General features: G+C 42.5%; 3 protein-coding genes across 5 annotated transcripts; 1 reads left to right on the top strand and 2 right to left on the bottom strand.

Annotated features, from left to right (window-relative positions):
- Positions 1–19,467: 19,467 nt before the first annotated feature.
- On the bottom strand, positions 19,468–43,429 carry Atpaf1 (ATP synthase mitochondrial F1 complex assembly factor 1). Of its 2 annotated transcripts, none has more exons than XM_036178861.1 (9): positions 42,916–43,426; positions 40,007–40,115; positions 37,435–37,485; positions 36,756–36,818; positions 32,117–32,167; positions 30,883–30,930; positions 29,005–29,100; positions 26,676–26,783; positions 19,468–21,099 (listed from the first exon to the last, which is right to left on the bottom strand). In XM_036178861.1, exons 1-9 carry the CDS (start codon positions 43,239–43,241, stop codon positions 20,905–20,907), a joined length of 1,047 nt encoding a protein of 348 aa, XP_036034754.1. In that variant the 5' UTR covers positions 43,242–43,426; the 3' UTR covers positions 19,468–20,904. The 2 variants fall into 2 exon arrangements, with proteins under 2 accessions (XP_036034754.1, XP_036034755.1); XM_036178862.1 differs by lacking the exon at positions 19,468–21,099 and adding an exon at positions 25,085–25,152 and having other exon boundaries at positions 42,916–43,429.
- A 3,043-nt stretch (positions 43,430–46,472) lies between these two features.
- On the top strand, positions 46,473–49,232 carry Tex38 (testis expressed 38). The gene is made up of 2 exons (XM_036179276.1): positions 46,473–47,573; positions 47,948–49,232. The coding sequence occupies exons 1-2, from the start codon at positions 47,537–47,539 to the stop codon at positions 48,550–48,552; spliced, it is 642 nt and encodes a 213-aa protein (XP_036035169.1). The 5' UTR covers positions 46,473–47,536; the 3' UTR covers positions 48,553–49,232.
- A 3,825-nt stretch (positions 49,233–53,057) lies between these two features.
- Efcab14 (EF-hand calcium binding domain 14) lies at positions 53,058–90,170 on the bottom strand. 2 transcript variants are annotated; one of them, XM_036178183.1, is made up of 10 exons: positions 89,051–90,169; positions 87,263–87,411; positions 80,475–80,620; positions 72,764–72,862; positions 69,706–69,816; positions 67,855–67,941; positions 66,704–66,895; positions 62,779–62,890; positions 61,127–61,246; positions 53,058–55,112 (listed from the first exon to the last, which is right to left on the bottom strand). In XM_036178183.1, the coding sequence occupies exons 1-10, from the start codon at positions 89,233–89,235 to the stop codon at positions 54,937–54,939; spliced, it is 1,377 nt and encodes a 458-aa protein (XP_036034076.1). In that variant the 5' UTR covers positions 89,236–90,169; the 3' UTR covers positions 53,058–54,936. The 2 variants fall into 2 exon arrangements, with proteins under 2 accessions (XP_036034076.1, XP_036034078.1); XM_036178185.1 differs by lacking the exon at positions 61,127–61,246 and having other exon boundaries at positions 89,051–90,170.
- Between the last annotated feature and the right edge of the window lie 13,405 nt (positions 90,171–103,575).

Here is a 103,575-nt window from a genome sequence, read left to right as displayed (position 1 = left end):
GTCATACCCAGCTCACAGCAATCAAGGGAAATCTACCAGCCAATAAGGGCCTCATTTCCCTCTCATCTCTGGCCAAGTTCCCCATAGCTGAGTCCTACTAAAAGCCAAGGACAAGGGAACCTGTTGCCACAGCCCAGAGGTCAGCCCCCTGGACACAGAGCTGGGAGAAGGGTAGAAAGATATCTGGAGGAATAGCGTTGGGTCAGGGATGACTTCAAGGGGAAATGACTTAGAAAGTGCTTGTGCTTTTCTTATCCTTCCGTTCTAAGTATTTTACAAATGCCATTTATAGTTCCCTCTCTCTAATTCTTGGGTGATTTAGAAGTGGATTTTTAGTTTCTCAGCCTAGGAAGGTTTATGCATTTCTTGTTCACTTCTCATTACACTGCCTTGTGGTCAGAGATCTTGGTCTATGAGATTCTTCGGAATTTGATACTACTTCCTCTGTGGCTTTGCACATGGTCATTTTCTGTGCCTCTGAGCTAGGTTTTATAGGAAAGGCAGGATTTAGCGAAGAATGAAAAACATAGACTCTCTCTCTGTGGGAAATGTAGGTGACCCATTCTGAAGGAATTTTTGAAGTTCCAGGCTCATCTGCAGAGTCTTGGACGCCTGCAGGGCAGAAGGTCGGAAGAGTTGGGGGGGGGGATGCAGCACAGGGATGGTCCAGATTTCTTAGAGCCTGTACCACTTCCTGCTGCTCTCAGTCTGGGCTGGAAAGACTGTGTTCTTCCAGGAGGCCCTTCTGGGGCTGAGAGGACCCAGACCATGCAGACAAGTTCTGCTTCACGGTGCATTTGCTGTGTGACCTTGGGTTAGTCTGAACCTCTCTGGTGGTATACTCAGTGAGTATGTCCAGCACTCACTGGACACCTCTACAGGCAAGTCACTGTTCCCTCCCCCATGTCTTAACTGTGTGAAGTGGCTCCAGAGGGCTCAAACAGGCCCATCTCTTCAGGTTGGTGGGGGCCTCTGGGAGAGCATGTGTCCTCTTCCATGGCACAGCCCAGGCACCTACCTTTAAGATGGCAGATCCATATGACTGCACTGTGTTCAGATCTGGACTCCTTACTCCCCCCACCACACCCTTTGGTATTCTGGGAAAACCCTTAGCTCCTTTTTGGGACTCAGTTTCATTACTTGTACCACCAAAACATCTTGTGGCACACCAAGTGTTCTCCAAGTGCCTTATCAGAACTAGCTCTCAGCCGCATCTCTCCAGGCCTGTAACCAGAGAAAGAGTGGCCACTTCCTGGGTACTCCCTGCCCCTCCCATGCCAGGAAAGACCCCCATCTCCTTCCTGAAATGAGCTACCACATCCCACTTCACTTTACCAAGCATCTGGCATCTGTTAGAGGCTTTTAGGGCCAACCCTCTGCTCAGTCACTGCAGTTTCTAAGTCAGCCTCTGCCCTTCCCAGGAGGCAGGACCACACATCCTAGCCTATTAGCAGAAGCCTGGCAATCAGAGGAATTGAGGCGAGGTTTCCTTTAGCTCGAAGAAGACCAAGTTCAGTGGAATATGACCAGAGAAGACAGGATTGACAAGGACATACATTAAGATTTAGTGTGACCTTGGACAAGGCACACATTCTTGCTGAGCCTATTTCCCCTTCTCTAAAATAGAAACACCATCTGCTCCTCTGAAGAGCTGTTAGGATTAAATGTGATAGCTCTTGCAGACAGCAGAAGGTGATGGCCAGTATGTGTGAAGGGTGCTGCTTTCAAAGTGTTTGTGAAGAAGAACGGAGCTTGTTCTCGGGTACTGGGGGACAGTAGCAAAGGCTCAGGACAATAGAGAAGACACTGCACATTAGAGCTGGCCAGTCATGGCACCTCCACAGTTGTGCTCCTTTTGGAGAGGGAGATATACAAGCAGAAGTGAACCAGCCCCTTGTGATCTCACATTCAGGATCTTACTTCCTCTGGGAACTGCAGACTACCATGTTCTTTGCTCCAAAGTCCTCCTCCCTTCCAACTCCTTACTTACCCCTTGAGCTGGAGACAGCTTTCACTTCTCCAGGTTTAGGGTCTTCTGTCTTGGGAAGATATATATATATATATATATATATATATATATATAATAGGAGCCCAGTTTGCACAAATGGGGTAAATTCATAGTCCCCTGGTGTCATGAGTCTTTCTCTGTCCTGCCAGCCAGCTCCCAAATAATGACATGGAGACTTATTAATTATGAAAGCTTGGCCTATAGCTTAGGCTTGTTCCTAAATAGTTCTTATAACTTAAATAAACCCATTTCTGTTAATCTATGCCCTGCCACAGGGTGTTACCTCTCTTGCATCTTGTACCTCCTGTTTCCTCTTGGTGTCTGCTGGATTCCCCTGTGCACCTAGATTCTCCTCCTCTTCCTTTCTCTCCCTGGAAATCCTTCTGACTAGCTGTTGGCCATCTAGCATTTTATTACACCAATAACAGCAATACATCTTCACACAGTGTACAAGTAACCCACAACATTTCTCCCTTTTGTCTAAATTAAAAGGAAATGCTTTGACTCTAACATAATAAAACTATATACAATAAGAACAATTATCACGTGAGAATTACATGTACAATGTCCAGTCCATTTGTATTTGGCAATTTTGGCAAAAATATTCTATTATCTATCTTATCTTGATAAATATAAAGTTTTGTACCTAATTTACTTTCTACTTTAACTTGTACTACCAACCCAAATCTATCTTTTTAGACCTCAAAACAATTTTTTTAAAATTTATTTATTTATTTATTTATTTATTTATTTATTGCCAGAGATGAGGACCAAACCCACAGCCTTGTGCTTGTTAGGCAAGTGCTCTACCACTGAGCTAAATCCCCAACCCCCCAACAATTTTTTTTAGATAAACAATTTAAGCTTTAAGTCTCTTAACCTTATATTCTTCACACCTCTTTTTTTTTTTTTTTTTGAAACAAGGTTTCTCTGTGTAGTTTTGCACCTTTCCTGGATCTCGCTCTGTAGACCAGGCTGGCCTCGAACTCACAGAGATCCACCTGCCTCTGTCTCTTGAGTGCTGGGATTAAAGACCTGTACCACCACCGCCCAGCCTACACCTCTTTTGTGAATTTCTTTTTTGAATTTGGTAACAAGGAAAACTGTAACTATAACTATCTAGTTTTCAACCCCATCAAAGACCTGAGGATATAATATTACCTAAATAAACAGGAAGTGCAAAGCAGACAGACAACTTCTAAAGCTATAGAAATTACAGAGACAGCTGGTTGCCTGGACAGTCACTCAAGGTTCTTCTGCAGCATTGGGGCATCCATCTTCAGCCCACAGGCCTAGAATATCTGACAGACATTTCTGTGAAGCAGAAATTTTGAAAGACTGTCCTACCTTGTCTTGGCAAAGTTCAGCAGTCACTTTCTTTTGTGTCCTGCTTGAATTTGGCCAGCATACTGTCAGCAGTCAAGGCAAGGGCAGTTTCTTGCCCAGTGGCTAGCTTTGCCACAAGAAAGCAAACTCCATATGGAGGGTTTTCAATGGCCAATATCCTTTTTGAAGTAGATTGGTGCTGCCAGGAGCAGACATGTCTCAATGTCATGAAAAGTCTTATGTTATTAAAACATCTTCAATGCCATATTCTATAGATCTCTGAAGTGTTAGAAGACCATCTATCTATCTATCTATCTATCTATCTATCTATCTAAAATGTATCTGTTTAACCTTGAAAGCATACCTAACATGACTACAAGTTTGATTGTTATAGATGACTAACTGCTAATGTGCATTTTTAAATTATCCTAAACAGTTTGTAGTAATAGCTTTCAAGGACTAGAACTTTACATTACATTTTTTAATGAGCTGCATAGGTACAATACCTTAAACAAGAGTAGAAATGTATATACAGAATAACAAAAATAACCTTAAATTTGTATCAATATACAAAAATCCATACCAATGTAAAATATTTGAGACTAGTGGTTGTTCAAAAGTAGACTCAACAATCTACCCTTTTATTTTATCATTTCTATACTATTCCCCCTTTTTCCTTTAGAAAGAGATCTCTCAATCTAATCTCCTTTGTTCAGCTTTCTCCCTGACCATGACCAATAACAATTTGTAACCAATGCCCCCCTAAATAATGACAAACATCCATAATCCACCAAATGACCAAAAACCACCTATACCACCTCTTAGGAATGTGGACATCATGTTTTCTAGACTGCCTCTCATTGTCTGGGGAGGTGATATCATCTTTAGAGGACCCTGAGAAAATTGGGATAATAGTCAAGTCCTGAGAGAGCTAGTTGTTGTCTAGCTTTGGGTGTGATGGGAAAATGTAGGGCTTATCTGAAGTCTGGCTGGAGTAATCTGTGAAGCTGGATCACCCGGGCTATTTATCTTGTCTTTATTGGTGTCTGTCCTTTTTGTTCTGAAATCACACAAACTTTTAAAGGTAACATATATATCTGTATTAATATAAGTATGGAATGTGCAGTGTGCACAAGTAAGCTAAAGATCATTTTTTGTTCTATGTTTGAGCAGGTAAAAGGCATCTGTCAACTTTATAAGTCTGTTTGGATTGCATAACCAAACTGTAATATAAATCTCCATCCATGTTATATGAAAGGATGGCATGTAATAATAAGTCATGAGGACTCTGTAGCCAACAAGATTTATCAAGTCTCCTCCAGTCTCAGAGCTGTTCCCATGTAGAGTAATCAGCATACATGTCACCTGTCCTGTAGTTTTTCCCAGCCTTTTCTCTCATGTCTGTAGCCAAGATCCTTAGGAGGCCTCCCCCAGTCAAATCTGATCTTGATTAACTTTGAAGGAATCCATAGCTTTTCATTTCCTGTGGAAACAAAAGAATAACCTCTCCCCCAGTACAACACATTTCCTGATTTCCATTTTGAAGCCAAGACAAGATAGGCTGGTTTAATTCGGCAGTCCCTTCCATAATCCAATGTCTCTCAGCAGCTGCAGTTTGCTCACCAGCATTCAAAGTTAACAAAGCACCATATAGGATCCAGATGCCCTGTATACGTCCCATCATTATGTGGCTTATTTTTCTTATATCACTTTACTTTCTTTAAAGACTTGATCATTTTTAAGTGATTTTTTTTTATGACTGTCTATGCTCATTTTTAAAAACTGTATCTGTTTAAAGGTTTTCCCAGTCTGGACCACTTCACTGTTAGCCTGCAGCCTTCTCTGACCATGTGAGCCAAGCCGTAAACCTGTCATGTGCTCTGCACATGGTGCTGGCTGGCTCAAGCCCATAGGCAGTGGTCAGGAGCCATAGCTCTGTAGGTCAAGGCCTGCCTGAGAGACTGTGGAACTAGGAAGCCATGTCTGGCTCTGTGTTTGCATGTTTGGAAGTTTTTTGTCTTGTCTTGTCTTGTCTTGTCTTGTCTTGTCTTGTCTTGTCTTGTCTTGTCTTGTCTTGTCTTGTCTTGTCTTGTCTTTTCTTACTTTCTTTCTTTCTTTCTTTCTTTCTTTCTTTCTTTCTTTCTTTTTTTTTTAAAGCTTTCTCAGGTCCTATGTGGAAATACACGTCCCACATTGGGCACCATATGTAATGAGTCTTTCTCTGTCCTGCCAGCCAGCTCCCAAATAATGACATGGAAACTTCTTATTAATTATGAAAGCTTGGTCTATCGCTTAGGCTTGTTCCTAAATAGTTCTTTTTTTCTTTTTGGTTTTTTGAGACAGGGTTTCTCTGTGTAGCTTTGCGCCTTTCCTGGAACTCACTATGTAGACCAGGCTGGCCTCGAACTCACAGAGATCCACCTGCCTCTGCCTCCCGAGTGCTGGGATTAAAGGCATGCATCACCACTACCTGGCTCTAACTAGTTCTTATAACTTAAACTAACCCATTTCTGTTAACCTATGTCCTGCCACATGGCATCACCTCTTTTCCATCTTGCCCCTCTTGTTTCCTTTTTGTGTCTCTCTGGCTTCCCTTGTGCATCTAGATTCTCCTTTTCCTTCCTCTTCCCAGAAATCCCACTTATCTAGCTTCTGATTACACCGATCACAGCAATACATCTTCATATAGTGTACAAATATCCTACAACATCCTGGACCTCAGCATGGCTCTGGTAGACATTTCTCCTCCAATCCCTCGCGTTAGTTCACAGCCAGGGGCATCCTGGAGGTGGAGGTGACATTTGGAAAAGAGCTTTCACCAGTGTCCTAGGTTCAGCTTTCCATGGAACCACCATGAAAGCAACACAGGCTGTCCAGTCCTATTCCCCTGTGCTCCTGCAGTCCTTCAGTTTCAGCTCCTAGGGCTACCTGCCTAAAGCACCAGGTCCAAATCCTTCTACAGGAAGCCTCAGGACACTTCCCCAGGCCCCACCCACTCTGCTCTTCCACAGCTTCCTTTCTCTAAGGGTGTTCAGTAACACGTGCCTTAGACTCACCAGTGGGGATATGGTGGGGTCCTTTTGGGGCTAGAGTGGTAGCTTTTAGTTATAATACTAGTAAAGGAGTGCAGCTTTAACAGAGTATGACAAGATGCAAACTGTATATCCACTTTTCACCCATCACTTATTCATTTATTCATTCATTCAACAAGTATTTACCAACGGCCTACGAAGGGCAACAACTTGTAATGGACTAGGAGCAGACCTTGTCCTTACCTGTGGGACTCAGTCGTCTAAGGAACTTTCACTGGTCTAGTCGTCCCACCACCCAGTTCAAAAGATGGAGACTGGAGTGGAACATTAGTGAATGTTATCAGGGAAGTGGGTGGCTCTTACAGAAGGGTCTTTCATATCACTCAGTCCCATATCCTTGAAGTACTTGAGAAAACTGAGGCACAGGGAAATATGGACTTTCCGATGCTAAATCATTAAAAAAACAATCCTTCTGTAAAAGTTCTATATACTGGTGCCTGAGACACACTTCCTCACTCCTTACTCTCAGCAGCCTGGGGAGTTTGTCCTTAGAGCTTTAAAGTTGTCTTCACTTCAGAGGGAGGGAGGGAGGAGTCAGAAAGATGGTTTCACCAGCAGGGACTTAGATAAGGTCCCAAACTCTGTCCTGCAGCTCCCTCTGTGTCCCCTCCTGCCATCACTTCTAGGAGATGGGAAAATTGTGTTAGTTACAGCTTACTGGCAGCAATTCTGACAGTGGTGGGGTTCACTTCTTGGTGGAGACCCAGCTGTACCCCATGAAGTCTGGGTCCCATGCCAAGTGTAGCCTGTGACTTCCTGTAGTTGTTATCTGGCTTGCCGCGGGGCTGCATGTGAGGCTCTACTGAGAAACAGCTTGGCAGGGGTAGGGTAGGGGGAGGGTCCAGAGGGAGCCCTTGATGCAGAGTTCTTGGTGCTTTGCAGACATGCTCCCGTTGTCTTCCATTTTGTTCCGTAAACCCTCAAAGAGGGGTCTTATTTATTTTACTTCCCATGGAACCCTGTAGCAACACTAAGAGCTGTAAGGAACTTTCTGTCTTAGGGAGTGCTTTCAAGGCTCTGGTCACTTCTGAATCTGTCTACAACCTAGAGAAGTGAACACTGACTTCTAAAGAGGAAATGACTTGGCCAAGAAGCACAGACCAAAATGGCACAGCTGGGTCTCAAGCTCAGGCCCAGTCACAGGGCCTACACTGTGCTCCCTCCCAAGCACTTAGCAGATGCATTGCTTAGAGAGCTATCTCATATGACACACCAGGAGGTTGGAAAGGGGGCTAGACACTCCAGAAATGTTCTCCTGGGAAAGTAGATAACACAGTCATGTGTGCCGAGGTCCTTGTTAAAGCAATTAACAGAATTAAGCACATCAGCCATCCTCAGGAACCTTGACCCCACTGAGATTCCCTATTCCTTTGGCATCATAAAATCTTCTGGGACTGATCATATTCCACACAAATGGCACCCAAGGGAGAAAGCCATTTAGCTGAGGGTGGAAAGAAGGTAGAGGTAGGAAGGAGACCATACAGAGAAAAAAGAAAAATAAGGTAGGGTATAGAAGGCCACCTGAGGGCCGCTTGCTTTCTAGACGAAGACTGTTTACTTCTGGAACGAAGGCCTGAGGTGACCCACCAAGAAACTCAGATCTTCTTTGACCTTGAGAGCAATTTCCTCTCTGTAGGAGCTTCCAGAGAACACAGCAGGCTGTTGCCCTGAGACAAACTGAAAATGAGAGATTTCAGCCAATCCATCCCAGCTCCAATGGGGTGTGAGTTTTCCCAATGAGCTCTGAGGCTGAGTTCCCATCAATCCCCTGACTTCTTCCCCAGCTGCCTGCCAGGCTTTCCATATTTCATCCCCCTCTGCTTGCTCACCACGGGCCAGAACAAATGCACACTGGACGGATGGAGGGCTGCAGTACAGGCAACACCAAATTCACACAGCCACAGGGGCAGGTCCAAATCATCAGGAGCTATTGCTAATCCAGCGTTTGGCTCCAGGGATCATGAGCCAGGGGATGCATGCTCTCAAAGTCAAACAAGGAAAATATCTGGGCCCCATAGGTCTGGAAAGGCCTCTCTCTCTTTCCTCTCATGCAACATTGAGATCCTCACTTAGGACATCCTGGCAGTAGGGTTTCATTCTCTGGAAAATGTCCTAGAGGCAGACAATCAGCAAATCTTTGTTGTTGTTGTTTTTTATTAGTTCTTTGAAAATTTTGTACTGCATATTTTGATCATATTCATGCCCCACCTCAACTCCTCCTAGATCCACTCCTCCTCTCCTACCCACTTAGCATTGTGTCCCCCCCCCCCTTTTTTTTTTTGTTGTTGTTTTGTTTTTCGAGACAGGGTTTCTTTGTGTAGCTTTGCGCCTTTCTTGGAACTCCCTTTGTAGACCAGGCTGGCCTCGAACTCACAGAGATCCGCCTGGCTCTGCCTCCTGAGTGCTGGGATTACAGGCGTGTGCCACCACTGCCCGGCATGTCTTCCCTTTTTTTAACCTGTCAAATCTGGTTTGTGCTGCCCCTATAACTCCTATGGGCCAAGCGTTCAAACACATGAGGCTATGGGGGCCATACCTATCCAAACCACCACAGTGGGGGATGGATCCACTTCCCATCTCCATACTCCCGTTTGTCTGGCTTGAGTTTGTATAGGTCTTGTGCATGCTGTAACAGCTGCTGGATAAGAATGATGATCCCCCTCCACCCCCCGCCCTGCCCCGGCCCCCGACCCCAGTGCAGTATCACACACAGTACCTTCCAGCATTATGGAAGCTGCAAGCTCCAGCTTGATTTCTCCATGTTCTATGACTCAGATATGAGGTGTCTTCAGTAATAGAGTCTTACTATCAAGCTCTGGAGGGTAATCAAGATCATTATCGGGTTGGGGATTTAGCTCAGTGGTAGAGCATTTGCCTAGCAAGCACAAGGCCCTGGGTTCAATCCTCAGCTCAAAAAAAACCCAACAAAACAAAATAAAACCAAAAAACCAAAAACCAAACCAAAACAAAACAAATCATTATCTATATAGCTTGTAATGTTTTTTGGGGGGGTTGTCTAGGCCACTAGCCAACAACTCCAAAACAAGAAATCAATATAATGAAATCAGCTGACGTTAAACAGTAACACTTGTCTCACACCAAAGAGGCTGAGAACCTGGTTGTTGCTTGGTCCCAGAGCTTGGGCATCCAGCAGTTGGAGTAGTCCCATAGTGGTTTATCAACAACCCAGCATTGCTCAGTCCAAGGGGCTGGATGACTCAGCAGCCACTGTCTAGCACAGAAATCCTGGAAGGCTCCTGGAAAGCCAGTGGATCTTAGTTAATGAAGAAGCCTGGAAATGGTGGTTCTTGTATTAGCAAAGAAATCAACAGCAGCAGCAGCAAAAGAGTTAATCAGTTTGACAGTGTGAGGGAAGGCCAAGCAAGCAAAAGAATCTTCCTTCTGCTCGTGCCCCCTTTAAAAAATCCGACCTGCTACCACCAGGTAGCTTACATAGCTGATGTGGTCTTCCCAGAGCAGTTGAGGCATTCAGGACAATTCTGCAGGTGCAACTTCTCAGGTGATTCTAATTTGTAGCAAGGTGTCATTAAAAGCAACCATCAAAAAGCTAGGTGTGGTGGTGCATGCTTTTAATTCCAGCACTAAGGCAGAGGCAGGAAGATCTCCGTGAGTTCAAGAGTTCAAGGCCAGCCTGGTGTACATAGTAAGTTTCAGAACTGCCAGGGCAACATACAGAGACCCTGTCTCAGAAAACAAAACAAAACAAAAAAGCAACCATCATTCTCTACTCCTTGTCAACTGGACATACAGAGAAGTTAAGTTAAAAGCCGTAACTTCTTTGCAGGCACAGACACCTACACATAAAACAAATAAAGCTTTTGTAAAGAAAAATAATTCTCAGATAAACCATGTATAAATAATACCCAAGCTTATATACCTTGGCCCCAAATTCCAGGTGTTAACTAGCTCCTGATCCAGATGTTAGCTTGCTGGCTGTAGGGCTACCTGACTGCCTGCACCTTACCCCCTACCTTCTTGCTGTCTTTGCCTAAGTGTGGGCACTGGGTCCAGCAGACTGGTGACTAGTGACTGCTTAATCATTAGCCTAACCTGTGTGATCTGGCCTGAGTCTAACCTGTCCTTCTCTTCTCTTCTTTCTTCCTACCTTCCAGCTTCTGAGTCCAGCCAAGTCCCCCCAAATTCTCAAAATGTGTCCGTCCCTTATTTGATCAGGGCTCAAGCCTTTCAAAATTCCTGGAAGGGGATTTCTGAAAATGGCAACAGAGTACAGGAAACAGCAGAATAGAAATATATGTTCCAGAAGTAGAAGGGCTATATTCTAAAAGAAGATTTACCTTCTAGAAGTATCATCCCTCTATGGAGACGTGTACCTTGAGCAAATCAGAGATTCATTCTAGCATCTACTCTTTTACACTTTCATTAGACTGTTAGGCACTATAAATACCCCATTGTTTTATTATCTCTTAACTTTGGAAACAGGACTATTATTTTACATATAGATGAGAACTCAAGGGCTCAGAGTATTTGGTTAGACAACTAATGATAGACAAAGTTAGTGTTTAAATTTAGATCTGACTCAACATTTATAATGCGGTTTCCATAGTGTTCTCATCTGTAAAATGGGAACTTAATATTACTTTATTCTACTGCTGCAAAGATCAAATGAAAGGAAACTGGTAATGGAAGCAAACATACCAGAGTCTATTGGGAATCGTACATCAAACACGTCTCAGCCAACACTCAGGCTTCCTCTTTTCTTCATGTAATATCAGAGCAAAACTAAGACCTGTCTGCTATTCCCCATCGGATCAGAGACAAGGTCACAATGAGAAATGGTTGAAGAAATTAGAATGTGAGATGGTGATCATCATATCACACCATAAATGATCTGGGACCACAGTGACCCATTAGTCAAGAGTGACCAGGTAGTAATGTTTTAAACTTAGTAGTAAATAAACATAAATTCTCTGGGTGAGTTGGGGGTAAGGACCAGACTCTCGGGTTGCCTACTTCTTAGGAACGCTTGGGACTGCATGAAGGGCAATCTCTAAATGGTCTTTTAATATTGAGACATAGTGAAGTAAGACAAGAATTCAAACGAGCCAGGCTGCTGCTTTAAAAAGACTGTCTTGTTCCAAAAGATGACTCATTATCTTTCCATTCTTTCTGCTTAGCAGCTCTACACTTGGCTGCTTCTTATGGCAGCCCCTTGTCTTTGTTTTTACATGTAGTTTCTAGAGTAAACAAAATAGCCATGTCTGAGTCTGAGACACAATCACTATGTTTGCCAGGGCTGGACCTCAGGGATACTTACAGACTCAGGCAGGTTTGAGTTTAGTGGTCACCTGAGAATTTATTCAGAATCCTCAGGACCTCCTATCTCTCTGTAAGATTTCATGCTGGAACACAGGAATATAATCCTGTCTTTAAAGAGTGTCATCTTTGTAAAGGCCGAGCATGAAATGTTGAGGAAACAAGAGCATGTGACCCATGCAGGGGCCACGTGGGAAAGCAGGACTTGGGGAAAGAAGATAGCGATGCACTAGTGGAGGCTTGAAAGACAGGAAATAATTTGATGAAAGGGGTATAGACATTTGAATCATAAAAAAAGTAGTCAAAGAGACCAGAACAGAAGTAAGAAGTCAGAGCCAGTGATCAGGGAACTGTCAATAAAATGGCCATAGCCAAAGAGCCCAGCAAGAGATGAGAGCTTGGAGAAGCCAGGGGGCACCAGATCCTGAAGCCCTTCTGAGCTGAGCAAAGGAACTTTGAATTCAATGCTCTGAGGATCCTAGGAGGCTTGTTTGCTTGGGAACCTGTAGTGGGTAGCCTCTCTGCCTCTCTGCCCTTGCCCTCTCCACGTTTTGCTTTTTTTTTTTTTGACCTGAGGATTGAACCCAGGGCCTTGCTCTTGCTAAGCAAATGCTCTACCACTGAGCTAAATCCCCAACCCTCCTCTTTCGTTTTTCAAGTTAGGGTTTCTCTGTGTAACAGCCCTGGCTATTCTGGAACAGCTGTGTAGCCCAGGCTGGCCTTGTACTCAGAGATCTTCCTGCCTCTGCCTCCTGAGTGCTGGGATTGAAGGCGTGGGCCACCACACCTGACACTCATTGGAATTCCTTAACTTTGAATTTTTAAAGTAACTTTGTGACTTCCCTGTCCTCTCACCTTCGTGATTTGAGCTTTTACATGTTCTTTTTTTTTCTTTCTTCCTTTCTTCCTTCCTTCCTTCCTTCCTTCCTTCCTTCCTTCCTTTCTTTCTTTCTTTCTTTCTGTCTGTCTGTCTGTCTGTCTCTCTCTCTCTCTCTCTCTCTCTCTCTCTCTTTCTTTCTTTTCTTTTTTTGGTCATTTGTAAGAGTTTACATTTTAGAGACATTAATCTTTCATAATTTATAATATATCTGGGAATCAAACTTGGGTCCTCTGCAAAAGCAATATATTTGCTTAACTACGGAGCCATCTCTCCAGCTCCCAATCTTTGTTGTTTTGTGAAGCAGGGTCTCAGTTTGTAGCCCAGGTTGTCCTGTAGCTCACTGGGTAGCCCAGGCTGGCCTTGGACTTCTTGACTTCCCAAAGGCTAGGATTGCAGATGTGTCCACCATGCCTGCTCTTTAAACATCGTCAGTTGCTTACGTATTTGGAGATGAGGAGAATATGTAGATGGGAAGAAAGCGAATTACCCATTTTGACAGATCAGGAAGGGATGTGGTGGACAAGTGTGTGTGCTGCTCTTGGTGAGCGGCTCAGCTAAAGCAGTGCAGCTTACTCAGGCTTACTGCTCATGTATGTGGGTCTTTCCTGAGCTGCTTGGGTTTCTGTACAGCATGGTGGCTCCTTCTAAGAGAGGACCATCCTGAGAGCAAGGTGAAAGAGCAAGACTTTATGGTCTAGCCTTAGGTAATACTGCCTCATATCTACCACCTTCTGTGTGTTGAGATAGAGTCTCTCTGGAATCAAGGGGAGGGCACATAGACTTTATCTCTAGACTTGGCTATGGAAACATTCTAGAAGACTCTGGGACAGATAACAGGGTTACTGTCTTTAGAGGGTCCATTATGCCAGTGAGAGTCATCTATGTTGTAAGGTAGTCATTATTTTCTAGGTTTTGCTTTTTTTTTTTTAATATGGATTTCATATAGCACAGGCTGTGTAACCACGGCTGACCTGATCTGATGCTCTCGCTTCCACCTCTACAGTGCTAGAATTACTGGCGTGCACCATCACCTGTCAGCTTACTTGCTTACTTTTTAAATTGCTGTATAGCCCCCACTCCCTCTTTCCCTCCCTTCCTCCCTCTCTGTCCCTCTGGTTCTTTGTGTAGCCTAGGCTGCCTTCAGACTCATTATGTAGCCAAAGCTGGTTTGAACTCCTGATGCTTCTGACTCCACCTCACAAGTCCTGGTGTTAGCTTTATGCCACCACCCACAAAGTAAATTATCGTTCTGTCTCCCTGCCCCCAGGGGGTCTACATAGCCCCCACTGGCCTGGAACTCACTATGTAGACCAGGCTAGCTACAAACTCAACGAGATCTGCCTGCCTCTGCCTCCCGAGTGCTGGAATTTAAAAATGTGTGCCACAACACCTGGCTTGTCGGCTTCCTTTTGTGACAGTCTCACTGTTTAGTGTACACTGGCTTGGAACTTAGTCTGTAGCCCAATCTGGGTTAGACCCCATGATTCCCTGACTCTGCCTCTAATACTGTTGTTGCAGGCAGACACTACCACTCCTAGAAAATTATTGTGTGATATTTCATTGAGTGTGTATAGTCCAATTTGTGTATCTGCACTTCTATTAGTTATCTGTAGTCTTGGCCGTGTCGGAGAGCTGCTGTGAAAGTCCTTTTTTGTTTGTTTGTTTGTTTGTTTGGTTTTTTTTGTTTGTTTGTTTATCGATACAGGGTTTCTCTGTGTAGTTTTGGTACCTATCCTGGATCTTGCTCTGTAGACCAGGCTGGCCTCGAACTCACAGAGATCTGCCTGGCTTTGCTTCCCAAGTGCTGGGATTAAAGGCATGTACCACTGCTGCCAGGCACTCCTGTAAATGTCTTTATCAAAGTCTCTTGGTGAATGAAAGCCACCTTCTATCAACAGTGTTGCTTTGAAGAAACACACCCACACCCACACCCACACCCACACAATTTACTCTCTTTCCCTCTTCCAGTCTGTCAGGTATTGTAGCTATAACTACTTGAATAGTAGGTAAATCTGTCAGTATTTTTAAAACTTTTATTCACTTACTTCATGTGTGTGTTTGTGTGTGTGTGCATGCAAGTATGTGTGCACATGTGCCTCGGTGCATGTGTGGCATTCAGGGGACAGCTGGTGAGAGTTGGTTCTCTGCTTCCACCACTTGGATTCCAGGGACTGAACACAGGCAATCAGCCTTAGCCACAATCACCTTTATCCACTGAGCCATTTTGCCTGCCTCTCTGCCGCCTCTCTGCCTCTCTCCTGAGCTGAGGACCAAACCCAGGACCTCATGCTTGCTAGGCAAATGCTCTATCACTGAGCTAAATCCCCAACCCGCCTAAATAGCCCCGAAGTAACCCTGTGTGAATAGTTGTGACAAAGGAAAGTCTGAAGTCTGGAGCATGGACAGTCACTTCTTCTCTAGGCGTGGCTCCTGGTGCAAGCAGGTGCCTTTAAGTCACCTCTCCCCTTTGCCTGGAGTCTCTCCATTAGCAGACAGGATTACAAATGCTGCCATACTGTTCTACCAACAGAATAGAGGACCAAGTGCTCCCTGAGCACAAAGCAGCGCACCAGAAGGGTTCTCACCAGTTAGGTGGAGGTGTCTCTCAAAATGCTCTCATTGTTCTTTCATCCCCAGTAGAGTTGGCAGACAAGTTTCTTTGGACTGGTTCTGGTACTACCCCTGCCTTCTGGAGAACTGCGTTCACAGCTGTGGCTGGAGTTTGAGGTGATTGGAGGTTGCTCTCTCCTGAGTTGGAGGTGGGGGAGGGCAGGAGAGCATAAGGAGAGTGTGTAGTGCATCTCTCTCCCAATTCAGCAGGTTCCCGCTGATCTCCAGATGGGACTGAGTTAACCCATGTAGTGTCTGGCAGAGAATGTTAGTGGCTTATTGTGAAGCTGAAGCCAGTTTTGGGCTCATAGGATCTTCTATTTTTGCATCCAAAGCCCCTGTTCCTTACTCTTTCCTTGGTGTTGTATGTATATGTGCATACACCTAAAACACATCTTTTGAGGCTTTAATAATGTTTACATGTTATTTTCTATAGTGTTATAAACTACCACCTTAGCCGGTACCATGCTCTGGCTTTGTAGCTCCTGCCCTTCTCTGAGATGGCATTGGCTACCACCTTGTGTTGTCATTGTGCATGTCAGGCAAGAGCCTGAACTCTGCTCAAGGGCAGGGACTCAACCTATGTCCAGAAACAAGCATGCTTATGTTTCCAAAGCTTCATTTTACCTGGCATTTTCCCCCCAGCTCACATATTCAACAGTGACCTCTGCAAAGATGGCTTTCCTGGCTAGAAAGTAATTGCCTTCACTCAACAGTCCATTACATTGTTTTATGGCTGCTGGCATTTGAGTTGTGTTGTAGAATATTATTTTAAGATGTGTTACATTTGTTTATGCTGTGGAACATTTGTTTAATGATGCAAAGGTGTGTTGCATTCTTTTACGTTGCATTTGTTTAACTCTGTGAAGCTGTGTCACTTTGCCTGTCTAAACACCTGATTGGTCTAGTAAAGAGCTGCATGGCCAGTAACAAGGCAGGGAAAAGGAGAGGCGGGGCTGGCAGGCAGAGAGAATAAATAGGAGGACCCTGGGATGCACCAAGGGGTGAGAAAAGAAGGGGCCAGCCACCCAGCTACACAGTCAGACACGGGATAAGAAGGAAGGAAAGGTAAAAGAAATAGAGAAAGGTAAAAGCCCAGAGGCAAAAGATAAATGGGATAATTTAAGAAAAGCTGGTTAGAAACAAGCCAAGGCCGGGCATTCATGTCATAATAAGACTCCGTGTATATTTATTTGGGAGCTGGGTGGTGGGCACCCCCAAAGGGCAAGGAGCCAAAGAATAAACAACAGCGTTGGAATAGTTTCACTGATTTACTTACTTGTCTTTGTTATGGGAATACCCACTACTGAACGCCGAGGTCCCGTCTGTCCTGTCCACTGCTACATTCTCAATTGAAGTGCTCAGTACAGAAACAGGCTTAGGGAATGTAACTGCCCAACAAGGCTTTATCTAGTGCCTGGGGAGTGGGCATCCAGGCCTCTTCTCCCAGACTGGACAAAAGGTCACTCTTGAATAGAATAGCTCTACCTTCTCAATGAGTTGGAAGAGACCAAGTATGAATATTCTGAGAACAAGGCAAAGCAAGACTAGGTTCTAGAACCAGAGACAAGAAACAGGTGGCGGATACACAGCTCGAGAGCTGGGGTCATACCCTCCCTCAGCTTCCCATGTGCAGCACTGAACCCAGTAGTAGGTGCTCTGTGAGCAGCTGCTGAGTTGCTATAGCTGGGGATATAATTCAGTGGTGGAGTGTTTGCCTACCACATGTGGAGGTTTAATTTCTAGCATTAAAACAACTGTCTTGCTACCTAAGAGAGAAGCCAGGGGTAGTGGTGCATGCCTGTAATCCCAGTGCTTAGGAGGTGGAGGCAGGCAGGAGATCAGGGCTAGCTTTGGCCATAGAATGAAGCCAGCCTGGGCTATCTGAGATCCTGTTTTAAACATCTGAGAGGGATTGGGGCTGGAGAGATGGTTCAGTTCTTAAGGGCACTGGCCTCTCTTCTAAAGGACCTGGGTTTGATTCCAAGCCCCCACATGGATCCAGTTCCAGGGGATCCAACACCCTCTTCTGGCCTTCATAGGCACAAGACACGTGGGAGGTATGCAAACACACACACTGACAAAATACCCATACATATAATTGTTTTGTTTGTTTTGTTTTGTTTTTTTTTTTGAGACAGGACTTTTCTTTGTGTAACTTCCCTGGATGTCCTGGAACTCATTCTGTAGACCAGGCTGGCCCTGAACTCAGAGATCCGCCTGTCTCTGCCTCCTGAGTGCTGGAATTAAAGGTGTATGCCACCACTGCCCAGCATAATTTTTAAAAAAAATAATAATAAAAACAGACCCTCTGGGGAGGGGAGGGCAGGCGGGAGAGATCGAGAATGAGTGTGAGAGTTCAAGAGAGATACAGATGACAGATGGGAGTTCCAGTGTATCACGAGTTACTTTCGTGTCGGTGACCACACACCTGACAGCTTAAGGAAGGATGGATTTCCTTGGGTTTGTGCTTTCAGCAGGTCTGGAAAGGCCTGGCAGAGTTCACAGCAGCGGGAGGGTGGGAGCTGAGGACTGCTCATCTTGAGGCCATGGACTAGGAAACAGAGTAATCTTGAACTAGAAGCTGGCCTAACACTTAAGGCCTTGCTTCCTGACCTACCTTGGCCAGCGGGGTCCCACAACCTCCCCAAGTAGTGCCACCAGCCATGGACCAAGTGTTCAAACACAGGAGCCTGTGGGTTCCACAACATGACAGGACCAAGTAGAGAAATGCAGCAGTCAATAAGAGTTTATGATTAAGATCTGTATCATTTATTGTTCAGCAGTTGAGTTTCTTTTGTGGTTCAGGTCATGTCCTTGGCACTGAGAAGAAAGGTAAATCCTGGCCGTCAAGGAGCTCACAGTCTAGTGGGGTAAACACACAAAAATAAATATAATGCGATGTATCCAAAGGGTCGAGGAAGATAAAGGGCAGAGGAACCTAAATACTATGAGAATGTCTGCAGCTGAGAAAAGACCCATCTGTCTAGTGGGCATTTTTGTAAGGATAAAGCAATGGTTCAAAGGCTCACTGATTACCCACATCAGAATTACCTAGAACACACACTAACATGTAAGTTGTCAGTGCTTTCTGCATACTTTGACTCAGCACCTAGGGACTACATCTTAAAGTGCTTGTGATTCCACTGTACCTCAAATTGAGAACCCGGGAGATAGAATTTGTTGTTTCAGCTGAATGAGGAGTGATCCATGCATCTGAAATGATGACTTAACTTTCTTCCTGTCTCTGGAAACCAAACGCAGGGCCTGATGCATGCTAAGAACATAGATCAACTATTAGCCCCTGTATTGGGCCTTCAGTGAAGTAAAGAAGAGAAGGGACCCCACATGTACTAAGTTCTATTGTAGTATATATGTAAGCTAACTGAAATCTCAAAATAATCCTATGAAGTAGATATCATCCCCATGTTCAGAAGAAATCAGAGTTTAAGTAATTTATCATTAACAAACTAAAGTAATGCTGATATCTGAACCCAACTCAATGAGCTCCAAAGCCCACCTTAGAAACACCATGTTGGAATCAGGGAACACATTTACAGACTAACTGCTCTGGTTTCCATTTATTATTTGCTAGATCTCTTTGGTAAAATATTGACGACTGTCAGATGCTACTTCAGTCACATCTGATATAACCACCCATGGCTACAGCATCCTCCTTTGGCAAGACAGGATTGAGGGCAAAGCTGGGAGGAACTATGAAATGAATGGCTAGTTCTTTATTTCCAGCATCTTTTCATCCTCTAGTAGAGGTGTCATGAAACTGTTCTGTGACTAAGCACTGGGTCTATCTGGAGAGAAAGCAAACATAGCTGGATACTCACAAAAGCAGCCCCACCCAACGCTGAGTCTGGAGACGTCTATCACCCAGAAGCGTGGAAGGCATTTAAGGAAAACTGTGGGTTGAGAGCACTCAAGTTCTCAAAATGTGGACTACTGGGACCACAGCAGGTCTAGAAGCTGCATCAGAGAACAACTCCACCTTTAGAGAAACTGACAGCACAGAACAGCTTCTCCAGGTTAAATAAACACTCTGTTTCTCTATCCAGAAATAATGGGATGGCCAGCCCTACTGTCTTAGTTACTGTTCTCTTGTTGTGAAGAGACACCATGACCAAGGCGACTTTTACAAAAGAAAACATTTAATTGGGGGTTTGCTTACAGTTTCAGAGGCTCAGTCCATCATCATCATGGCAGAGTGCATGGCGGCAGGCAGGAATGACACTGGAGCAGTAGCTGAGAGTTACATCCTGACCTGCATACGGGTGGGTGGGGGAGGCAGAGGGGGAGATTCTGGGCTTGGCATGAACTTTTTAAAACCTCAAAGTTTGCTGCTAGTGACACACTTCCTCCAGCAGGGCCACACCTCCTAATCCTTCTAATCCTTTCAAATGGTTCTGTTCCCTGGTGACTAGGCATTCAACTATATGAACCTGTGGGGGCCAATCTTATTCAAACCACCACACCTACTTAAAAAGCTTTGAGAGAGGCCCACCTTAAAAAAAAGTCTGTAATGAGGAACATATACACATAAACTGAAAATACTACTTAAATATCTATTCACCATGTTTGGTGGCATCTAATATCAGACAGATGGCAGATTAAGGTGGAGCCTATTAAATCAAATGAGCGGTGTGGTACAGGGACCAGCACTAATACTGGGAACACCTGGGGCTTTGAGTTCATAAGGCTGGTATGGACCCACCATTCTTTCTCACCAATGAACATGGAGCTACAGAATGATACATCTGCTTCTAGTGGAGAATAAGTTGTTTATTTGTGGCATTTCAAGAAATCACTGAGCCCCAAGATGAGTTCTGATAAAATTAACCCACAGCACTGATGCCAACAGTGCACAGCTTAGTTTCCACGATTTTGTGTAACAAAGACTGAAAACCAGACTTTATTGCTACACTCCCCACACTCAATCTGGGAGCGTTTGCTTCCACCCACATTTTCATAGAATACTTTTTTTAATCGTGCAAATCTGGAATGATCTCCTTACTGAAAGGTTATATTTACACTGAACTGATTCATCAGCTTCTCACAGGCAGAGTTCAGGGAGTAGGGCCATAAGCAACTGTTTAACAGTGATGTTGGCATTGTATCAATGTATTTAACTATGTCTGCAGTTCGCTGAGTTACACTGAAGGCAACTCTGGAGAGGCATCTAGAAGTCTTTATTTTCAGGAGAATAGCTGGTTGTATTGAGTCTGGCCAGGATTTTTGGGTGATGTTTTTAGCCAGCTCATTGGTGCATGGAAAGAATACATAAAGCTGACATTTCTAAAATCCTCAAGCTTATTGCTACAGGTTTATGAAGACATGTAACTGGGAGATAATAAGTCAAAATGGCCAGAATGCAGCTTCACTGTCACACTGAATAAGACCAGCCAGTAGTATTGCAGATCCCTGAATATTTCTTGTTTAAATGCCCAGAAACACATGAAAGGAACCCTTATGCTGAGAGGTAATTATCAGAATATTTGTATATCTTCGTTCCTGAATATCAAGTATTAGGGCTTGTGCCCACAATCACTTCTTGGAATAAGCATATACGACAACTCTTTACAGACTGCTTCTTGCAGATGTTGAGCTCTGGAGGTCAAGGGTGTGGGTGGGCTTCAGGCTATCCAGGATTGAGCGGACTCTGTGAAGGGCCAATCCAGATATCTCTAGGTCTTATCTTGGTTCTGGGCACATTTCAGTTCTGCTCCAAGTCCACTTTGCTCCAATTCAGCGATGACAGACATATATTTGAACTCATTTGGTCTGAAGTTAAAGGTCTCTACTAGCCCAAAGATCTCCTTCCGATCAGTGGCGTAGAAGAGTTGAACCTGATTGGCGATGCACTGCGCCTCAGCAACATTCTGCAAGGCAATGAGAGTAGTGAGGCACCTTCCTGCACGGGACCACAGCACTTTGCTGGAGTTGGTGGTGCAGGCACTGGTCCTGGAAAGCTGCTCTGGCTCCCTGACTTCTCATCTTGGTTAGATGTTTCTTCTTCTTGTTCACCATTGTCATCACTTATATTTGTCAATTTTGGTCTGTATTCTCTAATATAAATTCCTCAAAGATACAGACAGCGTAACTTATTTGTATGTTCCTATACACAGTGACATGTTTGCTAAGCAAGTTAGTTCATGTGTTCATAATTTCTCTTTTTATTTAGTTCTTAAATAACCATTATATCCATCTGAGGAAGAGGGGCAAGACTTATCCAGCTCTAAGAAACAGTTTGCAAGTACTAAGTTTTGACTAATTAGACACTCTTTAATACAACCTGATATAGATAGTACTCCAGTCTGGAAAACAGAACCAAAGCCAGTTGTGATGGTGATAAAATGTCCACATTTTCAGGGTCCTCCCTCCTTTGGTAGAGTCCAACCTCCATGCCTAGTGTGAGGCTGTACTTAATGAGTTACTTCTAACAACTGGGACATAAAAGAACATGTCTTGAATCACCTGTTCTGGGGAAAGCTGTCATATCAAGAAGACATTCAAGTAGTCCTATAGAAAAGCCAATGTGTTCAGGAAAAAAGTGGGTCCTAAAGCCCAGCCAATCTTCAGATGACTGCATTCCTAGCAACATCTTGGCAGCAACCTCATAAGGCTGAGCCAGGATCACCCAGCTAAGCTGCTCCCGAGTTCTTGTCCCATAGAAACTGTGGGACAATTTGCTATGCAACCACTTATAACCAATTCCAAGGTACAGAGTGCATTGTCAAGAAATGGGGAGCATATTACATGACAGGTGGGCATAGAGGGGAATGCATGGGCAACATCCTCACAACCTCATGGAAGAATAACTGAGGGCTGTGATGGCTTATTAGGTAAAGGCCCTTGCCTCAGACCTGCGCTTGATTCTGGGAGCCCAAATAAAGATGAATGGAGGGAACTGACTCCACAGAGTTCTCTTCTGATCTTCACACACATGTGCTGTGGTTACAACCTCTCTCCATCATACATGTATATACACATACAATAATAGTATATAAAATGAAAGGAAAAGCAATTAACTAAAATAACTATTGTTTTCTAAATATTCTAGCTGGCCAGAAATATTTATCTATTGTTACTGTGTTTACACTGTCAAAAGCACTACCCTCAAATATGGAAAAAAGTCACTTAAAAAATGACTGCCTGAAGTATGCTGTGTGGACCTGGACCTCACTCAGTGGTAGGGCACTTGCTTTAACAACTGCAAGGTCGAAGTTAAATGCTTGGCGCTGAAAGAAAGATAAGTATGCTGTGTCTAGCTATAGATGATGGAGATGAATTTATAAATACCACAGGCTGTGCTGCTGTCTCTGTGTGCTGCACTTCTTTCTAGAAAGCATTCATTTAAGCCTTTTATTTTTTTAAGTTGGGGCTGGAGAGGCGGCTCAGTGGTTTAGAGCATGTATTACTTTTGCAGAGGACTTGAGTTCAATTTCCAGCATCCATGTTGAGTGGCTCAAACCACCTATAACTCCAGCTCTAGGGATATCCAATGCTTCTGGCCTCTGAGGGCACTTACACTCACATGTACACACTCACACACACTTAGACCTACATATGTACACATAATTAAAAATAATGAAGTAAATCTCTTAAAATTACATTTTTACTTATTAATTTACGATGTGTGTATGTGAGCAGGTATGCCACGGCTCACCCAATGAAGGTCAGAGAACAAGTTCCAAGAGTTAGTTCTTTTCTTCTACCATGTGGGTCCTGGGGGACTAAACTCAGGTCATTAGGCTTGGTGATGGGTGCCTTTATCTGCCGAGCCAAGTATACTGGGATCTCAAAGTTAATGTGGTTTATACAAGGCAAATGAATATTGTCTGGTATATTGTCAAATGTTATAAAGCTTAAAAAAAAAAAAGGCCCCCCAAACAAAAAACCCGACCCTCCAAGACCTTAATGATGCTAAAACTGCATCAGTTTGAGCCTACCAGCGTGAAGTGGTAAAAAAAAGAATCAGTTTCCTCTGACCTCTAGGATTCACTGAAACATAGCCAGACACCGTGTTTGGCTAGAGATAAAAAAATACAGTAAGCCTGTGTGTCATATTTCTTTCTATTTCTTTGCCATCAGTAATGATATCCTCTCCAAATCTCAGTCTGAAACGTGCACTTTGTTATTTTCACCTTCCTAGTTCCCTCCAAACTCAACAGTCTGCAGCTCAAGTCCAGTCCCCAGTGCATCTGCCTCCTCGCTTCCCTCTTTACCCAGCTCTGGTCGCGGGGCAGTAAGTGTAGGCATCTCTTTGCGTCCTAAGCGTCTTGGCCTCTCAATGATATCATTACACCACATGACTGGACTAGTTAAATCTGACATCCTCTCCGTGCCGGTACCTACACAAACTCTCTTTTCCATTTCCCTAGACTGTGGTTTGCAAACACTTTCTATAAAGAGTAAACATTTTAGGCTCTGGGGGCCCTAGAGTCTCAAACTACTCAACTCTGTTACAGAACTAAAGTAGACTTAAGTAATATGGAAGTAAAACTTCCTTTTTCTTTTTGGCTTTTTCAGACAGGGTTTCTTTATGTAGTCCTTGACTTGATATTTAGATCCACCTACCTCTGCCTCCCAAGTGCTGGGATTAAAGATGTGTGCCACCATGGCTGGCATACTGTCTGTTTTTGACTCAAATATCTAACTCTATGCTTTCATGTTTACTCTAAGCTCAAAGCCTTTCTTTTCATTAAAAAAAAAAAAAAAAAATCTGGCAAGAACTTCCACGAGCTGCTAGTAACTATCCATTTAACTATATTACATGTCCTTGTATCTTGACTTCTCTCAGTTAATATAATCCTGGCAAAGAACAAACCCTCATTTCCAGATTTGTCTACCCAGAATGTTACTCTTTTCCTTCTCCTGTATGATTAATATTTTCCCTACCACACTTTTCCATCTATTTATTCACTATTTAAAAATAAAAGACATCCTTGTTCCCACTTTTCCTCCATCCAATACTCTATTCTTTCTTCCCTAATCTCTCTTCCCATTGTTCTTAAATTTAATCATGGTTATTTATAATCATACCATTCCTCTGAAACTGTTCTTAAAAGTCCCCAAGTATTTTTATGTCTATAAAGTTTAATAAATTTTCAGTCTATTTCATTTGTCCTATAAGCAAGTTAAAGTTGGCTAAATAAACTCCCTGCTGCTAGAACATTTTACCTTTGCTTCTAGGCCTTCTGCTATCTTAATCTCCCTGTATCACAACTGGTTTTATGAATTTTCTTTGTGACGTTTCTTCATCTCTCTAGGACTTAGTTCTTATATCTTTTCTCTTCTGCATCCTCATTTATTTTCTTGGTATTTCATCCAATCCACAGCTTTAAAGACAACCCACATACTACAGCTGGGCCACTTTTCTGAACACCAGCTCATGTATCTGTCTACATTACATGGATAACTAATAGGTACCTCAGATTTAACAGTCTAAAAGTGTGGTCTTCTCAAAACTATTTTTCTGCAGCTTTATCTCAATTGATGGTAAATATATATTTATAAATAGGATTCTGGATCCAGTTGAATGTGATACAGAAACAGTTTAGGAGGAAAGAAAAACAGGAGAAATAAGACTGCGTAGATTAGGAATAACAGTCAGGGAAGCAGAGTCCCCACTGTGCTCCAGACCTGGAGTCTACTGTTACTTTGAGACAGTAGCTGGCTGGAATCACTTATTTCTCTCTACGTATCTGGTAAAGGCAAAGAGGAAATATAAATGGGTGTGGTAATGGAGGAAGAGGCTTTGAAGTGCCCAGTGTTCTGAGGGCATCCTAAACAATCTCTGTCAGACAAATGCAATGGAAACAAGCAGGCATTAGATAGACATAAAACTGTCTCTGTTACCTGAATGCACAGGGAAACACAGTGGGCATCGTTAGTTATGGGCATGTGGTTGACGTTCTAGCCTAGTAACACAACTGGGAATGGAAAAAGAGAAAAGGAAAGCCAATGGTGAATGTTACACACCCACGAACAGTGTAGAGGAAGATAAAGACACAACTATTTGAGCTCATCCTACACTTCAGAAGTCCCCTATGTGTCCATAATCTTACTTGAACTCTCCAGGGCCACATGTGTCTTGGTTTTGGTATTACTGGATTTAAAAAAGTATAGGTGAAGATAATATATAACTGTGTATTATGACCCATAATCAAACACATTCACGCTTCCTTAATAAAATGCATAATATTCTGCATTAAATGAGAATAATGACTACAAATGACCTCATATCAGTTTAAATGGGAATTTAGCTCCCAAAGCGTGAGGGCAGGGACAATTTGTGATCAAATGGGAATGCAAGACTACCTTCAGCGTCAGGCATGGCAGTGCACAGGTGGATCCTTGTGAGTGAGGCCAGCCTGGTCTACTTACTGGGTTCCAGGCCAGCTAGGGCTACATATGAGTCCCTGTCTCAAAGAAAATAATATAACCCATCTTCAGGGCCAGAGAGATGGCTCAGTGGGTTAAGGTGCTTGCTGCGAGTTTGATGACCTGAGTTTGACCCCTGGAACCTAGATGGTAGAAGAAGAATGGGCTTCCGGAAACTGTCCTTTGACTTTCATACATGCATCCTGGCATGTGCCCCATACCCACAATGCGCGCGCGCGCGCGCACACACACACACACACACACACACACACACACACACACACACACACTTCAAGCTTCCCTCAATGTGACAGTCTACTTCCTGTTGCTTCTGAGTCAAGATGTAAGGACTGTGAGCTCCAGAACCACATCTGCCTGCATGCCATCATGCTCCCTACCATGATGATAATGGACTGACCCTCTGAAGTTGTAAGCCAGCCACCTCAATTAAATGTTTTCCTTTATAAGAGTTGCTGTGATCCTGGTGTCTCTTCACAGCAATGGGAACCCTAGCTAAGACACTGCTCTTAATACATGGAGAGATGGCACAGTGGGTATGGCGCTTCCAGTACTAGTGTGAGTGCTGGAGATCAGATTCCCCAGTATCTGCAGTACAAGGCCTGGCGGGTGCAGTGGCTTGCTTGTAATTCCAACACTCAGATGGTAGGGAGAGAGGAGCAAGCTGACTATCTAGACATCAGAGTCAGGGAGCCCTGTGTTCAGTTGGGGGAACCTGCCTCAATGAATTAGGTGGGCAGGAAGACTCTAGATGCCAACTCTGGCCTCCCTATGTGCGCACGTGTACACACACACACACACACACACACACACACACACACACACACACACAAAGTAAAATGAAACAAGCCAGCACTGACAAATGAAACCATCTATTTATCTGTGAATAACTGCACTTCAACTTAGATGCATGTAAGCAAGACAAAATTATTTTCAACCATAAGAAACAAAATACACAAAGTTATCTTTCCCTAATCTAGACCCGAGGCATTGGCAAGAGTTAATACCTGTAGGAATACTAGGTAAACCCAAAGAGGAAAATGAAGATTCTTACCATAAATGTGGAATCCATTTCTGCTGTCATCAGCACTATGCCCTTTTCTTCCTTAAGTTCAGGATAGTGATATAAAATCAGCTGGCTGGCTGCTGCATCCCCTCGGGTCTGCACGGAGGAACACTTATCAAAGCTCAATAAGGTACCACCATAGCAAACTGCAGTTTCAAAGCAACAGAGTCTGGAGGAAAGTCTAACTCTTAATAGCCCTTTGGGTGGCTAGTGAGTTAGAGGATTGATATGTAGGGGCAAGGTCAGGCCTGCAAAGGCATGGTGGACTGACAGTTTTCATGGTGTTATTTGTGTCTTCAATTGGAAAAGATCTGGCTTTTTTCCCAGAGAATGTTTACAAAGGCAGTGAATCCTTCACTGTGGTCATACACTTAAAAACAAAACGGTATAGGCAGCTACCAAGTCAAGTTCTAAAGAAAGCGACACGTCTGTGTAATGGCCACTTCTATGGACTAGTGTAGTCCCCTACTACCTATGGCGGCTCTGAAGGCGGAGCTCTCTTAAGATCTAGCAAGCACTGCAGTCTGTGCACAAGCCAGATTTCTACTGTGTGGCTTTAAACTATTATCTGTTGAGGCAGGAAGGAGAAAAAAGGGAATTGTGTAACTTCACGAAGAATGATCAGTGAGGTCACCAGACTTCAAGTCTAGTCTAGGAAGAGAAGCTGCATTTAAATGCCTTTCCGAAGTATGAAAGAAAATAGCTACATTCAAAACAGATCCCTGGGCTTCATCTCTAAAGCTTCAGCAAGCACCCTTTAATTATAGTACATAACTATTGCTAAGGCACTCTTAACAGTTCATCCTCTTATCTCCCTCATGTACACTTCTAATATACCGATCATTCTGGCCACAATATATTAGGATACTATATAACATACCACTATACAATATACTGTGTATACTACACAATATATTAATATAGCAATTATTTTGGTCATTATGTTTCTGAAGGATTTTCTGAGAGTTTAAGTTATGAAATACATACATGATAATATCACCAACAGACATACACTTCTCGATCCATGTTAAGAAAGAAAGCATTAGAGACTCCAGGAGTTTAATGAAAAATGTCTCCCCAAGGCTCAGGTATTTGAACTCTTGCTCCCCAGTTGGTGGCACTATTTTGGAAAAGATATGGAACCTTTAGGAGGTGGAGCCTTGCTGGAGGAAGTACATCTAGGGGGCAGAGGGAGGCTGTGAGAGTTTATAGCTTCACCCATTTCCAGTTTGCTCTGTGCTTTACATTAGTGGCTGAAGAGTGATCTCTCAGCTTCTGGCTTTGGCCACTTGCTATCAGGCCTCCCCAGCCATTATGGAAGTCTCCCTCTGGAATTGTAAGCCCAAATAAACTCTCTCTTCCATAAGTTGCCTCTGGAATGGTGTTTTATCACAGCAACAGAAAGCAAACAAGGAAAGAGATACAATGTGAGGATCCCTCTGTATCCCTTTCCAATCCCATTTAGAATTAACATCTACTCTGCATTTGGCTCTTTCTCTTCTACTTAGGTATGAGCTCTATCATATACTTTCTCATATACTTCTCTGTGAATGCCTTCCTTCTTTCTTTCCTTTTCTCACAGATCTATAGGACCCAGCAGAATTCTTAAGACAATGGTAAATACTTAAGTTTATAGACTTTGGAGCCAGACAACCAGGACTCAACATAGTTTATTATGTAGTAATACAAACTTCCCTAAGCTCACTCTCTTCTCTATAAATAGAAATAATAACAGTAACCACTTCATTTGAGAATATTAAATGACAAATATAAAATACCCATTGCATAATATCTATCAAATGTTAATACAGCATATACTCAACAAATTATCAAACAGCAATGTAAAAACATGCTCCAGATTCTATTTTGTGCCATCTGCCTCAATGTTAAAGTCAAAACAATACATGATTTTGATTTTTTTTTTTTTTACCAGATGTGAGCTCCAAATATAGAATGCCAATCCTAGTTATTGTGAACTAAAAATACTAACTTCTTTTTTAAAGGGCTTCAAATATATTTTGAGCTATATTTTGTACTCTAATAAATAATTTGGGAATAAAACAAAGAAAGAAAAGAAAGCAAACTAAAGTTTATAAGTGAAAACGATTGATCTAACAGTGTGGAAGAAGCTATCTTGGTTAATAAACACAGGTAAGACATGGAGCCTTCAATGGGCTTACAGCTTGGGTTAAGAAGATAACATTTTGACTTATCCATGTCTATTAAGGAGGCACATGCAATCTATGCCATAGAGGTCTAGGGACCTCTATGTTTTTTCCTTTCCTACCCTGTGTTTTGCAGGGCATATGTTACCTACCTGAATGTTTATAAGTGCAGTGAAGTGGAGTTCAGTACCCGTCCATTGTCCTACAAAGAACTCATAACCATCTCTTCTTGGTAGTGCACAAAGAAACTGGGGGAACAGAAAAACAAGCAGATAGATGGATAAATGAAGTCATTCTTCAATGTCTAATCACTTGTACCACTCTATTTCTTCAATGTTTGACTTTTTAATTTTCCCTTCCTTCCCTCCCTCCTTCCTTCCTTCTTCCTTCTTTTCTCTGCCTCCTCCCTTTTTTGTAAAAGACAATTTTTCATGGATCCCAGGCTGGCCTCAAACTCATACACAGCCAAGCATGACCTGACTCTTGATTCTCCTGCCCTTCTCTCTCAAGCACTTGGATTAAGTATGTGCCACCATACCCAGTCAATGGGGTGCTGGTGATTGAACCTGGGGTTTTGTGCATCTGGGTGAAGTAACCTACCAACTGACTTATATCCCTATCCCACAATGTTTGACTTTAAAAACTCTTTAAATTATGGAATTAATTATGTGATAGCATAACAAACACAGCACATTTCTCAACCCATCTAAGAAGGAAAGCATCAGAGATGAAATTTGAGGAGAGCTGACATTTAGTAATATTGCCACCCAACACACAGACATGATATATGTTTCCAATTTACTTAGGTATGCTTTATTTTCTACAAGCAATGTATGAGAAAAACCCTAGCAACCATTGCTGACAAGTTGGCTGTCACATCTGTCAAGATGCACAATGGAGCATGGGTCAGTTGAAGAAAGAAGGCACTCGAAGATGAAATTTTAAGGCCTATGTGGCAGCAGCAAGGTTCAGCCTCTTCTGATGGACTGAACCCTGAACAGCAGTACAAAGGCATGTTTATTGATAGTTACACAAAGGTATACCTCATACCAAGGTCCTTAATCTAATTTACATGTCTTACTAAAGGAGAGCATCACATGCCCTCATGACTAGTCCTTTATTATATATTGTTTGCAATACACAATAAATAATACAAGAGCCTCAGGTATGCCTGAGGCGTCTTGTAACCAAGTCATGGGATGCTGCAATGTCCCTTCAGTAAAACAGTTCTACAAATCATGGGAAACAATCACTGTTTTCCACAAGGATTCTTCAAGGTCAAAGTACTTCTCAAAAATGGTTGTTCATTCTAATATCTAACTAGCTACAGTGATTCTGCTAAACTCCTACAACACACATCAGCTATCCATTTCCTTTCCCTGAAGAGTTCACCATTTCAGTAACAAAATAATAATCTATTTTTGGCACATATTATCAGAATAGTATGAATAAAATGGTAAAGAAAATTCTAATACAGGAACCTAAAGGAGGCTGCAAAGATTAAGATTTTAGGTACCTTCTAGTATCATTCATTCATTTAGGCAGGGTCTTTCTTTCTTTTTTTCTTCGAGACAGGGTTTCTCTGTGTAGCTTTGGAGCCTGTCCTGGAACTCACTCTGTAGACCAGGCTCATCTCAAACTCAGAGATCCACCTGCCTCTGCCTCCCAAGTGCTGGGATTAAAGGCGTGCGCCACCACCACTCGGCGGGGCAGGGTCTTTCTGGCCTGGAACTTGCTAGGTAGACTAGGATGAACAGAATTAAAGGCGTGCATCACTGACTAGGCTCTTCGGTGCCTTTTCATACGTATATTCACTGATAGATTCAGACCCATATCAGAAAGGCCTACGTGGTAGAGAGCTAAAACGCCATTTATAAGGAAGAAAATACCACTTATCAGTACAATTAACAAGTGGGCACCTTTGTTAATAGAGCATTATATTATGAGAAGGACTGGTTTGAAATCAACTATTTGGTAGCGCTTATAAGCATTTCTTATAATTACCACATAAATGATTACCACAGACTTACAGTTGGGCAGGACTGAGCCCGGTTCCAGATCAAATCAAACTTCTCTTCCTGCAAATTAGAAAAGAATAAAATTAGCTCACAAATAGGAAAACATGAAAAGTCACAATGAACTGAATTTTCCAAAACTGAATTCTAGAATTATATTATGGCTGAAACAGGCTTTTAAGTTCTATCATTTACAAATCACTCTTATGAGAAAAAGACAGGAAAAACCAGATGCATGCTTTGCTGCTCATTGCTACAAATTATGTGTGAAGATGAAGTGTTCTGATGCTTCCAAGTCTCCAAGGAGCCAGGTGAATCCAAGGGAGACTTGAGAAGGCCTGTTCAAACAGTGACTTGGTGTGAATGGTCTAAAACACAGTGACAAGTACAGACTGTTTAGCCTGTGGAGTTCGTGAAGGTAAGAATATTTATGTGTAAGAGGTTAAAAAACAAAGGATAGGGATTTCTTCATAACCAAAAGGCCTGGCTTTTCCTTCTGTATGCATTTTTCCTCCTTAATCTTATACTTATATAAGTCGAGAACATAACTTTTCTTCAGTGTACTTTAAGGTAAGATATAATCTTTTTCTTTTTTTCACTTGCTATATAGACAAGGCTGGTCTTGAACTCAGAGACCTGCCTGCTTCTGCTTCTATCTCTCAAGCACTGGGATCAAAGGTATGCACCACCATGCCTGGTCTAGAGTAAGCTATAATCTTATAAGACAGCTGTATCCTGTCTTAGTCATAGACCTTAATGGTAAGGCAATGGCCAGTGATCACTTCTAAGACAATTTCAAGAAGGTAAAACCAAGAAAATGCCACTTGCTAAGGGGAAAAGCTGTAGAAAGACCAAGGAGGAGCTCCAGGGCAGCTCAGCATCTACCATTTACAGACAAGAAGGAGAGAAAGCCACGCTGGAGGTAGTGTCCTGAATCCCAGCAGTCTGGCTGGAAAATGAAAGGCAATAAAATGCATCTGGAAATCACTCAGAAACATGAACTTACACTAGCCTCCCTGGTTAGAGCCTTGGAAACATTTCTAAACCAGAAAGAGGGAAAGCAAAAGTGATAAATAAACCATATGGAGCTTCCAATCTCTGGTGCTTAGGGCATAATAAAAACCCTGCGAGCTGTAAAGTCTAGGTTCTCAAGATGTCGTAAACACAGGAAAAGTAAAGGCAACTGCTTGAGAGGGACAGAGAGCCGACCTCACGCCACAGCACTTCCTCCGCCCCTGCAAATACTTACGGGAATAACTGCGTAGACTGTGTCTTTCGCTGAAAAGTACTGCTGCCAGATCTGCAATAAATAAAGTATCTGTGACATATGGGTCATCCTTCAAGTCTGCCAAGACATAGTGAGAGCTTTCATTCTCAGAGTATTCTTCTATCTGATAGCAGGGAGGAAAGCTCCACTGCAACATTTCTATAACTAGTCTATGATGATAAAAAATTTAGCCGGGCGGGGGTGGCGCACCCTTTAATCCCAGCACTTGGGAGGCAGAGCCAGGCGGATCTCTATGAGTTCGGGGCCAGCCTGGCCTACCAAGCGAGTACCAGGAAAGGCGCAAAGCTACACAAAGAAACCCTGTCTCAAAAAAACAAAACAAAACAAAACAAAAATTAATAACACATGCTTTTTTTAATGATTAGACTCTAACGTGATTAAATTCTCTAAAACTGTCTTCCTAAGATTCATTTTTTAAATGTATATGTCTGTGTATATAGCACTCTTTAGATGCTCTTGGAGGCCAGAAGGGGTGTTGGATCCCATGGAGCTGGAATTCAAGGCAGTTATGAGCCATCTGATGTGGGTGTTGGAAACTGAACACAAGTACTCTGAAAGAGCAGAAAGGGCTTCTCACTTCTGGGTCACCTCTCCAGCCCCCAAACTGTACCCCTTAATAATAAACTCTGGGGGCTGGAGAGATGGGTCATTGGCTGACAGCATCTCCTGCTCTTTAAGAGAACCTGAGTTTGGCTCTTAGTATCTACCAGGCAGCTCATGACTGCTTGAGTCCAGGGCCAGGAGGCCAGTGGGATCCCACACCTCTGGTCTCTGCAGGCTCCTGCATTCATGTGCACATATTCCCATACAAACAGACAACTGCAGATAATAAAGGGGATGGAGAGATGGCTCAGCAGTTAAGAGCACTGGCTGCTCTTGCAGAGAACCCAGGTTCAATTTCTACTGTCCATATGGCAGCTCACAACCATCTGTAACTTTCAGGGGATCTGACACTCTTCTGGCCTCCACAGGTACTGCATGCAGATGGTGCACAGACATACATGCAGGTAAAACACCTATACACATAAAAAAATAGTAATAACATTAAAAAAACTGTCAAAGAAATTGCCTCTGTGACTTCTGAAATAACTGTTCTCAGGATCTATCTTGTTGGTGGTTAGGTTTTTCACAGGTTCTTTATCCCCTCCCAAAACCCATACCACCTCAGCCAACTGCAGGCCTTCTCAGAGAGTAAGGATATGAACTATGCAGAGTTTAAGGTCTGGAGTCAGTGGCCTGGAGTACATATCCTAGCCCTGGTAATTAACTAGCTGTTCCACCTTGGGCAAATCACTGAAACTTCTTAAATAACATCAGTAAAACAGCAGTGACACCAACCTCACAGGCCTGTCATGAAGACTGACTGCGCTTACAGAACTAACTCTGAGACTGGCAGAGCAGACTCTAAAAACCATGTTAGCTTCTATTGCTATATTCTAGGCAGCTCTTACAATTCTGCTTCCGGAAAGTCCTCCATGTCAGGAGCAGACAGGGCCTGCTGGTCTGGGGCCTACTAGAGTACAGAGCAGTCACAAGTCCTCTCTCTCTCCGGCATCCAAGAACACAGAGGGGACAGCTGACTTTCAGGATGCAAATACCCAAAGGTAGTGAACAGGTTTACATAGTACAAAATTAGAAAACAGGGAAGAGGAAATGTCCCGTTTCATAAACCTAAAAGAATTGTTTTGGTGTCTTCCTACCTTTCTTAGGAATATGTCTTTACACTATGTTCCACAGATGTAGTTCATATGCGACATTACCCCTCAGCACGTCGTGTCCCCTGCTTGCACTTTTACTCCTATTATCTTTATCTTCCCCGTGGCGTTTCCCGTTATTGGTCCTGACTGGAAACCTTTCTTTCCCATCTCTGACTTCCTTCCCCACCTTCTTCCTAACACCCAAGGCTACGCTTCTATGCTTTTCTCCCCATGTAGTTTCCTTCATCATTTCAGTCACAAGTTTTCCTATGAAATATCTGTGCACTTCTCTCTCTAAAGATTGTGCTGGGTAGTTTTATGTCAAGTTGACAGAAGAAAGAGTCACTTGGGGACAGGGAGCCTTAGTTGAGAAAATGCTTCCACCAGACTGGCCTGTGGACAAGTCTATGGTGTATTTCTTAATTAAAAGTTATTTTATTTTATGTATATGACCCATTGTGCCTGCATACATGTATGTGTACTGTGTTTGTGCCTGGCTCCTAAGGAAGTCAGAAGAGAGTGTTGGATCCCCTAGAACTGGAATTATAGATGGTTATGAGCCACCATGGGAATCAAACCTGGGTCCTCTGCAAGAGCAATAAATGCTCTGAACTGCTGAGCCAACCCTCCAGCATTTTCTTAATTAATGATTGATGTGGAAGGACCCAGCCTATTGTGGATTGTGCCATCCCACAGCAGGTGGTCTTGAGACATATAAGAAAACAGGCTGAGCAAGCCTATGGGCAGCACTTTTCCATGGCCAATGCAATACCTCCTGTCTCTAGGTTACTGCCGTTTTGAGTTCCCTCCCTGACCTCCCTGAATGACAGACTACAGACTGTAAGCTGAAATAAACCCTTTCCTCCCAAGTTGCTTTTGGTCCTAGTGTTTTACTGTAATAGAAAATTAACACAAACATGCTAGTCTATAATATGGTCATTAGCATTTGAATGCATCTCCTCTACTGGTCTGCAAGCCCTCTGTAGGCAGGATATCTGCCTGTGCTGTCCCCAATGCCCTGCAGTCCCACAGTGTCAGGTGACTGTGATGCTGGGGTATAGCTTGGTGGCAGAGCACTTGCTTACCATGCATGAGGTCTTGGTTCAATTCCCAGTACTGCTGGGTCTGGGGGCGAGGGGGAGGTTGCAAAGGGAGGGAATCTGGCTTATACTGGGGCATCTTAAAGTTTTTCCACTTACAACTTTCTTTTTGCCTGAGAAACTTGAATATGGGAATATGCAATATAATATAGGTATACAAATCCAACATTTACTCATAATAAATCATAAATAAATATTCTTTCACATACATATAATTACATACTATTGAGAGGGATGTGCTTATTTTTTATCAAAGAACTGAATCTTGGCTAGAATTTGATATTGTAAGATGTAAAGAATCTTCAAGCCGGGCGTTGGTGGCACACGCCTTTAATCCCAGCACTCAGGAGGCAGAGGCAGGTGGATCTCTGTGAGTTCGAGGCTAGCATGGTCTACAAGGCAAGTTCCAGGAAAGGCACAAAGCTACACAGAGAAACCCCGTCTTGAAAAACAAAAAAAAATCTTCAATATTTTTAGAAGTGATTGATTTTTTTAAATTTGTAATTTATAATTGCCAATGTTAAGAACATTGCTTTGCATAAATATTTATTTTTTAACCTCATATCTTTAAATTGGGAATAACAATCTTCCTAGGGTGAACATTAGAATTTAATGAAAAAATAGCAGTGAAGCAACAAGCATAATGCCTGCCTATTTCTATTATCCCTTTTATTACTGCATTGTTAATTAGCACATACACCTAAAATATAACTCATGGAAGTATAAAGAATGCTCAAATAGTTTCATACAGGCTAGAGAGAAAAGAATTATAGGTATAAAAAAATAACGAACACCAGGCTGTGGTGGTGCTCGCCTTTAATCCCAGCACTCAGGAGGCAGAGGCAGGCGGATCTCTGAGTTTGAAGCCAGCCTGGTCTACAGAGTGAGTTCCAGGACAGCCAGGGTTACACAGAGAAACCTTGCCTCAAGGGGGAAAAAAAAACCCCAAAAAGCAAACAAACAACCTAGCAATGCAAATGAAGGTATGGAATGATCAAACAGGCAGGAGAGACCATGAGTGCTTTCAAGGGAGATATTCAGACGCTTCTAGAGAAGGTCTTTAGGTCACAGTGCTGAGGAAGTGAATATAGGGCTAGGGAGGGGTTGTCACTGGCTATCTGCAAACAAGTTCCCAACCTAGTATTTTTTCACTTATTTTAAAATATAGCTATAGCACTTACTGTGTGCCAGGACTGCCTCACAAATGTCAATTCATTTCATTCTCAAATAGCTCAAGAAGTAGGTGTACAGTTGTTATCACTTCGCAGCGGGGAAACTGAGGCCCTGGAAATTTAACTTGTCTGGTCCAATGAGGCAGAGTGGCAGAGCTAGGACTTAAACGAAACGGCAGCTTGTTTTGAAAGCCTCTGTTCTAAGCAGCACACTATCTTCTTTCTCTGCGAGGCAAGTAGACCCTTAAGCATGCTCAGCTAGGCTGACGTAAAGTGGGGGGCAGGGAAGCTCCTTGCAGCACAGCTATGCTCACCACTGCCTGCCGCACCTCACCAGGAGCCTACTTGGAAGGGTAGTGCAGTGATGCGGGTACGAGCTCTGAGGATTTAAAATAGCACATGGGCAACGGGGATCAAAAGGAGGGTAAACCTAAGTGGATTAGCCATATCAAAGCAAGACAAAGAAAGACACGTTTCTCGTGTCCCTGTTATTTATGTGACTCATCACTTTTGTCCCTTATGACTATTTTTCATTTGGGATAGAAAAAGGTGTCAGAAAAATGTATGACCCTTTCTGGTCTCAGACTTGGTTCACTTTCCGGGAGTATACCTACTCATTTTCATTCATTACCTGTTTTATTTCCTCTGCAGTTTTGTCTTTCACCATCTCAATGTTAAAGATTGAACTGAGAGTCTTGAAAGAAGAAATAGCAATTAACATTCACAATTAACAACAACCCCAGCTGAATTCTGTCTAAAGCCTTGTAGAATAGAATGTCAGCCCAGTGAAGCAGACCTTAGTAGGTACAGAATAAGCATTCGACACTCACATGCTCAGAGAACGTGAGTCTCCGCTCCCACACAGACCTTCCCAGTTCTATTCCTGGGGAGTATCTATTAGGTCATCAAGCACTCCGCAATGCCTGAGTCTCACCAGTGAGTCCTGCAGCCCTTTGCAGCTGGTAGAAAAGGAGAAACCCTGGCTGCTGTTCTACCAGGGAGCTCCCAGCTGCACGATCAAGTACAGACTACATATGATGCTTTGATTTTGAAAGTTACTTCCTATAGAAAGGAGTGCACTCCATTTCCTTCAAATTTCTTGTAGCATCCTTGGACCCAAACTGAAGCTGGGGGTCATGTCAAGGACACAAAAATCTAGAGAAATATTTCTCATCTCTACTTTTGGAAAAAAACCACCTTATACAAAAAAGATCACTGAGCACAATAAATATGTTCAAATTCGCAGCCTCTTATTATAGATGTCCCATATGACTTCAGACTTGGATTTCTATATTTAATTAGAAACCTACCTTGTCCTTAGTGAATCCTTTGCTCACAGGCAGTTTCCCTGAGGCATCTGTCTGAAATACATGATGAGACAGGCTATTAAACTATACTTTCCTCATTAAAAAAAAAAAAAGAAAGAAAGAAGAAAAAAAAGAAAACCAAGTCATGGAAGTTGTCAATCTCACCAAGTAATTCTGTAGCTGAGAATTCACTTCTATGTGCTCTTTACAATACTGAACTTGCTATTCTAAAAGTTACTGTTTATTGACAATTTTTCTTCTGCTAAGATGCTGAGATGCAGAGATAAGAAAGAGAGTTTGTTAGTAATCACTGAATCCCCTTACAGGAAGTTCATTCTACACCTGCCACTGTGAAGGAGTGTGAAGGAACATGAAGGATTCCTTCCCAATTTGTTCTTTTTGGACTTTCTGTGCTTGGTGCTCTGCCCTATTCCACACCAGCCGCAGATCAGGTGGGAAATGGAGAGATGTATTTTCTAGAACTGATCATTTCTGATAGCACTTCTAGTGGTAGGTGTCAGCACGCTAGAGTCCTGTTGAGTTCTCAGTTTCTCTAGTAATTAGACTTCTTGTGATGGTTAATGTTCCTATTACACTGACTGGATTGAAAGGTGTCTGGGGGATGTATAAAGTGTACCTCTGGCTAAGTCTGTGATGAGTGGGTCATGAGGGCCCTGACCTCATGAATAGATTAATCTTTTGCTGGATTTATACTATTATGATATTGGGAAGTGATGAAAGGTAGGATGTGGGGCTTATCTGGAGGAAGATGTCACTAGGGTATTTGACATGATGTACTGACATGTCTGAAACCAAATCAATCCTCCCTCATTAAGGTTGTTTCTGTTACAGAAACAAGGTAACAAATGATACACTTCCTCTCTGAAAGGGCCAGAAAGTGGTTCCAACCTAGCCAAAGTCTCTGCTGAACTCGCTCCATGAATTTCCCAGCTTGGAAGTTTTCAAATTATATGTTGCAAAATCAGTGGATTGTCATCACAATGTTTTGGAAAATGAAAAATAAGAATGCACTCCCCAGGCATGATGGCTCACACCTGCAATCTGAACACATGAGGTGGGAGGATGACTGAGAGCTTGAGAGTTATTAATAAGTTCCAGAGGAGACTGGTTTACAGGATGAGAACCAGCCTAAAGATAGAAAAGGAATTATTACAGTATTACATATCACTAGCCCATAAAAAATGTGTATGCTGTAACATATATGTGTAGTCTAAGCAGCAATGTAAATATATTTCCTACTGTGGGTTATGGTCAAAGAGTTCGGAAAGCCTTGTCCTAGGTTATTATACACATAAGTACCCACATGCTTTCTCCAGCTTTGACTGCTCAAGGATCACAGTGACTAATGATATATTAAGTTCTTTTTAAGGCCAGGGACTGAGCTGATGATACCAGTTCATTCAGTCTTTAGTCTGATTCTGTGAGGTAGGTATTATTACTATTTTGAATTCACAAATAGGCAAAGCTGAGGCTTAGAGAACTTATATAATTTGTCCATAATTACCTAGCTAGCAGCTGAAAGCTCTGATTCAGTTCCTGGCATGTGGATCCAGGGCCCGGCTTCTTAGCAGGTAAGTTACCTTATCTCTACTTCTTAAACTCAATTGCCTCTGCAGTCATGTGCACATACTTGCATGCATGCATACACACTATACATAACAACAAATAATAAAAAAAAAAAAATCTTGCTGGGTGTGGTGGTGCACGACTTTAATTCCAGCTCCCAGAAAGCAGAGACAAGAGTATAGTGATATTGTATTTGTACTGAAATGTGATTTTATTTGTATATTAATAATGTTGCCTTGGGGTCAGAGCAAGCCATAGCAGAAGCTGGGCAGTGGTGATGTTCACGTTTAATCCCAGCACTTGGGAGGCAGAGCTAGGCAGGATCTCTGTGTGTTCAAGGATACAGCCAACATGGCGACACACGCCTTTAATCTCAATACCAACCATAGAAAACCTGGAGGTCTGTACAGACAGGCAGTGATGAGGAGGTCATGTGGCTGGGTTTACAACCAATGAGAAGGCAGAACAGAAAGTCTATATAGACAGGACACAGGAAGTAGCTCTCCTGCGGAGAGGAAAGACAGCAGAAGCAGTGAAGGGTAAGGTTTTCAGCTCTCAGCTATTGCTCTGACCTCTTGGCTTTTGACTCTCAGTTGGCTCTGTGTTTCTTATTTAACAAGACGGTTACATCTACACAAGAGAATCTATGTGAGTTCAAAGCCAGCCAGTGAGACGGTGAGACCCAGTCTTTAAACCCTGGACCTCCACTGTAAACATTTCCCTACTTCCTATAGCCCAGTGCCATGTGTACACTGATTTGATCACTAGACTGCATTCCCTGTGAGCTGGGACCATCTTTCCATTCCATTATGACTACAGGATCTTGCCCAGAAAGAATAGGACATACATTTATTGATGGAGAATGAGTAAAGATCAGATGTTCAGGTTACCACCATCTCATCCATCAATGAGATCACTTCAAGGGTAAGGGCTGGGAGGAATGCTAATAAGCTTATAATACACACAAAAAGGACCAGGTAGGCCTTACCTTCTGCTCCACACATTTGATAAAATCACTTTGTTTGGAGTGCCCCACTGGTTGCTTCCGAAACTCACTGCGTTTCTCCAGGCGGGACTCAAAGGCAGCTGGGTCAGACCTGACCAAAGGTAAATCAAAGGGTAAACTTTCTGGATTTTGAAATAACAAGGCATCATAGGCCATGTCCACAAAGAAAGGACACAGGCAGGGTTGGGGATTTAGCTCAGTGGTAGAGCGCTTGCCTAGCAAGTACAAGGCCCTGGGTTTGGTCCTCAGCCCTGGAAAAAAAAGAAAAAAAAAAGAAAAAAAAAAAAAAAGGACACCGGCATTATGAGGGTGTAGGGTTTGCTTTCAGTTGTTAAGAACTGGGAATAAGCCTGGAAGTCAAGAAGTGGAAAGCAAAGCCAGCTGGTCAACTACGGTTAGGCCTCAAGGGATCAGTACATTTCTTATCTCTTGCAAGTTATTCCCAGGTGATGCAGGGCTTGGTTTCTCAGGTACTTAAAACACTATAGGTATTAGGCTACTCAAGATAAAGAATACTTTGAAGTGATATTGTTGGGTCAGTTCTGCAGGCAGGAATCCTGTAGCATGCCTACTAGGTGTTATGCTTTTACCTGAATATATCTAATTGGTGGTGTCTCCCTCTATCCCCACCCTCAATCCTGGGCTCCAAGTAGGTGCTTTGGGAGAAGAGTTAGTACCCAAGTGTCTCCCTGACTTATCCTCCAAAGAACCTACAGATAGAACATCAGAAATTAATCTTTTATCTTAAAATAGGGATGCTCTTCTGGCTTGAAAACTAGGCTGGGGCTGTCATCATTATTAGGAATACGTCAGAATGTGTAGCTGACCATGAGATGTTTGGCTTTGTATGCTGAGATGAAAACATTATTCCAGCTACTTGGTTGGGAGACATACAACACCATGGGTAAGGAGACAAAGACATCTTGTTTAACCTTTTGGTAGACCTTCATAGTCAAGACATTATAGGGTACCCCCTATTCCATTTGGATATGACATCAAATGTCACCGTTTTCATTACTAAGTAGATGGAAGGACTGGGTAAGCCTGGCTAGCAGCCACAGATATACCTGAGCTTGCCACAGTTATTGCATAGAAGCACAGGGGCACACTGGACAGCAGAGCTCTTCCTAGGCTCCAGGGACACAGAAAACAGCTAAGACACTGTCTTTACTTGAAACTTACTATCTAGTTGGAGATATGTAAATATGTACATGAGCACGACTGATAATTATAACAAAAATGTGCTCAAATTTCCCTAAAGGATGGAGGGGGTTTCATGACTGTACTTTTGACTGTGTTGTTGTTTCCCATATTTGCAACACTTCTCCCTCCAATTATTTTAGAGCTAGATCTAGACCATACTATTTGAAGTGTTGATACTAGATCAGGCTAGACAGACTGGCAGGAACTAGGGTGTGAAAGCTCTCTGTGGAACACTAAGCAGTTTGGACATTGTGCAGAATTCAATGGGACACTTTCTGAAATATCAACATGTATAAATATTGGTGGGAATGACCTAGAGGAAGGAAAGAAACCGTCCTCATTATGGGCTCTAGAGAAAGTGCATGGAACTGCTAAGTATTCAGAGTGCAAGTAGGCATCTCTTTGGAGATGCTTGTGGGTAAAAGGGATCATAGAGAAATGGGTGGAGAGAACTGTAGGTCAAAAAACTATTTTAAAATGACAAATATTAGCTGGGCGGTGGCGCATGCCTTTAATCCCAGCACTCGGGAGGCAGAGCCAGGCAGATCTCTGTGAGTTCGAGGCCAGCCTGGTCTACAGAGCAAGATCCAGGATAGGTACCAAAACTACACAGAGAAACCCTGTCTCAAAAAAAACAAAACAAAGACAAATATTTGAGAATATCTAATGTTTGAAGGAGAGAAAAGTACCCATTCATTTGTTCCACCATTGCTTCAAAAAGTGTGAGAGATCATTATGTTCATGGTAAAGTAGAGGGTTCCAAGACTAGAACTGGTGAACACTAGTTAGAGGATGATGATGATGTCCCGGTGAAAAAGAAGACGAAATTAAGCGAGTGGAATTAAAATGTGACAAAACGCAGAGAATTCACAGCCCTTAATGTCTGTTTCCTTTCATAATTGCCTTCCTATACCACCAAGCTCTCAAAACCCCTTTCCATTTTTGACCATCAACTCTTCCACCTGGAACAAGGTACCCACTATACCTACCTACCTTAACAGCCATGACCCTACCCCACTTATCCCCTTCAGTGCTGGAGATGGGACTCAAGGCCCTGTGCATAGTAAGCAAGTGCTCTTCCACTAAGGCACACCCCCTCCATCTCTAGGTTTTACCTTCTGGGAGCTGAAACATTAGGAAGCCTGGTTTCTGTCTGACAAATCCTAACCAACCCTGTGACCTCCAGCAAGCCTCTACCTCTCTCCAGACCGCCTCCATTACCTTAATGAAAGGGTTCAACGGGCGATCCAAATGTAACGCTGTTAGACTTTGCAGTATTTTTCTCATTCCATGCAGTCAGGGCCCTAGGCTGGGAGCCTAGGAACCTGATCTCCTGGCTGGGCATCTGCTGATTCAACTTGTGACCTTGAGCAAACCAAGTGCCTTTTTCTGAAGGCTTCATTTCCACATTTCTACATAGGGGACAACTCTTGGAGCGGTCTTCCTCATACGGGCTTTAAAGAGTTCACCTGAGCGTTTTGAGAACTAAGCACAAACTGTGGGAAGATCCAAAGGCTCTGCAGAGACCACCTTAGGCAAGTGACCTGGCCTCTCTTAACTTAGAAACAAACCACTGGTATAGCGGGGACAGTACAAGTCCACCAAGCAGGGTAGTGTAGTCCTAATGCCGGAAGCTCTGCCCGCGCCGCGAGTCCCAACCCCCAACCCCCAGCCGGTCAGGCCCGCACCTGCGCAGCTGCTGGATCTTGTCCCGGTAGCGGTCGTAGAAGGGGTTAGCTTCCAGCTCGCTGACCCCGCTACCGTCTGCTCCCCCCGAAGGCAGGCCGGTGCCCCGGCGTACCGGGAACACGCGTAGCTGTGCTGGTGACACGAACCCCAACCCCAGGGCGCGGCTGCGCACTGCACACAGCCCCCGGTAGAGGCCGGCCACCTGCAGGACTGCGGGGCACGCTCCCCCCGCAGCTGACACCACGGCCGCCATGGCCGCCCGCGCCTCCCCCTCCTCCTCCTCTGGAGCGTCAGCCTCGGCCCCCGGCCCGCGCGCCTGCTCCATCGCCTTCAAGGTCCGCGACGCCGATGCTCCGCCACCGAGGTTCCGCGCGCTCAAGGTTCCGGATGCCAAAGTGGATAAGGGACGGTGAGGCTAAGGGTTGGTGGCTCTTGTCTCTGCCCACCGGCTCTGTGGGTGTAGTGGTGCGTCTCCTCCTGGGAGTCTGCCGGGATTCACGTCCTCCCTCCCGGGACCAGCAGCCTCTGCGCGCCAAGCTTCTGGAAAGCTGACTTGGATCTTCGGGTTCTCACTGGGCTTGCCCCTTTTCTAAATTTACTTGGCACTAGCTGTAACAGTTCCTTTAGCAGCAAAGGATGTTTGAACATCACAGCTGAAGCGTCTTTTTTTGGTGTCTATTTGCAGAAGGTCCTATTGGCCTTCATAATACCTATGAAGTAGGTATTACCCTCATTTTACTGATGGGAAAGCTAAACTGGCTGCGAATCGTTTAAATACCAAGTTCCACATAAGAGCTGAGCTCTTTTTAAAACGCGTTGCCTCTGAAGTCTGGGTTCCTTCTGGTTCCTGGCATGTAATTGAACTACTCTCAGAGACACTAGGAATTGTCTTGGCAAATCTTTATTCAGGCTCTTTTTTCATCCTTAGAATGCGTTGGTGCCCCCTACTCCCAACTAAAATGCCACCATCTTCTTCACCTGCTGAACCAGATATGAGCTTAGGGACAATGACATCATCTCCGTCTCACCTGCTGCCATCATGAGTGTACCCTGTGTGAGGGCAGTCCCATGGAAGTCCTTATCTGGGCCTCAGTTGATAGGAACCTCTCCTGAGGCAGGAACAGAGCCTCCAAACTGTTCAATGCAGCCTGTCATTAGACATCAGACTCCCAAATGCTGGAACAACACAGTGGGTGATTATGAAAGTCTCACTTTGCTCGCCTGTATCTGGCTCAGAATTCCTGGGTCAGGCTTCTTGCACGTGTTGTTTCCTCTGCTCAGATACTGCCTCCTCATCACCTACAACTCAGTTCAAATCTTGGCACTTCAGAGATACCTCTCTTGATGAACCTTCCCACCATTAAAAACAAAAACAAAAACAAACATATTATGTGTGTTGAGGTTTGGGGAGGCAATTGTGCGGCAGTGAGAAGACAGTCTGTGGAGTAGGTTCTCTCCTTCCTTCTTTCTGTGGGTTCCAAGGATCCAACACAGTCACCAGGCTCACATGGCAAGTGCCTTTAACCTGCTGAGCCATATCCCCCTCATCCCTCTTTAGAGTCCATTTTTACTCTACTTCACCCTGTTACCTCGCTCTACCTTTTACAGAAGTTATCGTTATCTAACGCTTTAGGTCTGTGGTAGTTCGAGGGAGAAATGTCTCCCATAGACTCAGGTATTTGAACACTTACTTGGTTCCCTGTTGGGGGAGGCTGTGACCCTTTAGGAGGTGGAGCCTTGCTGGTGGAAATATGTCACAGGGGGCAGGCTTTAAGAGTTTGGAGGCTTGCCTCACTTCCAGTTATTGCTTTCTGTTCCTGCATGCAGATAAGGATGTGATCTCTCAGCTTCTTGCCCCATCCGCCTGCTACCATGCCTCCCCTGTCATTATGGACCCTCTTTCTGGAACTGTAAGGCAAAAAGATCCTTGTTCTAAAAATTGCCTCAGTCACGGATTAAAAAAAAATTTTTTTTTTTGTCACAGCAACAGAAAAGTAACTAATACAAGCAGCACATTTTCATAAATCCATGGAGTTTACATTTTAGTAGATAAAGGTAAGTGGCAGTGCTTGTATGTAGAAAGAAAGGGACAAATAGGAGATTGCCCAAGCAAGAGAGCTGAGTGAAATGAGGGACTGATTTATATGGAGACCTGCAGGAACTGACTAGCTAAGGGGAACAGCAAATGCTGTGGTTATACTGTTGTGAACCAGCAAAGGTTATCCCGTGGGTAAGGGGACAGAGGTAGAGATGACACCGAGTTGGGTAGTTAAATGGATCAGGGCTTCGGATGCTGTGGTTAAGAACTGGCTTTTTATCTGAGTGAGATGGGACGTTACCATAGGCTTTGAGCAGAGGAGTACATGGCCTGCTCTTCAAAGGATCATCCTGACTGCTGGAATTTGCTCCAAAATGTGGAGCAAAAATGGAAACTTCCAAGGCTGAGTAGTTTTTCTACTTTAAAACCCAAGATTAAGTATAACTTAATAGACAGGCAAGGAAGGATGTCAACCAGACTGTTGGCTATGTGAATCTCAAGTTCTGAGCTATGTTCCAGGCTGGAGGTATGAAGCTGTGAATTATCAGTGTATTTGTGTTCGTTAACGTTATAAATGTGGATACGTCCACCCAGGAGGGAATGGAGATAGAATGCTAAAGACTAAGCCCTGGAGCATGCTAACACTTAGAGACCAGGAGAAAGAGGAAAACACCAACAGAGGAGCAAAAACTGTGGGCAATAAGGCAGAGCCAAGAGAAAAGGCGTTCTGGGAAGAACTCTGAAAATAGTGCCTGCTCTGGTTTGAATATGAAATGTCCTCAACAAGCTCATGTTTTGGGGACACTTGGCCCCCAGCTGGTGGCACTATTTTGGGAGGCTGTGAAAACTGTGAAGAGGTTGGGCAGAAGAAGATCACAAGGGGCAGGACTTTGAAGGTTATGGCCTGGAGCTTGCCTCTGGCTCTGCACTTAGCTTCCTGTTTGCTGCAATGTGAGTGGTGGTCTTCTGCCACATGTTCCTCTGAGGCTGTGATGTCCTGCCCAACCACATGGCCCGAACCCTCTGAACCAGGAGCGAAATGAAACCTTTCCTCTTTACACTGTTTCTGTCTGGTATTTAGGACATAAAAACAAATGTAACCAAGTGTGTCTCAAGGCACAATGGGGGACTATAAAAGGAGCAAAACTGAAAAGTAAGAATTCAGGCTAGGACTGGTTGGTATATGGCTGTGGGATTTTTTCTGTATGCTGTGAATATGTGTTGCTCGGATTGGTTGATAAATGAAGCTGCATTGGCCTATGGCAGGGCAGGATGGAGCCAGGTAGGAAAATCCAAGAGAGAGAGTGGGAGGAGAAAGGAGAGTGAAGCAGACGCCAGGAGAAGCAAGATGTAAAGTACTGGTAAGCCACAAGCCACGTGGCAAAGTATAGATTTATAGAAATGGGTTAATTTAAGCTGTGGGCTAGCTAGCGAGAAGCCTGAGCCACTAGGCCACATAGTTTGAAATTAATACAAGCCTCTGTGTGTTTATTTGGGTCTGAGCAGCTGCAGGACTGGGCAGGACACAGGAAAACTTCCAGTAACAGTATATCCTCCTGCAAGTTGGTTTAGGCTTAACTCACAAGGGCTTTCTAACTGAGCTACCCATAAATGGGTCAAGCTGCCTTAAGTAATAAGCAAGGCTCTGGCTTCAATAGATGCTGGGCGATAGGTTGCTGGGTGGGTGAGACTTGTCCCCACGGGGCTCAGGGAGTTGAACTAGACAATTCTAAGTCTCTTGTAGGAAGAAAACTGAGAGACTGTTTGTTACACAGCAAGGGGTTAAGCTGAGCAGGGAAAGGTACTCAGTGGTAAGATGAGAGGAACAGCACTCTCAGGGAGGAGGCAGCATGAGCAAAATTCCCAAGGTGGTTAGTGTGTGTGTGTGTGTGTGTGTGTGTGTGTGTGTGTGTGTGTGTGTGGAAGGGGGTGTCTGTTGGGCTGGCCAGAAGGGGATTGAGTGTGAATGCTGAGGAGGAGAGTTAGGCTGGACAAGGATACAGGACCAGATAGAGGAGAGCTCCCACAGGGCCCGAGAACACCTGCCAGCACTTGCCGAAGGAAGGAAACAAATAAAAGAGATTGTAGGAGTCAAAGGAAGTGCTCACTACTTGGTTCCTTTGAGCCAGTTTTCTCCTGACAACTTGAGCCAAGATTTGTAGAGGGCAGGCACGCCCAATGCTCTGTGTGTTCTCTGTCCCAATCGGCACTGGACAAGGTGCCCAGCGGTGTTTCCTTAATCACCAACTGAGTGGTTAGCTCCTTGAGAGTGCCAGGGCCCTTCCTGGGGGCTTGCTCTACTGGCTCACTGCAAGGATGAGGGCAGACAACTCTCCTGGTGGCCCAGTCTTTGGTAGGAGCAGTAGAGAATTGTTTATGAGATGACACTGCATGGGCTCCTCCCTTCCATTATCAGGACTACTCCACAAACATGGCCCCTGGAATGCCCAATGGACAGAACCCGGTGACCTTTCCTTTAGAGAACAATGAGGCCTGGGCCTTCTGAGGACTCCTATTGGTGGAGGGATGTGAATTTCCTCTCCCCAGAGCAACAGGCTGGGTGCCAAGGCTGACTGACCTCCATGGATTCTCAAAAGGAGGACCTGAGCCTCCCTGGCAGTAAGTGCACAATCTCTAGTCCCTGCCTCTCACTTTGTGCCCTTGGGCATGGTGACAAATAGTTAGGGAAAATATTTTGCATGGATGGAGGAGTGGTGGCTGCTTGGAGCGCTAAGCAAGTAGATGACAATCTGTTCTAGAAACATAAGGACTACTGGAAAGCTGACTTAGCTCTTACCATTTCTAGACCTAGTATTTCTTATCTGTAAATAGCTAAAAATGATCCCTTAAGTAACTTGGACGTCTAGTGTTGAACAAGAGAATGAGGAGGGAGGGAAGGAACTGAGAGAGTAATGGTGATAAGGTCAAGGAGAGGAATGAGACACAGCTCAGAGCTTACATGAGTGCATCAGATTTCTTTCTCACTGCCTTAGTGTGGATCTCCTTGTGCGTTGGATTCCTGGGGCTGTGTTCCTCGCTAATAGGCAGCTGCATTCTCTTTCTGCACTGGAAGAAGAACTTGCAGAGAGAAGAACATGCCCAGCAGTGGGTGGAAGTGATGAGAGCTGCCATGTTCGCCTACAGCCCACTGCTGTACTGGATAAACAAGCGGTGTCATCACGGCATGAATGCAGCCATTAACACTGGCCCTCCCCGTGCTGTCACCAAGACGGAGACCCAAGTTCAGAATCCAGATTCTCTGTGGGAGCTGAATATCACAGAAGGCAGGAACTATGTTGTGCGAGACAGCAGTCCCAGGGGTGAAGCTTCCGGTCCCTTGAAACATGTTCTGGTGGTCCCCAAACAGCCCCTGTCTTCAACAATGCCACAGCCTTGGACTGACTCCTCACCCCCAGTTCCCATTTTTCAGGAGGTGCCCTTTACCTTGTCCCTCTGCAACCTACCTCCCATGCTGAACCACTCTGTCTCCTACCCTTTGGCCAACTGCCCTGAAAAGAACGTTCATTTCTCTTCCCTCCCCAAACTGGCCCATGGAACAAACTGCTTTAATGCCAAGCCCTTTGCTTCAGAACTGTAGTCTCCTCTCATTGAGCGGGGGAGCTGCAGGTACCAAGGCTCCTTTTGGTGGAAAACAGAGATACCCTCAAGGAGTTGGTTATTGACAAGGAGGTTAGAGCCATCTGGACATTATATCATGAAAGATTAAAAAAAAAGGGGGTTCAAGTCTCTCTTCTGTCTCATCTGTTCCTAGAAGGGCAATGTCTTGAGCATGTGACTGTAGCACTTTGCAAATCAATCTGGTCACGAGTTTCACCGTTGCATGTTCCGGGACCTGGAGTTTAGCTTTTGGGAGACTGGACTCAATATTCCTCCATCCAGTATTCAAGCCCAAATGAGTGCCAGGCTCTGACTTAGGCCTCCAGGCACTGCTGTTCATGGGAAGCACAGCTGCCACAAGAGGACAGTTGTTGAGGGCTGTGGTGACCCACACTGGCTGTGTCATAGGCCTAACAAATGCCACTACAGTATAGATGGACTGTTATTTGCCATGTATTGATTCTTAGCTGGCTGTCTTTGTCCTTTATTTCTAATATTCCCAAGAACAATGCCAAATGGCTGTTCTTCTGAACCTCCTGTTAGAGATGCAGACTCAGGTTCTCAGGGCATATGCCTTCCATGTTACATGGCCAGCTCTCCAGTTCACATTTTCCTGGCATCTAACTTCCTAGTATTTCTACTGTACCCCACGGTATATTTGCTTAGTCATGTCTTGTTAGAACAGTTTGGTTAAAAGCATTAGTGTGTGGGGGTTGTCATTAACTTGACTGGCAGACTGGTTGGTCAGAGCATCTTCTAGAATTATACCCAGTTTGTATTGTAGTCTTTCTTTCCTCCGTTTCTCCTATTTTCTTTTTTTGAGATGGGGGCTCACTATGTTCCAGGCTAGCTTGGAGCTTGTGTATGTTAGGCTACCCTCCTGCCTCAGTCTTCTGAGTGCTGGATTTTAGGTTTGTATCCCCATACTTGGCTTTATTGCTTATATCTTTCTTTAAAATTTTCTTTAATTTTATGTGTATGGATGTTTTGCCTTCATGTATGTCTGTGTTTGTGGAAGCCAGAAGAGGGTATTAGATTCTCTGGAACTGGAGTTACATACAATTGTGAACCTCAATGTGAGTGCTGGGAATTGAACCTGGGTCCTCTGGAAAAGCAACCAGTGCTCTTAACCACTGAGCCACCTCTCCAGCACCATTTATATCTTTCCTAAAGATAAACATGATGCCTCAAAAGTTAAGATCCATTACATGGGAATGTGAACACCTCCTGAAAAAGTCCTTAAAGGACTGACAAAGATTAAAACTACCTATTTGGTCCAATTTTAAGATTACCACAGGGTTTTGTGCATGCTTGGCAAGTGCTCTACCATTGAACTATGTTTTCCCAGACCTCCTTTCACTAGGGAAATCAGCCAAATCCATGTTTGTAAATTATGTAAGCTTTATGTATAAACTGCCCTGAGTGGAAGGCTCACTCAGATTTTGTGTATGTATGGTAAGGGAGAGACATGGGGATCCCCAGAACTTGGTAAATATGTAATTTCTTTCTTTCTTTCTTTCTTTCTTTCTTTCTTTCTTTCTTTCTTTCTTTCTTTCTTTCTTTCTTTCTCTCTTTCTCTCTTTCTCTCTTTCTCTCTCTCTCTCTCTCTCTCTCTCTCTCTCCCTCCCTCCCTCGCTCCCTCCCTCCCTCCTTCCTTCCTTCCTTTCCTCTCTCTCTCTCTCTCTCTCTCTCTCTCTCTCTCTCTCTCTCTTCCTTTCTTCCATGTGGTTGCTGGGAATTGAACTCAGGACCTCTGGAAGAGCAGCCAGTGCTCTTAACCTCTCTCTGAGCCATCTCTCCAGCCCCTGTAATTAATTTCTTTATGTGTCTAGAAAAGCCCCAGTCCTGTCTATACAAACTCTAGCAATGGATTTTAAGCCCTCTCCAGCCCCCCAAGTCAATGGAACATTTTTTTTTTTAAACCATGCTCTTTAAATAGAATCTGAAAACAGAAAACAGGCCTACGTGGCTCTTCTAATGGACCCCAGCACAGCCTCATTCTTTGTCCTTACCTTGCTCCCTCTCATCTTGAATATGCCTAAAGCCTGAGCCCTGCAGCCTTCACTACTCAGGTTAGACACTGCCATTCTTTCTTGTCTTTTTTGAAAAACAAAAAACAAAACAAGCAAACAAAAAACCAACAATGAATTTCATTAGGGTTGCTTACCAGTGGCTATACTACTTAAGAAAATAAATTTCCCATCCATGACAATCATGAACTGCATTTAAGTTAATGTTAGTTAAGTAAGGAGGGGTGGGGCCTTATGAATGAGCTTTCTGACCCATAACCGGATGTTGGCAGGCTCAGTCTTGTGTAGATAATCACAACTACAGTGAGTCTGAGAGTACAAGGGCCACATCAAGCTCAATGTAAGTATTCTACTCCCCTACTTCCTCCAGCTTGTGTATTCTGTCCACCTCGTCTTCAACAATAACCCCCGAGCCCGGAGGGGATATATAAATGTCTCATTCATGGATGGACATTTAACCCTCACTTTGTGTGGTTATGAGTTTCTGTAGTATGGCCTATGACCTTCCCAGCCACAGGCTCTTGACTGAGCTCATGATACTAGGTCATGAATTCCCAGTTGTGGAGTGGGCCTCAAATCCAAACAGAAAATGGTTGCTTATTCCTGTAATAGAATTGATATTATTGTATCACTGGGCACATGTTGCCTGGATGGTCAGCAGTACTGTTCACAGGGTCCACAGCTGATTGTTGATGACTTTTCTACCCCAGCAGCTTGGAGAACACCTTCATGCATTATGGAGGGCTATCAATCCATCAGGAAGGAAGCTGCCTGCCTAGTTCCAGCTTGATTTCTGTCCTGTGAACAGAGTATGTGGTGTCTTCAGCAAAGGAATATCACTGGCGGGTCTTACAAGGGGGTCTGACAGGCAGCCAACAGCAGGGACAATTCTTGCATTTTTTCTGTTAGCCTCAGGAGCCTCCTTGACAGAACACTGGATTTCTAAGGCAGGTTCTTGAATACTGTTTTGTGACACTAACTAGTAGCCTTTGATTTCAAGAGGAGGTAGCAAGCAGTCCACAAAAATAGGGATTAAAGCAAGTTTTTCCCTTTAAATAATCATGGGAAGCAGGTGAATATTTCAATCAGACACAGTGAGAGAAAGGAAATGTTTTATTCAGATAAATTAAAATGGCTATATTAATAGGAAATCAGTAAAGCTCAAATGAAGTCATGAAAACCTTGAATCCACTCCCTAAACAGAACCAAAACTGCTTATACATTACCAAAATAGCTCCATTACTATAAAGTAGATTTACATTTCTTAATATGAGAAAACAACAAGGTAGGTTAGGTTCATATAACAAACAATACACGCTCTCTCAAGTCTCAGGAATACCCAAATGTATTCTGGCTTGACTGTAAGAGAAGGAACCACATCTAGATGGTTGGTAAGGAAGCCAATGAGGTGTGCAGCAAACAAAAGCTGTCACTAAAAACAACTCAATAGGCCATTATGAGTGTGAGCCTATCAGAGTCAAAATCTTCAGCTGTGACTGCTGGGACCAGAGAGGGGGGCTGATAGGGCTGTGTCCAGCAATGACAAAGAGAAAGCTGAAACGGCAGTGCAAAGAGCCGGCAGTGAAGGAAGACTGTCCACTCTTCAGCTCTTGCATTAGACTCATTCTTAAGTGCCAAGCATCGTTCTGCTCCTTAAATGCCACTGCAGTCATCTTTAAGCTAGGTACTTTTTTTGAGACAAGATTTCACTATGTACCCCGGGCTGGACTAGAACTCATTATTTTCTTGACTCAGCCTCCCAAGGGCTGGGTGACAGGCATGTACTACCATGGAAGGTTATTCAGTAAATATTACGCTAGATGATACACAGCAATAAAGCAAAGGGCCAAGGAGAATGCTTTAAGAAACTAAGGTGGGAAGCACTAGAGAGCTGCTGACTGACAAGGCCAAACTCACCACCACTGTCCAGTTCTTCTCTTAGAGGTGATCTGTGGCTGGTGAAGCTTGACTAACACAAGGCACTGGATGCACAAGTTAAGACAATATACAAATGAAAACCCCAATCCCACTGAGGGAGAGGCTTTGGGGCTCCCAGGCCAATGAGTCTGTCTAATTTTTAGCAAAGGAGGATAAGATACCTACTTCTACCCAGGAGATCTGGTAATGCCTCAGGCAGGATGAGAAGACTGTTATGGATACCTGTGGTCAACTTGGCAGGGGAGGGGACAACACATAGCCCAGGGGTGATGCTGGCAGACAAGCTAAAGAACAGAGAAAAACTAAGAAACAAACCCTGCTTCCCCACTGAAAAGCACATACCACCAAGAGTTAAGGTGTCTTGAAAGTATCTGCCTACAAATAAAAACTTGAAACTAAAAAGGACAAGCTACATTACCCTCAGCATATTTCATATAAATCAGTTCTCAAAAAAAAAATACCTTCCAGGTACAGACAGACTATTTATAGTACAATATATACAAATATAGCAGAATAATTCAATTTATTGCTAGAACTTTATTTGGTTGTTACAAAATCTGTAAGGGTATATATCTAGATATTAAAGAGAAGAGTACAGAAGGCAGGCAGACCAAGAGTTACCTTCAGGTTACCTAAAGTGCCAGGATAATGTTGAAGTGTATTTTCAACCTTTCCAAGAAAGCGACAGCATAGATGGGCAAGGCAAACGGTAAGGCAAAACATTTAAAGAGGAAGAAATGTGAGGTAAGAAGACACATGCACAGGAAAACTTTATCTTGCCTTCACTGAGTTTTAATTATGTCTAGGGGGAAAAAAAGCCAATACCAAGCTAAATGTCATGTAAAGGAAATAAAATACAAAAACAAACATCTTTAAAGGTTTAAGGGTACTAGACTACCCAGAGCTCACAGGGCACCAACAGAATTCGATAGGAATGATCTGTATTAAAGAAGTCCGCATCACAACTTCTCCACTGTCTCCCTGACTGGTACACAAAGTGAGGTTCTATGTGGTCTTCACTCATGTTGCCCGGAGATGCTAGGAACAACACTGGGAGTGTTCTCAACATACAGTGACACTGGTGACTTCCTTCTGCTCAGACTTTCATGACTTGCCCACAAAGTACGTACAGGGGGAAGCATTCTACTTGCTTTTTAGATCTGGAAAAACTGCCACCATCACCGGGAGGCCCCAGCTCCAAGCCTGCCTGCTCACTGTGGCATCCTCTGGACAGAAAAACCTATAGCTACTTCTGAGTGGTCAACTGTGAGGAAAGAATATGATTTCACATTTCATTTGACCACATTTTGGCTTTTGGCATCCTGCCAAGAAACAAGTTCTCGGTTAGTCCAGAGGTAAAACAGAGGTAAATTCCCAAAGGATGTTGTTTCCCAAGTCAAAACTTAGAGCTTTTCTCTAATGCTCTGGACAATGAATTTGACATAGTGACCAAGGACATGAGCCTTCTCATTCCAGACTGGAGATAGTGCCAGAGGGAGGCAGTTAACACTTTAAGGTGGTCTTGAGTGGGTGGGCAGAGAAGACAATTTAGCTTGCTTGAGGGGAAAACATAATTCCCCACCGATTAACTTTTATGCTCATAAATTCTGAAAGATAATTAAAGATGAGGGAAATCCCAACATGACTTCTCTCGTTTTTATGTTAGGAATAGGAGCAATGACCCAGAATCTGACTTTCCTGAGCCTGGAGCTGACAACCTCTGTATAGCTTCCAGGATCTGATGCCCCAGCTCCCAGGCCAAATAAACCTTGTGGTGGTACCAAGGCTTTGAGGGTTACCTTAAAGAGACGTGAACAGTTTCAGCTTTCACTCAGAGCAGACTGTCAATTACTTATAACAAGTCATTGTTCATCCCGTTCAAAGCCATTCTTCTGACTTTCTACACAATATGCACAACCTCTCTCTCATTTTATATATTTACAAACAGAAAAGACTCATCTTTCAAAGAAAAGACATATTCTGAGGCTCTATAAAGTGCAGCTAATTTAAGGCAAATTCATATGAAATATAAACAGTGACTTATTATCTCTATATACACACTTTCCAGCTTTAAAAGATAAGTTCTCTTCCCCTCAAAAACAGGAAAGAGATAGAGGGCTTTATTATTTTTCTCCTGGCAACTTTTAAGTTACAAGATCTTACTGGCTTCAGGAAATCATAGATTTCCAAACATCATATTATAAGTAAAATTTTCTTTTTTAAAAAAATAACTTTTTTTTGATAGAGTTTTCAAACAGGTTAAAAGGTGGCAATGTGTCTGCTACAGTAGTGTGAGGGCTACAGGGCTGATGGACAAGTCAGTTTTGTTTTTTTTAAGGTAAGTAGATTTTAGGTAGTCCAGTGTACACATCCATTTCAAAATATGCCTGACGATACTAGATACCTAAAGCAATCCTTAGCTCTTGGAAAGAGTATCTTCCATCTCCATTGGAGTCAAAGGCTCTCAAGCTCTCTGGTCTTGGTATGGCAGAACCTAGGGAATTCCAGATTTCCTGGTAGGTCAGCATCCCATCCACATCTTGACCAGCCTTGTGGAATAAATCCTGAAGATCTGTTAAACAGGAATTAAAAAGCAGATGTTTAGATGTTTAAGCACACAGTTAAAAGTAGCGCTAGCTGACTTCAAAGCGTTAAAGAAAAGCTATTTTGTCAGGTGTGGTGTTGAATATCTTTAATCTCAGCATTTGGGAGTGGGTGGGTAGGTAGAGGCAGGCAGATCTCTTTGGATTTCAGAATATTCACACAGTAAGCTCCAGGCCAGCCAGGGCTGCATTGTGAGATCTTATCACCATGCAAACAGACCTCTCTCTCAACTTCGCTTCAAAAAACATTATCCTTGAGGTTGGAGAGACGGCTCAGAGTCAAGTCTCCAATCAGGTCCAGGGGACCAGATGTCCTCTTTTAGTCTCCAAGGGCACCCCTTCCAATACCCAGCAGTCAGTCCCCTCCCACCCCCGCCACACCCCCATGCACACAGTACTAGATGCAGATTTTGACTCCAAAAAATCACATCTTAAGATTTCATTAAATCAGAATGACCGAGCTGGAAGATGGCTCAGTGGTTAAAGTGCTTGCCATCATGCAAGCGTGAGGACCAGAGGTTGGATCCCCAGAATACATTCAAGTGCTATGCGGGCATGGAGGCCTTTCTGTAATCCAGTCTTAGGAAGTGGTGACAGGATCCCCAGAGCAAGCTGGCTGTTGAGACTGGCCCTACTGACCAGCTCTGGGTGTGATTGAAAGCCTCTGCTGAAATGAGACAGGAATAGCAATGGGGATGATTCCTGATATTAAACTAGACCTCTGAATATATGTACATACACATATATGTGCACAAGACCACACATGTGTAAACATGCACACACACCCATGTAAACATGTATTTAGACACATACACAACACACATGCACACTCATACACACACGTACAGACATGAAAAAGAAAAAAAAACCACAAGAGACTAATTTTGATCCTTTAAGAATGAGAGCAATACTATATGGCACATAGCTTCTTAAACTGTGAACTGCAAACCCATATGGGGCTATGTACCTGAATGTGGGGGTCATAAAAAGTTTGGCAATAATAAAAGACTTCTTAACATTAGTGATCAAATGTTAAATAAAAGTCATATGCTTAACAAGTCTGAGGTGTTTTCTGGAAGTGTTAGCCTGCACTGCATGACTGTCCTGACACATAACATGTACCCTTTGCAGTGCACATGTCCTTGTGCCACACACCACCAAATGCTGCCTGAAGCACTTTGCTTCGGATCTGAGACTATTGTATGCTGTGAACTGCAGTGTTTTTATTGTATATATCAAGTTTTTTTCTTCTTATAGGAATATAATGGTTTGTAGAAAACAAAGACTTTTAATATTTCCTTGCCATTATTCTTTAGCATGTATCAAATCATGTATTGTGTTAGAATGTTTGATTTTTAAAATTGCTATTTAAGTTGTTGACTTGAGTTTCCAATTTCTGAAATGGTCCTAAAGATACTCTTGCTATATTGTACTACATATTTATGTGAGGTGGCATTCTCAATACTGTCGATTATAAAATACGAAGATCAACCAACTTTGAAAAACACTGAAGTGTATCAAATATGGTTGGCTGCAAATTTTCATATTACCTACTATGGCTCTTTCTAGACAATGTAACATTGTCTTTCTGGATCCAGAAATTAAGTAGCTCAACAATCAGGGACTTGGGAGGGAGAGAAACACAGAAGAGGGGAGGAGAATAAAATAAGTAAGGGTATCTGAAAAAGTCAAAAGGAATAATATATTAACTATTTACCTAAACAAACAGACAAACAAAAAATCACTGTAGTATACATATGTCTCTGTGTAAATATACATATATAGTTTAAATGAAATCTTCTCATCTGGGCTGGCAATGTTCTTTCCAAGAGCCAAAGACTACCTAAGAAAAACCTCAACATCAGGCATAAGAAGTCCTCTTTTGGTTGGTCAGTTTTGTTCAAAAGACTCCCCAGAACATACAGGCTATTGCCATTGTCCTTGGTTGCCCCAAGAGGTGGAAGGTAGTTCCTATTGCTGACGACACCATGCACTTCAGACACAGAGTCCAGAGGTCCCTGAGATGGAACTGACCTGACAGCCTCCTCCCTAAGAACTAGCTTTTTTGGTACTAGAAGGTGCCAATCAAGCTTCCAAAGGAGGGAAGCAACCAAGAGTGCTGCCCTGCTATGATGCCTATGGAACACACTGATGACCAGCATGGCACAATAACCCAAAGAATTATTGTGGTAGAACATCATTTTAAAGTGTGCTACTTTTGTTTATGTTGCATTTGTTTAACTCTGTGAAACACCTGATGGGTTAGTAAAGAACTGAATGGCCACTAGCAAGGCAGGAGAAGGATAGGTAGGGCTGGCAGGCAGAGAGAATATATGGAAGGAGAAATCTAGGAAAAAATAGAGGAAGGAGCCAGAGAAGGAGGCCAGCTACCCAGCTACACAGCAAGCCACAGGGTAAGAGTAAGATTTATAGAAGTAAGAGAACTGGAAAAGCCCAGAGGCAAAAGGTAGACGGAATAAGTTAAGGAAAGCTGGCAAGAAACAAGCCAAGCTAAGGTTGGACATTTATAATTAAGAATAAGCCTCCATATGTGATTTATTTGGGAGCTGGGGGGGGGCAAAAAGGAGCAAAAGAAAAAAAATGAACAATAATAAGAGTGCAGCAGTAGCATGGATACCTTGGCAGTAACCATAAGCTCTCTAACTGAACTTAAGATCTGCTTAAATTAAGAGGGAAATTACACCTAGTATTGGAAACTTAGTTAACTACCCAGGCCTAGTGAAGTCATGGACCTTGGACAACTTAGAATCAGCATAAATTCTAACAACACTCTAAAAATATTTGTCCTTATATCCGCAGATGGGGTAGTAGAAATTTCCTTTATCAAGGAAAGTTCTTTTCACAACAAACAGAAACCATTACAGAAAACCATACCAATCAAAACAAAATGCAGAGCTGTGGAGCCCGGTCCCAGTGGATACATCTACAAAACAACTCCTGAATCCGAGGCTCAGGGACATTGCAGAAGACAAGGTGGAAAGACTGTAAGAGCCAGAAGATGAGGGAATTTGCTCTGAGACTTGAAAATGCGGTGGCATCAGACAGTGGTGATGGCTGCATAGCCTTGAGAATATACTAAGGCCCACACAACTATACAGTTTAAAAGGGTAACATGCAATATGAATTATATCTCAATTAAAGAAGAGCCACAGGACTCTGCCTGCCTCTGTGTATTTTTCTGTGCCACTAATCAATCTGCATTAAAAAAATAATTAAGATATCATTTCAGCCAATGGGATTAGAAAGTTTCCAACAAACGCCTTGAACATTTAAAAAGGATTTGAGCCAGGTGTAAGTGCATGCCTGTAACCCAGCTCAAGACAAGCCTTAGATATACAGAATGTTGAGGTCAACCTGGGCTACATGAGACTGTCTCAAAACAAACAAAACTAAAAGACAAAAAAAAAAAAACAAAAAAAACCCCAACAAAACCTCAAACAAACACAAACCAACCAACCAACCAACAAAAAATCCAAAAGGAGTTTAGAGAGATGGCTCAGTGGTCAGGAGTGCAGCACTCTTCCAGAGGACCAGAGGGTAGTTTCCAGCATCCTTGTTGGGAGGCTTACAAATGCCTGCAGCTCCAGGAGGATCTGATGCCTCTGGACTTGGAGAGCACACACAATCTGGACTTGGAGAGAGCACACACAATCTGGACTTGGAGAGAGCACACACAATTAAGAATTGAGTAAATAAATAATGGAAAGTTTTAGAGGAACTAAGAAATGACTTGATCGAGTTTTTATGTGTACTGAAAAGATTTGTAATTCTGAAGAAATGAAGGTTTCTGGGCTATGTCTCTTTAAAAGTCTTCCTGATTATTTTCCTTCATTTACTCAAGGCCACACTTGGTCTCCATAAGCCTCTTGCCATTTGGGACTGGGGAAGAATGAAAATGTGCCAAAGGGAGGGAGGACAGTTTCTGTGTGAGATCGGCTCCACTGAGGATCTTACAAACTCTGACAGTCCTTCCTTCCTGCTGTCATAGGCCTGGCAGTACAGCTGGTGAGACCTCAGAAGTCCCTGAGCCAGAAGAGCAGACGGAATACTTCCTCCCAGTGCCCAACACCAAACAGCTAGATGGAAATTCTTTATTTAAAAAAAAATGACTCGTTTAACTTTACTGCATGTGTGCTGGTGTGAAGGTGTGAGATCCCCTGGAAATGGAGTTACACATAGTTGTGAGCTGCCATGTGCGTGCTGGGAATTGAACCTGGATCTTCTGGAAGAGTAGCAAGTGCTCTTAACCACTGAGCCATCTCTCCAGCCCAGAAACTCTTCTTAATAGAGAGTAAATACAATGACTCTCCTTCCTCTCCAGAAAACAAAGGGAAACCACCAGAGGCAGGGAAAAGAAGAGCTTTTTAAGCATTAATTAATCACAGCATGTAAGCAACCGATTCATCAGCTACACATTTATGTCTACCAGGCTCTGAGCTGCAGGCTAGGGAGTGAATAGGACAGAGACTTTACTCATGGAAGCTAAACTTTGTTTCTCTCCAGGAAATTTCAACAGAGTAGCATATGCTAAATAGGAGCAAACAAAACCAATCATAAAGTACAGGAACACCTACTCCAGACCTGGGAGATAACATACAAGGGCATTTAAGGTAAAGTGAAGAGCCAGTGATCAGAACTGGGTGATTTTCCAGACAGCAAAAGAACACCAGGATGCCTCAACATCACGATGAAGAGTAGAAGACATTACTGGGAACAAGGCAAACATCATCCTATAAAGTACAGCCTCTTATGGGTATTTATTTTGCTCACTGTCAAGATCCCAGAGGGCCCTGAAAACAGTCAATTTTGACTTATTTTGCTAATCTCACAGAATTGTTTTTGTTTTTCTGTCCTCTGTATTAGACAACATATCCTCAAGGAAAGAAAGACTTTCTTTGGAGATATGATCTCACTATATATAGCACAGGCTGGCCTCAATTTCTTTATCTTTGTGCCTCAGCCTCCTGAGTGCTGGGATTAGAGGCATGTGACACTGTATCTGGCTGAGACTGTATCTTATAGTGTATCCCCATTCTTTGACTGAACACCTTAAAAAACATTAAAAGACAGTATGGAGGCTTTGGAGTCAGCCTCAGTTTGAGGTCTGTCTCAACCAATTATTAGGCAGTGCTCTGTAGCTGGCCCAATAATGTTGGATATAAATTGTGTGTGTGTGTGTGTGTGTGTGTGTGTGTGTGTGTGTGTGTGTGTGTGTGTGTGTTTGTAGGTATGTGGAGGCCAGAGGACAACCTCAGCTGTCACTCCTCAGGTACTGTCCACATTTTAAAAACTGATTATTATTATTTTTTTAGAATTTATTTATTGTATTTTATGTGGGTTGGTGTTTTGCCCGAATGTATGTCTATGTGAGAGTGTCAGATCCCCTGAAACAGGAGTTAGACAGTTGTGAGCTGCCATGTGGGTGCTGGGAATTGAACCCGGGTCTTCTGGAAGAGCAGTCAGGGCTCTTAACTGCTGAGCCATCTCTCCAGCCCCCAAAATTGATTATTATTATGTGTGGGTATATACATGTCACGTGTGAAGGTCAGAGGACAATTTCATGTAGTCAACTCTCTTCTTTCACTTTATTTGGTTCTGGGGACTGAACTTAGGTCATCAGGCTGTAAGTGCTGTTAACCACTCAGCCATCTTTCTGGCCCCTGTTCACTTTGTTTTTGAGAAAGTTTTTCTCACTAGCTTGGAACTCAACAAGTAGGTTAGGCTGGCTAGACACTGAGCCCCTAAGATCTGCCTGTCTCCACATCCTCAGTGCTGGAATTATAAGAATGTGTGCCACCACACCTATTTTTTTTTTTTTAAACACGTGTTCTGGGGATTGAACTCAAGTCTTTAACACCTGAGCTATCTCTTCAGCCCATTAGATAGGCTTTTGTTTTTAAACAAGAAAACATTAGAAAGCTGTAACAGTCATAATGTTGAACATTTCCATCATTAACGTTACCTTTGATGCTAGAAATCCCTGGCAAGGAGACAGGTTTTAGCTGGGTCTCAATTTGGTCTCCAAGAAGGTGTGAAAATTTTGACAATGCTGACGGATCTGATGTGAAGTTCTGTACTTGCTCTGCAGCAAACACATACGTCTTTATTACAATCAATTCTAATACCAAATTAAATTAGTATTGAAGGTCAACTCTGAGGATGATAGCATACATATTTAATTAAGAGAAGTAGCCGAGGGGACTGGAGAGATGGCTCAGAGGTTAACAGCACTGGCTGCTCTCCCAGAGGTCCTGAGTTCAATTCCCAGCAACCACATGGTGGCTCATAACCATCTATAATTTGGTCTGGTGCCCTCTTCTGGCCTGCAGAACACTGTATACATAATAAATAAATAAATCTTGAGAGAGAGAGAGAGAGAGAGAGAGAGAGAGAGAGAGAGAGAGAGAGAGAAGTAGCCGAGAGTTAAAGTGGCACAGTAACTGTGAAGTTGAAGGTGTGGACTGAGGGATGTCTGTGGACAAGTGAGGAGGAATCAGCATTACATTAAGGTCTGAAACAGAACCCTTGCTGAAGGTGAGTAGCCCTAATTTGAAATGCCCCCAAATCAAAAGCTTTCCGAGTACAGACACAGGTGGAAAACTCCACATGTGACTTCATGTGATGGGTCATAGTCAAATAAGGGTGACCTAAAAATACCAAATAAAATTAACATCAGGCCATATGTATATGGATAATATATATATGAAACATGAATGAATTTCTGTATTTAGACTTGAACACCAACTCAAAGATAACCTGCAAATATTCCAAAAAATGAAAGCACCTCAAATTGAAAATACTGTAGGCCCTACCTGTTTTGGATAAGGAATACTCAAGCTATAATAAGTACAGTTATCATCATTTATGTTTAGATGTTAAGACTTTAGTTGGATAAGTCTTTTGACTTCTTGGGAAATAGGTTGGTAAGTCTGGTCTGGGGGTATGAGCCACTAGCTACCACTATGCTACCATAAGAATGCTACCATAAGACAAATGTTAGGGGAAGGCTTTCAACATAGTTCTGTTTGTCACAGGAGAGAATCCTAGGAAAGCTATCCTACATCTCCAAAGCTGAAGAATGCTTGGCACAGGGAGGCCAAAGCCAACACTGTATAGTACCTTGTTCTATCCTCACAAGACCTAAATCAGTAGATGTTAATTAATGTATCTGATAAAATTGATTAAGTGTTTCTTACCTACAGCCAAGTGGCCTGTATTGAATAATTCCATCATTACATGTTAATGACTTTCAGGAGGACTAATATTTATTTTTAAGTAAATTTTATGTACTCACAATAACAGAAACATAACATTTAGGACTGGTTTAATATAAGCTATGACAGTAACATTCTTGCCTATAATTGGATGCAGGCAGCATGGAGAAGTCTATTTCCAGCTAAACATTACCCGTTCTCCCTTAATAGACTAGAGTACAAATCAAGTACAAAATGGGCTTTTGCTAAATGAAAGCGAAGTGCATCAGCCTCATCTCGGTGCGCTCAGGCATCACTCACTCTGTTTCATCAGTGCTGGCGGACACCGTCCCTATTCCCTGTGTGGGAGGCAGGCTGCCCAAGCCTGCGTGAAATATTCAGAAGTCAGCTTGCTGCTCACCTTCCTCTGCGGTCTCTGGAGGCCTGTTGCTTTCAGGTTTGTTTGTGAGAGCACTGATCAGCTGCAGTTTTTCTCGAAGCTTGGACACCTGAGAATTTGAATTATCTTCTTTCTGCCCAAAACAAAGATCAGATAGGTTTAAGGCAGAAGTGACAGCTAACTGGACTGCTGTATTACCAGAACACATTTCACTGACCTTTACCAGGGCCCTCTAACATCAATGAAGGGACAGACAAATACCAGGGCTGTCTTTAGGGCAGTGCTGAGCTGGATTTAAGGCTAGACCATTAAGGGAACATTATGTTCTCCAAGATCTGTTTCACTGTGAACATTCCACTGATGGGGGAAGGCATGCATATGTCATCTTGTTTCTCATCCCCAGTGAGTTTACACATCCCTTTCCTGTCTTTACTTCCACCCTAATAGCTACTGTAGAGTGGCTACTTAGTTTATTTAGGGAGATCCAATATGGACATATGAATGAAACTAGATACTAAATGCTTACTCCCAGGAGAAAATGAATCTGGCTGGGATGCTTTGATGAGATAACAGGAAGAGACTGAGACTGATCGACTGGCATGAAGTTATAAAAGTAAAGCCAAGAGATTTAGGCAGAAATGTGGTACTGTGTTCTGACCTGACTGTTAAAAATGTGAATTACTGCTGAAATCACTACTACTTTCTAATAGTAGCCATCTGGGGTGTGTGTGTGTGTGTGTGTGTGTGTGTGTGTGTGTGTGTGTGTGTACTCAACATTTAAATCCTGGTTCTTAAAATTTTCTTGTCATTCTCTCAGTGAGGTTTGAAAATGCACAGAAGCAGTTTAAAAACTCAATAAAAGCCCAGCTTAGAATGCATCAAAAATCTTAAATACACACAACTTTATCTAGACAATTGCTAAGGATGAAAAAGTAAAGACAGAAAGCTTTCCATCCAAAGCTTCAGCCAAGTTCCTCTCCTATGAACTTCCTATCCTCTGACCCCTCAGAAGCTGTGTGCACCTCAGATGACTCTGCAGTAAGTGTCACCTCTTCCTGGCTTCCCTTGAGCACAGCAGGACTTAGAAGGACTATGAAAGCGTTGAGAGTACAATCTAGATGTGAAATGATTTTTAAGTTGGACACCATTTTTAGATTATCTATACCTCTGTCCCCTATCATTAGTTTAGATAACTGTGCTAATTAATTTTTGTCAACTAGACACAAACTAGAGTTACCTGGGAAGGGGAACCTCAGTTGAGGAACTGCCTCCAGTAGACTGGCCTGTGGACATGTATATGGGGCATTTTCTAATAAGGGCTAATTGATGGAGGAAAGCCCGGCCCACTGAGGGTGGGTGGTGAAATCGCTAGGAAGGTGGGCCTGGGCTGTAAAGGGAAAGGAGCTGAGCAAGCCAGAGGAAACAAGTCAGTAAGTGGCCTTCTTCTGTGGTTTCTGCTTCAAGCTCCTGCTTTGCCTTCCCTTCATAATGGACTGTAATTCATGTGATGGAATAAATGTTCCTCTCTATGTTGCTTTCGGTCACGGTCACAGCAACAAAAGCAGACTGGGACAATACCTGTCTTAGCTTACCAGCCATTTCTTTAGGAAAGCCAACCCAATTCCTATGCTTTTCCACTGAAGTACTTACCAGACTTGTGACTAAGTATCTATTCACAATAGGGGTCACATATCTATCTCACCCACTGTGGCCATCCCAGCTCCTAGTAAAGTGCTGAGCACAAGGTAGGTACTTAGTGTGATGTCCATTAACTCACTAATACCCTAACTTACTAATTGCTCTGTAGTTTATCACAAGAGATCAGATGCTCCTCTTAGAGGGACCAGCACAGAGACGCTGATGCATTTGTTTTACTTTATGGGAGCTTCCTGTTTACCTTTATGCTCTGGGCCTTTATAATATCAGTTCTGCTGTTTACCAAAGACTCTCTTTTCAGAGTGGAAGCCCTATTACCCTCTTCGAGGGTAAAGAAAACATAAGAAAAGGTTAAGGAGAAACATTAAAACTTAAATGACATGAAATACTTTTGTGTGTTTGTGTGGTGACATATGTGTTCATATGTATGCATGTGTGCGTGTAGGCAGAGGCTATCAATCAATCACTCTTTACCTCTTTCTTTTTGAGACAGGGTCTCTCACTGAACCTGGAGCTTACCATTTTCACTAGGCTGGCTGGCCAATGAGCTCCGGGAATCTGTCTGTCTCTGTTCACTCCCAGATCCATGCCACTGTGTCCAGCTTTTATGTGGGTGCTGGGATATGAATTCAGAGGTCTTCATGCTTGTGTGGCAGGCACTTGACCAACTGAGCCCTATCCAATCTTGACACTCAATACTTCTTAAACCAACTGGTCAAGTTTATTGAAAGGATATGAACCACTTTAAACACAAATGGCAAAGGAGTGGGAGAACAGAAGAGAATGGAGATGGGCACCAGGAGACAAAGTGGAAACAGAAGCTTCTAAATATTTTAGCTACAACCTTTAACACTGAAGTACAAGGGCAAAAGAACTTCTACCCAGATCCAGGCTCAGTCAGATGTTACTGGAAGAAATAGTAGGGCAGATGGACACTATTACCAATTACCTTTGCTGGATAAAAATAAGGGGATGGCAGAGGCACCAAGGGGTTTAGGATGGCAAGTTTTCACAATAAGCCTTGAAAACCCTTCAAGGCACATTATTCATCAAATCATTCAAAGGTCTCAGCTCCTACTTAGCTTAGCTGCCTTCAAAAGGGCTTTAAAAACGAGGACTCTTTAATCTTCACAGCTTTGTAGTACATTACACACTCTTGTAAAGCAGGAGGGCCCGGCAGAGGGGGACAGATCTTTCTGCGCCACCTTACAAAGCCACATTCAGGCAGCTTGCCAAAGTCCACTGTGGCAGAGCCAGCATTCCTTACCATGTGCCAGGACTCGATTTTATGTGAGTTAGCTTCCAGCTTTGGCAGTTACTTGAATTTACAGTACAGTTTCCCATGTATGGTTTCCATCAAAAAATATATCATGTCTTTGCTCTACTGAACCTTTAAAAGTGAGACCTATCACTGTTAACGAAATGATCCACATGAATCCCAGCATGATATACAGTTGAAATGTGATTACAAACAAACAGACTCTGCTCATGAGATCATAAAGCCAGCAAGTGTGCGTCGCCACCACCTGGCCTGACTTCATCTTCTTAAAAATGTTTTTATTAGCAAATATTAGTTATACATGATGATGGGTTTCATTATATTTTCATCCATGTACATAATATATTTATCATGATCACTTCCATCCACTCCTCCATTAACCCTTACATGTTCCTCCCCCTTCTGCCAATCTCCTTCTTCCCATCTAATTCCCTCCTCCTTTCATATCTTTTCTGTGTGGCCCAGCTGGTTTCATTAGGGTTTGTTTATAGAAGCAACTTCATCTGTTTTAAATGTTATATTTAAATCTGTTTTAATATTATATGTAAAAGGTTTTCTCTAATATATAGACAGGAGCAGGATGAATCTGAAAGCCAAGTTCAGGGTTAAAAAAATGGCACAAGATCGTTGTATCTGCCCCTCTCACCACTTCTAACACCTTAAGAGAAAAGAAAAGGAAAGGAAAAAAGACCTCCTTTGGAAAAACATGTCCAAGTTTCCCTACCTGATGGGCCACTGGCAACAATGTAAGAGACTCGTCATTTCTGTCAACAAGTTGTAGTGAGTTGCTGTGTTTAAACTGACCCCCGATCTTACCCCTTTAGACACACATATCCTGTGCATTTCAGAGAGCTATTATATGGATTTAAGCAGACATAAGTTAAGCACAAAACAAATGTGTAGCCTCTTAAGTACGCCAGACTACTGTTCACCGAGGACAGGGAATATCATCCATGTACAGACAACACACACCAACACAGAGCATGCCACAGCAGGTCTGAAAAGGCTTACCAGGCTGGAGGTCAGGTTTGCTCTTTTTTCTGCCTTGCTCAGTGCAACCACATCACTTTCTATCAGGCTGAGTCTCTGTGTCAGGTTACTGAGTGTCTCATTCATCCCCTCGAATTTAAGGTCGCTCTGTCTCTGGTATCCCATTACAGTACTGTTGAGCTCCTCTAAGGAGTTGTGAAGGTACAGGATATCCTAGAGTGGAAATAAAGGAGCTGTGGGATCCACCTAAATACTGCAACTAGACAAGCAGGACAGGAGCAACCACTACTGTGTCAATGAGGGAAGGGACTTTTCCTGGCTGTGGCCACCAACTGCCTCGATCTGCTTTTGCTCTTTCTTCTTTAAACTATTCCCAATCTGCCCTCTCTGATTGTTTGGCCTCCGCTAGATGGGAGGGTGAAGAAGAGAACTCTCTGCAAGCTCCCTCTCTGGCCCCTCAAAGTGGTGAGTCTGGGAATTCATTTCCTCATGTTTACCTCATTTGCTGGCAGGAGAGCATATTGGGTTATTAACTGAAGTCCCATTAACTTAATTGGTCAGAACAAAGCTACCTTAGGAACGATACCAATTACTGAATTGGCTCATGTAACAAAAGCACAGCAAGTAGTGCATTATTTAGTACAAGATTCAATTATTTTTATTGACATATTCTAGTACTGATTGCTACTTAAAAAGGAATGATGGCTATAGGTTTTAAAGGGCATTAAACTCAGGACAGAAATTCTTCTTAGAGATTTCCTTTATTCTCTTTTATGTGATTCTGAACCCAGTATCCCTCCCCTCCTTTTGTCTTTAGACTGTAGAAAACACCAAGTTTCAAGGATATGTTTCTCAAGATTCTTGGAGTTTTCTGTGACTCAAAACAGCCATCACTTTGGATTTTGCCCAGATTGTTATTTCAGGATAATCAGATCATTCTATGTCTTTCTCTTTCAAGACATGAAAAGGAATTTACTTCACTGGTTGACATACAAGGGAGAAAGCAGAGCACCACTGAAGAGACAGGACCCTAAGTACCAACACCAGCCTTTCTGCTCAGTTCTCAGACAGGAGGGTCATGTATGAGGCACCTGCTAAGGCACCTCTGGGCCACTGTATGTTAAGCCCATAGTCCTCAGACTGCCTCCACAGCCCACCCAAGCAAAAAGTACCTGTTTTGAACTTTCCCTGTGGGTTTTCCCATCAAGTTCTGATGTAGGTGAAGATGGTGGCATGATTTGGTTGCTTCCATTGGTCTCCTTTAAGAAATATTAACACAAATGGAAGTTAGTACATAAGCAACAATTAAATACTAGGTTACTTAACCATCTCTTGCCTCCTTAGGATGTAGCCATGGATCAACCTACAGAAGTCTCCAAAAACTTACATTATGAGCCATCTCAAAGGTGTCAAGGGTATCATAGACTTTTGAGGGGGCCCAGCCTGAAGCAGAGGCTGGGTAGCAGCACCCAGATCACCCCAGGAATCTGACCTCCTCCTAGTATGCTCCTCAGTTTCCTAATGGAATGAATTCTTTAGAAATTCCTCTCTTCTCCCCCTTATTACTTTTGGGGAAACTGCATAACCAAGGACACAGGAATGGTTCATGCACACGATTGGTTTTCCCTTAATAGATGTTGATATCTTCCCTTTCCTCCCCACTGCTCTAGTCTCTCTTTGCAGACACTTAAATATAACTATAACATGTTTAGATTACATTTTCACCCTTACTGGGAAAAACTGGATGGCTGATTCCTTTGCAGCCCACAGCTATGGCTTAGTACAGTGAGCTAGGAGGAAGGTTACTATCAGGAGTCATGGAAGGTAAAAGATGCTGATTCAGTTACAACAGTGTCACTGGCAAAACAGCTCTCCACAAAATCTGAAATCCGAGACATTTATCAACCTTGCTTTCATACAAATTGAAGGTAAAATTGAAAAGAAAAAGATGTAACACCTATGGTTCTAGAAGCAGAAGACAGTTAGGAAAAAGTATTTTAGGAAATGGCTCATTACTTGAGAGCATGCACAAGACAAAGGGATTGGTGAGTTCTCTTTATTACTATGGGCTATAGAGGTTCTCAGTGGCAGGTGAAATTAGAAGTGAGGTGTCTGGACACCTATGTTGAATCTTTTCCCTCTAGGTTAGCTCCACTACATAACAAACAGTGACCCACTAAGTAACAGTGAGTACTACTTCAAATGAAAAACCCTCCTTTCTGGAACTCTCTGATGCAGCTCAGGTTCCTTGGTACAAACTGAAGTTAACTTGTTTCTCCATCAGGATAGCAAGGGCTGTGCCACCCTTTTTTCTACCTTTATAAATCCTCCAGGGAGCTGTTATAAAGTGGTTATTGCCTGGATGAATGTGGAGAGCTTGTATGTGCAGTGCATTAGGAGACTGAGATGTCTGAAAACGGCAAGGAGTTGCTTCCAGCTCAGCTATTTGTTGTTACACAACAAATCATCCTCAAAAAAAAAAAAAAAAAAAAGTTTTATTTCTCACTATTCTGTGGGTTTACTGAATTCGGCTTGGGAGATGGTGGAGGATCAATTCCACGTGGTCTAGTATGAGATGATACATATGGCTGCATCCCACAGACACCTGGTGGGAGCTGGAACATGTAGATGACTTTTCTTCCTCCAGATCATCTCTTCCCCTGGTGTAAAAACCCTGCTCAAATCCCTGATGCTCAGAAGAGTGAGAAACAATAACTTGCTGGAGTGGTTTGTTTGCAGCAATAAATGAGACAACTTTCTATTTCCATCTCCTTTTTTCTGATTCCTTTCTGATCTCCTTCTTTTCTTACCCTACTTGTTCCACCTTTGGAAAATGTGTTATGAGCATCTCCAATACTATGTTTACAAAAGACATAGCTTCAATTCTGTCTACCATAATGGTTTGACTTATAGACCATGTAGACCAATGCAGCAGAATAGGGTCTGGTTAGCTCATTGGGATCATGACACAGGAAATAGTGAGCAGGCACATGTTGCCTTTTTTTAATGTCTACATATCTTACCATACTGCTCTGCAGTAATTCCAAGGTTTTCTTATGTTCATCCACAGTTTTCTGTATCGCCTCCACAGCAAGATGGACACTATTTAAAGTATTGCCAATGGAAGCTACGCTCTGAATAGAAACAATGCAGGAATATCAGTTCTCCTCTAAGTATAACTGACATGTAAATATTCAAAATGCATAATAAATCCGTGAAACTATTTCCATAGTAGAAGTGACAGACATTACCCCTACCCCAGATTTCTTCATGCCTCTAACTTCCCAAGACAACCATTTTTACTTTCTGTCACTACATATCAGTTTACGTTTTCTAGAACTTTACATAAAGGGAACCAATGAATAGATACCTTCTAAAACCTTTTTTTAGTGTATCTTCTTTTACTAAGTGCAACTGAGATTCATTTATGTCTAAGCTGCTTATTAGCATGTTACATGCCATTATATGGTTTTATCAACTTGTTTATTCACCAGTGAATGGACATTTAGGTTACTTTCAGTATTTGACTATTACAAATAAAGCTGCTATAAACATTCATGTGGAAGTCTACATGTGGACTTGTGCCTTCATCTCCCTTCACACTTTCTCATTATCACAATACATAGATGAACAGCGGGCCATATGGCAGATCTCTGCCTACCTTATTAAAAAACTTACACACTATTTTCTAAAATGATTGTGCCATTTTACAGTCCCATTAATGGTGTTTAAGAGGGCTCCTACTACTTCAACATTCACAAGTACAGGTGCTGTTAATTTATAAAATATGCCCATTCTAATGGCAGTGAAATGTTATGCTGTTATTTTAACTACACTAAAGCACTAGCTAAATATAGATCAATATTTTAATTATTTCAACTGTATTCAAACTATGAATTCTATGTAACTTATACTGAAACAATTAGCAAAAAACATAAACATTTATTCTTTCTATGAATAGTTTCCCATATATATATATATATATATATATATATATATATATATATATATATATATATATATATATATATAAATCAAGCTATTTTCTCAATTAAAGAAAACCACAATCTTTCCTAAATAAAATACACTTTCCTAAAAAATTATTTATAACAGCCATAAACTGAAAAAAAAAAATAAAGGAATGAATCTGGGACTCACAGATAATATGCCTACCCTAAAATGTTGTTATTTGGTGGTTTTTATCCTTTTATTAAGACATACTGACAACTTACAGTATGACATCAGTATTTTTAACCAAAGTTATTTTATTATTTTGAGACAGTCTCATGTAGTCCAGGCTGCCATATAGCTAAGAATGACTTTGAACTTCTGATCTTCCTGCTTATACCATCCACATGCTAGGATTATAGGCCTACATCACTACAGCTGGTTTTATGCATGGTGCTGGGGATCAAATCTAGGGCTTTGTTCATGCTAGGTAAGCACTCCACCAGAGAGCTGCATCCCCAGTCTCCAAAGCAATGTTTCAAAATTTCACTGAAACAAGAATTCAAGGGAACAGGAGATGATGACATTTTCAATATTTAAAAAATTACATGGCATAACTGAAAGCCAGCTAGGTTTTGGAGATTAACTACCATTTCAAAACTGCATCATCATTTGCAATAAAAGCAGTGCCCAGCAGGATTTGCAAAGAGATAACATTTGGGGTAGGATCTAAGTTTGGGGTAGAATCTATGTAAGCACTGTTGTTGCAAAAAGCCACCATACACTGAAAGCCACCTACTGTTAGAGAAACCTCACTGACTGGCTGGCTCTTGAGGACACAGGAAGATAGTGAGCTCTTGTTTGGGGGTTGTTTTTTTAGGAAAGCAGCTGACAGATCATGTAAATCCTAGAATGAAACTCTGAAACTAGTACTCCTACCAACTGCAGAGTGCCTGGTACACACTGGAGGAAGCTCCACAAGCGCTCATTGAATTAACGAGAGCAAGAACAAGCCAGTTTCCTTTTCTAACATGAGACTGCCAAGTTGCTTCTGTAGGGCTACTGAGGCCTGCCTTTTCCTACTTGATCCTTGGGAACAAAGGCAAGAATCTGCTTCAATAAAGTTGCCTCAACCTTTTTAATTTAAATTTTGAGAGCAGACAACCATACTGGACAAGAAGCAAATTACAGGGACCGAGCACACAATGCTGTGGTTATAAAACATCAAGTTTTATTTTTGTTTGTGGTTTAGCAATTGCTCACATTTATGGACAAAGCATGGCATATAATTGAATCAAACATCACAGGCTAAATTTTAAAAGCCAAGGATGCTAGATTTAAAATTCACTGTGCTTTACAAAGCTCTTATTCCTCAAGTCTTTTTTTCACTTTTTGTTATGGGGGTGATGCTCTCTGCGTTCAATCAGAAACCTTGTTTTCCCTTCAACCCTTTTTCACTCTCCCCATCCTGCTCTAGGCATTCCTGAGTCTCATCCTTCTGTCTTCTACTTGTCTGCTGTTAACACTCCAGGGGTCAAATAAATGGAAATTATGAACTGCTGTTTGCACAGGCCTTGAGGTCTATGGTATACACATAAATAATTGTTTAGGACTTATGGACACCTTTAGAAAATAACACCAAATTGTTCCCAAAGTAATTTTTTTTCAGTTTATACCCGAGAGTGTTTAAAAGTACCCTTTGTCACACAACTGCTTCTTAATTTTTAATTTCTGCATTTCATCTTCGATTATCTTGAAACAGCAAAACAAACAATTGAACTCCTTTCCAATCATGGAAAAGTAGAGGTTTACAGCAACTCTCCTCCACAACAGGTCTGGGCTCATGAAGACAGTGTGATAACAAACTGAAAATTAAACTGTACCTGCTAACACAGTGGTCCCAGCAAAGCAACTCTGGAACACAGACAGACAAATAAAAAACTGTATCAACCATAAAGTAACCTGCTGAAAATTAAAGGCCTACCTGTCAAGGTCGTTTTGAACTCCACAGAACACAATGGTAGACTTCACACTGCTCTTTTGGAGCAGATGATTTCAAATGTCAGGCTTTCAAAGTGAACTCTTCAGAATTCCAGCATTAGGGTAACCATAGTGCCCAAACATAGCACTTACCTTCTGAAGTCCCTCTACAGTGCTCGGCAGGCTAAGTAAATCTGCAGCAGACTTGACATTGGCTTTCAGGTGGTTTACTGCAGAACTCAACAAAGAAATCTGAAAAAGATTAATACACAAAGAAAACAGAATTTGTTGAGTATGTGCTTCCTTCACAAGCTCTATAGCTCACAATGTCAAGGTACTGTCAGCTTTCAGGAACAGAATGTAGTGTTTTGGGAAGAGCTGAGAATCAGGAAGCAGCAATAAGCCCCCTCTTTCTCTGCCCAGTTTAAACTAAGGCCAAAGATGCAGAGCCAAGTGTCATTCTTTACCTTAGTCCTAGCAGCTGCCCGGCCCTAAACTCTTAAATTACTCAAAAGATGCAGTGATTACCACACATCCTTCAATAGTTGAACAGGAAAAAAACTGATGATAAAGGACCACTTCAAAACTTCACTTTGGTAAAATAGAAGACCTATTTAACTGAACTTCTGTTCCTGTCCGAGTGGGAACATAAATTATAAAGTAAAAGCCCATCATCACAAAATATAGTCCACAGGAACTGTACCCTGACAACTTGAACAGCACTTTCAACTACTCAGGGACTTGGTTTTGGTTTAATAATGTGATTAATATTTCAAACTCAATAGCTCAACCAAAGCATTACTTTGTACCCTGAAGGAGCTCAATAAATACCCACTGACTCACTGAAGGATGCAATGAATGTATTAAAACAGGAATCGAATCAAAATAAAATGTGCCTTCTTTTCTACTACTTTGGGGTAGGATTTAAGTAGCTGGACTCCTAACTGAACAGGGGTCTGGGGGAACCTGTGTAACATGCAATTTCAGGATCTGAGTTCACATTCTAACAAGTCCTGCAGTGTGACTCAAAATACTCTTCAAAGAGTCTTGGTGCCAGACTGCTTTCTTATTCTAAATTTTAGGATGAGAATAAAGGTTTACCAATAATTGCAACAAGAGTGGCCTCATAAACACCCAATTTTCTGGGCTCTTGCTACAGGCCAAACTGGCAGGCACCAGAGAATGTGAGACACAGCAGACTAGATTCCTTTTCATTCCTTCAACAAGTATTTGGCATTTTCTTTGTGCTGACACCTTAGCTGCAACCCTAGGGATTCAGCCAGAACATTCTGCTAAGCTGCTTCATAATTCCTGGCATACAGAGAGTGTGAGATAATGAAGGGTTGTTGTATTAAGCCGGTAAGTTTGGAGATCCAACGTAACCCAGCAATAGATGATTAGTATAGGTTACAAGAATTAAATGACACATGTGACTAAGCTCAGCACAGTACCCAGTACAAACGAGCAAATCAGTGGCAGTTCTTCAGAAGTGAGATTGAATGAGTGCTTACATATGCATCCTCCCTAGTGTTCTCAAACACACAGATCACTCACTAATGTTCTAACTATTCATTTCAAAACAAAAAGATGAGATACCTCATCCCACACTGAGAAATACTTTAGGAAGCTATAAACCTCATAGAGTAGCAATTATATCAGGAAGGTTTTTGTTTTTTGCCATTCCTTTAAGAAGCTATGGGTAATACTGAGGCTTCAAAGAACATAAGGAAACAGGCTTATTGTTCATGAGACTGTGAACTGGAAAAGGATTGTTTTGAAGGAACCTGAAATGTTTATATCCTTTGTTCAGCAACTTTATTTATAGAAACCCACCCTGAAGATTACTTGCTCACAGGCACAAAGAAATATGCACAAGTCTTTTTTATTTGTACCAGCAAAACACTAGAATAACTTAAATCCCTATCACTAGATGTGTAGATATATTCAGTGAACAAAGGACGCTGTAGTACACCACATATCAAGTATCTCCATTTACTCACATATGCACTTGGTGTAACCCATAAGCCGATAGATATTAAAAGCTATGGTAGTTTTACAAATACATAGGAGGTGCAGAAAGTATTACTGACATGAGACAACTATGTACACATGTGAAGGGAAGGGACTCCTCTCCCAGGTATGTTTTACAATTATTCTATATGCTCTACTATGTAGTATCTTTCAGACACTAGTGAATAAACTACTTTCAATGACAACTGGCCAGATCCTCAAGGGATAATAACACACTGCTCAGGGTGATCTGGGCAGAAACTATTCTGTCCAACATCTTGAGGCTATGGCAGAGATAGTCCAAAGTATCTTAGGAACATTATGGCCTCAGAGAAGGCTAGTGTGGCTGCTGGAAGCTGCCATTTCACTTAAAACTAGAGAAGTAATAAAAGCCAATACAGTGGGGGGGGGGGGGGGCGGCGAAGTGGCGCATGTCCTTAATCCCAGCGCTATGGAGGCAGAGCCAGGGCTACAGAGTGAGTTCCAGGAAAGGTGCAAAGCTACACAGAGAAACCCTGTCTCGAAACACAAAACAAAACAAAACAAAAAAACAAAAAACAACAACAAAAAAGAAAGAAAGAAAGAAAGAAAGAAAGAAAGAAAAGCCAATGCAGGAAGACTAGGTTAGGTCTTCTGTGTGTCACAAACACAGTGGATCTAAACTCTAGAGTGTCAGCTGCATCCTTGACAAGTGTGCTCTGGAGAGCTGACCGTCAACTCTGTAGTTGCAGATCACACAAATGGTGTTTTTCTCATTTAAAGGACCTGGATCCCAAACTGGTCACCAGCTCAGTTACACACCCTAGACCTCCCCTCTTCAGTAGAGCCAAACTGTGTGGGAAACTACAGAAAATGTACATGTATAATGGGACTGGAGAGACAAGGGGGTACTCTCCCATTATCTCTGATCTCAAACAGATACATTTTAGAATATGAGATTGGATTCAAGCATTACAGAACTTATCAACATACATCACATTTTACAATCTGAAGACACTAAAAACTGAGTTAAATAAAAACCACTACGGGAAAAAAAAAACCACATTCTAGCCAAAAGATGAGTTATGACGTCTATGCATATCATATGATTTTTTTTTTTTTAAATCAGCAAAAGTAAAAATAGCCACTGTAGACTATTTGCTTAATATAAAATTTATACTTCAAAAGCAGAAATGCTGTTTTTTTCTTTAGGGTTGATCTTAATGTCCTTTAAACAGTGAGGAAAAAGTTGAGAAAACAGATAATCACAAACCATGAATGATTATGAGTAGGAACTCCCTACATAACCCTGACTGTCCTGGCACTCACTATGTAGATTAGGTTGGCCTTAAATTCAAGAGATTCTCTTGCCTCTGTCTCCAAAGTGCTGGAATTAAAAATGGGCACCTGGCCCTACTTAATCCTACAAAAATGGAAGGAAAACAGGCTCCCAAGACTTAAGTATTTCAATGCTAGACTGCTACACAGCTGTGACCTTGGGTAAGCTCTTTTACCTTTTTTGAGTCTCAATTTTCATTTTCTTTCTTTCTTTCCCCTCCAGACAGGGTTTCTCCGTGTAACAGCCCTGGCTGTCCTGGAGCTCATTTTGTAGAACAGGTTGGCCTCAAACTCAGAGATCTGCCTGCCTCTTCCCCCTGAGTTCTGGGATTAAAGGCATGCACCACCACCATCCAAGTCTCAATTTTCTTATCTGCAAACTGGGGGTAACACTTCTTACTTCTTGTGACTCAGGACACAGAGAAAGGAGATCATACATGCAGTACAGCCAACAGAGCGGCCTGCACAATAACAATTATTACCATCACAACTCATTTTTCAGGCTGAGTACAGTGTATAATCTCCTAATGCAATTAGATGCCTATGCAAACCATCACCATACAAGTGCTTAAAAGAGAGCAGCAGGGAACTAGGAAGGGCACCTCAGGTCCCTGACAACAATGCTTGTTGATTTACTTTATCTCTGGCTTCCTTCTGTACCCAACGAGGGCTATAAGGAAGGACTAAAATTTCCTCAATACACAGTCTTTTCACTTATCGATTCTCTGACAAATACAATCCATTCTTGTTAGTAGGTAGTTATCTTCGGAAAAGCTACAGCAAATGCTGAATTAGTGAATGCTACACCACTGTTCCTAGTGTGAGGGCTAGGTTCCTGTGAGCCCTTTGGTCATGTTTTAGTAACTTACCAATATAATACATAACCTGTTTTACACGTGTTCCTGTTTAAACACCTCATTTAACGATACTGCTGACTTATTAACACTGAACACACAGCCAATAACACTGAAAGTGCTGCCTGAAGAAAGCCTACCTAACCGTGAAATCAACAACAAAGTGCACAAAAATGTGAAAAGTGACATGAAATATCACACCGGCCCCAGTTTGTTTACAATATGAGGACGGGACAAGACAGCAGGTGCTGTCTTGCTGTACTCCAGGTGTCAGTGTCTGTGGGTAACTCAGTTATTGCTGCTGTGCCTACACCAGTGGATGACTGAAAAAGCCTCATTCTTACAGACTTGAGGTTACAAATAGATTTTTATGAGGATCCGCTGTACCTTCCTACTGAGTGTAACCTCTCTTTCTCCACCTGATCCATTTCCCATTAGGACTTAGCCCAGTGTTTCTGGGAAAGCTGATCCCAGTCTGGGCTGGCTATTCATTTAAATAAGCGTTTGAACCATATGCTTCATGTCAGGCTGTTTACCTTCCTGTCTTCTGTTTGTCCATAAGATCACTGGGTAAGAAATTGCATCTTTTAATTCTAAGTCTATTATAGTGAGAATGCTGATGCTCCCCTAATGGTTTCATGTTCAAAATCTCCAATGTGGTGGCAGTTAAGAGGTGGGGCTCTTCAGGCATGCTAGGGGAGGGTTCTACCCTCATCAATAGCCCAATGACACTACTCTGCCCCTTCTGCTAATGAGATATAACAATAAGGCACCATGTATGAAGCAGACAATGAGCCTACACCACAGACCAAATCTGCTGGCACCTGATCCTGGACTCTTGGACCTCCAGAACTGTGAGTAATAAATTCCTCTTGTTTATAAGTTACCTAGTCTGAAGCATTTTGTTAGAGCAGTCTAAACAGACTAAGATAGAGTCAAAGGCTTAACTCCATAAAAGCAGCTCTGTAAACAAAAAAGGGAGGCCCTTACAACCGTCAAGAAGGAGTGGGCATAATACCTGAGGTTTCATGAACAGAACAGAAGTGTAAATGAAGTTTCACGTACTAGCTTAAAGATTCTCAAAGTAAAGTTGGATTTTAACTTCCCCAACCAGATGGCCTTCTTTTCCCAGCCTAAATTAACCTAATCTTACTCAGTAGTAGGAATAAACCTCGTTAAGTGATGGAATACATTTTCTTGTTGTTTAAGCCACTTTCAATTGTTTAAAAATGCCACTAGAAGCACGTGAATTGACAATTACCATTAGCTATAGAAACATGATTAAATGTTATTTTTACTATTCCTATTTTGCCTCAGGACAAATGCTGCTTACTTGAATAGAGCACCAAGTTAGTGTTAACTTTAGAAAACCACCCAGACTGCTGTGCTCCCTGAGAAAACAACATTCAGCTTTACTTTACCTTGTCCATCCCTCTGAGTCGATGCTAGCAGAGAACTCTATCTAGCATTTTGCAAAGCATGGTGCTACTCATCTGCAAAGAGTTCCGGTCTAACCTGCTCCAGTTTCACACACAAAGCCCTAGGACTTCTTACACTACACCAAGCACCAGCTTTCTCCTTAAGCAGTCCCAGAATGCCATGTATAAGGAGGAGATGGGAAATAGACAGTTGATGTTTATCTTTTCATGCAGAGCAACTTTATCCTGTTTGAGAATGGTTGACTCTATGCTACCAACTGGAACCCACGGATTGCCCGGGGGAAATGTTCATTCTCTCAGAGCTTCAGTACATCTTGCACCTGATGTCATCTCTGTCCATACTGCTCATTTGCTGTGTGAATGTAGGGCCACAGTTGGTTCTATTCTTTGTGTTTGAAAGGAATGAATATCTGCTTTTCTTTAACTACTGAGAGCCTAAGAATAAATGATAACTAGTAAATACTAGTTGCCATCACCCATCCATTATTTCCTGTGTGGTTAAAAATAAAATAAAATGGAACCAGGGTGGTGGCTCATATATTCTTGGCACTCAGGTGAGCATGGGATACATAATGAAACTCTGTCTCATAACCAAAACCAAAATAAAACACCCTCCCCCCTCCAATAGGAATGAATAGGAAATACTCTGCCATAAGATACTGACCATTTTTCAGGTGAGCCACTACTTTCAGAAAATTTCATTTTAGTTACTTATGGTGTCTTAGTCTACTTCCTGTGGCCACTGCTAAGTACCATAGAGTGGGTGACTTATAAATGGGCTTATTTAGCTCATTTAAGAACACATAACTTTTTTAACATGATTTTTTTTTTTTTTTTTTTTTTTTTGCTTCATCATAACACAGTGGAGGGTATCACATGTATGTGATAAGAGTTAATAAGTGTGTCAGCATGGGTTTCTCTTCCTTTTCAAGTAGCATTTTGGGGTAAATGCTAATTAATCATGAAAGGCTCTACTTCCATATACACTTGACATGTGAGCTAGGACACAGCATACTGTCATGCATGCTTCCTGGGTAATATAGACATTCTTCCTGTGGGTTCCAGGCGGAGGCCACTTTCAGTCTTAAACCACTAAACTATCCTACTCCCCAAATGTGACTGAAAGGTTTAACTCTATAAATATTTACAAGCCCTTTCTTCTAACAGGGCTACGTACTGGCTCATTTTGGTGCTCTGTGGACTCCACCCTGAAGAGCATGTTCTTTTAATATCAACAAAGATGAAAAACCTAATTTTAAGTATTTTATATGTGTATCATTCATTTGGTACTTGAGCTGGGTGGTGGTGGCGTATGCCTTTAATCCCAGCAGTTGGGAGGCAGAGCCAGGCAGATCTCTGTGAGTTTGAAGCCAGCCTGGTCAACAGGAACAAGATCCAGGACAGGCACCAAAACAATGGAGAAACCCGGTCTTGAAAAAAAAAAAAAAAAAAAAAAAAAAAAAAAAAAAAAAAAAAAAAAAAAAGACCATATCTTTTTCCAACTGAACTGAAAACAACAATAACAAAAAGCCAAACTAAAACAGCAACAAAAAAGTCAACATACAACTCAGACCTGAGAATGGGATCTAGATCCCAGTGGTAACTACGACTCTTTACACCTGTGAGAATCTTGGTCAACATCCTTAGACTAAACACCATCTCTCTGGTAGATTCCTTCTTTTGGAAGCAATGCCTACTGAGCTCTGCACAACTTTGAGGCTGAACAAGTTTGTCTAGACTTGCTTGTCTGACTCTACTGTCTGACTCCACTGCCTGCTCCTAAGCTATTCCAGTTGACCGTGAACTGAGTGGTTGTTCTAGATCTGACTTCCCACTTACACCACTACACTCCAGTGCTAAATCTCTGAGTGTGTAAAGTCTCTGAAACAAAACAAAACTCATCTACTAACAGTAGGCTTTCCCCTTTCCCTAGGAATTAGATGGCATTCCTTAGTTGATACCTATACTACTCTATAGAAAAAGCTGGCTCAAGTATTTACAACTTCCTCTATAATGCTCTACCTCTGAGGAACTCTGTGCATGTGCAGAAAGGGCTAACATTTTAAATACCTGGTAAATGCATTTTAAATTTGGGCAAGTAACTACTATTTTAACATGTTTGGATCACAGTCAAACTCCAACTTCAAGACAAAACCTGAATTTAGAAATGTATACGGAATGCCAACCAACCAATGTATATTTGTTTCCACAGCTTGCAGAGGAATAAAGTCACACTTTTGCTACCTGCTTATTCATTTCTGTGATGTTGATCCAGACTCGGCTCAAACCCAGCTCCCCAGATTCAATCTTCTCAAGTTGTTTTTGTTTGCTGAGAAGTTCATCATTAATTTTGGGGATTTCCTGGAATGAGCTTTTCTGATTAGATTCCACTGAAAGAAAAACAAGAACAATTATAAATAAACATCACATTCCTTCTGGTCTCAAGATGGGGAAAAAAGGGATCACAGGGTAGGAAAGAAGAGAGATTAGTGAGATGAGTGGATGTAATTATGGGATGACGACTTAATTCAGTTACCTAACTACCCTGAGAAAGGAAAAGGGAGGGCAGGGCTACGCTACTATTTGTGTAAATGTGTGTCTTTAACACTAAACCTTGAGTTGGGTGACTTAGCTCAAGGACAGAACTCTTGTTCGGCATCTGCAAGGCACTGGGTTCTATCCCCAGGACCACAAAACAAAGACAACAAAGAGAGGTGACTAAAAGCTGTAACAAAAACCATGAGCAGAAAGGGTTAGATGATTTCACCTCTATACCTTACTATTATTTTGAGTAAATTAATCAATTTCCTTTGAGATCAGTCTCTTTATTTGGAATACTGTGCAAGATTAACTTTCCAAGAGTGTTAGAAAGAAGGAGTCTCTGAGCCCAGAGCCTATTTATCAGTAGGTGATAAATGGTAAGTGTGACCAGTTTCCAGATTAGTCAGTTAAGACTTACTACTCCTATCCCATGAGTGCTCAAGGCGCCATTACAAACTACATCTCTAAATGTTGATTTTCTTCTACTTTAAGTTGGCTGGCTGTGAGGAGGTATCAAACACTGACATGAGGGCTAAGATTTTATTTTATTTCAAAAATAGCAGGAGCTCAAGATGAAAAGGGAGATAAACATGTTATGTGAAATGCAGGGGGACATTAGGACTCTGTGAAACAACAATTCCTGTGTGGTTAAGGGATTTGAAGCCTGAGGCAGAGGCTGAAAGTGCGCTCTCTTCTTTCTTTAAAAAGAATTTTTCCTCTTAATGGAAAATAAAATATTGATAATGGCTGTTCCTTCAGAATAAACCTACATCATTTTTCTTCAGGTTACAGACTTCCTGATTAGTTACACACTCTCTCTCTCTCTCTCTCTCTCTCTCTCTCTCTCTATATATATATATATATATATATATATATATAAAACCAAAAACTGGCATACAGGGCCGATATAAAACAATTCACTAAAATGAGAGCTCCATGACTTGGTTTTGTCCATTTCTGTATGGTCTGCACTCTGAATATAATTTTAGGCACTCAGTAAATATTTGTTACCTAAATAAGCCTGGTCTTTGCTGACTTCTCAACTATATTTCTCAGTAATTTACCCTCCTTTTCAATCCAACAAAGAAAACTCAAAAAGTAAAAACCCAGACAGCAAGCACACAACAACCAAGTCCCCATGGAAACTGAGGGCAGTGGTAATATCCCTTTAAGCAAGCCCACTATGGAACAACTCAGAATAATGAACTTAGGTATTTTCATTTATTTTTTAGAAGTAGCTGCCAAAGGATTGCATTCTAAATAACAGACTTCCCTAAGTGCTTTTAGTGTAGCATTTGATTTACACATGGTTTGCAGAATACATCCATCTTAGGCAATAAGAACATTTCATTACTCATCTAACCAATGCAGCTCTGTGTCATTGAATTGCTTATACAGTTTCAGCTGGGTTGTAAAGAAAAGCTCATCCCACGAATGCCTTCCATACTCAGGCGGTCAAATGCTCTCAGGAGGGAGGGAGGGTCTCTCTTTCCTAAAGTCTATATGCAATAAATAGGACTTACTTAGAGGTGGAAGAAGAAGTAAGACAAAGACATAAACAATCAGAGTTACAACTATTAACTAACGAACACGTAAAGCTGACAAGCCCCAGGACACTCTGGATCCTGAGGAGTCTATGAGCCAAGAGGGGATCGGAACCATTATCTGATGTGGGCTTTTTAGGAGAGACAGTCCAAGTTGAGGCACTGTTGTTACATAAATGGAAGTATGGCAAACAAACAACTTATGATTACTTATTCATGTTCTTTCATTATGGAAAGCAACTCATTTAAAATTTAATATGTGGAATCTCAAAAGAATTTACCTAGTTCTTATTTTTTCATTTTTATGAGTAGGAAATGGAAATCTCTACATACACCCTTCAAACACAACATACAGAATGTCAATAGTAATGCTTTGTATTCATACAATACCGTTATAATTTACAATAAATTTTTATGTAATTATCATCAAATGATATGTTACTGAGCCCCTACTGTGTGCCAGCTCCCTACTTTACACTATCTTACACAAAAGACCCTCAGTTCTCAGTCTAGAGGTAAAGGGAGGATCACCATAAATGTTGACAGGTGTGATAACAGAGTAATGACCAATGTGCTTCATGTGTCATGGGTAAGAAAATATAGGTTCAGAAAGAATGTGATTGTTCTAATTTTATAGTGAGTAATGAGAAGCAAACAGTCAAACCACATGCTCACAGGACCATAATACTTTTTTTGGTATGCCCAAGATGTTAGGGACACATCTTTGTGACTGTATTCACACAAAAGCATCTAACATTTTGTACAAAAGATCAAGCCACTAGTTTCCCTGTATGACCAGAAAAGGAAATGCCTGACTTATGAGTACTTTCTTTCTCTCCCAAATTTGTTTCCTTTCCTCTAATGTTTCACTGTTGACAGAGAGGAAGTATTGGAGATAGAATTTTGCTTTGAGTAACTGTGGAAGTCTTTTGAAATAACTGTTTCTGGAAAAAGAAATACTGAATTAAGTTTCAAGGCCAGGGGCTGGGGAGGTAATTCAGTGGCTAAGAGCACTGGCTGCTCTTCCAGAAGACCTGGGTTTAGTTCCTAGCACTTACATGCAAACTCACAACAGTCTGTAACTCCAGCTCCAGGGGATACCCTCTTCTGGCCTTTATCGGTACTGCATGTATGTGGTGCACAGATAAATGCAGGCAAAATATCCACACATAAATATACTGAACTTAAAGAAAAAAAAAAAAATGTTTCAAGGCCAGATAGTATTTTAACTCAAGGATCAAGTTACTCCTTGACTGCAATGAAAAAGTAAGCCATCTACTTTGATTTTAATTTACTTATTTATTTATTTATTTATTTAGTAAACAATGTTTTGATTTCTATCTATCTATCTATCTATCTAGTATACAATGTTCTGCCATATCTCACTGTAGATGGTTGTAAGCCACCATGTGGTTGCTGGGAATTGAACTCAGGACCTCTGGAAGAGCAGCCAGTGTTCTTAACCTCTAAGCCATCTCTCCAGCCCTACTTTGGTTTCTATTTCAGGTACTTCTTCAACACTCCTGTTCTTCATAGGTTCCTTGGAAGATTGATTGAATAAAGGGGCTCTGATTTCTCAAAAGGCATTAAAGTCAAGCAAGCAAGTGGTCTTATCTGAGTCAGTGAACTCCACTGTTTTGTTGAATTAAGAAGAAAAAAGAATTAACTTACTGAAATGTGTTAAAAGTAGAAGCATAATTTAAAAAATATGATTATTTAAACATAGAAAAATTACTCCATTTAGTTAAAATAACTGTTATTTCCTTTAAAAAAAAAACAAATAAAACTAATGAACAGTTCAGCAGTGAGGGTGCATGCCTTTAATCCCAGCACTCAGGAGGCAGAGCCAGGCACATTTCTGAGTTTGAGGCCAGCCTGGTCTACAGAGTGAGTTCCAGGACAGCCAGGGCTACACAGAGAAACCCTGTCTCAAAAAAACAAAATGAAAGAAATTAAACACACACACACACACACACACACACTAGTGAGCAATCAGTCCTAACAGTCCAGCTTATGGCATGAGCATGCCAGACCCCAGTCTTCCCTCCCTCAGAAAGACATTGCTTGTCTTTTCTTTCTTCCTCTTTCTTGTGTGTGTGTGTATGTGTGTGTGTGTGTGTGTGTTTGTTGTGTGAGCTTGTGTGTGCATGTGGTGGTGGTGTTCCTGTGATATAGCACGCATGTGGAGATAAGAGTACAACTCAAAGGTGTGCTTCTCTCCTTCCACCAGGGGCTCCAGAGATTGGACTAGGTCATCAGGCTTGCTGATAAGCATCCTTACCCACTAAGCAATCTCAGTGACCACTGGCATTTCTATTGTGGTAAATCAAAGCCAACAACAACAACAAAAAAACCAACCAAACTGACAAATTCAAACCTGCTTTACTCAGCTAGTGGACAAACGCAGTTTGGGCTCCAGGAAAATCCTCCACAATGATGGGAAGCTGACCCCTCACAGTCCAGGTGTATGGAGTCGCATCTCCTGAATATACTATTTTTGGGACTGGCATTAACAAATGCTTGACAAATATTTATCAACTGACTGTCAGGCCTACTACATGTCTGACATTTTCTAAACAAAGAGATCCATGGCAAGCCCAGCTAAGGCATAAATTACCTTGGTATCCTTTAAATATGGGCACAGAATAGCTGCATAAAGGGATCTCCTGAGGGCAGAAGTGAGCAAATGTATAAAGTGTATAAACATACAATCATTGTATGTGATCAAAACAAGGTGTGGCACAAGCCTAGGAAGCTCAACTAATTATGGAGGGTTGATGGGACAGAAAGGTGTGTTCAGTGGTCACATACAGTTCAACACTGCTTCCAAATTATGATTATTATTTACATACAAAGAAAATACAGGCTTAAAAATATCTGCAACATTGCAAAAACAAGAATTACACATGAGAAACCCTACAGTATGTACATTCTTTTTGTGTGCTGAACTTTGATTCAACCACATAGGCCAGGATGATTCTGGCAAAGAATTGTGGGCTTAGCCAATCCCATCCATGAACCAGAAATTCAAAAGAAAACCAAAGTGAATATTAAAACATTTTAAAAGCATCATCACTAGACACCAACAACACTCTGAGGAGTAGCTGTTCTTAGGTCAAGTGCAAAGCTTGAGTAACTGTAGGTCAAGAGAAGCCAAGTGAAGGAAAGCAGGAGGTTGTGAATATCTAGGCTTAATATGGATCTCCCAGGCTTAAGAGACAAAGAGCTCAGATTCTGGTTCTGGGGCCAGAGTTCTTTGAGGAGCTTGTGCTCAATGTCCTGGTTTGCTATTGCTATTGAGGTCTGTGATTAAGCTGAAACTGGTTCCTTAGCTTAGAAAATCAACTCTTGAAATCTAGAACCAAAAATTACACTGTTGTTAGAAGAAAGAGAAAATTTGTTAAGTTAAACCTGGTTGAAACCACTGTACAAACACACTTTTCAGAAAAAAAAAGTAGTTTGGATGTATGAAACTGAACTTTGTAATTAGAACATACGGCATTTTGTAATTTAAGAAGTCATTCATGAGATAAATGTCTCTTTTAGTTGTGTTGCATTCAAAGTAAGGACTGTTAGGACTATTGTACTTCTTCATGAATGTGTAATATACTTCAAAGGATCAAGAGTTTCCTAAAACTTTAAGATGATGACATTCACGGTATTTGAAGTTTTTTTCCCTTGAAACAGATGTCACAAACAAGCATCCTGTGGAAAGAAGCCTATTGGCTACCTATTAGCTACCTATTAGTTCTTGTTTTGTGCTTAAACACCATAAACACACACACACACACACACACACACACACACACACACACACACACACAGACATTCGTGAAGCTTTCATAGGCACTGGAATAGTAATATAGTTCAGCAGAGGCTATACATATGGATTTAGGCCTAAAGGGCAAGAGGACCAGGTAAACACTAAATTGCTAAACAAGCTACTTAATTGTTCTGATCTTGTTTTTTTGTTTTGTTTTTGTTTTTGTTTTTTTTCTCAAGACAGGGTTTCCCTGTGTAACAGCCCTGGCTGTCCTAAAACTCACTCTGTAGACCAGGCTGGCCTTGAACTCAAGAGTTCTGCCTGTCTCTGCCTCCAGAGTGCTGGGGTTAAAGGTGTGCACCACCATGCCCAGCTGTTTTTTTTTTTTTTAAAACTTTTATTACATATTTATTGATTTATTAGCACGTGTATGTGGGTGGGTGCATGCATGCCACAGCGTGTCTGTGGAAGTCAGAGGAAAACCTGCAAGGGTCAGTGCTCTCCTTCCAGCACACATGGTCTCTGAGACTGAACTCAGGTGATTAGGTTCGGCAGCAAGCACCTATATCTGTTGAGCCATCTTGCCAACCCAGTTTCTATTTTTTTTTTTTTAAGAACACAAATAGTAATGCTCATCTTTGCCAGCATGTATGTGGAGACAAAGAGAGAAAGAGAGAGCAAAAATAAATGCCCACATCAGAGGATTGTTTGGGGAACGATTTACTTGTGACTTGGCACAAGTGGACAGTCCATAAATGGTGGCCCTTACAATGATCCTTGTCCACTCCTACGTTCTTACACAGCGTCTCAAAAGAGGAAGTCATCTGACAGACGCTTCCACATTTTTAATCAACTGGTCCTATGACGTAGATGGAAACAGCATGGTGTTTCATCAGTCACTCTGCAATTGCAGCTCAGGCTGTAGGTGGAGTTTAATCAAGGCTCTGGACTCCTGGGCTACAGTTCTTCCCCTTTGCACTGAGCTGACTACAATGTCATAATCTGATGGTACATAGCCCTGAATTTGTTTATGGGTTGAAAAACAAATAAGTGTTACTACAGTCAAGTTGACAGTTGAGAAAGTATATAGAACAAAATGTGTAATTGCTTACCAGAATGGGCAAATACCTAATTTGGCATGGATCGTTTTTTTTCTAAAACTTGAAAAAAAGTTGACCACTTACTCGTTCTAAATTTTTCCTTGAGGGCATCCAGATCCTCCTTGAGAGCCACTTGCATCCACACCAAGCCAACACAGGCCACGACACACGCAGCAAGGATGACAAAAGCACAGAGTGGGTAGCAGATCTTGCAGCATCGTAAGTAGTCTCCCCTACCATGAGAACACATTCAACCATGAGTGAGGAAGCAGTTGTGAGGACAGCTTTATTAGCAACAGTATGCGGTGCCCTGCTATTATCTTCTCTAATGAATAACCACTGGATTTACCAGGGGACACAGGATAATTTACATCTAATAGCAGCAGGTTGAAAATGACTGAATAATATGATCTACGAAGAGTTCTATTGAGTACAAAGGTTTCACACCGTCCAGGAAACAGGGAGTTCCCATGGGTCATGGGAAGTATCTGTGGGCTCTGGATCACTGCCGTCAATTCTGGAGGGGGCAGGGGGAGGGGCTAAACTCAAGACAGGCGTAATGGCACATGCCTGTAATCCAAGTACCTGGGAGGTAGAGGTAGAAGGATTGCAAGTTCTATGCCAGCTTGAGCAAGTTGGTAAAGTCCTGTTTTACAAAACAGTGGGAGATGTTTGCTTGGTGGTAGAGAAGGTGCTTTTCTACCATGCATGAGAACCTAGCTCAATCCTTAGTAGTAGTACTAAGGAAAATAAAAAAAAGAATGGATGGAAAGAAGGGTAAAAATGAGTGGTTCTATGTAATTCTATCCCTGCACTGTAATTTACATAGCTCTTTCTCTCTCAAATATATGCTCACTTACCCAAGGAGACCTTGTTTCACTTATTGAAACTTCATAAACTTTTGACCAAGCTTTACTGCAAATGGAATGAAAGAAATAAGACCTGTTGGTTTAAGTGTGGATACCTGATATTTTTTAACCTACTGCCTTAGGAGGACAGAAATAGAAACATGCTAGATTTCACACCAAACTTCACCTAGCCTTCAGGTCTAAACTAACCCAGTAGGGTATCAGATGACCTTCACAAGACAAGCTCAGAATAGTCCTTAACTACCTTCTGAAAGTCAGGTAAAGAAACCATGCCTTAACAAAAGACACAGAGATTTTGAACACACTAAAAGATCAGAACTCTTGATGCCCAGGCCCTCTACCTAACACTTGTTTCCATATCCCAACAGAATCCCCCTTTTCTTTCAGTTTGGTCTGACAGGGCCCACGAAGGTTTCCTTTAGCTGGCTCATAAAACCGACCTCTTAACCCCCAAATCCTCAAAGCTCATTTGTTTTGTGGTTGCTTTACCTGAAACTGGTTTGGGGAAGGATTCCTTTCTTTCTTTTTTCTTGTTTTATTTTATTTTTGGTGCCCTTACCTTCCATACTTGTAAGGCTCATACTTTCTACAGTATGCCCCTGACCATAATCTCCCATCACCAATATCAAGCTCATTGAGAAAACACGAAATAATTATCGGTTTTAAGGTCCCTTGACCTACTTTTTAAAAATGCCTAGCCTCCAGAGCCTCTTGTCTCTGTCTCTATTACTGGTAACCTTATCACTCCTTTTTGGGCTACGAGCCCATTCCCAAGTTCACACCTCTGCCCTGGATCTGGAGATCTTGCTAGACATTAGGGTGACCTCTTACTCTTCATTCAGGATTTGAACTTGCCTTCTCCAGCACCCTTTCTCCCTCTTTGTTTTCCAAGGCCAATTTCCTGTTTTCTTCCCAAGGACTCCCCGGCTCCTTCTCATCCATCTGCCCAGCTTAGGGTAAGATGCCTTTTGCCCATTTATGCCCTCACCACCACTCCACTCACTTGACAAAACGCGAGCGATTTCCAATTGCTCCAAATTCTTCTTCTTCCTCTGAGCTGGACTCAGAGTCTGAGTCAGGAGGTTCAGTGCGAAGCAGGCGGTGGCTGCTTGGGCCTTTCTTGGGCTTCTTTCTCCGGCTGTCACCAGCCAGACCGATCAATGCATTAAGTTCTTTGCGTTTTTTCATCTTTTTGTGAGGGGTGAGTGGAGCGCCCACTCCTGAGCTGCCAGGTTCGTACCCGACGCCCAACTCTCTTGCTGTCTTGGAACTGCCTTCCAGGGTTGGAAATCCTGGGCCAGAGCCCCCTGATCACTCCCACCCAGAGGTGAGACTGACCAGATCTGCTGGGGGCTGGAGAAGGGAACCCAGAGGAAACTGGACGCAGATGGAGGGGGGAAAGTTACATAGAGGTGGCCAAGGAACTGGTGATCCAAAATGGACAAATTCCTAGAACAACAACTGCCAAAAGGAAAATAAAACAAAACAAAACCACCCGCTAAGTCAAGAACAAGATTCTTAGCCCTGCAGGCAGCCAGTATTTCTAGGAGTGCTCCAGAAGCTGAGAAAAGATACACAAAACTAAGGTACTTTGGATCTCTGGGATAAGATTCCCAGTGTAGAGGGAAAATAAACTTCGAGAACAAGAGACTTTGCAGAGCAGGCAGTGAGTATTCGCTAATCCTAGGCTGGAGAGGTGGCGACAGGAGAGGGTACTGACACAGCCTGGGCACTTAGAACACGCCCAGGCAGGAAGCCGGCTGGGATTCGGGATGATCACCTTTTTGTGGCTTCTGTCCTGAGTTTGAAAGACCGGCGAGAGAGGAGCTGGAGCCTGGGGAAACCCCAGCCCTGCTGTCAGGGCCTTGGGGGGCGCGGTGCTGAGGGGCGACCGCCGCTCGGTCAGCCCGAAGTGCTCCGAGTGGGAGGTGTTCCGCCACCGGCGACTTCCGCAACTCACACGCGCTGCGGCCAGTCCAGCCGCACCTCCGGCCCCTGCTCCGGCCGCGGCTGCTCAGGACGCGCTGGCGGTGGCGGCGGCGGCGGCGGCCGCAGGCTCCAGACCCGGGCCATCGCTCCAGCCCTAGCTCACTTCCCCTTTGGCAGCCGCCCCGGGCACAGCCTGCCAGTAAGCCGCGCCCCGATTGGGCGCTCCTGGTGACGTCACCCAGGAGGGCGCGAGCGGCGCTGGGGAAGTGGGGAGTTAAAGGGGCCGCGGCTCTGGCCCGGGTTGGGTCTGGCTTCAGGTTAGATAATGTCAGATTAGATAGGCGCCTCCCGTCCCGCTCCCCCACCCCAAAGGGAACCCTGTGAGACTGCAGCTCCCTGGAGCGGAGGTGGAGTTTTGCTTACAGAGGGGCAGGGGCGGGGACTGGCACCCGAGGCTCCACCAGCTAAAAGTTCTTCAGAGGTTCCACCCCTCTTACTACTGGGCTGTTTAGGCTTGTCGTTTTAATGGCCCACCCATCCATCCACTCATCCACTCATCTACCCATCCATCCATCCATCCATCCATCCATCCATCCATCCATCCATCCATCCATCCAATAAATGTTTATTGAGGGGACGTTCCGAGATTGTTCTAGCTCTGGGGATGCTGCAATAAACACAATAACCAATGTCTTTGCCTCCCTGTATAGAATTGTCATATTTAGTAAACAAAACATATAACAGTAGTAAAGTTAGAATACCAGATAAACAGAGGTTTTTGTTTTTGTTTTTGACAGAGGCTTTCCACATAGTCCAGGCTGACCTAGAATTAGCTATGTAGATCAGGCTGGCCTGGAACTGGCAGAGATCTCCATCTCTTGAGTGCTGGGGTTAAAGATGTGCATTGCCACACCTGGCTTATCTATTTTATAAATTATAAGAGTCCTCCAATATCTATGGCAACTTCATATTGAAAAATAATTGTGTTGGGTGGTGGTGGTGCACACCTTTAATCCAGCACTCAAGAGGCAGAGGCAGGTGGATCTCTGAGTTCAAGGCCAGCCTGGTCTACAGGGTGAGTTCCAGGACAGCCAGGGCTAATAAATGAATGAATGAATGAATGAATGAATAAATAAATAAATAAATAAGAATTGCTTGTTTATCTGAAATTCAAGTTCAATTGGGCTTCCTTTATTTTATCTGCCTGTCCACTCCAGCTTGTATTCTAGCATGAAGCAATAATAGGTACACATATTACATGTCAGAAATTGATGAGTGTTATGAGGGAAATGGAAACAAGATAAGGGGAGGAGTGCTTTTTTTTTTTTTTTTGATAAAGGGATTTTGGGGTAGAGGTCCTCAGGAAGTGAGTGGGTAAGCAAAAAAAAAAAAAAAAAAAAAAAAAAAAAAAAAAAAAAGGTGGTTCTGGGAAGGCGTGACCAGAAAGATCTGGTTTGGCAAAAAGAGAGATAGGAAATGAAGTTAGAGAGATGTCAGGGGCTAGACCCTGCTGGGTCTTATAGGAGTTTGAGAAACCATTGAGGAACATACCCTGATTTTTCAGTTTATAAAATATGACTCTGGCTACTATGTGGAAAAAATGAAGAAGAAGGAGGAGGAGGAGGAGGAGGCAGCAGCAGAGGGAGAGGAAGGGGAGGAGGAGGAGGGGGAGGAGGAGGAGGGGGAGGAGGAGGAGGGTGAGGAGGAGGAGGAAGAGGAGGGGGAGGAGGAGGAGGGGAAGGAGGAGGAGGCAGCAGCAGAGGGAGAGGAAGGGGAGGAGGAGGAGGGGAGGAGGAGGAGGGGAAGGAGGAGGAGGAAGCAGCAGCAGAGGGAGAGGAAGGGGAGGAGGAGGAGGGGGAGGAGGAGTGAGAGAAGGGCCCAGGAGTTTCTCCAGTCTGGCTAGAGATGAAGAGGTTAGATGGGGTGGCAGCAGTGAGGATGGATAGTATTTTGTATGCTTCTTGAAGACAGAGCCAAGGATATCTGTTGGTGGATTAGATGAAAGGGATAAAAAATGGGTGGGGGAAAGCCATGGATGACTCCAGAAGCTTGGAATGGTTCAATGGGAAGAGCCTTGTCATTTGTTGAGAGGGAGTAGATTTGGGACAAGCTCAAGAAGCCAATCTGATATCCACGTTTGAACTTCAGTAGGCTGCTTGATATTTCCATAAGGAATTCTGGGTAGGAACTGTGGCCTGAAATACAAACTGGAAACTCATCAGACATCAGTGATATTTGTGACATAGTGCTTTGAGCTACCTGGAAGAAAATCAAAGTAATTTAAATTCCCATATTCTTACTGTGGCAATTGCACTGCCCTTGCCTGAGGATTCCCACTTACAGCTTAGGTGTGTGTCTTGATTTATCTTTAAGTGTTTAACCCAGCGATATGCATCCAATTACAACCACCAATAGATAGATATTCGATGACATGTTTACATAAGCGAAGAGTGTTGCATGGAGGTAGGGGCAGAACTCTGGAATGAAGAGAGCTGGGGTTAAATCCTGACTGTAATACCAGCTCTGTCCAGATGGTGGCTGCTTGACTTTCCTGAGTTGTCCCCCCCCCCCCCCCCCCAATGTGTACCTGAAATATGCATCTACTTCACAGGGTAGATAGAAGAGACAGTGACTATGATGATGCTTTTGTGGTACAGATGCTCCATTTTTAGTGTTCCTTCTTGTTTCTGGAGCTGCTCTGACCAAGTATAGTAGCAACTAACCATATATGCGAAAGGTACGGGTAAATGTACGGTTTAGCTCTGTTAAAGTGAAAATGTTCGATTTGTTTCCTCGGCATCACTGGCTCCTTGCCCAGTAGCTGGATGTGGCTAGTGGCTGTAGGAAAGCACAGGCTCATTTCACTCTACCATCATAAATAGTTTTATGGTCAGTTCTTCCCTGGTGATTCCCTGATGGACTGGAAATGGACAGATGAGGTTATCAAGTTTATGAACTGTTTCATACACACATCCTATCTATGGTCACCAGAGGTTAAGTGAGGTACCTATTCAGGGTGAGAAGTCTTTCTGTTGCAGATGCTACATCCTTGCCGAGGAACTGTGGCTGAGGATCTCAGGGCAATGGGACAGGGCCAAGGATGTACCGCCCTCCACCCTCATTGCTGGTGGAGCTGGTCCTTCTGCTGAGTCTGCTTTAGGTTTCTCTGCCTGTTTGCTCTTCTGTCTGTCTCTGTTCTGAAGACCACACCTCTGTGTTGGGCAAACATCCCCCAGGATGCTGAGTCACCATCTAAACACTGCATACCTGGTAGTTTTCTTTCTCAGGAGCACCTGGCTACTTCTCTGGTCACTTTCCTCAGAGATGGGACCCTCATGTCCAGGGATCAAGCCAACACCCTCAGAACCAGGGTTCCTGTCCTGAGGGGCCTATAATGGCCTGCTTCACTAGGACTTTCCGAGGTATTGGCTGCCTCCCCTTTGGGGATGCTCATTTTGTCACCCCGATCCTCTGGATCCCTGTTGACCTATTTAAAACTTGTCTGAAAAGCTATGCGAGTGTGTGGTGGCGATGGTGCCACTGCCATTCTGGGGCCTCAACATTCTTGTCTGTAAAATGGGAATATTAATATTTCTTGCCCAGGCTTTAACTCGGTGCTGTCTTGCTGAGGGGGCAACATAAAAATGCTTTATATGCTATGATGTGTCATGTAGGGTGGGTGACTGTTATCTGCCACATGCTTCTGTCAGTTGGGGGTGGGCCACACCTGAGAACTGTGCTACCTTGGAAGACTCCCCAGAGGGAGTCATTTTCATCTGGGAAAGATGAGAGTGGGCACAGTGCCCAGGATTCCGGTCACAAGTTGGATGAAGTCTCCTAATTCCTGTGCTGAAGCTCTTCAAGATCTTAGAATCTCCATCCCAGGACCTAAGTCTTGGTCTGAAGGCAGCCACTTGGCGGCTGTGTGATCTTGGACAAATTCTGAGCCTCTCTGAACTTCAGTATCTATTTCCGTCAAGTGGTTTTAATTTAATTAACATCACTCCCGATTGGCTGCATGATTTATGAGGAATGGGGTATTTTCACTCCAGGCTTAGTTTAAACAAGCTCTCCTCTTACTATGGTTTTTCTGGTACTGTCAAGCTGTTTATTGTTCTCCGTTTAGGGCTGTAGTCCTGGTGACAGGACATGGGTGCAGAGTGTGGATAGCTATAGGACTCTGTCCTGTGCCTGGGCAGACACACCTTCCCTCTTCCTCTTCCTGCATTGAGGCCCCACAGGAGCAGAAGGCGGGAGTGCCCAGGGATCAGGGAAGAGGCAGGTACCTGGAAATCTGTCTCAGAGGTGGTAGTTTAGAGGAGGCAGTTCTTTGTGTGAGCTGAGGCTTTAAATAACCCTGTGCACACACAAAACTCACTCAGGGATACAATGATTCCTAGTCTCTAGCTGGCCACAACAGAACAATAAGCCCCAAATGTAAGGTCCTCTGTATGCCTGTGCTGGTCATATACTCATCAAGCTGGTCTTAACTGTACCTAGCCCACAGGGTAGCTGTACCAAACTCATGTGTCTGATACATTATAAATGTTCACAAACATCAGCTGTTCCATTAATGTGACTATAAATTATTAAATAATATTGCCCATTCATCAAATGTGATTTTGATGACATTTCCATTGTGGGGATACACCTCTGTTTACCTAACAGAAAGATCAACTTCCCTTTGCTGCAAAGTTCCTGTTTGACATTATCTTTCTTGATGCTTTGCTCTGGCTGTAGTGAGAGGAAGCAATCTTGTCTTTAATCTAACTATGACACAAATTGATGCTCAGAGATGGTAAAAGACTTGTTGGGACACACAGCAAATTAGTGGTTGCCTCTGAAGCCTGACTTGGCACCCGGTACAGCAGAGATTGTTGCCTGGCACCTTTGTCTGCAGCTCATCTGGAAAGATACCAGCTTCTTGAAGCCTCTTACCTTCCCCAGGATGGACTCTTGGCCTCCCCCAGCCCTTCCCATCTTTTTTTTTTTTTTTCTGTTGTGCCAACAGCTGCATCCTCTACCCAAATGGTGGCCTTAAGGACAATGGGAAGGAGAAGGACTGAATGGTAGGAAAGTGACCAAGCACCAAGCTAAACAATGGCTTCTCCCACGGACCCCAGGCAGCTGGAAGCAGCAGCTGCTTCCCAGCATTATTGTGGGCAGGGATGAGGACTGCCCAGCCAGGACTCTCTTGTTCTAGACACAGTCTTCTTTGAAGTGCTGTAAGCTTCTGTGCGTCTGCTCAGCATTAGCTGTGGTTAGCTGTGTTAACTGTTAACTGTGTCTTTGGCACCTAGAGCAGAGTCCAGTGGGGGAATCTCAGGGGCTGCTTGCTGAAGTGAGTAATTGGAGTAGAGAGACTAAAGAACGTCCAGGTATTGTTGTTTATGTTAAGGTCCCACCTGCCTGTGCACTCACACATCTTGTTCCAAGTGAGCTGCTCCTTGTTTGCAAGGTCTTATGTGCTGCACCGAATACACTGGTGTCCTGCACATGCTCTCAGGAAGCAGGTAAGGCCCAGCCTCACAACCTCAGGGTACATTCGACAGAAAGGTTTACAGTGTATGTGTGGGTAGCAAGCCTGCAGTGGCTAGGGTTAATTTAGGATGAGAATAATAATTCTTGGAGAAAAGAACCTGTATCAAGGCATCCATCCAACCTGCTTGGCCTTCACACCTGGCTTGTCCCCTGGGACTTGGGACTACAGATGACCAGAAGCACTGGGTGTTCATCTCAATGACCTTAGGCACATTCCTCTTTCTCTTGGAGCCTGTTACCTCATCTGTGAGGTGGAACTAGCAATGTTCCTCTCCTGGTAGTGCCTGTGGCAAGAATTTAATTGAAATGGTAGGCAATAAAGGGCCCTGAAAAATTTGCTGTCTACAGTTAGGGAGATGGACTTCTGGGGAATCTTATTTGAACCAGGAACTTGGCACAAGCTAGAGAAAATGGGAATAGGTCAGAAGGGGGGGGGGCTCTTTTAACTGAGGAAGGGCCTGGTAGTGTGTGTGTGTGTGTGTGTGTGTGTGTGTGTGTGTAGCCTGAATGATGTTTGTGGGTAACAGTGAATGGTGGGAGACACTGGATTAGTAAGGCTATATGGGAGACTTCTTGGGCTCCCTGAGTTCTTTTCTGAGGGAACCATTCTAGCTCTGCTGGTCTAAGCTCCAGTTCCGTGTCATAAATAACATCCTCTCTTGACCTGCAGAGACTGGCATCAGAGAGGCAGGAATGGCAGCCCTCTGCTGCCCTCTGCTGCTGTTCTGGGCAACTGCACTTCTCTGATAGAAATAATACCCATTCATGTCGTGAGTTTTTTTTTTTTACTTTTTGGCTCTTTGTTCTTTGTGGGGGCCTGTCAACCAGATCCCAAATAAATTACATGGAGGCTTATTCTTTCTTATAAATGCCTGGACTTAGCTTGTTGCTTGCCAGATTTTCTTAACTTAAATTTTCCTGTCTACCTTTTGCCTCTGGGTTTTTACCTTTCTCTATTTCTGTGCTTCTTTTCTTTCCTTCTGATTCTGTCTGAATGTGTGGCTGGGTGGCCGGGTCCTTCTTTTCTCATTCTTTAATCCATTTTCTCTCTTTTTCTACTTCTATTTATTCTCTCTGCCTGCCAGCCCCACCTATCCTGCCTTGCTATTGACCATTTGGCTCTTTATTAGACCAATCAGGTGTTTTAGAAAGACAAAGTAACATACCTTCATGGAGTTAAACAAATGTAACATAAAAGAATGCAACACATAAATAAATGTTCCACAGCATAAATGAATGTAATACATCTTAAAATAATATTCTATAACATTTCCTCCTTTTGTCTAAATAAAAAGAAAGGTTTTAACTTTAGTATTGTAAAACTACATACAACAAGAACAATTATCAATTAAGAATTACATTTACAATATTCAGTCCATTTGCATTTAGCAAGTGTAAAGAGAACACTCCACCATCTATACTATCTTAATGACTACAAAGTTTTGTACCTAATTTACTTTCTATCATAATTAAGGACAACTGCAACTATATCTAGTCTTCAACTCATCCAAGACCCCAGAAGGATATTAATATTATCTGAGTAAGCAGGAAGTGCTTTGCAAGCAACTTCCAAAACTCTAGATATGACAGAGACATCTGACTGCATGGACAGTCATCCAAAATTCCTTTGCAACATTGGAGCATCCATTTTTAGCCTATAGACCTAGAGTATCTGGCAGATTTTTCAGTGAAGCAGAGAATGTGAAGGATTATCCTGCCTTGTATTGGCAAAGTTTGTTAGTTGCTTTCCTCTGTGTCCTTCAGAATGTCTGGCATACAATTCTGTGAAGCATAAATCTCAAAGGACTGGACTGCTTTGTTTTGGCAAAGTTTAGCAGTCACTTTGTTGTGGGTCCTGCATGTCCATTCTGCACAGCACACAGTCAAGGCAAAAGCAGTTTCTTCCCCAAATGGGCTAATTCTGCCACAATGAAAGCAAACTCCTACAGAGTTTCTTGATGCCCATCATCCTTTTATGAAGTAAATTGGTGCTGCCAGGAAAAGACATGTCTCCTTGTTATGAAAAGCCCTAAGTTAACAAAACATTTTAAATGCCATATTCTATAGGTCTTTGAAGTGTTTGAAGACCATTTATCTTTCTAAAATATATCTATTTAACCTAGAAAACATACCTAATGTGACTACAAATTTGATTATTATAGATTAACTACTAACTTCATTTCTTACTATACATTGCATTTTTAAATGACCTGCATAAGCACGATACCCCAAACAGGAGTAGGAACATATATACAGTGTAACAAAATTAACTTTAAATTTGTATCTATGTACCAAAATCCATGCCAATGCAAAATATCTGTGATTAATAGTTGTCTTTTTATTCTATATTCCTATATTCCCCTAAATATAACAAACATCCATGACCCACCAATTAACCAAAAGCCTCCCACAACCTAACTCTTGGGAATGTGAACGTCATTTTCTCTAGACTGCTTCCTGTTGTCTGTAGGCAAAAGCATCTTTAAGGGGTCCCTGAGAAAATTTGAGATAATGATAAAGTCCTGGGAAGACCAGCAGTAACCTTTGTTGATAAATATCACCTGTCAAGAATCAGGAGGTCCCTCTTGATCAAACCTGATCCATTTCATTCTTGAAGGAATCTACAGCCTCTTGTCTCCTATGGGAACAAAAGCAAAACCCCATTCTCCAAATCAAAACATGATTTCCCTTTGACAAACACATTTTTGGCTTATTTTTTAAAGGTCAGATAGTCCTAAAGTATCTAGGTTGGTTCAATTTTGCAGTCCTCTTCACAATCCCATGTCTCTTAGCAGCTGTTGTTTGCTCACCAACAATCCAAACATTCAAAACCAACACAATAACACATAGGATCCAGACCCCCTGTGTGCTTCCCATTTCACATGGCTTTTTCTTTTATATTACTTTTAATGTCTCTTTAAAGACTTTTAAAAAAACTATTTATTTCTCTCTATGACTGTCTATATCTATATTCTTTTCTTTTCTTAAGCCTACACACATTGTAAAACATACTGGAACTTGTTTAGGGTTTTTCCATCTGAACTTCTTATACTGCAGATCTCTAGTCTTTTTTTGACCATGTGAGCAAACGCTAAACTGCTAAGCTACAGCTAGGTTCTCCATGAAGCTCTATGGACTGGCTATGTTGGCTTCTTGGTTCATGAGAGCCAAGCCTAAAGCTCACAGCCCCATGAATAGGAATTGCATTCAACCTTCCTAGAGCCCTAGAATGTTTGAGCTGCCAGTAGGATTTTTTTTTTTTTTAAACTTAGCTTGTTTCTGTTTAGCACTGCTGGCTGATAGCAGCGCCTCTTAAAGGAGCCATGTCCTTTTCCTCTTCCTTCCTTCCTTCCTTCCTTCCTTCCTTCCTTCCTTCCTTCCTTTTCTTTTTCTTCTTCTTCTTCTTCTTCTTCTTCTTCTTCTTCTTCTTCTTCTTCTTCTTCTTCAAGCTTTCTCAGGCCCTATGGAAATACAGGCCCACGTTGGCACACCAAAACGTTGTTGGTTGTTTTACTCTTCACTCTTTTGTGGGCCTTTGACCCAGCTACCAAATTAATACACCCAGAGAGACTTTTTTCTTTCCTATAAATGCTCAGCTTTAGCTTGGCTTATTTCTTGCCAGCTTTATTTAACTGTTTATCTTTGCTTCTGGGCTTTTACCTTTCTATATCTCTGTATTTTTTTCTTTCCTTCTGATTCCATGTCTGGCCATGTGGCTGGGTGGTTGGCTTCCTCTTTTCTTGCTCCTTCATAATTTTTCTCTCTTTTTCTCCTTATATTTATTCTCTCTGCCTCTGAGTCCCACCTACCCTTTCTCCTGCCTTGCTATTGGCTGTTCAGCTCTTTATTAGACCAATACATTGCTGTGGGATGTTCTGTATGTCAAATGTGTTGATCTGATTGGTTGAAATAAATAAAGTGATGATTGTCCAGTAGTCAGGCAGGAAGGATAGGGTAGGTGGGACAAGGAGGAGGAGAATTCTGGAAAGTGAAGGCTGGGGCAGGGAGATACTGCCAGCTGCCGCCATGACAAGAAAGAGATAAGGTACTGGTAAGCCACAAGCTATGTGGCAAAGTATAGATTAATAGAAATGGGCTAAATATAAGAGTAAGAGCTAGACAATGGTAGGCCTGAGCTAATGGCCAAGCAGTTTAAATAATATAAATGTCTGTGTGTTTATTTTACAAATGGGTTGTTGGACTAACAGGGCTTGGTGGCACCTGGAGAGAAGCTCTCCAACTACAATACATATTTTAGACAGGTATAGCAACACAGTTTCACACAGTTAAACAAATGTAACATAAAAGAATGCAGCACATCTTTGCATAAATAAATGTTCCACAGCATAAATGAATATAATACATCTTAAAATAATATTCTACAATACATTCACATACAATGAAAACTCTCCCAGTGAGGGTTTTGTCCTAGGGGACAAGACTGCTTCTGCTTAAGGGCTCCTTAAGTGCGGTGGTGGTGGTGGTGGTGGTGGTGTGGTGGTGGAGGTGGTGGTGGTGGTGGTGGTGGTGGTGGTGGTGGTGGTGGTGGTGGTGGTGGTGGTGGTGGTGGTGGTGGTGTGGTGGTGTGGTGGTGGTGGTGGTGGTGGTGGTGTGGTGGTGGTGGTGGTGGTGTGGTGGTGGTGGTGGTGGTGGTGGTGGAGGTGGTGGTGGTGGTAGTAGTTGTGTGTGTATGAAAGAGAGACTTATTCATCAACAATAGGAGTAGGATCAACACTATGATACAAAATACAGAAAAGATAGGAATGGCATCAGGAAAAATTTCAAATGGTACCATTTATTCTTAATTCACTCATCACTTAATATATTCTGAACTCTAATCTTTCTTATGACCTAGAAAAGAGAAAAATCACACAAGATCCTTGCCTATGTGGTGCATATATTTCAACAAAGAAAAATGTTTATTAAATGAGATGGATAAATACATAAGTGATAGATGATGAAAATTAGAGAGAAATGAAGCAGAAAAGGAGGACAGCAAGTATTGCTGGGAAGATTGCAAAGCTTGAGGATATAGATCCGAGGGAGAGGAAGCTTAGCGTCTGACACTATTGAACAACAAAATAGGACTTTCAGTCCTAAAAAAAATAAATAGAAACTGGAAAAAATATGCAAAACAGCCATCTAGACATTGGGTAATAGCATAGGCATGTGATATCCAAGGGAGGAGAATCAGTGAACATGATACTAAGAACTTTCTGCACGTTTCACAATGATCTGTGTCCAATGAAATGGTAACATTCTAAAGAAGGTGGAGAACATAAGCTACAGTTCTAAGAAAAACCACTGCATGGAAATAGAGAGCAAGGGTAGAATGCTTGCTGTGCACATGTGAGGAGGAATTGAGTTCAGATGTCCAGCACCCATGCCAATAGCTGGACATGGTGGCATGTGCTATACTCTAACAGCAAGGAGGCTAGTGACAGACAGACTCCTGCAGCTCACTGGGCATCCATTCTAGATTGGTGACCACCTGGTTTAGGTGGAGGCCTATCTGTAAAGATAAGATGGAAAGCAATAGAAGAAGATATCTGATGTTGACCTCTGGATTCCACAGGAGCATGTACACCTGCACACATGCAATACACCACACACTACCACATGGCCTTGGATGACAGAAACAAGAGAATTAGAAGACACAGATTTTGAAGTGAGTATTCTAAATACACATTAAAAGATTTGAATAAAGACATAAGCATATGAAGAGAAGCAATGGAGAACACTACAGCATCTGAACTAAAGGTGCACTATGCAGATTATCATAAAATTAGACATTGAAGAAGAGGAGATCAGTGAGCTTGAGGATATAGCAATAGAAAATATCCAATCTGCAGTACAGAAACAGTGGCAGCAGCGACAATAGCAAATCAGAGCTTCAGAACCAGCAGGACAGTACAAAGTATTCTAATACATTTATAACTGAGGCTTCAGAAAAGCAAAGGGCAGAAAAATATTCTTGGGAAAACTTAATGAGAGTAAATCTGATAGCTTAGAGGCAAAATGGGCAAATTATTTGAATAGCACAGACTACTAAAGCTTGTGGGGCTGGGATGGGAGACTTCAAGAACCCTCTATTATTAATTAAGACTATTATCAAAATTCTCACCTCCCAAATAGGAATGGAAAATAGAAGCCAGAGAAGTGAGAAGTACTCTTGTTATTGCTCAGCTAGCTGCTGCTTTGGTGGATTCAATAGGCCTATTTTCTTTCCTCAACCCTCAAAGTGTCCAATCCTCTTAAACAAACAATAAAACAAAAACCTAAAAACATGAAAAAAATCCAAGTTGTGTGTGTGTGTGTGGGGGGGGTGTTGGGAATTGAACTTAGGCCTCACCTCACACATTCTTCACACATGTTAGGCAAACATTTAACCACTGGGCTTTATTCCCAGTCCAATTTTTTGAGGTCAATATTAACTTGATATTAAGATCAGAAAAAGACATTCCAACAGAAGAAAACTAGAATATATGTTCTCTTATGAAAAAGACACAAAATAATATATATAAAAGAGCATATCAGAACCAAATGAGGTTAATCTTAGAAATGAAAGATGGACTTATGATTTGAAAATAAAACTGCTCATTGTATTATATGGAAGAAAACAATATAACCATTCTACTATATATAAAAGAAGAAAGACTGAAAAAAAAAGCAGTTGATAACTTTGAATAAGAAAAGTTCCACAGTGTGACAAAGGGTGGGTATACAAAGCCTACAGCTAGATATCATATTGAATGCTGAAATACTGTTTTTCTTTTACGTTAGGAAGAAACCAAGAATGTTGGTTCTCACTGCTCCCATTTGAAACTGTACCAAATTCCTAATCACTCTCATAGGACAAAAAAAATCAGTTTGTTACTGATGTGTTAATGTTGAGGTGGCTATTGAGCTTCCATGTGGACCTATCACATGGCTAGAGGTAAAAATCTGAAGTTCAGGGCACATGTTTAGGTTCAAGATACATTTAAATCCATGGGATTAGATGATATTTCTGATGGGACGGGTGGAAATAGAAGGACAAAAATTCTAAGAACTGAGCCCTGGAGCCTCCAATCCTCAGCTTGGAAAGTAGGTGGGAAGAGGGTAGGGGAGAGGGGAGAGACAAGAGGAGGCAAGGGAGGAGGAGAGGAGAATTCATCATAGAGGTAGAATACAAAGCTTTGCCTTGGGCAAAGCTATGTAGGAACAGAAGCTATAACACTGAAAATAAGGGAGCGGGTATCCTAATGGGTCTTCACTTCTGTCTTAGGGTTTCTATTGTTGTGAAGAGACAACTCGACTATGGCAAATATTATAAAGGAAAACATTTAATCAAGGTGGCAGCTTACAGTTTCAGAGGTTCAGTCCATTATTTTCACAGTGGATAGCATGGCAGTGCAGGCAGATGTGGTGCTGGAGAAGTAGCCAAGTGTTCTACATCTTGCAGACAACAGGAAGTGGTCTGAGTATCACACCAAATGAAGCTTGAACAAAGGAGACTTCAACGCCCACCTTCACAGTGATACACTTCCTCCAACAAGGCCACACCTACTCCAACAAAGCCACACCTCCTAATAGTGCCATTCCCTTTGGGGGCCATTCTCTTTCAAGCCACCACAGCTACCAATCTAGGAGCATCATGGACAAGTTTCTGATGACAGAATTGTGGTCAGATTGACAATTTAGAAGGGATGATTTGTCAACACGGGGTGTGGTGGAGATTAGAGTATGGAGAGCCTGCAGACAGACCTAGAGGTCAAGGAAGAAGCAAGAAGCAAATCCTAGGTTAGGTAAGGTAAAAGGGCTTCTGACCTGAAAATTTCCCATGCAGAGGGATCTCTCTATGGTGCTGATGTGTAAATCCCAAACCTGCGATTGTGTCTGAGATCTCAGGACTGGCAAAAAAACCCAACAAAGTCTGGCATCACCTACTGATTGCCCAGAGATTTTAGGATCTGGTAACATGGTTTAGAATCTTGAGTGTTGCAAGCTGCAGAAATATGAAGTAGGAATTCAACTGACTGTGGCATAGTCACTTTCCTAGGCTCCAACTGTCACTAT

The sequence above is a fragment of the Onychomys torridus genome, chromosome 2 (assembly GCF_903995425.1).
Source record: "Onychomys torridus chromosome 2, mOncTor1.1, whole genome shotgun sequence".
Taxonomy (NCBI): domain Eukaryota; kingdom Metazoa; phylum Chordata; class Mammalia; order Rodentia; family Cricetidae; genus Onychomys; species Onychomys torridus.
This window is presented reverse-complemented; position numbering and strand designations above follow the sequence as displayed.

What these genes read in the sequence shown, in the direction of transcription:
- Atpaf1 (XM_036178861.1), bottom strand. Translation starts at nt 43,241, where the DNA reads ATGGAGCAGGCGCGCGGGCCGGGGGCCGAGGCTGACGCTCCAGAGGAG. An exon ending in CTGCAGAGGAAATAAAACAG is followed by an intron (nt 32,168 to 36,755) that starts GTAATGAATGAA and finishes TATTTATTGCAG; the next exon opens with ATCTGGCAGCAGTACTTTTC. An exon ending in AAATGGATTCCACATTTATG is followed by an intron (nt 21,100 to 26,675) that starts GTAAGAATCTTC and finishes ATTGCCTTGCAG; the next exon opens with AATGTTGCTGAGGCGCAGTG.
- Tex38 (XM_036179276.1), top strand. Translation starts at nt 47,537, where the DNA reads ATGGATTCTCAAAAGGAGGACCTGAGCCTCCCTGGCA. An exon ending in GGACCTGAGCCTCCCTGGCA is followed by an intron (nt 47,574 to 47,947) that starts GTAAGTGCACAA and finishes TCACTGCCTTAG; the next exon opens with TGTGGATCTCCTTGTGCGTT.
- Efcab14 (XM_036178183.1), bottom strand. Translation starts at nt 89,235, where the DNA reads ATGAAAAAACGCAAAGAACTTAATGCATTGATCGGTCTGGCTGGTGAC. An exon ending in AATTACTGCAGAGCAGTATG is followed by an intron (nt 67,942 to 69,705) that starts GTAAGATATGTA and finishes TATTTCTTAAAG; the next exon opens with GAGACCAATGGAAGCAACCA. An exon ending in TCCAGAGACCGCAGAGGAAG is followed by an intron (nt 61,247 to 62,778) that starts GTGAGCAGCAAG and finishes TGTTTGCTGCAG; the next exon opens with AGCAAGTACAGAACTTCACA.